The sequence below is a fragment of the Phoca vitulina genome, unplaced genomic scaffold (genome assembly GCF_004348235.1).
Source record: "Phoca vitulina isolate PV1807 unplaced genomic scaffold, GSC_HSeal_1.0 scaffold7, whole genome shotgun sequence".
NCBI lineage: Eukaryota > Metazoa > Chordata > Mammalia > Carnivora > Phocidae > Phoca > Phoca vitulina.
In genome coordinates this window covers 28,709,600-28,853,778 of record NW_022589710.1, presented here as the reverse complement: position 1 = coordinate 28,853,778, position 144,179 = coordinate 28,709,600, and the positions used below count along the sequence as shown (strand labels likewise).

The following is a 144,179-nucleotide window of genomic DNA, read 5'->3' as shown; positions in this document are numbered from 1 at the left end:
TAACAATTTAAGGTATATATATATACCTCAATGGAGCCATTGTCAATACTGACACAGAAAATAACAAAATAACCTGTATAATGTGCTTTACCTTTTGTTTTAAAAACTATATATGGACACAGATATGTATTTTATATGTATATACATGCACATGTAATACATGCATACATATTCATACAAGAGAAAAGGTTTAGAGTATATACATCAAGGTGTAAATGGTAGTTATCACAGAAAGAGTACGGTTATAGGTAATTTTATCTAGGGTTTGCTTTTTGTGTTTTGTTTTGTTTTTTGAGCAGGATAAGTTTAATATAAAGAATTACTAACTACGGCAGGGGATTGGAGTAATGAGGAGTCAGCTGGTAGGAAACAAAGAGAGCTCTAAAGAATATAAGAAGAGCAGGTATGAGGGGCAACCACAACCTCGAGGTCTGAGATAGAGGGTCCAAGGACCCTCCCCACCAAGAGCTGAGGAGAGGGTTTGTTGGGCAGGGTGTGACCACAGGTCAGCAGGGAAGTTACTGTGTTGCTGTGTGGTCCAAACTTGCTCAAAATCTGCTCTCTGGGGAGAGCTAATCACAGGGAGTTGTCTCCCTGGAAGCATTCTATTGCAAAACCACTGGAGAGGTTCGGTATGTCTGTTGGGGGAAGTTTCTGGAGACAGGAACCTTTCAAAGCAGTACACTGGACAGAGGGAGGAAACCCTTCCTTCTACAATGAAAGCTCCCTGTAGTGGTAAAGTTTAACATATGTATCAGCCGGCAAAGGAAAAATATATAAGGGCCCATCTCCATTTTTGCAGAATGGGGAATGAAGTATGAATTCGAAGCTGAAAAGCAATAAATTGATACACTCCAAAACCTACCACCTAGGGGTACTGTGTGGGAACACACACAGATATGCATATGGTTTTATAACCTGCTATTTTCTTACAATAAATGCTGTGGGCATCTTTCCCTGTCAATAAATATAGATCTGCATCAACATTTTTCATTATTAGATAGTATATGTGCACTTTGTTTTTTATAACTGATTGCCTGCTGGTAAGCATTTAAATTGTATCTTATTTTTACTATTCTAAACAATGCTGTGTTGGACTTCTTTATTATTTATTTATTTAATAGGTGCAAAATGGTAGTTATATTAAAGCACGGGTGTTCCAGGATTTTCTCTCTGTCGGTGCCCGCCGTTCTTGGTCACCCCGCTTCGAGGAATGAAGAGGTAGACCAGACAGAGTGGTGGGCAGCAAAGCAAGGTTTATTGAGCGATAGCAAAGTGACGGTACAAAGCTCCCAAGGAGGGAGGGGACCCAAGAGGGTTGCCCTGTGTTGAATTTCGTTAAATGATTATTTTCTCAGAATAAATTATTATAAGTTGAATTGTTGGATTAATAGTCCTGTGTTAAATTGATAAGGGTACGTGTTGGGTACATTATCTATTTGATTTGGCAAAAAACATCATTTTTCAGTTTATGCGTTTCTCAAGAATGCATGAAAAAGATGCCACTTAAGACATTTGATCTGGTATCCAGTCAAATAAGGTCAAACACCAGTGTGGTTCCAGAATGAATTTCTCTGAGTATCAGGTAGACTGGCCAAGAAAGCTAATTGTCAAAGATAGCACCTACTCTGACTCTTCACTAAAATAGCATAGAGGATCTTTTAAATTAATAAACTTTATTTTTTAGAGCAGTTTTATTTAGGTTCACAACAAAATTGAGCAAAAGTACAGAGAATTCCCATAAACCTCCGGCCCCCCCACATATGCACAAACTCCCCCATTCTCAAAAACCCTCACCACAGTGGTACATTTTTTACAAGTGATGAACCTACACTGACAAATTATTTTCACTCAAAGTTTATAGTTTACATTATATTAGTTTACATTACATTCACTCTTGATGTTGTGCATTTTATGGGTTTTGACAAATGTATGATGACATGTATCTACCATTGTGATATCATACAAAATAGTTTCACTGCCCTAAAAATCCTCTGTGCTTGGCCTATTTATCCCACCCTCTCCCCTAATCCCTGGTGACCATTAATCATTTTACCATCTCCATAGTTTTGTCTTCTCCAGAATGTCATGTAGTTGGAATCACACATTATGTAGCCTTTTCAGAGTGTCTTCTTTCACTTAGTAATATGCATTTAATTTTCCTCCATCACTCTTCATGGCTTGACAACTCATTTCTTTTCAACACTGAATAATATCCAATTGTCTGTGTGTACCAGTTTATTTGTCTACCTTGGTGGCTTCCAAGTTTGGGCAATTATGAATAAAACTGCTATAAACACCCATGTGCAGGTTTTTGTGTAGACATAAGTATTCGATTCATTTGGGTGAATACCAAAGAGTGCGATTGTTGGATCGTAAAAGAGTATGTTTAGTTTTGTAAGAAACTGCCAACCTGTCTCCCAAAGTGTCTATATTATTTTGCATTCCTACCAGTAATGGATGGGAATTCCCTTTGCTCCACATCCTCACCAGCATTTAGTGTTGTCAGTGTCTTGAATTTGGGCCATTGTCATAGGTATGTATTCATATTTCATTTCAATTTCCAATTCTCTAATGACATACAATGTTGAACATCTTTTCTTGTGCTTAGTTACCATCTGCCTATCTTCTTCGGTGAGGTGTCTGTTAAGACCTTTTGCCCATTTTTAAATTGGATTGCTTGTTTTCTTGTTGAGTTTTAAGAGTTCCTCGTATATTGCGAATAACAGTCCTTTGTCGATGTATCTTTTGAAAATATTTTCTCCTAGTTTGTGGCTTGTTTTCTCATTCTTTTGACAGTGTCTTTCACTGAGCAGAAGTTTTTAATTTTAATGAAGTCCAGCTTATCTGTTATTTCCTTCATGGATCGTGCCTTTGGTGTTGTATCTAAAAAGTATCATGACCTAAGATCATCTAGGTTTCCTCCTATATTATCTTGCAGGAATTTCAGAGCTTTGCATTTTACATATAGGTCTGATCCATTTTGTGCTAAGTTTTGTAAAGGATGTAAGGTCTGTGTCTAGAATATTTTTTTTTATTTTGCATGTATATGTCTAGCTGTTCTAGCATCTTTTGTTGAAAAGACTATCTTTGTTCCTTTGGCAAAGATCAATTGATTATATTTACATGGTCCTATTACTGGGCTCTCTCTTCTGTTCCATTCACCTGTCTATTCTTTTACCAACATACTGTCTTGATTACTATAGCTTTACCATAAATCTCGAAGTTGGGCAGTTTCAGTCCTTCATCTTTGTTCTCTTCCAATATTGTGTTGTCTATTCCGGGCCTTTTGTCTCTGCATATAAACTTTACGATTAGCTTGTCTATATCAATGAATAACTTGCTGGGATTTTTATTGGAATTGCATTGAATCTGTGGATTAAGTTGGGAAGAATTGACCTCTTGACAATATTGAGTTTTCCTATCCATGAACATGAAATATCTCCATTTATTTAGTTCTTCTTTGATATTTTTCATTAGGTTGACATTTTTCATTAGTTCTCTAATATCAAGAACTGATATTACAGAACCCAGGGGCCCCAGTTCTGTAGGTCAGAAGTCCAAGGAAGTGTGGCTCAGCTGGGTCTTCTGTTTAGTCTCACAAGGCTGAAGTCAAGGGGTCCTCAGGGCTGCAGTTGATTGTGGAGGTTCTGAAGAAGAATCTGTTTCCATGCTCGTTCACATTGTTGGCAAAATTCAACTCCATGCGGGTGTAGGATTGATGTCCCTGTTTTCTTGCTGGGTGTAAAACGGGGGTGATTCTTAACCTCTAGAGGCTGCCTACATCCCTTGTCGTGGCCCTCTTCCTCTATCTTCGAAGCCAGCAATGGCAGATCAGGTGTTTCTCATGCTTCAATCTCTCAGGCTTCCCCTTCTAACTCATTTCTCCCATCCCCAGTAAGAAAAGGTTCTCTTTTTGAGGGCTCATATGATTAGAGTGAGTCCACTTGGGTAATCCAGGACAATCTCCCCATCTCAGATCCATAACCTTAATCACATCTACAAAGCCCCTTTTGCCATGTCACATTTTAACATTTTCACGAGCTCTGGGGATTAAGGAATGGACATCTTTAGAGGATCATTATTCTGCCTCCCACTGGCCAAACTCAGCTAGACTCTAACTGATACAAGGGCGTAGGAAATAGGCCTGTAGAGCAAAAGTATGAGGAACAGATCTGAAAGCAAGCAAGCAGGCTTAGTTCAGCACATTTTAAGATAACAACATTTTTTTCTTCACCAACTAGGACTTGCTTAACAGCTAATTGGCCAGCTTTCTAGTTGCTGTCAAATATAATGAATTAATCCCATTTACTGTAAAACAAAACAAAACAGAACAGTGATAACACATCCTGCAACGAGATGAATTCAAACATAATGCAATTGTCAATTGGCTTCCACAATCCTTCAAACCTTGTTTCTCAAACTGGGGCCAGTTAAAATTCTTATCTTCTGCAGAGAAATATAAAAATGAGGACTAGGTCAGGCAGGGAAATGGCAGACAAGTCCAGCCTTAAGAAATACAGAGGTTGAAAGGAGTCCCTGGATGTACAGTATATTCTTGGCTCAGTCTCTCTAGAGTAGGCCACCAAGATAACTGCCAACTAACAGAGATTCCTGGAATCTTTGCTGCTGTCCCAGAAGACTCAGCCAGCCACGGGCCCCAGAATTATTTCCAGCAATGTCAATAAACTGCCACCAGGTGATATCAAGCTTCAGCAGGAACCAGGTTAGAATGAAATGGCGCAGTTGCGCTCCTAGACCTCTCTGCTGCCCTGTTCTGTCTGCATTGCTTGCCCACAGTCATTTCAATGACTGAATAACAAGATTCTGCATTTTATACAGCTTAACTTTTTGGACCCCACAGAGAGGGAGTATTTACAATGTTTCAAAACTCACATTATTATTTTTAGTAAACATCTTCCCACATTTTCTTGCTTCTCATTAATAACTCTGTATGGTAACAATACCTAAAAGGGAGCTTCAAATTCATTTATTTTTTTAAAGATTTTACTTATTTGTCAGAGAGAGAGAGAGAGAAAGAGAGAGCACAAGCAGGGGGAGCAGCAGAGGCAGAGGGAGAAGCAGACTCTCTGATGGGGAAGGAGCTTGATGCGGGACTCGATCCCAGGACCCTGGCATCATGACCTGAGCTGAAGGCAGACGCTTAACCGACTGAGCCCACCAGGCACCCCAGGGCTGCCCCAGTTCTACTGTGCTTCTTCTGTCTTGACCCACTCAGATCACCAGTATGGTGTCACTTTCTCATATCTTGGGCCTTTTGCAGAAAGACTCAATCTTTCTTTTATGTGGTTATTTAAAATTCACCTTAAGGACAGCTCTTGAAGAAGTTTGTTCCCTCCAATACGCCATACAAATGCAGACCTCTATTACCTAGGAATGCTGCTTCCCTCTATTCTCCGGGTGAGGAGCTTTCTCTTCCCTCTAGAATGAATTCCCTGCATTCTCTCGTCAGTCACCTGAAGAAGATGATCTCAGTTCTGCTCTTCCGTATTCTCAGACTGCCAGCTACCAAAGGGTTAACGTCTCTTTTAGTGGAAAGAGAAATTTTCTGATTGAGGTCTGAACTGAAAACCAGTGCCTCTTAGGGCAGGGACTTGTGTTATGTGATCTTTAAAATTAGCACTTTGACATTTTCCCCAGCTGCTAAAGCTTGAATTCTTTTTTAAATTTTATTTTAGAATTCACACACAGTAAAATTTACTCTCTTTAGTGTACAGTTCTAGGAGTTTTGACAAATAGAGTACATAACCACCACCACAGTCAAGATTCAGAGCAGTTCCATAATCCCAAAAAACTCCTTTATGCTGCCCCTTTACAACCAACCCTTCCCCACCCCTGACAACTACTGAGCTTTGCTCAGTCCCTATAGTGTTGCCTTTTTTTTTTTAAGATTTTATTTATTTATTTGACAGTGACAGACACAGCAAGAGAGGGAACACAAGCAGGGGGAGTGGGAGAGGGAGAAGCAGGCTTCCCCCTGAGCAGGGTGCCTGATGCGGGGCTCGATCCCAGGACCCCGGGATCATGACCTGAGCTGAAGGCAGACACTTAACGACTGAGCCACCCAGGCGCCCCTATAGTGTTGCCTTTTTGAAAACGTTATATAAATGACATCATACAGCCTTCTGAGTGGTTTCTTCCACTGAGCATAATCCATTTGAAACTTATTCACGTTGTTGTGTATATTAATAGTTCATTCCTTGTTATCACTAAGTAGTATTCCATTGCATGGGGTATCAGTTTCTTACAGCTGCTATAACAAATTACCACAGACTTGGTGGCTTGAAACAATGTACTCTCTCATAGCTCTGGAGGCCAGTAGCCTAAAATCAGTATCACTGGGCCTAAATCAAGGGGGTGACAGGGCCTTTGGAAGCTTCAGGGGAGAAGCCTTTCCTGGCCTCTTCCAGCCCAGGTGGCTGCCAGCAAAGTTCGGTCTATGGCCACATCACTCCAGTCTCCAGCTTTAGGGTTGCAGTGCTTCCTCTTGTGTCGATCTGGAGTCAAATCTCCCTTTGCCTTTCTCTTGTGAGGACACACGTGAATCCCCCCATCTCAAGACACTTAATCCTATCTGCAGGTTTCTTTTTGTGTATGAGGTAACATTCAGAGGTTCCAGGTTTTAGGACACGGGTATCCTCAGGCATGCCATTATTCAGCCTCCCACATATGGATATGCCACAAAGTACTTATCCAGCTACCCTTTGGAGGACATTTGAGTCATGTCCAGCTTGGGACAATTATGAATAAAGCTGCTATAAATACTTGCATTAAAGTTTTTGTGGGAACATAGATTTTCATTTCTCTCGGGTAAATACCTAAAAGTGGGATTGCTGAGTCAAATAGTAGTGTATGTTCAAGTTTGTAAGAAGTGATCAAACTGCAGGGTGCCTGGGTGGCTTAGTTAAGTGTTCAACTTTTGAGACACCTGGGTGGCTCAGTCGGTTAAGCATCTCCCTTCAGCTCAGGTCATGATCCCAGGGTTCTGGGATTGAGTCCCGCATCTGGCTCCTTCCTCAGCGAGGAGCCTGCTTCTCCCTCTGCCTGCCGCTCCCCCTGCTTGCGTGCTCTCTCTCTCTCATTCTGGCAAATAAATTAAATAAATCAATAAATAAATCAATAAATAAAATCTTTAAAAAAAATAAGTGTCCAACTCTTGATATCGGCTCAGGTTATGACCTCCGGGTTGTGAGATTGAGCCCTGCTTAAGATTCTCTCTCTCCCTCTCCCTCTGCCTCTCTGCCCCACCCCTCTAAAAAAAGAAGAAGAAAAAGAAAAAAAAAAAAAAAAGAAATGGTCAAGCTGCTTCCAAAGTGGCTATACCATTTCACATTCCCATGGTATATGAATTCCAGTTTCTCCACATCCTTGTCAACACTTGGTATTATCAGTGTTCCTGATTTTAGTCATTCTAGCAGGTGTTTAGTGGTATTTCCTTATGGCTTTAATTTGTACTTCCCTAATGACAGTGATAGTGAGCATTTTTTTCATGTGTTGAAATTTTAATCTTGCACCATTTCATGCACTCTCTCAGTTGGCTATATTTTTACTTAGCTCTCTAAATATGCTTTAGTAGTGATTTAGAAATAATTAACCACTTAATAGGCAAATATATTAGAATTATTAACTTCTCAGGAAATTAAAACTACTGAGTAACTTTCAATGTAGAGGAATACTATCAAAATGAATCAATACAGCAACCAAAACCGAACAACTGACTAAAAAATGGACAGAAGATCTGAATAGATATTTTTCCGAAGAAGACATATAAGAGCAGTGAGTAAGCTGCAGGTGGGCATGGGGAAAAACAAAACAAGACAAAAACAAATCAAAACAAAACAAAAAAGAAAAGAAAAAAAGAAGACATACAGATGGCCAGTAGGCATGTGAAGAGATGTTCAACATCACTGATGATTAAGGAAATGCAAATCAAAACCACAATGAAGGGGGCGCCTGGGTGGCTCAGACAGTTAAGCATCTGCCTTCGGCTCAGGTCATGATCCCAGGGTGCTGGGATGGAGCCTCCCATTAGGTTCCCTGCTCAGCGGGGAGCCTGCTTCTCTCTCCCTCTGCTTGCCTCTCTGCCTACTTGTACTCTCTCTCTCTCTCTGTCAAATAAAATAATAAAATCTAAAAAAAAAAAAAACCACAATGAAATATCACCTCTCACCTATTAGAATGGTTATTATCAAGGTGATAAGAAATAACTAGTGTTGGAGAAGATTTAGAGAAAAAGAAACACCTGCAGACTATTGGTGGGATTGTAAACTGGTACAGTCACTGTGGAAAACAGTGTGGAGATTCTTCAAAAAATTAAAAACAGAACTATATGATCCAGCTATTCCACTACTGAGGATTTATCCAAAGAATATGAAAACACGAATTCAAAAAGATAAATACACCCCTGTGTTCATTGCAACATCATTTACAATAGCCAAGATATGGAAACTAAACACACACACACACACACACACAGTGGAATACTAAATACTACTCGGGCATAAAAAAGAATGAGATCTTGCCATTTGCAACAACATGGGTGGAGCTTGAGAGTAGTATGCTAAGTGAAAAAAGTCAGAAGGAGAAACACAAATACTGTATGATTTCATTCACATGTGGAATCTAAAAAACAACGAAAATGAATGAACAAAACAAAACAAAAACAAACACATTGATACAGAGAACAGATTGGTGGTTGGACAAAGGGATACAGGGGTCAATTATAGGGTGATGGAGGGTAGGTAGATTTTTGGGGGTGACCATTTTGTAGTATATACAAATGTTGAATTATAATGTTGTACAATTGAAACATATAATTTTTAAAAAATGAGTCAATGCAATATTCATAAAATACACCCAAGTTGCATGGTTAGTATGAGGTGATTAGCAAGATGATTGGTAAAGAGTATGTCTATAATACACATGTGGGGTTTTCTTCATCTTTATGACCATGTTCGCATTAGGAATCTATATACACTGCAAGAATTCAGGAGTGTTCCCTTTGAAAAAGTGGGTGTAATATGATACATCTACCTTAGGAAGTCCTTATAATTAGGTCTTCAGGGCATGCATGGATGTGAAGTCTAACAAACTAAATTTGCTTTACAGTAAATTTCTTAACCATGGAAAAACTTCCTCTGAAACTGTCAGAAACTCCAAATATCATCAGGGTCTGTTGAGGGACCTGGATAATAATAAGAGCCATTTGAATACAAATCAATCCTCTCTCGAATGCCAAAACTCTCACAGACTAGTTCATGCATAAAATACGCCTTCATGTTTCCAATAGCTTCAGGATAAATTTCCTGTGCCAGAGAAATAAAAGAGACAAGGTAACTACTTCAAGAGGCTGGGAAGATAGGAGAAGTGAAGACAGTACAAAGGACTCAAGTGTAAAATTTTATTCCCTTTTAAAAAAATTATTAGAATATTTAGTTAGCAAAAGTAGTAGTAGAAATGGTGTCCCAGTATCCTCGTCACATATGTTAATAAAAATAATAATTACAGAAACTATCTTTTATTACATGTTTACACTATTACTCCAGACAGTATTGTAAGTACATGGCATACATTAATTCATTTACTCCTTACAACTACCCTAAGAGTAGGTGTTCTCTTGATCCCCATTATAGGGATGAGGCCACTGAGACATAAAGAGATTAAATCACTTGCCCAAGGTCCCAGGGGAGGATTAGTAGTCAAATGGAGGTGGACAATCCCCACTACATCCGATGACAGCTGTCCAGGAGCTGTTACTCTGTCTCCTGAATCTGGCTGAGGACCAGCCTGACCTGTAGGGTTTTTTGAAATGATGATTCCCAGGCCTCAGCCCCAGGGTTCTAGTTCAATTGGTCTGGAATCTGTGCTGCTTTTGCGGGTTCCCTGGGTGATTCTGAGCATTAGCTGGGTTACCAACATCAGGTCGGTTTCCCATTGGTAATTTAGCAATGCCTTTTTGCTGGTTCCAAACCACCCAGCAAAGAGATCATAGACTTTTCAAGGATCATTATTAAGTTCCTCGTCACGGTGATGAGGGGTTAAGACAACACATATTCCAGATCTTAGACATGTAATTTGTCAAAGACAGATTACTACTTTCTTTTTTTAAAAATTTTTTTAAAAAATTATTTATTTGACAGAGAGAGAGCATAAGCAGGGGTAGCAGGAGAGGGAGAGGGGGAAGCAGACTCCCTACTGAGCAGGGAGCCCGACACACGGGGCTCGATCCCAGGATCCTGGGATCATGACCTGAGCCGAAGGCAGACACTTAACTGACTGAGCCACTCAGGTGCCCCGTGATTACTACATTCTTTTAAAAAGTTTGAAATACTATGAGTAAAAGTCAGGATTCATATTTTACTTATATATCATACTTCTCATATCTGAACTCATCTTCCTTTAAAATTTATTTTCAGTGTTATCCATATTATACATCTGTATTTAGTCCTCTGATAAAACTTATAATCACGTTATTTATTCTCATGGTTTCCCCCAAATGCTGGCGATAACCAATTTTATATTTCTACCACAGATCCTTCCTTGAACTCCTGACCTGAATATCAAATGGCATATTGGACGTTCCTTCCCGGAAGAAGAGGCTCTGATTGAACTTGCCTGAAACAGATGTCCACACACCACACCCCAACCAAACCTGTTGCTTCTTCTACATTTCCTTGGCAATCGGCCCCACCACCCACTCAGTAATGCAAGCCAGAAGCTAGGAGTCACTTGGATTCGACTCTCTCTCCCACTAGCCACAACCAATAATCACCTCCATCTGGTGGCCTCTCCATTCTCACTGCCACTGTGTCACTGCATGACCCATCACCTCTTGCCTGGACATTGCAGTGGTCTCCCAGCTCCTTCTCTCTGGGCTACCCTGTTGCTTTCTATTTCTCTTCTTTCTCTTTGTGGGATAAGGTGTATTCTTTTGGATCCAAGCTTAAATTGTTTAATGTTATATGTCAAATATGCAGCTGAGTACAGAGAACAAACAACTGTGTTCTACCAGTTTTATCAAAATCTTAACACTGTCCTATTTGCCATTTTGTTTAAAGAAATGAAGATATCCAGCTACAGATACAGCTATAAATATGGCTATAGATATAGATATTTAAGCCCACCCTGACTAGCCTGCCCCATCCCCAAGTCCCTCCTTCCCCAGCACACGGTCATGAATTTGCTATTATCATGTGCGTCTTGTGCTTTCTCTAGATCTTTATGAATCGATAAAGAATTTAGCGCATTGCTTTGCAGGTTTTTAAACTTTACGAAAAGGACCTCCTGCTATATATTCCCTCTGCAACTCGCTTTTTACACTCGATTTTATGTTTTCTTCCTGTTGACACGTGTTGCCCTAATTCATTCACTTTAACTACCATATGGTACACATTCTGTGACTATCCCACAATTTATTTATTTATTCTCTGTTGAAGGACGTTTAGGAATTTTCTGCTGCAAACAGTGCAGCGCTGTTCTCTCTGAGCAGATGTTGGAGAGGCTCTCTAGGCTATATTCTCAGGAGTGGTATTACTTTCCTGCTCTCCTGAGCCAGGGAGACAAATCGTTTCCTGCCTCTCTGTAATCTAACTGTTGCCAGAGTCATTTTTCTGAAATGCAAATCTGCGTCTGTCACTCCCCTGCCTAAGGCCATTTGATGGAAACAAACCGGCCGTTCCTCAGTGAGACAGTCAAGCCCCTCCCCTCCCCCATGTCCCGACCCTGCGTCTTTTGCTGTAACCTTCTCTCCCACTCCCCACACCAAATGCCCAGCCAGGCTCTGCTCCCTCGGAATTGCTCCCTGTTTCCCCGCTCCCATCCCCTCGCCCATTCTTCTCTCTTTCCAGTTCTGTCCCATCCTCACCCCATCCCCTCCATCTTTCCTACCAGGAAACACCCAATTGCTTTTCGAGGATCATCTACTCACTGAAAACTTTCCTCACCTGCCAATGGTCACCAGTTTGAATCCCTGTTCCTCTACTTACTTAACTTGGGCAAATCTTTCAGCTTCCCTGAGCTCAGTGTTCTCATCTACCAGATGAAGATAAGGATAGTGCCGACCTCATATGCCTACCATCAAATGTGATCCTCGATAGAGAGCATTTCGTTCATATGGTGCCTAAAAATGAATGTTTTCTTCCGTTCATTTATTTATTAAAGTATCTTTTAGAATTATTTCTTTTTGTGGCTGTTAGTTATTTCTTTATATATCAGACCATGTCTAATTCACATTTGTATCACCACCAGCACAGGGCCTGGCATAGAGAAGGACACAGTAAATGTTGAGTGAATAAATGAATGAGTCTTTGGGCTCTCAGAGCAGTTAGTAAAAAAAGAAAAAAAAAGATTTAATGCTTTGTCATGGATGGTATCTTATTTCCACAGAAAAATGCAATCTCTGGTGAATAATTTTTGTTTTCCTTTTCCTATCAAAGCTTTCTTACAATAGCTTCCTGCCCTGTTTCTTTAAGTTGGTAATGATTTATGCAAGCCGATCAGTAAATAGTATTAAAAGAATTTATTTTGTCACTTGGTTGTTGCCTAGGGAAAGGGTTTGCTTTAAAAGAAAACAAAACCCCAAAAGCGTTGTAGTTCATTTGGTTTTGTTGCTTACTTACAATCTTATTGAGACATGAATTAGTACTGCGAATTTCAATTAAAAAAAAAAAAAGGACAGTTTCTGACATCTGCAGAACTGTGAATGTAAATTCAACATTAGATAATGCAAATACAGATGTTTCTGAGCTAGAAAGGAGAGTGATTGGAAAGGAGGTATGTGGACAGGGAGACATTATTTTGCCTCCCTTCCTCCGTCTCAGACTTCTTCAGCACTTAGAAACTGGGGGCAAGCCTCGCAATGGGGTCCTGTAGGGCTCCTCACCAAACCAGCGTCTCCGCTTGGTTTCTGCTCAGTTGCCCTGCCCTCACCACGCTGCTGTCTTCCTCCAGTACAGCGGCTCTCTCTGCACGGCTGGGTGGTGTGAGCCCAGAAAAGAGCTCCTTCCTCAAGCAGGTTCCCGCTCTCTGCATCCCCCGTGCCATCCCCAGCACCAGTCCCACCTCATAGACACAGCTCTCCTGAAGCCAACTGCCACCCTGACTTCTGAAATTCAAGTTTAGTTGGACCACCTGTATTTTTATTTGCTAAACCTGGTAACCCTAAACACAGGCAGATCTCTTAATCCCAGGAATGGTAAATCCTACCCCAGCCTTAGGGTGGCCCCAGTTCTAAATCACTCATGATCTTTTCACTCCCCTTGGTTAATGATTGGTCTCATGGTTTGTTACCCAGGTAGGATTAGCGAGATGAGGGGAAATCTACTGAGCAGAAATGCCTTATGAGAAAGCCCTACACTTTACCCTCTTTGGTCTGCTTTGAAAGCAGCAATCAGAGGTATCGTGGTCATCTTTTCAGTAGGAGTCAACAAACATGAAGAAAAAGAACTATCCAATCCAGTGTGGCCCAGGGACCTCAAGATCCCTCAGGCCCTTTCAGGGAGTTCTCAAGGTCATCTCCTTTCCAACCACCTATCTGTGTGAGACCAGATTTCCCTGTATACTCCAACCAAATGACCATGTCCCAACAGATTGACTGCAGAAGAAGACTGGAGGCTTGTTCTTTATTAAGCCAGAGATTGAAGAGATTTGCAAAACGCTAATCTTCTCACTGATTTTCTTTTTGTTTTGAAAGTATAGTTATTTTTCATAAAAACATATCAACATGTAATGGGCTTATCACTATTTTCAAATGAGTTAATAAATAATTTTTTTAAATATATAAGTTATTTTCCATGGTAAATATCAGTAGATACAACCCCCATAAACAAAAGCTCTTTGGGGATCCTCGATTTTTAAGAGTGTGAAGAGGTTGTGGACCCAAAAATCTGAGGTCCACAGACCCAGACAGTAGTCTGACGACAGTTTACGCTGCTCAGCCAATGTCAGTCGCCGTAATCCTCTGGATTTCTTACAAGGAGAAAAAATAACCTCTGTTTGTTTGACTCCTCAAATAAGGAGCTGATCACAACTTCAAATGATTTAGGAGCTAACTCAATAATGAGTAGTCATGGCTGATGCATTATTTAAAACTGATCAATTGAAAAGACAATTTTAATGACTCATGGTTATTGACTAGTAATAAAATGAAGTAATAAAACGACAAGGTCACAACCATGTTAAATACATTTTACAGAAGGAAAGAACTGGACAAATAGAAATCTTTCAAAGGCACGAAAGGGTAACTGTAGAAAATTTGCCTCATGATTTTCACGGACAGTCAGTCTGCCTGCCTCTAGGGCGATATCTCCATAATAAATATGCAGTATTTACATTAAATACATGGTATTAAACACAGAATAATTAAAAACAAAGTATGTATTACATAGTCCTGACCTAAGGAGTTTACCTTGAAGGCTTTTAAGACCTTATTTAGACTCTTTGATCTTGAAGCTTCTTAATTATGGATACCAGGTTTGTGCTTTTTTTTTCCATTGCATTTGACTTTCTGAGCTCCTTAATTTTGACACATAATAATTACCTTATTCTTGTAAAATACCTGTGACTTCCCTTAAGCTCTCATCCTTCCCACCTGCACCTTTGTTCACTGAGCATCCATTTACACAGTATTCGCAATGAGACTTAAGTGTTGCCAAATAGTTGCATGAAAAATTCTTGATTCTTCTCCATTTTAAGAACAAAGGCGTAACTTCCTGTCACCTCAACAAAGCAAAACAAAACAAAGCAAAAAGCAAATATCTATGGTGCACTTTCAGTCAGCAGCATTAAAGCTAATGTAAGATATAAATTTGGTCTGTATTTGCATGAAACTACTCATTAAGGTTTTGGGGCATACAGGGAAGGATAAAAAGTCTTGCATTCAGAGTTGCTGTGCTTTTAAAAACCATCTAACAGCATGAAACTCTGCCTTAGGCCATTAAACTGATAAAAGTAAACCACTGTCAATATGTTTTTACAGCTTCATGTTTGTTTGTTCTGGAAGGAACATACAACTACTGCATTCTAACTGTAGATGCTTGCAGGTAAAGTGTAGTCAATCTGGCATTAAATGAAAAGTTGTCAGCTAGCTTTTTCTATTCAGAGAGCCCTGTAGCCTTCAAGGACTACTTTTAAAAGAGGAATTAATGGCTGTCTTTACTTTTGCATTCTTTTTTTTTTTTTTTAAGATTTTATTTATTTATTAGAGAGAGAGAGAACAAGAGCAGGGGCAGAGGGAGAGGGAGAAGCAGACTCCCCACTGAGCAGGGAGCTGGATGTGGGGCTCCATCCCAGGACCCTGAGATCATGACCTGACCTGAGCTGAAGGCAGACGCTTAACTGACGGAGCCATCCAGGCGCCCCTTTACTCTAAAATAATTTTCAGAAGCCAATATTGCACTGTATGTTATCTAACAAAATTAAAATAAAAAAATAAAAATAAAAAAATAAAATAATTTTCCTACACGAGTCACACTCCTTCCTGTACACTAATAAGAAATCTTGGTAAAGCTGGACTTTTTTAAAAACTTTGATCTTGGGGCGCCTGGGTGGCTCAGTCATCAAGCGTCTGCCTTTGGCTCAGGTCATGATCCCAGGGTCCTGGGATCGAGCCCCGCATTGGGCTCCCTGCTCAGCGGGAAGCCTGCTTCTCCCTCTCCCACTCCCCCTGCTTATGTTCCCTCTCTCGCTGTGTCTCTCTCTGTCAAATAAATAAATAAAATCTTTAAAAAAAAAATTTTTTTTGATCTTTTTTGAACACTGTGGTAAAATACACATAACATAGAATTTCCATCTTAACCATTTTTAAGTGTACAGTCTAGTAGTGTTAAGTATGTTCATGTTGTCGTGTGACCAATCTCCAGAACTTCTGTGTCTTACAAAACTGAAACTCTACACTAATTGAACAATAAACAATAAATACCCATTTCCCCTTCCCCCGAGCCCCTGGCAACCACCATTCTGCTTTCTATGCGTGTGACTATTCTAGATACCTCATAGCAGTAAAATCATACATTATTTACTATTTTGTGACTGGTTCACTTTAGCATAATGTCCCTAAGTTTCATCCATGTTACAGCGTGTGTCGGAATTTCTTTCCTTTTAAAAAAACTTCGGTCTTCTATTGTATTATTGTAAAGGCCTGTTTTAGGCTACTTTGGTATCAGTGAGAAGGAAGAGAGAGAAATATACTGTTTTGAAATAGTGGTTTTCTTAATCAACATTAAGTGAACTATGTATATGTACACATACACACACACAGTGTGTGTATTTACATTATAATGACCACTATAGGATAACGAAGTCAAGAGATATTCAGAAGCAACCTTTAATACTTTAAATCATGCAGGGATTTACTATGTGGAGAGGAGAGACACTAAAAACGTGAAGCATCCCATCAAAGCCAGGTCCCATCCCCTCCCCAAAAGGGCTATATTTTCTCTGCGCACCTGTGGCCAACAAAGAACGGAGGTCTACTTGGTAGCCCTGCTTTCCCTGGAGACTTCCTTTTTTGTAAGGTTTATACAGACGAGGCTGGTCTCAGGGTTCCAACGCAACTATTAAGGGACACCTGTGTCTTCAAAACTTAACAGCAATTCATAGCTTTGTGTGTATTTGTCCATTAGCATTTTAAGATACGAAAAAGAAAATTCATCAGTTGACCAGTTATGAATTGTTAGACTGAATTCATGAAATTGCCAATATTTCACTATTTTCACCTGCCAAAACAGCCCTTTCAACTTAATAAAATCCTACTTCTTATTTTCTTCATCTATCAGAGAATCAATGGAAATGCATTTTATCGTAAAACAAAAAGCTTAACTAAGCAGGTAAGAGGGCAAGCAACAGACTCAGGAGACTTGGTTTGCATCCTGGAGCTGTCTCTTCGTGGATGTGTGGACTTGGGCAGGCCTCGCCTTTCTGGGCCTCCTGGCCCATAAAATGCACGAGAGAATACCTCTCGTAGAAGGTGGTGAGGTGACAATGAGATAAGATATTTCAAGTGCTTAGCAGAGTGCCTGGCACTTAGTAAGTTTCAATTAGTGCTATTATTGCAACGAAACCCCAACGAGTTTCACAGGTGATGGCTTCTATAAGGTAAGATAATTTCGAATATGAGAGTTGGGCTCAATTTTGCTACTCTAAGTTGAGAGATTCTGAAATCACAGCAAAGCACAGCAAGGACCGCGATCCTCACGGTCAGTTTCCAGCACATTTCCCAGCACCTACTGCTCTCCTTTCTGGAGTTCATGTCCTCCAGAGCTGCACGCGCTGGAATGGCCTGGCAGTGCTGATTTTGTGTACTTCCATGAAAGAATGCCCTAGAATCCAAGGACAAAATGACTCTCAGTTGTGATTTTTGAGCTTTCTGCCTCTCTGGAAATCAGCTGGCTTCTGCTTGCTCCATTTCCTGTGTACCAGCCAATACAAAATGAAATGCTCACGTTGTAATTTAAAAATGAAGCATATCCCAGAGGATCCCCAGGAGGGGTGCACATCAGTATTTAACAATCTGCGAGTCCCATCACAGGAATGGTTTAGAATAATCTGTTCCTCACTGCTCAAAGACCCCAAGCCCTCTCAAAAGTCATAGCTTGTCAAATGAGGAAATGAAAAAGCTGCATCGCATTCAGCTAGCTGTTTTCATTTGCCTTATGGGGCAGGGCTCTGTTTTCTCACTGAGGCCCCTTGTGTTAGCTTAGCACGCCTATTAGCGTGTGACAGGAGTAGAGAGGCAGCGTGCCACAGTCATTAAGGAGGAGTCTCTCTGGTGGGCCTGGGATGGATTTGGCTTCACCGCTTTCTAGCCGTATGATGCTTTGCTAGCTCTTCGACCTCTCTCTGCCTCTATTTACTTAGCTGTAAATTAGAGATGATAATGGAACCCATCTCATTATTGGCTGTTGGCGACGGCAAATGACCATATGCAAAGCACTTAGCAAAGTGCCTGACAAACGGTAAGCATATTAGAGGTGTTTACTACCATTGTTACTTCTTTCTCATCTACATTTTTTTGAAGATTTTAAGTAATCTCTGCACCCGATGTGGGGTTTGAACTCACAACCCTGAAATTAAGAGTCGCAAGCTTTACTGACTGAGCCAGCCAGGCACCCCAAATAGTCATGGGTGTTTTTTAAAGTTTATTTATTTATTTATCTTTAGTAACCTCTGCATCCAAGGTGGGGCTCAAACTCATGACCAAGAGTCGCATGCCTTCCCGGCTAAGCCAGCCAGGCACTCCTCATTTACATTTTTAATTTGGAGATAGACTCAGCTGTGTATAATGTAAATTTTGGGGGTTTTTTTGGCAGTAAGCTGTACCTAACATAAAATTGACTATCTTAAGCATTTGTAAGTGTGCAGTTCAGCGACATTAACTACATTGATGTTGCTGTGCGCCCTCACCACTATCTTACTCTGAAACTTCTTCATCATCCCACTGAAACTACACCCACTAAGCAGCAACTCCCCATTCTTCCCTTCTCCCAGCCCCTGGAAACCACGACTCTACTTTTTGTCTCCATGAATTGGACTACTCTAGGTACAAACTGTAAGTGGAATCACACGGTATTTTCCTTTTGTGACGGGCTTATTTCACTTAGCCTAATGTCTTCCATGTGGGGACATATGTCAGAATTTCCTTCCTCTTTACGGCTGAATAATATTCCATTGTATATATATACCACATTTTGTTTATCCATTCATCCCTTGATGGACATTTGGGTTAATTAATTCCACCTTTTGGCTATTGTGAATAGTACTTTTATAAACATCGATGTACAAGTATCCGTTTGAGTACCTGCTTTCCCTTGTCTGGGGTACATACCCAGAATTGTGGTTCCTGGGTTATATGGTAATTGTATTTTTCATTTTTTGAGGAGCTGCCATGCCGGTTTCCACAGCAGCCATACAATTTTACATTCCCACCAACAATGCATAAGTGTTCCAATTTCTCACCATCCTTGCTAACACTTATTATTTTCTTCCTCAAAAAAAATTTTAGGGGAGCCAAGGTAGCTCCGTTGGTTAAGTATCCAACTCTTGATTTCAGCTCAAGTCATGATCTTAGGGTCATGAGATTGAGCCCTGCATCAGGCTCTGCACAGTGGAGCTTGCTTAAGATTCTCTCTCTCTCTCCTTCTGCCCCCATCCCCCTCCCTAAAAAAAATTAAAAAATAAATTTATAACAGCCATCCTAATGAGTATGAAGTGGTATCTCCTTGTAGTTGTTTTGTTTTTTGTTTTTTTTTAAGATTCATTTACTTATTTTAGAGAGAGGGCGGAGAGGGGCAGAGGGAGAGAGAGAACTCCAAGCAGACTCCCCACTGAGTACGGAGCTCAATGCAGGGCTCGATCCCATGACCCTGAGATCATGACCTGAGCCGAAGCCAAAAGCCAGACACTCAACGGACTGAGCCACCCAGGCACCCATCTCCTTGTAGTTTTGATTGCATTTTCCTAATGATTACTGATGTTGAGCATCTTTTCATGTGCGTATTGGCCATTTGTATATCTTCTTTGGTGTAATGTAATTTTTTAGATACACACTTCCTAATTATTAACCCTAAATATTAATGAGACTTAATCTGTTAGCATGTCATGAGTATCTTCTCCTATGCCTAATACACCATACGCATGCCTGGCCTAGATATATAACAACCCCAGTAAGGTACTGTGTTTTATTCTTCATTCAGCCAGTAATGATTGAGATAGCCAAGGTGATAACGGAAAGGAAGTCTCTTGTGTGGAGGGAGTCAGAGGGGGAATTTTCCAGGCAGCCCAAGACAGAAAGTCGTTCTCTTCCTGATGAAACTCTTTCAGTTGCCACAGCCCTTGCAGAAGGCAATTGACGGTTGCCAGCATTCAAGGGCATTTCCTGGCAGCTGTAGCAAGAATTTTGCAGAGAGTCACATATGTTATAACAAGAGCCTTAAAAATCCATTCTTTGATACTCTGTACTTTAAATCTGCACTCTGAGCAATTTCAGACATGGGAACAAAGGATTTTCCCTGCAGTGAGGGCTTCTGCTCTCACAATAGGAAGTAATGTGATCATCACTGGTTGCAGGATAGATCTGAAGACAGGTACAGGCAGATCTGAAGACAGACAAGAGAATGGCTCAGAACCAAGGCAGACACATCTCCCTTAGCCACAGCTGCTTTAAGGTCTCACCAATATCTGAAGGATACAGGACCCCAGCGTAATTTATTCATAAATTTATTTATCAAATATGAACACAGTCTCCTATGTGTCAGATGCTGCTTTAGGCTCACGGTGGTGAACAAAACAGCTCGCTATAGTCTAAGCACTTACATTTCATTGGAAGAGCTGAGATTATTGGGAGCTCTATAAATGAGCAAATACATGTTTGAGCAGGATATAAGTGCTAGGTAGAAAATAGAAAAATCAGAGTCACATTTAGTTTTATCTATAAATTATTATAACTCTATACATACTGAATAATTATACCTAAGCTACATCTGTACATAGGTTATTCCATAATATGGATTCAATTATCTCAACTAATCTTCTTCTTGTCTTTCCCAGCCCTAAGTAAAAAATGTCCACAAGTATTATTAAAGAGAGTAATCTGAACCCAAGAGAGCCAGCCTATGCTCAGAGTGTATGTGCCAAGCAAGCAGCCCTCTCAGAACAGAGCCTGATATGAAAAATAATCAAGTAGGGGTGCCTGGGTGGCTCAGTCGTTAAGCGTCTGCCTTTGGCTCAGGTCATGATCCCAGGGTCCTGGAATTGAGCCCCGCATCCGGCTCCTTGCTCCGCGGGAAGCCTGCTTCTCCCTCTCCCACTCCCCCTGCTTGTGTTCCTTCTCTCGCTGTGTCTCTCTCTGTCAAATAAATAAATAAAATTAAAAAAAAAAAAAAAAAAGGAAAAATAATCAAGTAGAAGATGCACTGTTAAGTGAGAAAGCAACAAGTTGAAAATAAAAGAGTCAGGGGCACCTGGGTGGCTTGGTCGGTTAAGCGTCTGCCTTCGGCTCAGGTCATGATCCCAGGGTCCTGGGATTGAGTCCCGCATCAGGCTCCCTGCTCAGCGGGGAGCCTGCTTCTCCCTCTGCCTCTGCCTGCAGCTCTCTCTGCTTGTGCTCTCTCTCTGACAAATAAATAAATAAAACATTAAAAAAAAAGAAAGAAAGAAAATAAAAGAGTCAAGAAAATAAGAAGACTAGCCATAGACCGGGAGAAAATATTTGCAAAAGACACATCTGATGAAGTGCTATTATCTAAAATATACAAAAAAATTCTTAAAACTCAACAATATGAAAACAAACAGCCTGATTTTAAAAAATGGGCCAGGGGCTCCTGGGTGGCTCAGTTGGTTAAGCGTCTGACTCTTGGTTTTGGCTCAGGTCATGATCTCAGGGTTGTGGGATCAAGCCCGGCGTTGGGCTCTGCGCTCATTGGGGAGTTGGCTTAAGATTCTCTGTCTCTTCCTCTCCCTCCGCCCCTCCCCCCACTCACACACGTATGCTCTCTCTCTCTAAAATAAATAAAAATCTTTAAAAAAAATAAAGTAAAAAATATAAAAATGAGCCAAAGACCTTAACAGACACCCTACCAAAGAAGATCTAATGGAAGTAAGTCTATGAAAAGATGCTCCACATCATGTCATCAGAGAAATGTAAATTAAAACAATGAGATATCACTCCTCTGTAGGAAAAACAACTCTCTTCCCATGTGTCTGTTTTACTCTCATACTACGGCCACACTCACAACACTGAAGCCATGTGTGTGTTGGGGGGGGGGGTTCCCCAACCAAGCAATTCTCCGTGATAGTCCAGCTGGAAGTCCTACAACTTAACTCAGTTCTGACATTATGTCCCTGGAGACAGCATCAGATGCCACAGACTGCCGTCCCCTCCACTTCAGATGCCAATCACAACTCCAGGTTATCACCCGTGCTTCTGACCCATTGGCTACAAATTGAAGGTTCTCAACACTCCCTCTTTGCTATTTATTTATTTATTTATTTAAGAGAGAGAATGAGAGAGAGCGGGCAGGGAGGAGCAGAGGGAGAGAGAAACTCAAGCAGACTCCCTGCTGAGCACGGAGCCTGACCCGGGGCTCGATCTCACGACCCTGAGATCAGGACCTGAGCCAAAACCAAGAGCCAGACACTTAACCGACTGCGCCACCCAGGTGGCCCTCACCACTCCTTTGGGTTCAATTAGGTTGTTAGAGCGGCTCACAGAACTCAGGAAAACAGTTTACTTACTGCTTACCAGTTTGTTGTAAGAGGATATGATAAAGGATACAGATGAGCATCCAGGCGGAAGAGATACGTAGGGCAAGGTATGTGGGAAGGGGAGTGCAATGTCCGTGTCCTCTCTGGGCACTGCTCTCCCCACACCTCCATGTGGGTGCTCCAACCTGGAAGCTCTTTGAACCACATACTTCTGGGATTTTTATGGAGGCTTCCTCGTCTAGGCATGATTGATCATTAACTCCATTTCCAGCCCTTCTCTCCTCCCTGGAGAATGGGGGTGGGGCAGAAAATCACAAGCTTCTAATAATGGCTTGGTCTTTCTGGTGGCCAGCCCCCTTCCAGAAGCCCACCAAGAGTTGCCTCATTAAAACAGAAGACACTCCTATCACCCAGGAAATGCCAAGGGATTTGGAAGGCTTGTATCAGGAATGGGGGTAAAAGACCAAATATTAGAACAAAAGATGCTCCTATGCTCTTATCACTTAGGAAATTACAAGAGTTTTCAAAGCTCTGTGCCAGGAACCAGGGGCTGAGACCAATATATATCTTTTCTATTATCTCACAACTACACACCTATTAGGATGGCCAAAATCCAAAACACTGACAGCACCAAATGCTGGCAAGGATGTGGAGCAACAGGAACAGAAAACTAGTGGGAATGAAAAAAATAGTACAGCTACTTTAGGAGACAGTTTGGCAGTTTCTTAGAAAACTAAACATACTCTTGCCATAAGATCCAGCAATCACATTCCTTGGTATTTACCCAAATGAACTGAAAACATGTCCACACAAAAATCTGCACATGGATGTTTATAGCGGCTTTATTCGTAATTGCTGAAAGTTGGAAGCAACTAAGATGTTCTTTAACAGGTGAGTGGATGAATAAACTGGTACATACAGACAATGGAATATTATTCAGTGCTAAAAAGAAATGAGCTATCAAGCTATGAAAAGACACAGAGGAAACTTAAATGCATATTACTAAGTGAAAGAAGCCAATCTGAAAAGCCTACATGCTGTATGATTCCAACTCTATGACATTCTGGAAAAGGCAAAACTATGGAGAAAGTAAAAAGATCAGTGGTTGGTAGGGGTTAAGGGGAAGGGAGGGATAAATAAGCAGAACATAGAGAATTCTTTAGGGTAATGAAACTATTCCATATAACACTACAATGGCATACATGTCATTACACATTTGTCAAAATCTATAGAATGCACATCAAGAGTGAACCCTAATGTAACTCTGGGTGATAATGATGTATCAATGTAGGTTCATCAATCATAAGAAATGTACCACTCCAGTGGGGGATGTTGATAGTGGGGGAGATTATGGGGGTGTGGGGGTTACATGGGAACTCTCTGTACTTTTCACTCAATTTTGCGATGAACCTAAAACTGCTCTAAAAAATAAAGTTTACTAATTAAAAAACAACAACAACAACACAGTACCTGAATTCCTGGCCAGCATAAATAGAATATTTGAGATCTTCACAGAAAAGCACCCGTGAATATACAAAGAACTCAGCAAGGCAAATAATAATGTGTTTGATTGGCAATGACGATCATCCAATAATTAACCTCCTCTGCCACCCTCCGTGCAGGAAGCACCACCCTAAAAGCTTTACATTAAGTCCCTACCGACGACTGATGAGGTAGATACTTGCACAGCAATCGTCTAAAGTAAAATTCCACTTAAAAACATGTACCGAGATTGACACTGTGTTGATGAGGATGGGGGGAAACGCACCGCCATGCCTAGTTGGCCCCACTTTCCCAGAAGGCTGCACGATACTTTCGGATCCATCTTTCGCGCCCTTTGGCCCAACAGTTCTGGTTCTAAGAATGTATCTTACAGATATACTTACACTAATGACAAAGGCTATGTGTATAAGGATATTCATTGCAGCACTATTTATAGTAGACAAACTATACATGCCTATCAAAATGGCTAAGATAAAAACAGCTGAAAATACAAAATACTGGCGAGCATGCATGATTGCTGGTGAGGAAACAAAGTGGTATAGTCACTTTGGAAAACAGGTTGGCAATCGTTCATTAAGTCAAACGTAAAGTTACCATAGAACCCAGGAATCCCACTTTCAGGTGTTTACTGAAGAGAAATAAAAACTTATGTCTACATAAAATCTGGCATGCAATAATAGCAGATTTATCCATAATTGTCCCAAACTGGAAACAACCCAACATCTTATGACCAGTGAATGAATAAAAAACTGTGGTATATCCATACAATGGAATATAACTCAGTAATAAGAGGAACCAGCCGTTGATATACACAAGATAAATCTAAACTGTGTTGTGCTCAGTGAAAGAAACCAGACCCAAAAGGCTACATCCTATCTGATTCCATTTATATGACATTTTGGAAAACGAAAATACAGATCAGTGGTTGCCAGGGGCTGGGGATGAATGCTGGGGACTGTCTACAAAGGCACACTCAGGCTTCTGGAGTGACGGAACTTTATGCATCTACCAAAATTCATAGTGTTGTACACATAGAAGGGTGAAATCTACTGCATGTGCTAACCTCAATCATCTTGACTTTTAAAAAAATACTGGAAATACTAATATCATCAATGAGGGGTTGAGTAAATTATGGTACAGACATAAATAAAATACTGTGGTCCTTTCAAAGAAGACAGAGTTCTTTTTTTTTTTTTTTTTTAAGATTTTATTTATTTGTTTGACAGAGAGAGAGATAGCGAGAGCAGGAACACAAGCAGGGGGAGTGGGAGAGGGAGAAGCAGGCTTCCTGCCGAGCAGGGAGCCCGATGTAGGACTCGATCCCAGGACCCTGGGATCATGACCTGAGCCAAAGGCAGATGCTTAACGACTGAGCCACCCAGGCGCCCAGAAGACAGAGTTCTAAACATATACATAAATAATTATCAAGATGGTTAGATAGAAATTCTTAAAAGCACAGTCCAGTAGAACTTCAAGAGAGGGGGAGAACTAAGTATTTGTTTGCATATACATGGCATACCTCTGAAAAGATACACATGAAAGTACACACAAAAATTGCCCCTGGGGAGGAGGACTGGGTGACCAAGAAGTCAGAGGCTTACTTTTTTAATCCATAGACTAATTTCAATTTAAATCTTAATTATATGCCTGAAAATTTAAAATTTAAATTTAAAAAAAATTTTTAATTTAAATTTAAAAATTTTTAAATTTAAAAAAATTTTAAATTTAAAAAAATTTTTAAATTTAAAATTTACTATCCACCACCAGCTATGTACAGGTGCAGCCAGAGAGTGCCTCCGCTTTGCCCCACTGATTCTTCCCCTCCTGTTGCCTGGGGCCTCTCTGGCATGTACTCCAGTTCTGTGGAGGGCCTCCAGTAGGATTGAGCCCCAGGTGCCCAGAGTGGGAACCAGCTCACTAACTCACCATTGCATTGGTTTTGTCTCCTTCCTTATCTCATTCTTAGACGAACCCCTGACTCCAGTTTCCTGGAATTCTTCCCCAAATAAACTACTCGCATGCAAAATAAATAAATAAATAAATAATATGCATGGAAAAATTTCACATTTGTTTTAAAATTATGATTAGAATTCATTAATGTTAGTGTGCACATAGAAGAAAATTAACAGACTAGTCAGATTTGCCCTGTGGTTCAGATTGAAGGCTCTGGAGTCAAGGTGGTTAGTTTGAATCCTACCTCTGGCATCTTCTAGCTGTGATGGTGAGTAAGCTAACCCCTCTGTACTTCCATTCCTTTATCCGTAAAATGGGGAGAGTAATAGCATTTCCCTCATATGACTGTCTGAGTGTTATGCCTGAAAATGCATGTAAATCACTTAGAGCTCAATAAGCAAACACATAAATAAGCAAACAAATAAATGTTAGTTTTTATTATTTTCCATTCTCTTAAGGATAGTAGTCATTAAGGTGATTATATGTGTCTGCAATACAGAAATTTTATATCATGAACATGTATTTCTTTTATAATTAAAAAAAGTTAAAGAATAGGAGCTATGCAAAGTGTATTTCTATTCGGGTCTTCTCTCTGTTCTAACCTTTGCTGCTCAAAAAATGGCCTGCCGAGGAACTGCAGCTTTTCCTAGGAGCTGGTTAGAAATGTAGAATTTAGGACCCAGCCCAGACCTCCTAATCAGAGTCAACTGGTGACTAGGGCCCCGATTGTTTGAAGCATAGCAACATTGGAGGAATGTTCTCCATAGCCCTGTGACCACAAGAGTCAAACCATGATTTACATGGAATTCACATTATCTTAAAAATTATGAGATGAAATACACCTTATTTAGTGCTTTAAAAAAAAAAAAACAAGCTGGGTTTAGAGTCCTATATTTGTCTTTAAATAAAATGTTGAGGGCACCTGGGTGGCTCAGTCAGTTGAGCAGCTGACTCTTGATTTCGGCTGGGGTCCTGATCTGGGGTTCATGGGATCAGGCCCACATTGGGCTCCTCGTGCAGCACGGTGTCTCCTTGGGAGTCTCTCTCCTTCTCCCTCTGCCCCTCCCCCTGCTTGTGCTCTCACTCTCTCTCTCTAAATAAATAAATTATCTTAAAAAAATAAACCAAATAATAGCTTTTTTAAAAAAATTTTTTATTTATTTTTTGACAGAGAAAGAGACAGCGAGAGAGTGAACACAAGCAGGGGAAGTCAGAGAGGGAGAAGCAGGCTTCCCGCTGAGCAGGGAGCCTGAAGCAGGGCTCGATTCCAGGACCCTGGGATCATGACCTGAGCCGAAGGTAGACGCCCAACTGACTGAGCCACCGAGGTGCCCCTAAATAATAGCTTTGAAACTAGAAATACTATCACTATTTAGACCTATATATTTTAAACTCTTGATGGATATTGTTTTTCTAAAATTTTATTTTTCTGACTGAATTAACCTTTTTTTAAAAAAAAAGGTTTATTTATGTATTTGAGAGACAGAGAAAGAGAGAGCACACGTGCCTGATGGGGGGTAGGGAGGGGCAGAGGGAAAGAGAAACCTAAGCCAACTCCGTGCTGAGCATGGAGACCAAGGCCAGGTGGAGCTTGATCTTAGGACCCTGAGATCATGACCCTGGGATCACAACCTGAGTCAAAACCAAGAATCAGTCACTTAACTGACTACGCCATCAAGCACTCCCTGACTGAATTAACTTATAAGAAACTCTAAAATGTACTTTTGTGATCATTTTAAGATCCTTGTGTAGAACTTGGAATTTAAAAGTTCTTGAAAATCAATAATCATCTCAATAAAATTTTCATTTCCTTTTTACATAAAGTTATATTTAATACACAATGTGGTTCTACTTTTGTTTTAAAAATGTATCTGAAAAGGGGCGCCTGGGTGGCTCAGTCGTTAAGCGTCTGCCTTCGGCTCAGGTCATGATCCCAGGGTCCTGGGATCGAGCCCCGCATCGGGCTCCCTGCTCCGTGGGAAGCCTGCTTCTCCCTCTCCCACTCCCCCTGTTTGTGTTCCCTCTCTCGCTGTGTCTCTCTCTGTCAAATAAATAAATAAAATCTTTAAAAAAAAAAAATAAATAAAAATAAAAATGTATCTGAATGTAGATGTGTGTTTGTATGTGGTATACTGTGTTGGCTGTGTGAAAAGGTCTTTCAATATGTGTGTTTTAAACTTGGCCCCCACATCCTTTGTTATTTTTCCCATTGATGGTGGGGTCCCCTTCCCCTCGAATCTGGATGAGCTTGTGGCTGTTTTGGCCAATAGAGTATGGAGGAAGTGATACTAGGTGGATTCTGAAGTCAATTCATAAAAAGTCATGGAGCTTCTGCTCACTTCTCTTGGAATACTCACTTTCCAGATGTTTGCTCTTAAGACACTTCTCAGAACCGGCTACCATGCCGTGCAAGGCCGAGGCTGAATTTAGATGCTCAGACTCCAGTCAGAACCCCAGCCATGTCCAGCCTTCAGGTCGTCCCAGCTCAATCAGCAGATGTGTGAGTGAAGAAGCCACCAGATGATTCCAGTTCCGGCTAGTGAGCCACCAGCATTCCTCTCAGCTGAAGGCCCTGGAGCAGAGATAGCCACTCCACTCTGAATTTCTGAATTCCTCTGTCTGAATTCCCGAATTCCACACAGAATCTGCATAACATGAAGTGTGTTATGCCACTAGGTTTGGGGTGGTGTGTTATGCAGCAATGGATAATTATACACAAAATAAACAACTAAGCAACAGATAACTAAATGCCAAAGTAGTAATAATGGGATTTAGAAAGTTCCCTTCTTTGAGTTTGCAATTTCTCTGCGTAAATATATATTATGTATAGGCCCAACAATGTTTTACAAAGAATTTCAAGAATAATTACAAAAATACTCATAGGCCTGCTCTCTCCAAGATTGGCTTCCTACTCCTTATCCAAGGTCTCTAACCAAGAGAAATTCCAGAAAGTAAACTCCAAAGAGAAACTCTGAAACTCCAAACTAAGAATGGAAAACCATGAAGATTGACCTGCGGGTTGCATAAATGATCTTGAAATTATTATTTTCACCCACATTAAATTTACTTTCTTTTTTTCTTAACCCAAATGAGAAAGTGTATTTGTTCACAAATTTCGAAGAATACCTAAGAATTGTTGAGATGGGCGACTCCTTCTGCTCATACAGCAAGAAGAAAATTACAAAGGTACGTTTGGCATGGGAAATGCCACCAATTAATTACACAAACAAGTTGGAACAAGCTCAAATTATGTGAAGAATGTGTACAAGCCCGTAAACTGACTTTAATTACTACCCAAACTACCCAAAGGGAGGAATTAGTGGATCAGCTTTAGAGCAAGAGCTTGGTAGATTTTTTTTATATTTAAAAATAACTTACACTTGTTAAGCACTTAACAATTTAAAGATTGCTTTCAGATACACCATCAGAGTTAAGCCTCACACCAACCCCAGTATTAGGGGCGACATTTTAGAGACTTTTAGAAACTGTGAGTGGCCCAAGGTCATATAGCAAGTAAATGGCTGAAGCTGTCAAACTTGAGTAATCTGACTCGAAGGAGGAAAATGCTTTTCATCAGATTCTCACATATGCACGCTCTTCTTTCCACAGCATCTCTAGATGTAGGAATCCACCCAAAGTGGAAGGGAACGTTTCCTGCTCCCCAGTTGTGTGGGCTGAAATTAGAAACCCATGTATTGTATGTCAGTCAGGGTCCCAGTCAAAAGCATGAGAAACCTGCTTTGGCTGATTTAAGAAAGGAAATCTATTGAAAGATACTGGGCATCTCATGGACTCTTTAGGATCTATACTCATACTGGTGCAGGGACCATAGCGCTGGGCTGCCCCTGGCCCCCTGACACTGGACACCGGGCATTCCTGCCAGAGACACTGTCCCTGGGCCTCCAAACAGCTGCCAGACAGCATTCTGCTGGATTCCTTCTTCACACCGTAATTTTCATTTCAAAGTCTGGGGTATGGGTCCTGAGTGATTGGTGCTGTGCCTCCCTGGCTGCAAGAGACTCAGAAAGGACATTTCTGGTATTTTCAGCTTCTGGAGAGAAACCCTTACCCGTTGCAGATTCCTCTGTCACAGGAGGTTCATAGGATGGAAAGACAGAAGGAATCAATGGCCTCTGCCCATGATGAGCACCTCCCACTCCCCTCAGAAGGAAACTGAAGTTGGTGTGGATTTTGCACCTATGTGAACCTCTGACACCTTGTTTGTGCAAATGATGACTAAATAATAAATTAATGGCCATGTGATATCATTTTCATTGGACAAATAATAATGTAATTTTTTCAACATCTATCATCCATCAGGGCATCATCGGGGGCAGGCTTACTATATAAAGCTAAAGAAGGATAAGCTTTGGGGCTCTCACTTACAGGGGCCCTTTCCAAGGTCTTGTACTTAATTTTGTTTTTGTAATTTTGTATTCTTAAAAAGAGACCTACAAATTATATAAGCTTCTGGCCTGACAAAACCTGGATCCACCTCTGAGAAGTCTACTAGGTACTTTATGTATATTACCTCTAATTTTCACAACTACACAAGGTAGGGGATAAGGATAAACAATTTATCACCATTGTGATCACCCGCACACATGCCTACACTCACACCCTCTTTTCTAAAAATGGAGGTTCCTTTGTTTGCTGAGGTTGTCCAGCTCAATTATATTTCCCAGCCTCCCTTGCAGTTATGTGAATCAGTTAGCTTTTGCTGCATAAGAAATAACCCTAAAACTTGGTGGCTTAAAACAATGTTGCCTTCATGGAGATGCACCACTCAGATTCTTTTTCCAGTGGGGACTCACTGCTTGACAGGAAGTAGAATCAGCTGGAAGCTTTCCAACAGGTCATTCTTATCTCAGGGTGGCACCCACCCAATGCCAGAACAAGGCTGTCTTATAAAAGTCTAGCCATTTCTGTCCAGTTCAGGATTTGGCTAATAGGCAGTCTTTGCTGTGGAACTCCTTGATGGAGGCTTGTCAGGAGCATCATGCTCTGATGGCTCCGGCCCCCTTCCCTCCCCCAGCCAAACCCGGCTTCCTTCCCTTTTCCTTTCTCAGGTATTTTGGATTCCTGACTTCATCTCAGCATCCGCTTCCCAGAGAACCCAGCATGCCACAAACAACCATTTCCACAGTTCAGAATTCTGTAGGTCATCAGTTTGGGCCGGGCTCAGCTGGGATGGCTCCTCACTGCTCCACATGGTCTCTGGTCCTCCAGCAGCCTGGCTGCACTTGTTCACTTGTTCACACAGCAGCTGGAGAGGATTTCAAGAGAGAAAGTAGAAGGCCCCTTCAAGTCTAGGCTCTCAACTGTTTGTTACAATATCACTTCTGCCACCATCTACAAGCAAAAATACATCACAAGTCCAAGCCAGATTCAAGAGGAACAGAAACTCTACCTCTTGATCAGAGGAACTGCAGAGTCACCCTGAAAAGGGTTTGGATACAGGGCAGAGTGAAGGACTGTGGCCAATTTGCAAACTGCCACATTAGGTATAGTCAAGTGATTAGGTTATCACCAGTAAAATGTTAACAGAAGTGAAATGTGTAAGCCTGGGTCTTCCGACCCAGAGCTCTCCCTCCTGCACGTTCTCTTCTCCTTTCCCTCCAGCTGGAATCCATCTGATTTTATTACGCATGTGATATCAATGCAGAGCAGAGCAAAGCTTTAGGAAGAACCTGGGTCCTTCAATAACAAGGGAGAAGAGCTGCCCTGTTGAACAGGATCATTTCCATCCTAGCTGTTAGGGAACAGAGAGACAGAGAGAGAGAGAGACAGACAGACAGAGAGGTAATTTTTGGACCACTGCCTTTGGGGACTCTTTATTATAGTATCTTGTCAATACCCCAACTAATGCATATGAAAATTGTAGGCACTGAAATCTGGGGGAAAGTAAAAATGTTCAGGAGGAGCTTCAGAGAGACTTGCTGTGCATTGTGTAATGTAATCCCCTTATTTTTTTTCTGAGTAACCTCCAATCAAGGTCTTTATTACTTTTCAATGTAGATTTTGACTTTTTTTTTTTTTAACCACAGAAATGTCAATATACTAAGCTGGATCTTAAGAAAGCATGGAGCAATCAACAAGGACTACTTGCATATAGATTACAGAATCATTACCCCATTTTCAGACAGGAACACTGAAGTTATATAGCAATAACCGCCAAAAAAAGTATTCCAATATTGACTTATCAGATCTCAAACCCATTTTCCACCTAAACAGTTATTACCTTTATTTTTCCCTTGTCAGTATAATAGAGGTTTTATTCTCTGTGTTGTCATCTTTAGAGGGGGTAGAGAAACCTCTCATTCTGTCCAATGGTAGTGGTCCATAGGGACGCATTATAGAAATGTGGCCAGGACTCCAAGACTAATATTCTCTTTGGAGAAACAGAAGCAAAAGAGTTCCGCCAAGTCATCCTCTCGCCAGAATCACTCCTAGATAAAATTATGACTCATTTAGGATCTTTATTAATTAATTTGATGAGGGAACAGCCAGGGCTGATGCCATCTATGGATATGGTAAGAGTCGCTACTGCTTCGGCCATAAATCAGAAGAGGAATAGAAGCAGGTTTAAAAGCAGCAAAATGCTTTAGATTCTCTCAGTTTTTTGCCAGAGGCTTTTTTTCTGGTCAAAATTGTAATACATTTAACAGGATTTGCATATCCCTTTGAGCAATATGTGTGTGTGTGCATACACACAAAGGATTATATGGAAAATATGACGTTTTATAACTGTGCTACTAGGTCAAGATTTAGTATCTTATACTTTTCTGCAACTGAGCAGGAGGAAAAAAAAGTCTAATGCCTGGCACTAAATTTTGCTTTCCAGTTCCAAATAACAGTTTTAAATCTCAGGGCTTAAACAGCAAGGGATTCAAAAAGAAATTTATATACATAATTAACTGTATAACTGATTACACTTGCCTGAATATACACTTGATTAGTTTAGTGTTTCTTGAGTACAAGTTTCCAAGCAATAGTACATTTGGTGAATTGAAACAGGAATAAATAACTAAATAACAATAAGAAATTTACTGATGGCTAAATAAAAATAAGATTTTGCAAACATCTTCATATAATTCAAAACTACATTCACAGAAATAATTCTTTTGTATATTTCATGTAAAACATTCCAAGTAATAATGCTGTCGGAATTATTTCTCACGGGCAAATACTGAAAGTTAGTAGCTCTTCACCAAAACTTGAAGCTGGGGGAAGCCTTGTGCAGGATCTAGTCCAGCTCATCATGTTAAAGATGAAGAAACCGACACCTAGAGAGGACTATTGATGAGTTCAAGATTATCCCTTTTTTGGCCCACCCTTATAATTCATCTCTCAATCCTTAGTGCTTTTCTTTAAGCATTTTTCTAATCAATTACTGATATAAAGAAGAGGAGAAATGAACTCTAGATAGAAAAATAATCTCAGAATCATAAATAAAACTGCTTCCCTATATCACTGAAGAGTATTTACTACAACATTTTTTCCACATACAAGTTTTTGTTTCTGCCTGGCAAGCAGTAGAGTCTCAGTATTATTTGAATGGGCAAATTCTTCCAGGCTAAAGACAAGAAAAAGCAAATCTAACCAAACTCCCCCCGCACATGGGTTCCTTGTGGAAGGCTCTTTCTTTCCACCCCACCTGGCCAGCAGCCCTGTCCCGAAAGTCTCAATCTGCATGTCACTCCCTGAGAAAGCCTCTGATTCCCCCAATCTCCAATCACAAAACTGGGGTAATTCCAGTCGTACTTATTTTTCACGGCTTTGATCAGAATTTTATGTTTAATTATTTTGTAAATATGTATTTCCTGTGCCTCTTTCCCACAAAATCAGAAGTTTCTTATCAAGGATCGTGTCCGTCTTCATCACTGCACTACTCCCTGGCACTCACATAGCCCCATAATAATGTTCCTATAAACATTTGCCAAATATATGAATAAAAGAATGAGTGAATGAGCACATGAACAAGCAAATGACCATGTGGCAAAATCACATTTGGCTAGACAGACCCACAAGGAGAATATATAATTTGTCTTTCCTTGAGTTGTTTAAGATGAGATAGGAAAGGAAGTAAAGAAACCAATCAGGACAGACATCTGAAACTCAGAGTTCTGGATCAGACGCGAAGACAGACAAAACTGTAGCAAGGAAAGAAAATGGTGCCAAAGAAACATATTCAGGAAAAAATGGCTGTGGTGTGGTATACCTGCCACTTCCCACAATAAACAGGAGCAATTTGCCTTCCAAGCAAGCCCCAAGAGTGCTGGGGTGACAAGAGCATCTGCACATGAACCTCGCACGTTCATTCACTGAAGGAATGAAAGGGTAGTCTTAGGTGTGCTTTTCTTCGTCCTTCTGTGTCGGCAACTGTGATGTAAAGATTGAGGAGGGGGAAAGGACAGTCTTACCACAATTTTAAAATCAGTTTCAAGTGGCTTAAGGCAAACTGTTCTTGAAAATCCTCCATAGCTACTCAATTGACTCATCGAACAACTAACCAAAATGAACTCAAGTTCATGGTTGTATATATCATAACAAGTGCGGCAAGAAATTAGAACGAGCTTTTCAAAATGAAGTCAAAATCTTCAAAAGCAAGGCACCTGGAGGGCACAGTCGGTTGAGCGCCCGGCTCTTGGTTTCAGCTCAGGTCGTGATTTCAGGGTCCTAAGATGGAGCCCTGCGTCAGGCTCTGCACTCAGCGCAGAGTCTACTTGGGACTCTCTCCCTCTGTGGTCCCCTCACCCCCGCTCCTCTCTCTTAAATAAATACATATAAATAAACAAATCTTTAAAAAAAATCCTCAAAAGCAAAAAGGAGATCTAAACCAAAAATTAAAGGCTGTGACATTAAACAAAGACAACAAAAACGGGCTATACTTCCATGAATTACAAAAATAAACAAAAGGAAGTGGCATACAATGGTTATATACACTGTTTAACACACATCTTGCAACTGGATGAATCAAGTTCCAAAGAGGAAACACATACCAAATGAAGCTTTTAGCACCAAAGCCCGAAGCAGGCTCATTATAGCAAGATTTCCAGACACAGGGATCAAAGAGAGAATTCCCAAAGAAGGAATGTTTAGGGGACTCCTTATAGCACCAAAATGAGTATGTCAGAGGAGACATGAAATAAAAGAGGAAGATGGCAGTGATAACCTACTGAGGCATGTGATATAAAGGAAAAATTGTGGTTGGCAATGCTCGAGATACTTGGTATAGTGAAATTAAGAGAGAAGAGGAAAAACAAAACAAAACAGCCAGCAAGGAAGCAAAACAAAGCAAAATGTAGATGAGTAGTCACTATGGCTATATTCGGGTTTGTATGGTACCTCAGGGCTTCTGGCTTATATTTAACGAAAACCCCTTGAATAAAGGTCTTGATTCAGAAACATTACATTCCTTCATGGTTGAAAGTTTATTTGTTTGTGTTCTTTCAAATGCTTTGTAAGCCATCAAGCATTTACTGACACACTAGAGATAGCCAAAAAGATCTTCCAAAAATCTAAATCTTACCTTTTTTTAATATTCAAATTTCGAAGACCCCACTCCTAATACTTTGATTCAGAAAAAGAATGGTATCTAAAGATAAACCAATAGTTCATCTGGAGAAATTGTTTCAGGATTTTAAATGCTAGGACTAGAACAATAGTGGTTTAGACCAGTGCTTCTCAAACTATCTGTAAGAAGGGTTTTTCTAATCTGTGGCCGATTGATACTTTTGTAAAATACACACACACAAAAATACTAGAAAAATGAAATTAAAAGCAAAGACATAGGAATCATGAGAGAAACATCAGACAATTCTCAATTAAGGGACATTCTATAAAGTATCTGACCAGTTCTCAAAACTGTCAAGGCCATCAAAAACAAGCAAAGTCTGGAGCGCCTGGGTGGCTCAGTCGTTAAGCGTCTGCCTTAGGCTCAGGTCATGATCCCAGGGTCCTGGGATCGAGCCCCACATCGGGCTCCCTGCTCAGCGGGAAGCCTGCTTCTCCCTCTCCCACTCCCCCTGCCTGTGTTCCCTCTCTCGTTGTGTCTCTCTCTGTCAAATAAATAAATAAAATCTTAAAACAACAACAAAAACAAAAAACAACAAGCAAAGTCTTAAAAACTGTCCCAGCCAAGAAGAGCCTAAGGAGGCATGACAATGAAATGGAATGTGGCCTCCAAGATGGGGTTCTGGCACAGAAAAAGGACCAACGAAACAGAAAATGGTAAACCTAAGGAAATCTGAATGAAGTATGGACTTCATTAATAATGATGTATCAGTATTGGTTCATGAATTGTAACCTACCATACTAAAGTCAGATGTTAATAATAGGGTAAACTGGGCCAGGGGTATGTGGGAATGCTCTGTACTACTTCATAATTTTTCTGTAAATCTAAAACTACTCTAAAATAAAAGATATACTTAAATTTTTAAAAAACCAAAGACATGAAAAGCACAAGCCCCCAGTTTTTAAATTATTGCATTCAACGATATAAAATTACTCTGTCAAATCTCTAAGTGCTATAAAAAGTTTCTAAATTCTTACTCTCAATTTCGGTACTCATCTCATCATGGACTGGCAGTAACCTAAGGACCACACTTTGAGTAGCCCTGGTCTAGACCAGTGCTTCCCAAACACCATGGGAATACCAAAATACCAAATACCCATCTGGGTATAGAGCTAATGAGAAAAACTAGGATAGTGAATTAATTTTTCCATAAAGCTAATTTAATTTGAGGTAGAAGACCAACCCATACCCTGAGATTGTCTCCTTTCTACATATTTAAGGTTACACTGTTTCCACACATTTGTGTGTGTGTGCCCGCATGCAGGCGCATGTGGGCATTTGCGTGTGCATGAAACAATGGAGAGAGTACGTACGTGGTAGTTGTCTTTGTTTGGATGCTTTTGCCTTCAAATTTTTGAAGAGTGGCCTAAATAATAACCATGTTTATCATTTTTCATAAAAGAAGCCTGCACTTAAAGGAGTTCCAAGGTTGAGAAATTCAGATGTTGTGATTCCAGCATGATTCCTTTCATCTTTGCCCTGTGTCTTCCTCAGTGTGTTGGCTCTCCATTTAAGCTGGTTTTCCTCATGGTCCCAAGATGATTGCCATAGCTCCAGTTGTCCCATGAAGACAACAATATTCAAAGAAAAGGCTGCCAGTGATGATTTACCATGAAACTAAAGAAGCTTAAGCTTTAGAACCCTTCACGTTCACAGACTCTTTCCAAGGCCCTGGAAAGTACCCTTGCAATGTATTCACTTGATCATATATTTTTGTAAACTGTAAAAAAAGCAAAAACAATTTTATGTCCTTTTTCTTAAAGAGGGCCCCCAAATTGTATAAGCTTCAAGCATCTCAACCAGGATCCTACCTTAAAGAGCACTTTTTCTTCCTCTGTCTCTCTTTTTAAGAGTAAAAAGAATCTTGCCCAGAATTTCTGCATTATATCTCATTGGCTAAAACGAAGCCAAGTCTCACTGTTAGAGAAATGGCTGGTAAGGGTTGGGGTTACACAACTGGCTCACACTAATCCAGACGCACCTCCTGCCCCAGGAGAGGAGCCCAATTTAACGTGAAGCCACTGGCTTCTAGATACCGGAACAGAAGTGGGACTCTTGAAAAAAAGGAGGAGGAGTGTGAGTAACTTTTGCAGTTTCTTCAGAGACTTCCCGATCAGAGATCTTTTACATGAAACCTCCTTCCCTGAGAAATCATATCGTAAATCTGTGTGGCTCCTTACTCCTCTCTGTAGTCCCTGGAAACCTGGAGATTTCTTCAGAAATCACTGACGAGAAATCACTCGTCACCCCTCCAGGACATTCTGTCAGGCAGTGTGAGATAGGTACCCATACCTCTTCCTCTCTTTTCCCATCTAGGTTTCGGGAACCATGCAGGCCAGTCTTGGCCCCACTAAACTTTTTTTTTTTTTTAAAGGTTTTTAAAAAAATATTTTATTTATTTATTTGAGAGAGAGAGATAGCAAGAGACAGCATGAGCAGGGGAAGGGAAAGGGGAAGAGGGAGAAGGAGAAGCAGGCTCCCCGCTCAGCAAGGAGCTGGAGGCGGAGCTCCATCCTAAGACCCTGGATCATGACCCGAACCAAACGCAGACACTTAACTGACTGAGCCACCCAGGCGCTCCTTGGCCCCACTAAACTTTTACTCACAGCTAGCCAGCCCCACTCTCATCCTTTAGATTTCTGGGACAGAGCCTGTCTCGCTAATCTGGGTTGAGAAGCATCCACCCACTAGCTCCAGTGTTGGGTGGCAGCTGGGGAATGCACATCATAACTCTCTCTGTCTAGACTCTGTGTGGGTGAGGGGTTTTAAAGCCATTTAACCCTGTGCTATGCTCCACTTTTTTAATGAAAGTTAATAAAAACTAAGTAAAATTAAAAATTCAGTCACACTAGCCATATGTCCTGTGGTGAGTGGCTACCATAGTGGAAAACACAAAGAATATTTTCATCATTGTAGAAGGTTTTATTGGTTCTTGAAGTTTCTAGATGGTGGGATGCCGGGGTGGCTCAGTTGGTTGAACTCCAACTTGATTTCAGCTCACGTCATGGTCTGGGGGTTGGGGGATTGAGCCCCATGTCAGACTCCACACTCAGCATGGAGTCTGCTTGGGATTCTCTCTCTCCCTCTCCCTCTGCCCCTCCACCCCCACTTGTGTGCATGCTCTCTCTCTCTCTCTAAATAAATAAATGAATAAATAAAATCTTTTAAAAATAAAATAAAATAATAAAATATCTACATGGTGGTCTCAGAACTTTTGGTATCTGAAACTTATCATACCGTAAGGACTCAAGCAAAACCTAATAAACTTTTGCACATACACTTAAAATGTGAGATGTATTAATTAATTAAATATAATTTTCCCATGAATCTCATTTCATGCATAATAATCATTACATTCTTAAAGTTGTAAATATGTTACAAGGACTGCTTCAATCAGTTTGTTTCAGTGATCACAAACCCTGTTGTTCCCTTTCTCTGGAGAACCCTAATACAAGCTCCTTTGGTGACTTCTGGGAAGGTGGGTCCCATGCCCTGTGGTATGGTATATGTCCAGATCTAGAAGTGACAGGAGGAACCAGAACTCCCAGGCACAAGGGTGGTTGGCTTGGATGCAGGAGAGCAGCGGGGGGAGTGACCCAACTTTCAGTCAGAGGCTAGTCAGATCCAAGAAGCAGAACCAAGTGGGCCACAGTGAAGTTGGGTGGCTTTGGTTGTGGCTAAGGTAAAATAAGTAACTAAGGGTTCAGATGTGGCATCCAAGGAAATCTCAGGAGGAGCAAAACGTATGTCTGAAACTGACCTGAACTAACTTCAGGCATTAAGTCAATTATCCAGATTTTTAAAAAATCATTACCACAGATTTACTCGACTTTAGTTTGACTTTAGTTTGAAATCATGTGACTAAATATTTTGATTTCTAAAAATCCTAACACTAAACCATGTTGGTTTAAAAATATTTCTATTGCATACTACTTGGACAGAACTAATCTTTTCCTTATGCATTTATTTATTTATTTTTATTTAATTTATTTCATTTAAATTCAATTAATTAACATATAGTGTATTATTAGTTTCAGAGATAGAGTTTAGTGATCCATCAGTTGCATATAACACCCAGTGCTCATTACATCAAGTGCTCTCCCTAAAGCCCATCACCCAGTTACCCCGTCCCCCACCCACCCTCTCCCCTCCAGCAACTCTGTTTGTTCCCTATAGTTAAGAGTCTCTTACGGTTTGTCTCCCTTTCTGATTTCGTCTTATTTTATTTTTCCCTTCCTTCCCCTATGATCCTCTGATTTGTTTCTTTAATTCTACATGAATGAAATCATATGATAATTGTATTCCTCTGACTGACTTACTTTGCTTAGCATAATACCCTCTAGTTCCATCTACGGCATTGCAAATGGTAAGATTTCATTTTTTGATGGCTGAGTAATATTCCATTGTATATATACACCACATCTTCTTTACCCATTCATCTGTTGATGGACATCTGGGCTCTTTCCATAGTTTGGCTATTGTGGACATTGCTGCTATAAACATTGGGGTGCAGGTGCCCCTTCAGATCACTATGTTCGTATCCTTTGGGTAAATACCTAGTAGTGCAATTGCTGGGTCATAGGGTAGCTCTATTTTTAATCTTTTGAGGAACATCCATACTGTTTTCCAGAGTGGCTGTACCAGCTTGCATTCCCACCAGCAGTGGAAGAATTATCCAGATTTTTAATGTTGAGAATAAAATATCAACATTTTTAGAAGACTGAATTATGTACAATTGGCTCAATTGTTAAAACCTTAAATTTTCACTAACTCTTGATGATTCTTCAGACATTCTGGAGATAAACCAGTGATATATTATTTGGCATATTTTAATTCACATTCAAAAGCTGCAACAGTGAATCAATCACGTTCAAATTGTGTTGTGACCAAAGAATGAACAAGGAATCCATTTACCCTCTCTCCTAATCCAATGCCTTCAAACTTCATTTTTTTGAGTGTGAAATGATACACTCTTAGCATCTGATGGAGTCCTATAAATAGTTTTCTATTTCTGCAGAAAAGACCACCCCCAAACCTAGCGGCTTGAAACAGTAATAATCAGCTGGACCTGGCCCTGGGACACCTTGGGTCTCCTCCGCATGGCCAGCTTAAACGTTCTCAGCATGATGGCTAAGTTCCAAGAAGGAGCATTTCAGGGAACAGAAGTGGAAGCTGCAAGGCTTTTGAGGACCACAATGTCTTGTACAAAGCAAGTCACAGGCCACCCCAGATTTAGTGTAGTAGGCAGAATTCCCAAGGTGCCTCTCATGATCTCTGTCCCCTAGGATTGCTCCCATGGTGATGTTACATGGAAAAGGGATTTGTTACAAGGCAAACGGATTTGCAGATATAATTAAGATTAGTAATCAACTGACCTGAAGATAGAGCTATTATCTACGTGGGCCTGATCTAATTACATAAACCCCTTAAAGGCAGAGATTATTCTCTGGCTGGCAGCAGAAGGGCAAGTCAGAGAGATCAGAAGAGCGATTAAATGAAGGGGAGGTTCTCCATTGCTGAGATGGTGGGGACACCCAGCAAGGATCTGAGGGTGATGTCTAGGAGCAAAGAGTAGTCCCTGGACGGTAGCTGGTAAAAGAGGGGGACGTGAGTCCCACAACCAGAAGGAAGTAAATTCTGCCAACAACTTGGAAGCTTAGAAATGGATCTTTCCCTGGTCAAACCTCTACATGAGGAGACAGCAGGCCAGCGCCTTGATTTCAGCCTCATGAGACTCGGAGCAGGGCCCCAGCTAAAATGCACTGAACTATTGACACAGGAAACTGTGGGATAATAAACGTGTGTTGCTTTAAGCTGCAGTTTGTGGTAATTTGTCACCCAGCAAGAGAAAACTAATACATAGGGGACAGAGGACAGAGTAGACTTTGCCTCCTGATGAGAGCAGTAGCAAAGTTTACTGTGAATGGCTGTGGGATGGGGATGCTGGTGTTTGAAAATACGGGGTCCACGTCGATCCAAATAATAGCTAGAATTATCTGAAATAAAAACCAACACCTACTGCTATTCTCAGCCCTACGGTTGTGAGTTTGGGTCTTCTACTTGAGTGGAAATAAGTAGTAAGAAAAGAAACCAATGGGACCGACAACTCAAGTTACCCATTATCACGCTGGCTTGGCAAAGATTGCATACAACATGATTCCTCTTACAAATCTGACATGATCATCATACATTTTGAATACTACTTTTTATGAGTGAGCAACCTTTCAAATTTGTTCACCCAAAATTTTCAGTCCACAAGTGTGCCGAGCCCTGATAAGGGATCCAAAGGGGCCTAAAGTGTGAGAAAGACTGCCTGTGCACGTCTGTGGGATAATCACAGAGCAAAGGTCTCATGGGGCATCATGAATTGTCAGATTTAAATATCAACTCACTGCTGAGCGCCCTTAAAGGCAGAGGCTCTGCCATGCTAATAGCTAAGACAGCTCACAAGGGCTTGATACTCATTCACAGAGAGGTTATGCGTACGTTAAAGGCAATTAGAGACACAAATCATCATCATTATGTTTATTCTCCCAGAGATCTCACAGGGTACTCATGTATTAAAATCTAAAAATGTACCCCCGCCACCAAATGCATAAGGTCAATAGGCAATTCATTGAAATTAGAATAAAAAATGGAAAGATCTATTTATCCCTAGAATACACAGAAAATTGGCCTTAGGATGGGGATTATGATAAGAAAAATGATTGGCATGCATTGAGTGTTTACTGAGTTCTAAGCACCATGGTAAGCACTTCATGTCATTCTAACCCTATTACAGGCATACTTTGTTTTATTGTGCTTAGCTTCTTTGCGCTTGACAGACACTGCATTTTGCCAGGTTTCTGGCAACCCCGCACCGAGCAAGTTACCAGCGTCATTTTCGAACTGCATTTACTCACTATGTGTCTCTGTGTCACACTTGGTAATTTTCATAATATTTCAGGCTTTTCCATTATTCTATTTGTTACGGTGATCTGCGATCAGTGATTATTACTCACTGAAAGCTCAGATAATGGTTAGTGCTTTTTTAGCAGTATGTTTAAATTAAGGTCTGTACACTGTCTTACTTGATATACTATTGCACACGTAATAGACTGCAGTATAATGTGAACATAACTTTTATATGAAAAAAAACTTTTATATGGCCTGGGAAACCAAAACATTTATTTGAGTCTCTTTATTGCAACATTTACCTAATTGTGGTGGTCTGCAATGGAGCCTGCAATATTTCCAAGGAATGCCAGTACTATAGTCTTCGTTTTAGTCCATTCTGACTGTTTGAACAGGAAAACTGTAGACTGGGTAGCTTATAACCAACAGAAATTTCGTTCTCACATTGTGGAGGCTAGAAGTCTGAGATGAGGGTGCCAGCGTGGTCAAGTCCTGATAAGAACCCCCTTGTGGGTTGCAGACTGTTGACCTCTAGTTGTAGCCTCACCTGGCAGAGAGCAGAGAGAGAACCCCAGCTATCCAGTCACCCTAACAAAGACGCTAATCCCATTCATGGGGGCTCTACCCTCACAACCTCATCTACTCCTAACAACCCCTTAAAGGCCTCATTTCCCAATACCATCACATTACAGGGTAGGGTTTCAACATAGGAATTTGGTGGGAATGCAAACATTCAGTCCACAACAGCTACCCTGAACGATAGGAATCATTGTTTCCAGTTAACTGATGAGAATGTGAGCAAAACACCGGGAGTAAATTGCCCTGGGCCCGTGATAGTTCTGTAGGTCCAAACTGAGTATGTGCAGGAAAGATTCTGTGATCTGCTGGAAACAAAGGGCCTCCAGAAGAGGCTGGACGTGACGCCTCCATTGGAAGGAAGAAGATAGAGAAGGGAGAAAACAGACAAATCAAGAATTCCACAATTGTGATTCATGGACATCTGGGACAGAGATCATTTACCTGATCGTGAAAGAAAAGGACAGTCCCTGGGACGCCAGCAAGAGCATCTGAGGTCACGGTGAGATTAGTGAAATGATTTTTCAGGCATCCTAATCTAAGGGGCAGATTTTCACGACGTCTAAACTTTAACAGCATGCAGAACAGAGAGAGAAATAAAGGGCTGAATTTTCATATTATGTCAATTAAATATATTGCTCTTAAACTCTCATAAAGATTTTATTCCAGATTTCAGTTCCCTTTTGAATTCAGAGAGGAGGGATTATAACTAACTCAGTCATATCGTGTAAGATTATTTAAAGGAAACAACTGGGGCAAATTTGTATTGATATAGGCAAATGCAAGAAGTCCTCCCCATCTATAGAGGGATGACCCCACTTTTATTAACAAAGATGAATAAGAGAATTTGAAGTAGAGTTCTATTGAGGTAAATTCAATTATGTCAGCTGAACCAGATAGAGCTCACGATAAGCCAAACAGTTCACCTGAAATGGGCTCAATTTATTTATATGAATATTTAAGAGAAGAGGTCACAAAATGTTTTGCTGATATATTGTTAGTTACTACAAGCTTCTGAAATTAGTCATTTAATAAATAAATGCTCTTGTTCATTCAGTTCTCTAGAAGAGTTTGCACTGATTATTTGTTACAACTTGTCCTTGAAATTATCTGGGACTTGTTGTTTTCTTTCTGAGGATCCCATTAAAAATAAAAAATTCCAGGGGCGCCTGGGTGGCTCAGTCGTTAAGCGTCTGCCTTCAGCTCAGGTCATGATCCCAGCGTCCTGGGATCGAGCCCCGCATCAGGCTCCCTGCTCAGTGGAGAGCCTGCTTCTCCCTCTACCACTCCCCCTGCTTGTGTTCCCTCTTTCGCTCTGTCAAATAAATAAATAAAATCTTTAACTAAATAAATAAAAATTAAAAATTAAAAATTAAAAATTCCAGTGGCACCTGGGTGGCTCAGTCGTTAAGCGTCTGCCTTCGGCTCAGGTCATGATCCCAGGGTCCTGGGTTCGAGCCCCGCATCGGGCTCCCTGCTCGATGGGAGGCCTGCTTCTCCCTCTCCCACTCCCCCTGCTTGGGTTCCCTCTCTCGCTGTCTTTCTCTCTGTCAAATAAATAAATAAAAATCTTAAAAAAAAAATAAGTAAATAAAAAAATAATAAAAAATAAAAATTCCACATGTTTAAGGAAATCCTCAGGGGTTTTTTATTTATTTATCTTTTAGTTAATTGTGGCAGATTAATTTTTTGTAGGCATTTGTTATAAAATTTATTGTCATGAAGTTTTTCCTTAATTTCCTTTTAGTCTCTACTGTTCCTTGGGTTGTATCTCAGTTATTATTCCCAATATGGTATTTTTGTGCCCTCTTTTTCTCTTTTTTTAAACTAAGCTTCCAGGGATATATAAATTATATTAGTCATTTCAAAATTTTACACTTTTTTTCTTATCCTTTTCTACCTTTGTTTTCTATTTAATTAATTTCTACTCTATTCTGGACTATTTCTATACCTCTACTACTACTGGGTTTATTCTATTGTTACTTTTATAACTTTTTAAATGGCTGCTTAGCTTATTAGTTTTTGGTCTTTTGACTTTTCTAAATTATCAATTTAAAACTAGACGTTTCCCTCTATTCATTGCTGTAGCTGAGTCTCCAAAATTGTTATACGTAGTACTTGTTTTTATTTTTCAGTTCTAGATATTTTAAATTTCCCATTATGAGTTCTTCTTTGACCTGTGAATTATTTAGAAGTACATCTTAAAATTTGCTAGCATATAGGATGTTCATGGTCATCTTTTTACAAATTGATCTGAATTTTAATTGCATTGTGGTCAGAAATTGTGGTCCCAATTCTTTAAGATCTATTGATACTTGAACTGTGGACTATTAAGTAATCGAATTTCATAAGGTTCTGAGTGGCATGAAAAGAATGAGCACTCTCCAACTGCTTTATGAGGTCCTATATATGTGCCCATTAGATTGAGCTTGTTAACTGTCTTATTCAAAACTTATATTTAGTGATATTTTCATCTACCAGATCTATTTATTACTGGGCAAGTGAGTTAAAAATCTCCCACTATAATAGGAGGTTTATCTATTTCTTTTTATAGTTCTATCAATTTTTGGTTCATATATTGCAAAGCTATATTATTAAGTGCATTCAAATTTAGAATCGTTATAAACATCCTTCTAGTTAATTTGTGCATGTGTGTAATATATATTACATACATACATACATGTGCATGCATATACATATTCACACACATACATAGACTTGTGGTAGCCAGCTTCCAAGATAGTCCTTATGATCCCTAGCTTCTGGTATTCACACCCTTGTGTAGTCCCTTCCCACACTGTACCAGGGTTAATCTACATGACCAATAATATATAGGAGAAGTGATGGTATGTCACTTCCGAAATTAAATTGTGGAAGAATGCGGTTTCCATTTTGGATGCTCTCTTGTTCTCTCTCTCTCTCATCACATTCTCTGGGGTGAGCATGCTGCCACGTGTTAGCAGCCCTATAAAGAGGGCCATGTGGTAGGGAACTGAAGCCTCCAGTGAATAGTCAGCAAGGAACTGAGACCTGCCAACAATCACGACAGTGAGCTCGGGAGGAGATTCTCTAGCCCCACTCAAGCCTTGAAATGACTGCAACCTTGTGAGATACCCTGATGCAGACCCTCCCCGGTAAGCCATTCCGGGATTCCTAATCTCATCTTTAAACAGGGAAATACTACAATTCCAAACAACCACCATGCAGAATACTTGCCAACCACTTTCAAATTTGAACAGAAATGACAATGAACACTGACAGCCTCGGACCACAGGCAAGGTATAGGTATTTCTGAGAATAAGTGACAGTTCCAAAGAGTCTTTGACTAGAACACCAAGACGGAGGGATATGGGGAGTCCATGGGAGAAGCAGTAGGTGCCCCTAGGGAGACACCATTCTGCACTGTAAAGTGGCAGGAGAGGGGTAGCTGAATAGCAATAATTTGTATTGTCTATAATCTGGCCTGGTAGCAGAGAGAGAGTATAGGAGATTTTCCAGAGGTAATTTAAGGGATTTACTATATACTATGCTAACCTCTTAAGTGTCAAATATGAAGAGTATATGATCCCTTAGGAAAGAGGAAGTAGTAGTTATAGGAAGCTGAAGAGTGCCCAGCGTCACTGTTCACCACCTCCCCGACTCGGTTCCCCCTGTTGATACAAGAAATAAACCATCTAGGCCCTATGCATATGTACTGCAGGAAATAAGTAAGTAAATAAATAAATAAATAAATAAATAAAAGATTGTAATCGACCTACAGATAAAGAATACATACATAAGACGAATTATCTACAGAAACAGAGGAACAATTCAAAAAACAATAAAGGTAAAAGGCAAGGCAGCAGAGCTCAGGGGAAAAAATACTGGAATAGAAATAGAAAACCATGACCAAAAAACACTACATGAGAAATGAGAGTGGAAGTAACATAATCAAAAACATAGTAATGGACATAATTGACAGGCTTTTTTAAAGCCCCAGAAAGAGATGGGAAGGGACAAGGATATAAAAAAATACTAGAGGTGATAGACATAGAAGTCAAAGTAGATCTAACAGACACATAAGTGATATTTCTGAAGAATAGAACCAAGTGAGTCTTAAATTTTTTCCCCCAAAAATGAGAGGAGAAAACTATTCCAGAATAAAGATTTGAATCTTCAGACAAAAAGCCATAACATGACCCGGGAAAAACTGAGATAGAATGCCCAAAGTCAAAATATGTTCTAATGAAGGAAAAAGGACCAATATAGAGAAAAGCAAAAGTGACATACGAAGCAAAAAAGAAAAAGTTACACACAAGAGAGAAAAATATGGTGGCCCTGAGACTTCACCACAAACATCATCTATTCCAGAAGAAAGTAGAACAATGCCTACAGAGTTCTACAGCAGCGTGTGACCTAGAAATTTATATTCAGCAAGTTTGCTCTTCATCTAAAGGCAAAAGATAAACTCTCCAGCACGAGAGAACCCAAATAAAACAATACCTACGAGGGGGCGCCTGCATGGTTCAGATGGTTAGGTGTCTGCCTTTGGCTCAGGTCATGATCCTGGAATCCTGGGATCGAGTCCCGCATCGGGCTCCCTGCTCCTTGGGGAGCCTGCTTCTCCCTCTCCCTCTCCCTCTGCCTCTCTCTCTCTCTCATGAATAAATAAATAAAATCTTAAAAAAAATACCTATGAGCAATTCTTAAAAAAGAAACAAAACTTTGATGACAAAATCCAGTCATCTAACGGAGGGTAGAATCAAAACAATTCAGAAATGAAGGGACCCTGGTAAAACAACTGGTGGTGAGGAGAGACTCTGGTGACAGATGACCTGGGTTTGAATCATGTCTCTGTGTGACCTGGGACAAGTATGTAAGCTCTCTGTACCTAAGTCTCCTCATTGTTAAATGAGAACAATAGTCCAACTTAAGTCCTAAGATTTGTCTAAGACTTCGTTTGGCTCATGTATGTAATGCACTTAGAACAGTGCCTTGTACAGAAAAAAGCCAGGAGCTATATATGTACAAGCTAGTATTTCCTTTTAGAAATAAGGCTACACAACCATAAGGGCTGTTGCCACAGATCAGAATGTTGGGTACCTCATGGAATTTCTGGGAAAGATGCACAGACAACATTAACAGCTTTATAGCCAAACATCCAAAATAATACAAGCCTGGTCTGGTAAGGACAGACCCATGGCGGCTGCCAAGCACCAGAACCTGTAGCTTACGACCCCAACACCCCTGGCACTGCTGCCCCAGGTGCTTTTGAAACTTGATCTTACTGTAATAGCCACCAGAAAGTGCATCTGATTAGTAAGCCTTGTGCAAATTAATAAAAGCAAACCCTGGGTAGAATGGATTTGGGAGGCCAGCAGGGGGAGCTCTCACACTCAGCACTGGTCAATCCAAATCCAACAGGAAGAGGTGCACCTTTTATGTGGATGCTACTTTACTATCCCAGCAGGAGGAAGGCAGGTTTCTTCCTCACCCCGGCAACAGCCCAGCCAATGAGAGACGGTCACAGCCCAGCCAATGAGAAGCCACCATACGTAGACCTCCTAGTTTACCTTCCCAACTATCCATCCTTTCCTCTATGAAAGACCTTCTTCTTTCTTTGTTCTGTGCGCTTGCCACAGCTCACTTATCCCAGGTGCCACTCTCTGCTATTCCTGGATAAACCCACCTTTGCTAGTAAAATAACTGACAGTTCTGTTTTCAAGGTTAAAAGGTTATTTTCCAGGTGGCATCAATAACATGTCCACAAAGATGGGAGGGATGTATCCGCACTTTCGACTTTGTAGAGGCAGGTGGGCTCTGTCTCCCACCCAGTTTCACGTGAAAGAGAATTTCCCAAACAGAATCAGAGGATTCAGATGCTGGGCAACCTGAAAGAATGTGTCTCCTCTACAGTAAAATAAGACAATATAATTTAGGGAGATTAAGAGCATGTATAGGATACACAGAACGCCTGCGTGCAAATGTTCTGCCACTGTAGCCAAGTTAATTAAGCTTTAGGAGCCTCCGTTTCGTTTGTAAATGGAGATAGTAATAGCACCACTCTCAGTGCTGTCGTGAAGATTAAATGATGTAATTCATTAAATGAGTTCATTCAAGTGCTCAGTAAATGTTAGATATTAAAGTAATTCTTCTTTTCTTCTTCTTACATTCCACTCCTTCACTGCCCAATATCAACATACACCTTTTTTGCACATAGTTATAGTCCCTAAAGTGTTCTTACCTAACAAATTATACTTATGCAAACAAAAATATATTCAGCCCTTCTTTAAAGTCTCAAAACTGGGGTGCCTGGGTGGCTCAGTCGGTTGAATATCCAATACTTGGTTTCAGCTCAGGTCATGATCTCAGGGTCCTGGGATCGAGCCCCACGTCCGGCGGGTTCCACACTCAGTGCAGAGTTCCCTTGTCCTTCTCCCTCTCCCTCTGCTCCTCCCCTCACTCCCGCGTGCTCTCCCTCTTAAATAAATAAAAGCTTTAAAAAAAAAAAGTCTCAAAGCCTAAACATTTGCTAGGTCCAGCTTCAAGTCCAGGATATCTGGGAAATATCTATTTTTCTTTTGTTCCATCACAGCCTTTATTGATGGTCTGTATCATGCAAACTAAAATTTAAAGTTAACTACCACCAATATGCCCCATATGTAACTATGGGGGACAGGGGAGAAGAAGGGGAAATTGAAGTACATCAGCATATCCATGACACAACAGAGGAGAAAGCATGTGTTGCTGAAATTGTTCTTACTTCTGCAATGGTGTATAACTACCATAGTTGGTATTTATGATTTATTTTTCATGTTCCCTTGGCACCTCAGCTGGTGGGGATTTTTTACATGATGAAGAGAACCAGCCTTAATTTCTGTGGGGTCCATGCCTCTTGTGGTCCAGTTTGTATCGAGTGACTGTAGCGTTGCCCTGACTTGTGCCATCGGCCATGGCAGTGGCAACAGGGGCAGCCCAGTGGTCCCCTTGAGTCCCATCCACTGTCCTTCTCCCCCTCACTGTGAGCCACGTGTGCCCATTGGGCTCTCTGGAAGGGGATGCTGAGATAGAGTCTGGGAAGCAAGCTGTTTGTTAGGGATCAACACCTGTGATGTTAAGAGAACAGAAGCTGGGCCACCTGGGTGGCTCAGTCATTAAGCATCTGCCTTCGGCTCAGGACATGATCCCAGGGTCCTGGGATCGAGTCCCGCATCGGGCTCCCTGCTCGGTGGGAAGCCTGCTTCTCCCTCTACCTGCCCTCCCCTGCTTGTGTGTGTGTCTCTCTCTCTGACAAATAAATAAAATTTTAAAAAAAGAGACAGAGAACAGAAGCAGAATTGAGCAGAAGACTCACACTGCAGAACAAACCTGGCAGAGCCTCAGCAAGCCTGCTGGAGAACTCTGGAGGAAGAACTGCAGCAAAGCTTCGTCACTGGCTAACCCAGGAAGGATGTGGCCCCAGGCGAGCTGGCTCTCTGCAGCTCAGCAGGACCTGATAGCTGGAAGCTGTCTTTTTTTGGTCTTTTCACTCATTGGCATGTGGAAACCTCACCTTCCAATCCATTCGGGATTGTGTCTGCTGGTGGAAGCCTTCCTCCCGTGGGCAGGAAGCAAAGCACAGAACCTGGAAGATAGGCAATGAAAAATTTTGCCATTGGGTCATTGAGTGTAATGGTCAAAGGTGTCTCCTCCACCCTTTTGTCATTTGGAGCATATAGCTCAAAATACTATAGTTCTAGGAAAACAGATTGACGTGTTTATGTTATAGATGTTCTCCTAGAAAAATATCTTATGTAAGTCAAATTGTGGCAAATTGAATTGTATTTTAAATACATTCAGTGAGTTTGTAATGTAAAGGAAATTGTTCTGCAAAAAGAAAATTATTTTTATTAATCACCGTTTAACTTCTTTTTCTACTTGCTCTCTACCTCCAGCAAAATGAATATATTTTATCAATCAACTTGTTTGATATTGAGTTTGAAAAGTAACACACACCTGCACTGTTAACCACAATTTAATATCCCATCATGTTTCCTGGAAATAGTGGTTTCTTATTCCTAATGAGATAACTAGGGCTTATGAAATTATCCCAGCAGGAGGTAATAGAAATTTGAATATAAAAATCTTTCCATTAATGCATGAGAAAAGTTAAATAAACATTCCCAGGAAAGGGCCCCAAGCACTTAATCTCACTGAGAAAAATTCACAGTGGCCTGAAGAGTTAAGTAGGGATATATGCATGTTCATTACTTTGGAAAATGTAATGTTTTGAGACTTCTGGGAGTAAAATGAGTCAATGCCTTAAAATCATTATGATTTGATTTTAATTTTAATATACTGTGGTTCTTAACAGACTCTTTAAATTCCTCTTAATTTTACCAAGACTTGGTAAGTTTTGCTTTCGCAATGTTCTGTAGTATTGTTCACAAATTCAACACTTCCTGTGGGTCAGACCAAGGGGTTATAAAATACTGTCCTTCCCCCAAGATGCTCACAATCTCATGGGAATACAGAAAAGTAAATAAAAAATTATGATAGTGCCCTAATAGAGGGATGCATAAGATTGCCTTGAAGGAGAGCCACCAAGGGCAGTCAGGGAAAGGGGCACGTGGAGTTGTCACTCAAGCCAAGCTGGAAGGCAGTGTAGGAATTACCAAGAACATGCTTCTTCTTTGTTGTTGTTGTTGTTTTTAAGTAGGCTCCATGCCCAGCGTGGAGCCCAATGCAGGGCCTGAATGCAGGATCCTGAGATCAAGACCTGAGCTGAGATCAAGAGTCGGATGCTTAACCTACTGAACCACCCAGGTGCCCCAAAAACATGCTTCTTTTGATCTTTCTTGATCTTTCGATTGTAAGAATGCTCCTTCACCTGGCCCTGCGGGAAGTAAGAGTTTAGCTTTCTTTCACCCCTACCGCATGCCCTGCCCCTCCCATTCTGCCACGCCCCCCAGAAACTCATATCATAATTTTGGTTAAATCAACTTCAGTATTTACATAGTTGGGTCATTTGACATATCATAACTTTTCCTTTCTTTCCTTACGATCTTTCTCTGCTCATTTGCTTGATTTTCAGCCACAAATTCTCTTTAAGTGTCTGAATCTTCACTCCACATGTTTGATATATCAGGTTTTGGATTGATTTCATCTTCATCTCTCCTGGAGTCTTCTGATCTGCTGCCAATCCAAACCGCTTGCCCTCCATGCTGGTGCCCCCAGCCTAGACTGCAGCAGGCCACAGACCAGGCTTTCCCCTCACTCTCACCCTGAGGATTACATGTTCTGCCTACCTGGGTTTACTAGGCTCTTTCCTTCGGTCTTCATTTACTCCCTTGCGAGGCACGTCTCCTGATACCACAAAAAAGGGTATATAGGAAGTAAAATTGCTGAGACCTCTCATGCTTGGAGACGGGAGTGGGGAGGGAAAGACAGATTATAGAGGAGCATGAGGACACTTTGGGGTGAGATGGATGCATTCATTATCTTGATTATAGGGATGGTTTCATAGTTGTACACATATGGCAAAATTCATCAGATTGTGGGCTATATATATTGTATGTCAGTTATATCTCAAGCTGCAAGAAAATGAAAAGAGACTAAAAAGATAAGCATATAAAATTCAAAACTTTTTAAATTTGTGTTGTTAGCAAGTCTGTGGAGAAGCAGATGTTTTCCTGTTACACAGTGCAGGTAGGAATACTAATGGTACAACCTCTACAGAGAGGAATTTGACAACATCTAACCTAATTACAAATGTATTTAACCTTTGGCTCAGTAATTCCACTTCTAAGAATCTGAACCAAACATACGCTGGCAGGGGGCGCCTGGGTGGCTCAGTCATTAAGCGTCTGCCTTCGGCTCATGTCATGATCCCAGGGTCCTGGGATCGAGCCCCGCATCGGGCTCCCTGCTCGGCGGGAAGCCTGCTTCTCCCTCTCCCACTCCCCCTGCTTGTGTTCCCTCTCACTGTGTCTCTCTCTGTCAAAAAAGAAATAAAATCTTAAAAAAAATACACTGGCAGAAATATGAAATGATGCCTACAAAACTCTTCATTGAAGCACTATTTAGAGTACCAAAAGACTGGTATCAATCTAAATGTCCATCTGCAGAATATTGATAAATGATGGTATAGCTACATAATGAAGCACTCCTCAGTAGTAAAGAAATGAAGAAGGTCTCAATATATTGCTGTGGAATGAACAGGATGTATGGTTAAGTGAAGATATCAGGTTATAAAACATTGAGGATGTTGTTACTTTCTGTTCCTGGAAATGCTCTATAGCTTGATCTGGGTGGTAGCTACATGGGGTGTATAATTATGTAAAACGTCATTGAGCTGTATATTTAAGATTAATACACACTGCCATATTAAATCTCAATTTAAAATTTACAAAAAATAGTTGGGAGCAGGTTGAGTAGAGTGGGAAGGGGGGGGGAAGGAAATGGAAACAGTGAGATTTGGGGCCTAAAAACTAATGTTTTTGCTGTCCATTCCTAAGGGAAGATTATACTCGCCCACCTTACTGACGTTAGCCTTGGCCAATGAAATGTGAGCGGAGGTGACAAGTGTTCCTTACAAGTAGAAGCTTTAAGAGGCAGTGCGTGGTTCCACAGGGTCTGTTTCCTTCTGCCACAGACCAGCAATGTTCCAGACAGAGGCTGCTCTGGGAACCTGACTCCCTGAGTAATGGTGACACAGAGCAGAGCTTCCACTGACCCTGAGAAACATGTGGCATGAGCAAGAAATACCAAGATTTGGGGGTCATTCATTACCACAGCAGATCCCAGTTGATGCTGACTAATACAGAAATCACATTCCCCAACCTCTATCCATTTCCCCAAACTGGCAACTGTTAATGAACAGAAATAGAAGCAACCACCAGAAGCACAAAACTCCCTCCACCGAATGTCTGAAACTGTGGTGGCAAACTGGTTTCATTCCTCATGTCAACTCTAATGGACTCATAACAATGGCCTGAATCAACTCCCCAGAGGACTCGAAAGCCATGTCCTTGCCCAGCAGAAAAAAGGTGCCACATTTATCAGTATGTCTTGTCGTAGAAGGAAGAACGATAAGTTGTCCATCCCTTGCCTGTGACGCACAACTTCCATTTACCTTATTTCTGGGGTTTTTTTTCCTCATTTTGTGTGGGAAGCACAAAGATATAAATGCACCCAGATATAAACAGAAACAAGTTCACAACAATATTTAGATCGATAAATAATTTCATTTTATTTACTGATGAAGGGAGGGAAAAAAAGTTTTTATCAGAGCCGATCACAGAATTTCTCCTCAACTAGAGAACGATCTTTGTGAGAAACATCTTAAATGGAGCTTTTAGTTATGAGGATGGCCCTGGAGGCTAAGTCTGGCTGGATTCCTCTGGAAAGAGGAAAATAGTTAAACTGGTTTGCTTCAGAAATGCACAGTAATTTTTGGAGTTGTAACTGAATGAAACAGGAAGAAGCAGGGAGAGGTCCAAGAAGAGCATTGGAAGGGGTCCAGCCACATGGCAGGAGGCTGGGGGAAAGGGACCCCAGAAGGTTCCCCAGAGGATAGAATGGCTGAGGAACTTTTAAAACTCAGATGGTTAAATATTCAGTTGTAAGTGCTTTGCCTTTCTATTCTGTCATGCAGCACCCCTAACCCTGACACACACACACACAAACACACACACACACACTCCATTGCCCAAATCCTCAGTAAATTCTGCAGCACGCACAGCAGTGAGAGTGGCACTCTGGGAACTGAGGGGCTGTTAGGAGTCCAGTATGCAGACACTATCTGCAAAAGGACCAGGGCACGCAGGAGGCAGAACACAGAGACCAAGAAAGCAGAGCAAGCAGAGAGTATAGCAGAGGGAACACAGGTCCCTTCTGGACACCCCGCCAGCAAGAATTCTCAGAGCTAGGGGCGCCTGGGTGGCTCAGTCGTTAAGCGTCTGCCTTCGGCTCAGGTCATGATCCCAGGGTCCTGAGATCGAGCCCCGCATTGGGCTCCCTGCTTGGCAGGAAGCCTGCTTCTCCCTCTCCCTCTGCCTGCCGCTCTGCCTACTTGTGCTCTCTCTCTGTCAAATAAATAAATAAAATCTTTAAAAAAAAAAAAAAAAGAATTCTCAGAGCTATTGGCAAAGTATCTGGGCTACTTACTGCATAAGGGGTGGGGATTTGAGACAATTTTTACTAAATCATAAAGATCCAGATGAGCTCAGCAAGCTGGGGAAGTTAGAAACATCTAGTAGCTGACATCTGGCTCACACGACTAATGATGTCAAGTGGGTTTCTCTGGTTCACTGTCAGTGAGTAGTATATAAGTCATGAGAGAGTGAAAGAAAATGGCTCACAGCACCATCCCTGAGCAAAAGCAGCCCCCGCCATAGTCCTGGCTGCTCTGTCCTTGGCCTAATGTTCATTATCCCCTGTGTGGCGATAACGAGTTTGCTTTGTGGGCTTTAGAAGTAAGGGGGAGAGATGAGCTTGGTTTAATGCCTGCTGACTCACAAGACACAGGGGCCCTGGCCTGCCTCTGAAGCAATGTGTGCACTTGAATTGGGGATGATTTCCGTCTCTCCCCCTCCCCAGCAGGGAGAGGTTGCTAAGGAAGGCCAGCTAAAGCGTCAGAGACTGAGACCTAAGAACCCCGTCTCTGCCACCAGGGAGGGTATGAAAGAAGAAGGAGCAGGTATTTTCCCTGCTAGGTTTTAGCTAACCTTTTAGCTCCTCTACAGGCAAGCAAGCTGCTGAAAAGCATTAGAGCTGAAGCTGATCCTTATCAGACAGGAATTACACCAAGCACAGCCAGCATTAACGAAAGGCTACTTATCCCACGTTAGGCATTAACTGGATGCAAACGTGAGTCAACAGCTTCCCACTCCTCAAGCAGCGTGCAATCCAGAAGGGACGTAAACAAAGAAATGTGGGACAAGGTTAAGTGAAATACAGGCCAAATTGGACGAACGTGACACGGTGCAGGCATGCAGAAGAAAAACTGTCTTCACTGTGTCTTGGGACGTCAAGGAGGGCTCCACACAGAAGGCAGCATCTGAAGGCTAGGAAGATCGTCCAGGGCAGAGACTCTGGAAATGATATTCCCAGCTGTGGGAATGATGAGGGCAAGGATAACCTAGTGCCTATTCAGAGCTTGGAAGTATAGTTTGGAAACTAAAGATGGAGAGATTTTATTTTATTTTGTTTTGTTTTGTTTTGTATTTTGCTCTTTGTTGTTGTTGTTGTTAATTCCATGCTCAGGAATTTGCACTTTATTCTATGCACAGTGAGGAAAGCAATGCAGATTTTATAAGGTAATCTGTGTTCTAGAAATGTATCTGCAATTTATGGACTCAATCAATAATTCATGTGCCCCCACCCCGTCCCATTGCATGCCCAGCATTCTGCCAGGCACCACGAGGCCAAAAGGAAAACCGAACTCCCTACTCTAAGAGGCTGTAATCCATTAAAGAGATAATGCACAGACCCAGAAGCAGAAAGAAAGGTGGGGAAGAGCACCATAGAAGCAAACTGACTGCAGGAACTCAGTGACAGAAAACAGACCAGGAGACGCTTGCTGGAGGCAGGGATCTGGTGCTGAGCCACGAACAACGCTTAGTATTGGAATTGCAGAGAGAAGGGAGAAGTACCTTCTGGGATTGAGCAGGAGAAAGGTGGGACAAAAGCAGCATGAATAAAGGTGGTTAGGGTGGGGGGCTTGGGGGTCCTGAGGATATCGGCCTGGGTTTGGAAACTAGAGGGTGGGGACAGGTACCACAGACAGTACCACCCATGGCACTGTGTCCAAGCCACGTCCTTTCCCCAAACCAATGTAGACATCAAGGCCACCTAAGAGGACCCATTTCACTCATTCTTTCCTATACAAGTCAAACCTAGAGACGAAACCAGACAACTGCAGACTGTAACCTGATGTTAAACCACACTTCTGTTCCTTTGGGAAACAGCACAAGTTCATCAGCCTAGAAGGTTCTCAAACATTCTTGAAGCTGATGTCCTGGAAGTGCTAGGTCAGTGGAGACATGGGGAGACATGATGGTACAAAATCATGTCCTGAAGTCAAAGCCCAGCACGCATCAGGCAAATCCCATACATATGCCACAAACTGAACCCTACCATCCTAGTGGCATGGACCAAAAAATAACCTCTTATGTAGGGGGTAGTGTGGTATCTGGGAAAGCCCGAAGGTAGACTCCTGGCAGCACCAGTCACTGTGTGACCTAATTGCTTTGAGCTTCAACTTCCTCATCGGTGAAAAAGAGGATAATAGCACCTGCGTCATGGTCTGACATGAAGAAGAAATGAGGTAACACAGGCAAAGCGCTTCGCATGATGAGTAAGCCCTGGGTAAGCGCCGTTCCTCTTCTTTCCCTCCCACTGGCCCCATATCCTAAAGCCAGATGAAGAGAGTCAGTGTGATTTGGGGAAACTAACGAAAGGAATATGATGCTGATGAGGCTTGAAGGTTCAGACTCCGTTAAAGGTCTCCAGGGCCCTGGCAATGTCCACCTTCTGACATGGCTCTTAAGATTTGTATCTGTTCCAGATGTCACAGCTTGATCAATGCCACCTCTATATCACACTTAGCATCGAATGTTGAGACAGGATCTGTAATAGAATGCTGGAGAGAGGCCAGCACCGCGGCCCCGCAACCCTGCCTCCTGCCCTCAGCTCAGGCAGAACGGATGCCAAGAAGAGGTGACTTAAGTGTACTGAAACAGTTTCTAAAGGCGTAGCTCACGGAGGAGGAACAGGGCCAGAGTAGGCAAAAGAAATGTTCTCCTAAGATTCAGGAAAAGCAAGTCCTCAACGTAGAGCTCAGCCTGACTGCCAGGAAGCCAGGACAAGTTAATAATCCAACTTGACAGGCAGCCAAAAGACTTGGGATAGCTCATTTAAAGTGTGGGTGTTATGCATCCCAGAAGACAAAAATGCATAAATAATGGCAGGTAAGATATGAATCAAGCTACTTAGCAGGAGTCAGATTGAGAATCTATTGATCTCTAAGTCTGTTGGATCCCTACAAGATACTTTCCCTCTGTCCCTTCTCTTCATTCCCACAACCCTTGCCCTAATTCAGCCCCATATTACCTCCTGCCAGCTCAGGGACACCTTGATTTTCTAAGTATACAATGCTCATCAAGTTCTTCATTGCTCATCAAGTAAAATCTAGATTTCCTAAGCTGACATTCAAAGCCTCCATCCTATGACCTTCATCTTAAAAAACCAGCTCCCTTTCAGGGTCCTTATGCTTCAGGCAACCCGAAATAGACACACTCAAACCTCCATAGTTTTTCCTTTTCGGTGTCTTTGCTCCAGCCAGTGTTTCCGGGCGATTCTCGCAGACCCTTTGTGCTCGCTTCCCAGGGCTGCCAGAACAAATTACCACAGACGGGGTGGCTTAAAACAACAAATTTATTTTCACACAGTTCTGGAAGCCACAAGTCCCAAACGAGGGTGTTGGCAGGGTTGGTTCTTCCAGGAGGCTCTGAGGGAGAGTCTGTTCCAGGCCTCGCTCCTGGCTTTTGATGCCTGCCCACATCCTTGGCGGTTCCCGGGCTGTCAGTCTCTGCCTCCGTCTTCACAGGGCCTCCTCTTTAGGCGACTGTGCCTCTCACATCTCCCTCTGCCTTTCTTTTATAAGGACACCTATCATCAGATTTAGGGTCCACCCTAAATCTGGGATGATCTCATTTCCAGCTCCTTAATTATATCTGCAATAACCCTTTTCCAAATAAGGTCACATTCAAGGGTTTGGGGAGGACGTGTCTTTTGGAGGGGCCACAAGTCAGCCCCCTACACCCTTCAAGACTTTGCTCGCTCCCTGCCTCCTCTGTGCAGTATGCCCTGATGCCTCTCCACAGGAAGCCATCTCTCCCCCATAAACTGCCAGGACACCGAGCGGAATTCTGCTGGGTGTTACTGTCTGTTTGCGTGCACGGCTTACCTTTGAGTGAGCTGCCTAACTCCCCAGGCCTCAGCTCTCTCATCTTTAAAACTGAGATGATAATTACATCTACTTACAGCCTTGTTTTTGTTTTTGTTTTTTTTTAAGATTTTATTTATTTATTCATAAGAGACAGAGAGAGAGAGAGGCAGAGGGAGAAGCAGGCTCGATGCGGGACTCGATCCCAGGACCCTGGGATCATGACCTGAGCCCAAGGCAGACGTTTAACCATCTGAGCCACCCAGGCGCCCCAGCCTTGTTTTGATTTAAAAAAAAAAAAGAGGTTTTAAGGAGCTTAAAGAGTGACTGGACAGAGTAAGTCATCGGTAAGTGCGGTTATTATCACTATCTTTATTATTGTTCTTGCTCTCATCCTTTCTGCCATGTTGTAAGTTGCTTAAAGAACAGCATTTCTGTATCCTTGATGGGATCTAAGGAGTATCTCGCACACAGTAATGGATGAGTGAACATGCCGGCGGCGGGGGAATGACAGATAAGTTGTCTTGAAATGAAATAGTCGGGCCGCCTGGCTGGCTCAGTTGGTTGAGCGCCCAACTCTGGATTTCTGCTCAGGTCATGATCTCAGGGTCCTGGGAGGGAGCCCCGAGTTGGCTCTGCACACTCAGCGGGGAGTCTGCTTGAGGTTCTCTCTCTCCCTCTGCTCCTCCTCCCACTCACGTTCTCTCTCTCTAGCTCTCTCAAATAAATACATACATCTTTAAAAAGAAAAGAGAAATAAAATAGTCAACGCAGAGACACGTCCGGAAATGTTCTGAAGGGGTGAGTCCCCTGCCCAATCCCCTATCAGCAGTGGTATCTTCCGCAAAGGTGGAGAGTCTCTTCTCCATCACTCCTAAGACATTTCTGCCAACAGTTACTACCTCTGACTTACAAGAAGCACCACCTGAAGATGTGCCACTCAGTGGCCCTTCTGAGTAAGTACGGCGTATCCAAAGGAAAATTCATTTTCATAAGGAACATCGTTTGCAGATTTGTCATCATGGTAATTTTATTTTATTATTCCCATTATACCTCTTAGCATTAACTTGACTCTGAAATAGAAAGAAAAAAGGGGTGGGGGAGGGGCTGGCTCCTGGTTTATGGGAAGAGTGACTCAAGGGCCCTAGGGAGCCTTCTCTCAGGAACTGGGTGGGTGTGCTGACTCACCTCAGCCTCCAGCCCACTCCCAAAGGTTGCTTCCCTCAAGGGCCTCTCAGGAGCTGTGGAAGCTTTTAGTGGTACTGCCTATTCTTCTCTACCCGCAGCATGATGTCCCCACATAATCCCATGGGCTACTCTGTAAAGTTGCCTTCTCAAGGCTCTTGATGGAGCGTTCTGTCTTTTGTTTCAGAATACTCTGAAGATTTCCAGAAGACTTTCACTATTAGGACTGAGTGTTAAAAGGCACTCCTACCTGGCTGCAGATAATGTTCTAGCAACCCTACTCTACCACCGACCGGGTACTATACTCAGTGCTCTACTGATCATCTCGTGTAATCCACGACTCCGGGGTCAGCTCCATTTCACAAGGGAGAAAGTTAAGGCTTACAGATATTAAGTAACCTGCCTAAAGTCACAAGGCTTGTGTGTGATTATGCAAAGATTCGAACTGACTTCTAACTCTCAAATTCAGGCTCGTCATACACTGCATTCCTCTGCCTCCTAATATGCATCTGCACAACAGGAAAGGCAGATTTTTCTCTCTCCACAACTGCAAAAAGGAGGCTCACTCAATATCAAAGTACTGAGTGAAAATAACAGTCTTCTTGCATTTCCCAGGTTAGAAACGTTGAGGCCGACCATTCACAGATGGGCAAACAGCTGCAACCTCGGAACTGTCCTTGATTTTACATAATAAATGTAAATGTGTTTCAAGTTTCCCGAGAATGTCTATCAGAATTAAGATTTTAACTGTTAATTCTCGGGATGGAGAAGACAGCACTGGAGAGTCATTCCCAACTTGACTCTAATTATACAGAATGCAAGTGTGGGCACGTACGAAGATACGTATTTTCGCGAGGCGTGTAAAAAGTTCAGTTCAGTGGGAAGAGGAAGCTGAAGTCCTTATATGTACTTTCCTGAGCAGATGCTACAAAACCTAAGCTGCTGGGCACGACCGGGGGCAGGTAGCTGTCGTCGGGACCAGACTGCCCTGCATGCATCCGGGTTGAGAAATGGTCGAGCATCTCTCTCCTGCCCAGAATCAGGGCTGACGGACTCCATTCCATTTTCACATAACAGCTGCCAAAGCTGTGCCCACGAATAACACTTCCTATGTATATTGTGCTTTAAAAGATCATGTGTTCTTTCTTATAGAAACCCTCTGATGGTAGATGTCCATACAGAAAGAACATACTTGGGATTAGTCCAAGAGAGAAAAAGGAGCTTGTGAAATTTTAATTCTTGGCTTTAATTTTACGTGAGATTGAGCCATTTTCCTGGGAAAATGAAGATACAGCGAGTCTTCTTTACATTCAGTGTACGGCACCACCTGAGAGGGACTGTAGTAGCCTCCCTGGGGAAGAAGCATGGTGACGTTACCATTCAAGAGTTTCAGGGGTCGGGGCGCCTGGGTGGCTCAGATGGTTAGGCGTCTGCCTTCGGCTCAGGTCATGATCTCAGGGTCCTGGGATCGAGTCCCGCATCGGGCTCCCTGCTCCTTGGGAGCCTGCTTCTCCCTCTGCTTCTCTCTCTCTGTCTCTAATGAATAAATAAATAAAATCTTTAAAAAAAAAAAAAAAAAAAAGAGTTTCAGGGGACCGAGATTGGGGAGCCACGGCCACGGTGACTAAGAAGGTCATTTGTGACAAGGCTTCAGCACCTTCTTGATTGAGCCTTCACACAGATGCTGTCGTTTAGGCTCCATCTCCAGGGAGAATGGGAAGGATGACTTATTGTGGGATATTTTTATTTCAAATGATTACTGAAAGGACAAAAATTCATTAAGTTTTGATCTAGAAAAGACCTTCAAGCCCTGCTCAAATCCACCTTCATATTCTTGTGTATAAAAATCCTTGTCAGGAAACTTGCAGCTCAATAGAGATTAATTGCAACGAATGTCCATGGCTCGTAAGACAAAAAGAAGGCTGCATCTAGCAGAAGGGCCACAGATTAAAAATGTTCTCTCCTAACATGGCCTCAAGAAACCTAATCACATTTATGAAAATGCTTGCTTCTCAGATTTTTCTTAGGCAGTGAAATTTCCCCTCATGTATAACACCCACCAAGGTGGTAGGAGTGTGGATTACTCTACAAACCCTTTCGGTTGGTTTAGCCACTGTAAATTGAATCTCTTTGTATAAATATGGACAAATGTATCTGCGTTGATTGGTACAGTGACTAATCTTATCTTTTGGAAGTACCCCCTGGTCTTCTGCCACAGAGAAATATCCACTTTTTATTTTAACATTTAGGGGATGTGTGGACCCCTTTGTAATCTGACTTTGAAAGCTGTTTGAGCCCCAAACCAGAAGATATTTATGGAGAGAAAAGAGCGCCCCCTAGTGAAACATGTTTCCCAATATTCCTTCAACCCTGAAGTTCCATCTTTTTCCTGCCAGAGACTATCTGGCCCCACCCAGGCGATTGCATTTTAGAGGCTGAGGCCCAGTGCTCTTGATTGTTTGAGAGCGGAGAAAAATTTGTTGGCTCCAAAATGTTTTTAAATTTCAAAACTGAGGGTGCCTGGGTGGCTCAGTAGTTAAGCATCTGCCCTCGGCTCAGGTCATGATCCCAGGGTCCTGGGATTGAGTCCTGCATCAGGCTCCCTGCTCGGCAGGGAGCCTGCTTCTCCCTCTCCCTCTGCTGCTCCCCCTGCTTGTGCTCTTTCGCGCTCTTTGTCAAATAAATAAAATCTTTAAAAAAAAATTTCCAAAACTGAATTAGTAAATTTGATTAAGTGTCTAAAAAATGGGACGTATCAACTGCTCACAAGCAATTCAACTCTCAGTGATTTATAAATTACATTTAATGTGGGATATGGATTTTATTTTAATATTTTCTTTTTTTATATTTTATTTATTTATTTGACAGAGAGAGAGAGAAAGAGAGCACAAGCAGGGGCAGCAGCAGAGGGAGATGGAGAAGCAGGCTTCCCGCCGAGCAGGGAGCCCAATGTGGGGCTCGATCCCAGAACCCTGGGATCATGATCCGAGCCGAAGGCATTCGCTTAACCAACTGAGCCACCCAGGCGCCCCTTTAATATTTTTTATGATGAAGAACAGGGCCTATTAAAGTAAGAGTTAAAGGCTTATTTTCCAAAGAGTTGACCTCTCTTAAACACTCTTCATAACTATTGGCGTGGTCCATCTAAGTCTTGACATTACTCTCTTAACGACATTAAAAACAATACTTTATACTTGCAAAATGCTTGCTAAAATTTACTCATACTCCCATTTAATCCAGTTAATCTTCACAACAGTAATTAGGAAAGAAGAGATTAAAATTTTTGGATAAGGTTATTTTGTTTTCCTTTTTCTTCTTTTTCTGCCAAATTACAAAATATTACAAAATCTGAAGGAAAAAATCAGAATCAAAACAGATTAACAAACACAGTTCAAGTGAAAACAAACTACTAATTTGAAATGACATATGTAGACTTTGATGGGGGACAATACACAGCATGTGGCTCAAGAGTCAAATACTCTGAATAGGGACAGTGTTACCTGGGACAAGTTTCCTAACTTCTCTGTGCCTCAGTATCCTCTACTGTAAAATGGGGATAAAAGAGTACTTACCTTACAGGGCTGTTGTGATGTTTAAATGAGTTCATGTCTGAAATACCTAGAACAGTGCTTGGCACATAGTAAGAATTCAGTGATTGCTAGCATTTAATTATTATTCAATCAAACCATATCAATCTTTGATTCTCAGAAATACAACAATTTAAGATTTTGGACAAATTAACTCTCAACAAAACAACTGAAAACATTCACCCAAACAGTCATGCCTCTTTTATTCTGAAACTTTATTTGGAAATAATTTCAAACCTGGAAAAAATTACAAAAAGAAAAGTAGTACTAGGATCCCTCATGTACCCCTTACCCAAATTTGCTTATTGTTAACATTTTATTCATTTGCTTTACCATTTGCACTGCAGATCACTGCAAATCTGGGTCCCTACTTCTTATTTATAATTTATGATGTATTCCTTTTCCATCTCTTTCTTTTTTGCATTTTCTGTTTCTGAGTAACAAATTACCGCAAGTTTGGTGGCTCAAAACAACACTGTTTTTAAGTTCACAGTTGTATAGGTCGGAAGTCTGGGCATAGCATGACTGGGTTCTCTGGTCAGGGTTTCCAAGGCTGAAATGACAGTATTGCCCACGTTGAGTTCCTTTCAGGGATTCCTTTCTTTGTTGTTGGCCAAATTGAGTTCCTTAGAGCTATAGGAGGAGGTCTCCATTTCCTTGTTGGCTGTCAACCGTGGGCCGCTCTCAGCAAACAGAGGTCACCCACCTTCATTGCAACATGGCTCCAGTCATCTCCAGAGCCAGCAGTGGAGAATCTCTTTCATGGTAAATCCTTTTCATGCTGTGAATCTTCCACATGAGGAAGAAAAACCAAGTTCGTTTTAAAATCTCACCTGATTAGGTCAGGCTCACCCAGGATCATCTACCTTTCTTGAAGTTGACTGGGACCTTAATTAGATCTGCAAAAACCCTTCACAGTAGCACCTAGATGAGTTTGAATAACTGGGAGAAACTGTATATGCATCAGGAGGGTGGGAATTTGGGGAGCCATCTCAGAATTCTGCCTACCACCTATGATGAGACCCTTTATGATTCTATGTATTAGTTGGCTAGGGCTGTCACAGCAAAATAGCACAGACTGAGTGGCTTAAACAACTGAAATTTATTTTTTCACAGTTCTGGAGGCTGAACACCCACGATCGACGTGTCAGCAGGTTTGGTTTCCTGAGGCCTCTCTCCTCAGCGTGTAGATAGCTGCCTTCTCACTGTGTCCTTGCATGGCCTTTTTCTCTGTGCGCATGCATCCCTGGTGTCTCTCTCTCTTCTTATAAGGACAGCAGTCGTATTGGATTAGAGCTCTGACATGTGAATTTGAAGAACACAATTTAGTACCTGAGAGTCTAATAACAAAACCAAGAGGCTAGTCTCTCAGCGACCAGGCAGGAACTGTGCTAAACATTTTTCGTAGGCAGAGTTGTAACAAAATTACATGTCATTATAAACCATTATATAAAAGTCAGCTTTATCAAAACGTTTCCTATATTCTTGATTAGAAATTCTGTAAGATTTCTATTGTGATCTGATTGTGAGAGCCATCTATCTTTACCATAATGTTTCCCATGCTCCATTTTTAAAATGATTTTATTTATTTCAGAGAGAGGAGAGAGTGTGCCCGCACGAGCTGGGGGAAGGGCAGAGGGAGAAGCAGACTCCCTGCTGAGCAGGGATTCCCACACCAGGACCCTGACCTGAGCTGAAGTCAGCTGCTTAACCCACTGACTCACCCAGGCGCCCCACCCCCACCCCCTGCTCCATTTCGAGGGCAGCTTCATTCACCAATGAAGTTTTACTGATCATCTATGAGCTTGGTACAGAGATACAAAGATGAGTAATCAAAATTCCTGCTCTCAGAGAGTATAGTCTAACAGGAAAGACATCTTTTATGTGTGTCTCCATGTACATGTTGCAATATCTTACATTGAAAGTGTCAATTTTATTTATAGAACCATCTGCACATTTAAGTTCTTAGGAGAGCTGAGGCATTGAAAATTAAAATAATGATTTCAAGAAAGGGGCAACTCTGAATATTTGGTTTTTGTATTATCTCCTCGAGCTGCCTCAAACGGCGGCAGCACATTTGATTGTATGAAGCTTTATATTTTTATATATTTTATTTTAATTCACTTTGGTTAATGTACAATTAGTTTCAGACTATACGTAGTTTTAGACTGAATGCTCTGTGATTGGAGGAAGAACACCTGGGATTTGAAGGCGAGAAGCAATCATAACGTAAAAGTACTACACCTGACTGCGTAAGGGTGTTTCAAATTCCACTCGCTCTGTTCAGGAGAGCGAGAGAGAGAGAGAAAAAAATCCCTTAAAAAGGGGGGTGAGGATACCCTTCATTTCCTCATTGTCCAACGCGCTCACCTTTTATGCTGCGAACACCGAGACCCCTGCCCTGGAGGCAAAGGCGTGAGCACGTGCAGGTACTGAAGGAAAGCTCCAGATCTGCGGGCCAAGCTGCTCCTCAGCTGTGGGCGGAGTGCGGTGATTGCACGCTGGAGAGGGGCTCCTTCCCTCGCGTCTCCTTGCACGCTCCCCACTCTCCCCCTCTTCCCAATGGCCTGGGGGCCCGGGGCTGAGTTCTGCGTCCCCTCCCCGGCTCTTCACTCGGTGTGCGCGGTCTGCAGCAGCGTGGGCTGGGCGGAGGCTGAGGCCAGGGACCCGCGCGACCCCTATCCCTGCGCCACCTCGCCCCCACCGCAGGCTCCGGGCCCCGACCCCCCGGCCCCGCCTAGCCGCGTGCGCCCGCCGGGCGGATAAATGGCTTGTGCGCCACGTGCGCTCAGTCGGGCTCCGCCGTAGCTCGACTTGCCTGGGCGCTTCCCCCTTCTCAGCCCTTCTAACGGTGAGGCCTCCACCCATGGAGGAGGAGCAGACGTACCTGGAGCTCTACCTGGACCAGTGCGTCGCCCAGGTGAGCCCGGAAGCCGCCGCCGCTGTCCCGGGGCCAAAGCGCGTCCCCGCCCGATTGCTGAGCGCGCCCAGTCCTGAGCGCTGAGGGCTTTGCCTTCAGTAGCCCGTACCGAACTCCTAGCGACCGTCAGAGGTGGGCTTGATGGTCCTCGTCTTTAAGTTGAAAATAGGAGCTTCGAGAGGGGAAATAACACGCCACGGTTGCCAACCAGAAGCGGAACCTGGTGTAGTGTGACTCCAGAGCCATGGTTAGATGGTCCCGTCCCGCTTAGAAAGACGCGGTCACCGAGAGTTCGCTTCTGTGTCTCCTGTAGGGACCTCTGGTTCCCAAGTGTCCCCGCTTTGCTAAGGGAAACGTAGGCGGACTACCCCGCGCAGCGTTGGTATTGCACTTTGAAGGGGTGGCAGCCTTCGATGCCAAGAACAGGCCTCAAAAAAATAGTCTCTAGGGACAGGTGGGGGGGGGGGGGTCGCAAAACTTGAATTGGAGACACCTGTGGCTTTCAGTTCGTGGTTCTTGGTTTTTTGTTTGTTTGTTTTGTTTTTCAATTTAAAAAATCTTTAGAGTCAAGTATTGTAGAAGAGAGAGAGCAAGGAGTCCTCAAAAAGAAAAGTGCAACTTTCTGTATGGGGGATTTTTAAAAAGACGACGATTAGCGCCGAAGTAGAAATAGTGAAGCCTTCATTGCGTTTAACATAGGAAATGAAAGCCCACGCAGGAAAGATGAGTTGATGGTTCTGGCAGAAACAGCTTAGCAAAAATTTTCTGCAGATATAAGGCCAAAGATGCGGTGAATATGCTGTAAGTACATCCTGTGCGGTGTGTTCCTACGGTCCACCAGCAAGGCTGTCAAACTTCCCTTGCCATAAAACCTCCCCCTTCCGTATCTTGCTGCCATTGCCTTAGATTGCTAGTGGAAGTTGGGTTTCCTTGGGTGAGTGCTTCCTCCCTGCTAAAATGCCAGGACGGGAAAAAGGAGGGGAGACACGGATTGTTGCAGATAGGAGTGCTCTAGTGTAAACTGGCTGATGAGATCCTTTCCAGCTAGTACAGGAGGGGTCAATGAGAGAATCCTGGCCGTTTTCCCTACCTCACTTTTCTTAAAGCTGATCTGTGGGGTGGGGGTAAGTGGGGGAGAATTACATAATGCAAAATGAAACACAGTCCAAAATCTTATTTCAGGAGAATAACTGCATTCCTCTAAAGAAGTGTTTTCTTTGAACAATTAGTCACCCCTGCCATCTGCTGGACTTGGAGTAACAGAACAATTCAGTAGGATCTAGCCAGACATTTTATGTTAGCTAGAGGTAGCTTTGTCATGAAGATCCAGTACGAGGCGTTCACGAATGTTCAGTTGTCAGAAGTCCGATCTTCTTAGGGATGAGGTTATCCTGCAAGCAGTGCTTAAAATCTGGAGTCTAGGTCTACAGCTTGGGCCAAACAGGTGGTAACATATGTATCAAGGTAATCGATTTTTTTTCCATAGAAGAGCTCGTGAATTTTACATGAGCTGCTTTCCTCAGTTGCACACCTCATTACCTCAGTTGATGGTAATGGAGGTTGAGCGCCTTCCCCAGACTGAAAGTATAATACATTGATTTAAACTATTCTTGCCATTTAAATTTCAGTAACTGTTTTCCTCTTGTAAATTCACCAAACCAGAATATTTGTTCATATCTCCTTTGACTAGAAGGAATAACCTTGGGTCTTCAGTGGAGTATTGATTAGCACTCAAGACTCTATCTTAAGCTTCCTTCACTTGTCTCTTTATAAACTATGAATTTAAGACTCTAAGAAATAGGGGTGCCTGGGTGGCTCAGTTGGTTAAGTGTCTGCCTTCAGCTGAGGTCATGATCTCGGGGTCCTGGGATCAAGCCCCGGGTCCAGCTCCCTGCTCAGTGGTAGAGCCTGCTTCTCCCTCTCTCCCTCTGAGCACCCCCCCCCCCCGTTTTGTTCTCTCTCTCTCTCCCTCTCTCAAATAAATAAAATCTTAAAAAAAAAAAAAGGGTGGGAAAACAGGTGGAAAAATAACCCACTCAAAATTAATTTGGGATGCCTGGGTGGCTCAGTCAGTTAAGTGTCTGCCTTCAGCTCAGGTCATGATCCCAGAGTCCTGGGATCGAGTCCCACATCGGGCTCCCTGCTCAGCGGGGAGTCTGCTTCTCCCTCTGCCTGCTGTTCCCCCTGCTTGTGTGTGCTCTCTCTCTCTCAAATAAAATCTTAAAAAAAAAAAAAAAAAAGACTCTAAAAAGGAATAATCATAATCAAGGAATACAGTAAATCTATTCAAAGTACACACTATTTTTAAAAATTTTTTATTTTGTCCATTGAGGCATTTTATTTGCATATATGTATTACATCCCTAGAAAAAGAATCCCAGGATTTTCCCTCCTGTGTGTTTTTGTCTTGCTTTTTCATGGTCCATGATGCCAGCTGAGGTTGTCCATACGATGAAACTAAACTAGCAGGACAGGAACAGATTATTCTGCCATTTTTCTACATCTTTGAGTTGTATGTCAAATCTGGAGCTGATCACTCCACACTTGCCTAACCTGCCTGTGAATTTCACAGTCTGTGATCATCAACGATTTCAAATTTGCCAATGTAACCATGCTTCGTCATCACGGAAACCAGACATGACTTTGGAGCATGGCCTAATAAGAACCTGGCATTTGTTTCTCTTTTCAGCATTGTTAGTGCTCTTGAGAGCACCTGCCAGGGCATTCATGTGCACCATTACGGCAGCACAGAAAGGTAGCAGGAAGAGGACCCAAAGTACACACAATTTAGAGTGTGGTTGCTCAGTTGCCTTTATTACAAAATTAGACTTAGAGTGGCAACTTACAATGGATCTAATGTAGGAAAAACATTTTTTTGAAAAATGCTTTGTTTGCATTTTAAGATCTACTTTCCTGTTTCTATTAAGTGTGCTGCAACTCTGAAATCTAACTTTAGTGGTACTTTGTGGAAAGAGGCAAGGCGTGAATGTAAGCTGTCTTGGACTACTGGGCCTCTTAAACACACTGCCTGCTAGCTATAGTGGTTTCCCTTTGGTGTGACTTGCTGTTCTGTTTCTTGCATTTTGTTTTGGGAATGGCCTAGGATGACCTCGCTCCGCCCAGGTCACCGCTGCTCAGTCCAGTTGTACCTGATGATGTGTACATGCCTAATTCATCCCATCCAGAGACTGTGTTTAATTCACATCTTGAAGAAGTCAAAGAAACATCTGGCCATTTCTCATCTGTGGATCTTAGCTTCCTGCCAGATGAACTTACCCAAGAAAATAAAGACCAGAGTATCATTGGAAGCAAGCATGAAATTGAAGAAAATTATAAAACTCAAAGTCAGCAAAGTAGGTTGTCATTACCCAGAGAGCAGGACATTGGTCTGGGCTTAATAAGCAACAGCAGTTTGTCGAATTCCCATTCACATCTGTACCCTGGTGATGCTGACTCAGTCCAGCCCTCTCTTGAGAAACCAAACTCCATGCCTCTGGTGTCCATAACTCCCATGACACCAATGACCCCTGTTTCAGAATGTTCTGGAATTGTGCCTCAACTACAGTAAGTTGTTTGTGTGTGTATGTGTGTGTTTTTAACAGGTGATGCTCCTGGGTACACATTTTATGTTCCCGAATACAATGACAACTAATTTCAGAATAATAGTGTAAGGAAGAGAACTTCAGGCTTAATTATTTATCTGTTCTTAATGTATTGTGGCTTTAGACAGTTTGGTTATCTGTAAAATAAAGTACTAGTTCTTGATCTCCTAAGAGAAGCTTAAGAGTTAGTATATACGTTCTTGAAGGATTGTATTGTTTATACTAAAGTACAGTAATTGCTGAGAATTGTGGTTGGGGTTGGATAAACACAAAGAATATAAAGACGTAAAATGAAATTCAGTTTGCAATTGATTTGGAATTATGCTTTCTATTTTGAGGCATGGTTTTGAAAAAGATTTCAAACTTGCTTTTAGTCAGCTAGCCATGACATTTTAGAAGATATTTTTGTACTTCACTTTGCAATCTTTTACATTTTACTAGGGTTTGTCACGTTACTGTGTATTTCACATTGAGAATAATTCTCCTCCTACGAAGTTGCTAATATACAATCTATAAAATGAGGAAGTTAATACATTTTAATTCTTTTTTACTTTTTATGTCTGATGTAATTTTCTAAGTTGACTTATTTCTTCAGGAATATAGTTTCCACTGTAAACCTGGCCTGTAAATTGGATCTGAAGAAAATAGCTTTGCATGCAAAAAATGCAGAATATAACCCAAAGGTGAGATTTCTTAGTATTCCTTGCAACAATTAGCTTCTACTTAGATTTACTTCATATGATCATGTTATTGACTCACTCCTTTGTTTTTGTTTTTAAAACAGAAAAAAAAATTGTTAGTGCAAACCTTTTGGCAACTCAAGAGGTTATTTGCCTCATTGTCTGCTTTGAAGTTCTGAAAAATAACCTCATTCTCTGTGATGAATAAAGCAGTGATTGAGCAGTTCCTAAAAGTTAGGATTTTTCCCTTGTCATTCAAAACGATTTTTCAGTATGACCACTTTCAGCCTATGGGGACGCTAACCTTCTTAAAATGCCATCATAGTTCTGGAAATAGTGTTTTCTAAATGTTGTCCCACCTAAATTTTTCCATTTACAATTTCTCTTGCTTGAGAAAGGTAAATTGTTTAAAGTGTGAAGTTCAAGCTTCTACTTACTAATGTAAGATTCAGGGATTTCTTTTCTCTCAAAGTCTAATAAAATCTACTCTTTCTTGTGTCCTGCCAAGACTAAGCATCCAATTTTAATGGCCTATTAACCGAGGAAGTAGATTTGTTCGTTCAGTCAACATTTAGTAATTGGCTGGTCTCTGTACCTATGAATGCAAAGATGAGTAAGACCTTGTCCCTACGAGGGAAAAGTTCACTATCTTGGGGGGTGGAGGATTTATGGCCTTAGATGAAAAAGGCTGTATTTGTAGAAATGCAGAGGACCTTGTGAGCATCAGCTATTTATGGATTAAGTTGTTTTGGCTGTTGTGGGAGTGTTCTTGCTGACCTCTGAATTTAAATGTACTTGAATATTAGCCAAATATTTCCTTTTTCTATTTCATGTAGCTGGCTATGATGAGCACAGAAACACAATGATAAGCTAGGATTCTTAGGGCCACAGCCATGACTGCGCACACTATTAAATAGGCACATTTAAGCATAATTTATTGTCCATCATCCTCTGCTCTCCTTCATTTTATTTTTGTGTATAGGATCTATCCAAACTTGGACTTGAGAGCCAGAGAAATTCTGGCTTGGCACTTAAGCTCCCTTCAGAATTCAATAAAATGAATACTGGGTTAGAGTATTATCTTAAATGCTTGGAAAACATTCACAAGATTCAATCAGCTCTGTGCAGTGCTGACTCAGGGTTCTTTCACTGTCTGTCAACATTTCAAATCTGAAACTGCCAGTCCCACCTTGGTCCCGTGGAACCCCTCCAACCCATGGAAGCTGCAGTCTTGCAGAATACTCACCCTGGTTTCCTTCTCAGCTTGCCAGGGGAAGATGAGCGCAGAAGGGGGTGCCTGTGTAGGACCAGAAGGAGCAGCAGGTCTTTGGTGACATGTCAGTGTGGCAGGCCAGTCCTCCCCGGTACCCCGTGTATCAGCATCTCCCGGAGGGCCTGCCCGTGCTGTTGGGCGGGGAGCCACACTGAGAACGGAAAATCAATTTGTCCTTCATCTTCAGCATGCCTATCAATATATAAATTCTGTTCTATAGTTTGGCAATTTTTTTTAGTACATTCTGGAGTCTTGGCAAGCCTATAACATATTTTGTACTCCCCCCCACCCAATAGTCTTTGAAAGAAAAAGGAAGTATTTCAAAGTAAAAAGCACAGCATCTGACTAGTCGTGGCTTTAAATCTCAACTTTACCATTGCCTGTGTAAAGTGGGAAGTTAAATAACCACTTCGTTTCCCTGTGCACTAAATGGTGATGATCATGGACTCAGTTGAGCTCTATCCTGAGGATAAAGGAGACAAAACTTGTAAAGCTCTTAGTATTAGGCTTGAAATAGAACAGGCACTCAAAATTTAGCTTTATTGTTCTTATCCTTACCTGTTTTTTTCTAAGTACATTTTAGAATCATTGTTTTTGTTTACCTTAGCGCGGGGAGACATTTTTTTCGCTTTCCCATCCAATCTCCGTTTATTCAAGACTCTTTTTACGTCCAGCTCAGCTTTTCAACTGGAATAGTGTTAAAGCCTAGCAGAGGCTAATTGTCCTTTTGACTTCTGTGTATAGAGGTTTGCCGCTGTCATAATGAGGATCCGAGAGCCCAGAACAACAGCCCTCATATTTAGCTCTGGGAAAATGGTCTGCACGGGAGCCAAAAGGTATGTGGAACCACTCTCCACCCTTGTCAGACAAATAATTCAGTATATAAAACAAGGAAGGATAGTATTTATGTTCCAAAACACCTCGGAGGAGCAAAATACTTTGCCGAAGAGTTAAGTTCATGAAATGTCAAATTTGGGGTTAAAAACATTCAGTTGTGCAATACTGACTCCCGTCCGCTTTGCAGTCCCCCAATAAACTGAGGGGACTTAAGTAGGCTGTTAGAGCTTGATCTTAAGGTGCACTTAAAAGCTACCATAGTGGGGCGCCTGGGTGGCTCAGTCGTTAAGCGTCTGCCTTCGGCTCAGGTCATGATCCCAGGGTCCTGGGATCGAGTCCCACATCGGGCTCCCTGCTTGGCAGGAAGCCTGCTTCTCCCTCTCCCACTCCCCCTGCTTGTGTTCCTGCTCTCACTATCTCTCTCTCTGTCAAATAAATAAAAAAAATCTTTAAAAAAAAAAAAAAAAAAAAAAAAGCTACCATAGTGATAAAGCCTGTTATAAGCCTGGGGAAGTAGTTATTGTATATTTTCCTTATTGCAGATAAACGGAGAGAACTTTTTAAAGGAGGTAAAATTAGGTACCTTTGACCATTATCTTGAGCATTAGCTCAGGAGGCAACTCTTAAAAGGCTCACTTTCCTTGGATCTCCTGCAGAGGAAGCCCTGTGCTGCTATAGATCCTTTCACCATCCAACTGTAGGGGGAGAGCTGCTCATTGCTTATGTGTTAGAAGATGAGTAGTAAATTGTCCTCCTGGAAGGCTGTATGAATTTGTCTTCACTCTACAGATATACCAAGATTCCTTTCCTCCAAGGAACACTGGGTGTTAATATTCTTTTTTATATTTGCCAAATGGTTTGGCAAAAAAAAAAAAAAAAAAAAAAGTGTTAATTACATTTCTTTGATTTGCTAGTGAGATGAACTTTTCATAAGCATGTAAACTGCCTACTCTGTCTTTTGCCCGATAGTCTATGGAATTATTGGTCTTTTGTAAACAGCTTTTTGTTTGTAAGTATTTCCACCATTTTGTCCTATATATGTTATTTCCCAAATTACTGTTTACGGTGTTTTATGATTTTTTTTAATACAATTAACATTTTTGTGTGTGTATAGTCCTATTTTTCTTTAGGGTTTTGATGTTTGGCTTCATGCTTAGGAAGGCATTCCCCATGTACAACATTATATAAATATTGACCTCTGTATATTTTTCTGGCCTTTTTCAGGTCCTGCTTTGTATTGAGGAAAAGAAGTTGATGTTTTGATTCAGTGTGAGCTTTCTCTAGGTGATGGAGATGTTTTCCATGTGTGCTCTCAAGTGTGGTAGCCACTAGTTACATGGAGCTGTTGAACAGTTGAAGTATAGGTAATACACAGAGGAACTTAATTATTTTTTATTTTTTAAAGATTTTATTTGAGAGCAAGGGAAAGTGCACAAGCAGGGGAAGCAGCAGAGAGCAAGGGAGAAGCAGGCTCCCCACTGAGCGGGGAGCCCAACGCAGGGCTCAATCCCAGGACCCCAGGATCATGACCTGAGCCGAAGGCAGGCGCTTAACTGACTGAGCCACCCAGGCACCCTGGAACTTAATTTTTTATTTAATTTTTATTTAAATATAAATAGCTACACTTGGGGGCGCCTGGGCGGAGCCCTGTGTTGGGCTCCCTGCTCAGCATGGAGTCTGCTTCTCCCTCCCTCTGCTCCTCCCCGAACTGCTCTTGTTCTCTCTCTCTCTCAATCGACCTTTCTCTCAAATAAATAAATAGAATTAAAAGAAGAAATAGCTCTATGTGGCTAGTGGCTACCATATTGAGCAGAGCTGGCCTAGAATTTTATTTCACTAGAAGATAAATTTTTCTTTTCAAATGGCCAGTAAGTGACCTGATACATTTATTGAAGAATCCATATGTGGTTTTTTAGTATAGTTGACACACAATGTTACATTAGTTTCATGTGACTCAACAGGTTTGTACGCTGTGCTGTATTCCCCAGGAGTGTAGCTACCATCTGTCCTCATACAAAGCTATCACAGTGACATTGACTATGTTCCTGTGCCTTTTATTCCTCTGACTTCTTCATTCCAAAACTGAAAGCCTGTATCTCCCACTCCACTCATTTTGCCCAAACCCCAGCCCCCCTCCCCTCTGGCAACCATGAGTTTGTTCTCCGTATTTATAGGTCTGCTTCTGCATTTTTTTTAAGATTCCATACGTGAGTGAAATCATATGGTATTTGTCTTTCTCAGTCTGACTTATGTCACTTAGCATAGTACCGTCTAGGTCCATCCATGGTGTCTCAAATTGGACAATCTCATCCTTTCTTATAGCTGCACAATATGTTGTGTATATATACCACATTTTCCTTATCCTCTATCAATGGACGCTTAGGTTGCTTCCATATCTTGGCTATTGTAAATAATGCTGCAGTAAACATGGGGTGCATTTATCTTTTCAAACTAGTGTTTTTGTTTTGAGTAAATACCCAATAGTGGAATTATTGGATCATATGGTATTTCTATTTTTAATTCTTTTATAGGAATATTTTATTTGAGAGAGAGAGTGAGAGAGAGCGAGCGAGCACGAGAGGGGGGAAGGTCAGAGGGAGAGGCAGACTCCCTGCTGAGCAGGGAGCTCAATGCGGGCCTTGATCCTGGGACTCCGGGATCATGACCTGAGCCGAAGGCAGTCGCTTAACCGACTGAGCCACCCAGGCGCCCTATTTTTAATTTTTAAAGGACCCTCTATACTGTTTTCCACAGTAGCTGTAACACTTTACATTCCCACCAATAGTGTACGAGGGTTGCTTTTTCTCCACATCCTTACCAACAGTTGTTATTTCTTGTCTTTTTAATTTTAGCCATTCTAACAGGTATAAGATGATATTTCATTGTGGTTTTGATTTATATTTCCCTGATGATGAGTGATGTTGAGCATCTTTTCATGTGTCTGTTGGTCATCTGTATGTCTTTGGAAAAATGTCTGTTCAGGTCCTCTGCCCATTTTTTAAACGGATTTTTTTTTTGGTGTTGAGTTGTATAAGTTCTTTATATATTTTGGATATTAACCCCTTAACTGATATGTCATTTGCAGATATCTTATTCAGTAGGTTGCTTTTTGGTGTGTTGGTGGTTTCCTTATTGTGCAAAAGCTTTTTATTTTGATGTAGTCCCAATGGTTTATTTTTGCTTTTGTTTCCCTTGCCTTTGGATACATATCTAGAAAAATGGTGCTGTGGTCGATATCAGAGAAATTACTGCCTGTACTCTCTTCTAGGATTTTTATGGTTTCAGGTCTTGAATTTAGGTCTTTAATCCATTTTTAGTTTATTTTTTTGTATGGTGTTTTAAAGTGGTCTGGTTTCATTTTTTTACATGTAGATGTCCAATTTTTCCAGCATCATTTATTGAAGAAACTGTCTTTCCCCTGTTGTATATTCTTGTCTCCTTTGTTGTAGATTAATTGGCCATATAATTATGGGTTTATTTCTGGACTCTCCATTAATCCATATGTCCGTTTTTGTGCCTGTGTGTTTTGATTACTACAGTTTTGTAGTGTATTTTGAAATCTGGTGTTGTGGTATCTCCAGCTTTGTTCTTCTTTCTCAAGATTGCATTGACTATTTGGGGTCTTTTGTGGTTCCATACAAATTTTAGTAGTATTCTAGTTTTGTGAAAAACATTGTTGGTATTCTGATAGGGATTGCATTGAATCTATAGATTGCTTTGGGTAATATGAACAGTTTAACAATATTCTTTCAATTCATGAGCATGGAATATTTTTTTTCATTTGTTTGTGTTATCTTCACTGTTCTACAGTTTTCAGAGTACAGGTCTTTTGCCTCTTTTTGGATTAAGTTTACTCCTAGGTATTTTATTCTTTTTGGTGCAATTATAAGTGGAATTGTTTTCTTAATTTCTCCTTCTACTTTTTCTTATTAGTGTATAGATATGCTACCAATTTCTGGGTATTAATTTTGCATCCTGCAACTTCACTGAATCCATTGATTACTTCTAGTAGTTGTTTGGTGGAGTCTTTAGGATTTTCTATGTACAGTATCATGTCATCTGCACATAATGACAGTTTAACTTCTTTACCAGTATGAATACCTCTTATTTCTTGTCTGATTGCTGTGTTTAGGACTTTCAGTATTATGTTGAATAAAAGTGGTGACAGTGGACATCCTTGTCTTGTTCCTGATTTTAGAGGAAAAGCTCTGTTTTTCACCATTGAGTATGATGTTAGCTGTGGGTTTTTCATATATGGCCTTTATTAGGTTGAGATAAGTTCCCTCTAAACCCACATTTTTGAGAGTTTTTATCATGAATGGATGTTAAATTTTGTCAAATGCTTTTTAGCATCTGTTAAGATGATCAAATGATTTTTATCCTTTGTTCTATGAGGTGTATCATTTTGATTGATTTGTGAATATTGAATCCTTCTTGCATCCCCAGAATGAATCCCACTTGATCATGGTGAATGATCTGCTTAATGTATTTTCATATGTGGTTTGCTAATATTTTGTTGAGGATTTTTGCATCTATGTGACAAATCCATTCTTAATCCATTTCCCCCCACCTGTTTTTACATATTAAATTCTTTACATGTGTCTGGGTAAGTTTCTGGGCTTTCTCTTCTGTAGATCTGTATATCCTTGGACCTAGAGATCTACCATTTTTAAGTCCTTATTGGACAACTCTGCAAGGTACCTGCAAGGATGTTCATTTCAGCATTGTGTAAAATGGAGGGGAAAATAAAAATTTAAAAAATGGAGACAAATACCTAGTAATAAAGTTTTCATTAGGTCATAAAATAAAATTATATTTAGCTATTAAAACATATATATCAAGTTGGAAGGATAGTCACATTGCATTGTAGGGGAACAGGCAACTAAATTATAAGTTTATTATCCAACTTTCACTTTAAAATATGCTATATTACAGACATATTCATGAGTATCTTTCCCTATCTGAATTTACCTGGTTCCCAAAATCTGATGGTGAAAGTTTGGATACTGAGTTCAGATAATAAGAGATACTCGTTACCCAAATCTATTTGGTTCTTGAATCTTGAATAGAGATTTGTGAAATTTTGGTTAGTCTAAGAGCTATCAGAATTATCTCCAAAAATGGATCCAAACCTATTCCTTTTAGTTGTTAATAACCAGAGTTTGCTAGTGAAGGATACCTGTGTTTGCACAGGAAAAATACAAAAGGGTCAACTGTATTCCGTGGTTATCACCACTGGTGGTGACATTTCAAGGTTCTTACTCTATTTCCTAATGTTTGTACAAGAACATGCATGTAGACTTTAACCACAAGTTGTTTGAGTGGGAATTTCTATGGTCCTATTCACAGCTACTATCCCACGAAACTACAGGGCTACCCAAACTTAAAATTTGACCTTATAAACATGAGCACAATGGGCAATGTAATGGGCCAATTAGCAAAATGTAGTTTTTCAAACTAGAAACTGTTTATTTCACTGCAAACTTGGGGACATGGTCTTGGTAGGGACCTCTCAGGGTGAGGAGAAGCAACGTGGAGTGGAGTGAAATATGTGAAGGAATTAATACACATAAGAGGGGCTGTGTGGTGAAGGATCTAGGTAGGAAAGAGAATGGAATGCTTCCTTTAGTCCAGGCAAACAAAAAGTTCAATCTGGCTTTTCTTTCAGGTGTTTCTGATTTTCAACGTAAAGATGAGGCAACCCAAAAGAGAGGGTGGAGTTCACATGGTTCACCCACCAGGTTTTGCTCCTGTTTGGCAACCCCTGCTACTCATTGTTTTGTTTTGCCAAATATAGCCTCGCATTGCAGGACTTCACGTTCTGTGACCTGGATTTAGGGTTGGAGCAAGACAAACACTTAGAAGAGTATGGCCACAAAGTTGAATGAATGTCTGTCTTTCTCATGTTGGGTGTGAGTTGAGTGACCATTCTGTGAGAAAGCCTGAGCAAAACTGGTTAGGTTTTGAGGTGTTTCATGTTTTTTTTTGTTTTTAAGTGTAATTTGTCACCTGAAGATCCAAGTCCTAGTACCCTGTCTTTGCCACCTGATTGGCCTACCTCTTACTTCCTCGTGTTGATTTTTTTTTTAATTTTTATTTTTTTAAAAATTTTATTTATTTGACAGCGACACAGTGAGAGAGGGAACACAAGCAGGGGGAGTGGGAGAGGGAGAAGCAGGCTTCCTGCTGAGCAGGGAGCCCAATGTGGGGCTCGATCTCAGGACCCCTGGGATCATGACCTGAGCCGAAGACAGACGCTTAATGACTGAGCCACCCAGGCGCCCCTGATTTTTTTTTTTAAATGCATGTGTCTTTATTTTTGCTGCTGCTGTTCCCATCTAAGTGGCACACACTTTTAGACCAGATGGATAGTTCTCAGACTTTACTGAGCATCACAATCTGGAGGGCTTGTTAAAAATACAGACTGTTGAGCCCTAACCCCAGAGTGTCTGAGGCTGGGACCTTTGCATTTCTAACAAGTTCTCAGGTGGTGATGCTCCTGCAGATCTGAGGACACACTTTGAGAACCAGTGGAATAGTTAATTTTATCTAATAACATTTGAAACAGAGAAAAATACCCTATATGTGAAAGATGACAAATTAAGATGAGAATGTGTTTATGGTTTGGTTTTGACCATTGTACCATACATTTTACTAGGTGCTAGGGACACAAGTAGGGAAGGGTGGTCCTTGTCCTCAACATCTACAGGTTTGTAATATACATTGAGAGAGAAACCTGGTACAAATGCTAAAAGTACAATCAGGGAAGTATGTGAATACAGCCTAAGCAGTATAGAGGACACAGCGATTAAGATCTCTTCAAACACATTTGTCCCTCCCTAGTGAAGAGCAGTCTCGACTTGCAGCGAGGAAGTATGCTCGTGTGGTGCAGAAGCTGGGGTTCCCAGCCAGATTCCTCGATTTTAAAATCCAGAACATGGTTGGAAGCTGTGATGTGAGATTTGCCATCAGGCTGGAAGGTTTGGTGCTAACCCATCAGCAGTTCAGTAGGTATGACCTTTCTATAACTTCGAGTTTACCAAGATATTGAAGTTGTGTTATGGACTCCTTATATAGTGTACCTTTTGGAGAAAGTGGTGTTTTTCTTTTTAAAGACTGTAGGTGAAAGGATTAAGATGCTGTGCTTAAGTCCTTCCTTGGTTACTCTGTGTCCAATCTTCTGAAACAGCGGTCCTCAAAATTAAACTGTACATTACTCCCCTGGACCGCTTTTCTTTAAAAAACACTTTGCTACCAGGGCTGCATCGTCAGGGATGTTGCTTGAATTTGTAGTTCTAACAAGCTCCCAGGTGATGTCAGTCCTTCTCACCAGAGGCTGGAGACTCACTACCGTGCAGATTTCTGAAACAGGCACCCCTGCCTTGTGGGGGGTGAAGACCCTAGAAGGGAAGGGGTATGAGATGGGTCAGGCAGGTCGGAAGGGGCTGACGGCCGGCAGGGGAGAGAGGGCGAGGGAGAGGATGAAGAAAGAGTGGCCTAGCACATTCTGTGAAGGCAATCCTATCTGGTGTTTTTCCTGTTGGTTTCGAGGGGGTTTTGTGTTTGTGTCACGCTAGCCCCCACCGCAGTTTCTTCTTTAGTGGAGTCCTGCTCCTCAGGGAGCATCTGTAGGTTGCTTCTTCATGTGTAACTTCCATCTCATCAGCAAAGGCTCAGCATCCTCTTCCCTCAGCTGCTTTGGTGCTTCTCCCAGCCTGTCAGGCCCTCAGCAGTGATGGAGGGGGACGGGTCAGCCCTGGAGCCCACCACCCTGGGGCATATATAGTTGTCCAAGGCCACTGAGCTGCTTAGAATCACAGATGCTCTTAAATTCTCTTCCTCTAACTTGAACTTCTGTCCTTTCGCTCCCCTCTTCCCCCTCTTTGACTTGGAGTGGTCATTCCTCTTGAAAGAGTGAATAGAGAGATCCTGTAGCTGTGCTTTATCTAACACTCGTTGGCCGCCTTTTTGAGACACGGTCTGAACAGCTGTTAAAAATCGCTTTGTTTTTTCCTAGCTTTTCAAAAATCCAAGTTCATGCTGAGATTCGGCTTTGATGATATTCTTCAGGCAATGTTTATTTTCCCCTTGATTGTATTTTTTCCTCTACATTAGTTGTTTTTTTCCCCCCCAACATATGCTTATTGGGTGCCTGTGATGTGCCCGGTGAGCTCACTGCAAAGCTCCCCATGCAAGAAATATTGCCTTTTTAGAGATCTTTTTCTTTCTTCAGTCTTGGGATGGGTTGTAAATTCATAGTAAAACCTTTCTTGTTAAGAGTCTCTCAACACAGGAGCTGTTTTTTCTTCCAGATTCTCAACCATGGGCCTCTGGTCTGTCTCTCTCCGAACCAACTTTTCCTGAATGTATGAAAGATCTCCGCCTGAATTCTGCCTGTCTGTATCAGATTTAGCACTCCACTTTCTGGCCGTTAAGGGCTCTAAAATGATGTATGCTATTCCTCCCAAGTTTCTTGTCATTTCTTTTTCACCAAGATTGTCATCTTTGTAGTTCAGATTTAAGTCTAGAGCAGGAGAGCCTCTTGTCCCTACTCCCACCTACTGAAAGAGAATGGCCGGGCAAGATGAGACTTCATCATATGCACTGACTTTAGCCTCTTGGAGTGGGTCCATAGCTGTTCTATTTTCATTCTGAACCAGTTTCATTATCTCCTCCATCTTTAAAAAAAAAAAAATTTTAGCCAGAGGGGCGCCTGGGTGGCTCAGTGGGTCAAGCATCTGCCTTCAGCTCAGGTCATGATCCCAGGGTCCTGGGATCGAGCCCCGCATTGGGCTCCCTGCTCGGCGGGAAGCCTGCTTCTCCCTCTCCCACTCCCCCTGCTTGTGTTCCCTCTCTTGCTGTGTGTCTCTCTCTGTCAAATAAATAAAATCTTAAAAAAAATTTAGCCAGAAAGCCTGCATTGTATTCCTACCACTATCTCTTTCTGGTCTTATTCTTGCCTCCTCCAAAAGTTTGCCAGTCAGGCTCCACCATTAGGTTATGGATTACAGCTCCAGTGTGTGTACTGATGACATTGGGGCATTAAAACACTTCTTTCTTAACAGGTTTGTGTCTTTAAAATGAGGCCTCTCCTGGGGCGCCTGGGTGGCTCAGTCAGTTAAGTGTCTGCCTTGGCTCAGGTCATGATCCCAGGGTCCTGGGATTGAGTCCCACATCCGGCTCCTTGCTCACTGGGGAGCCTGCTTCTCCCTCTGCCTCTGCCCTTCCTCCCTGCTTGTGCTCTCTCTTTCCCTCTGACTAAATAAATAAATAAAATCTTTAAAAAAAAAAGTGAGGCCTTTCCTTAAGTGTCTGCAGCCCTATGGGGAACCATGGCACACATCAGTTGTAATTATTAGGTCAATTTCGCCTATGTTAAGGGGCGCCTGGGTGGCTCAGCCAGTTAAGTGTCTGTCTTCAGCTCAGGTCATGATCTCAGGGTCCTGGGATCGAGCCCCATATTGGGCTCCCTGCTCAGCAGTGTGTCTGCTTCTCCCTCTTCCTCTGCCCCTCTACCCTGCTCATGCTTGCGCTCTCTGTCTCAAATAAATAAAATCTTTAAAAAAAAAAAAAAAAAAAGTTTGCCTATGTTAAAACCTCAAGTTCCTTTAATTCCCCTGGTTCTACAAGTTTGTGTATTAGCATCTGATACCACAAGTATCCCCCTTGTCATTGGGGGGATGTCAATATTTCTATGCTGTAATTATTTCCAGTTTCCCCTGAGCATTGTTCTCCCTTCTTTCAGTTTCTAAATCAAAGATCTCCTGATAATAAATATTTCTAAAATGAGTCCTATCTAGGTGGTTACCGTGTTGCAGATGCTACAGAGATCATGCCAGTCAATGCAGCCAGCGGCCAGGACGCCTGGATGACTCAGTCGGTTGAGCATCCGACCCTTAATTTTGGCTCAGGTCATGATCTCAGGGTTGTGAGGTTGAGCCCTACAGTGGGCTCCATGCTGAGCATGGAGTCTGCTTGGGATTCCGTCTCTCCCCCTCCCAACTCCCATCCCCACCCTCCAACCCCTGCTGGTGCACGCTCTTTCTCAAAAAGGGAAAAGGAAAAAAAAAAAAATACAGCCGTGGTCCCTTGCCCTCATGGAGCTCACTGTCTAAAAGAGAAGACAAAAAAGCTAAAGATAATATGGTAACTATGAAGGTGGACACCCCTTTGAGTGCTATGGTACCATTAAGCAGGATATTTAATGTAACAGGGTGGGGGAGGGGAGTGTGGAGGTCAAAGTTCTTATGGGAAGTGACATTTAAGCCAGGAGTCGAACGGTGAGTTGAAATTGGGTTGGCCAAGAGATTGGCAAATGTTTGTTATTCTTGAACTCAGGCAATTCTCCATCTCTAACCAAAATAACTTTGTCCCCCCCCCCCCCCCCCCCCCCCCCGCCTCAACCTTCTTTGAAATGAGGCAGAGAATAAGTAAAATAAAGTAAATATCTCCTTGGAATTTTATTATGCTGGAATCTTAAAACTATGGTTCTGAAAGCCAATTGCAGTTTGCCACCACTTACATACCAAAGATTTTGTTTTCTCTTTTCCCTTTTTTTTTTTTTTTTAAGATTTATTTACTTATTTTAGAGAGGGAGAGAGTGAGAGAGAGGAGAGTGAACATGAGCAGGGGGAGAGACAGAGGGAGAGGGGAGAGAGAAAATCCCAAGCAGACTCTCTGCTGAGTGCAGAGCCTAATGTGGGGCTTGATCTCACAACTGCGAGATCATGATCTGAGCTGAAACCAAGAGTCGGACGCTCAACCAACTGAGCCACCCAGGCACCCCCTCTTTTCCCTTTAAAATGCTAAGATTCTGTTGGAAGATCAAATGGAAACATTCCTTCTGTGTCTCTAGCTTTCACTTTCTTGGTTCAAACCTCAGCTCCCATACAAATTTTGCAGGGCTCCAGCTAGTATCATTGACTCCCCAGTATTGAGAAGTGCTAAGTAGGTTGTCTTTTTTTTTTTTTTAAGATTTTATTTATTTATTTGAGAGAGAGAATGAGATAGAGAGCGTGAGAGGGGGGGAGGGTCAGAGGGAGAAGCAGACTCCCTGCTGAGCAGGGAGCCCAATGCGGGACTGGATCCCGGGACTCCAGGATCATGACCTGAGCCGAAGGCAGCTGCTTAACCAACTGAGCCACCCAGGTGCCCCAAGTAGGTTAAATCTTGACAGGCTTTCTGCAGTAAGAGTGACCTTACAGGAAGACCAGTCTACCCAGAGCAACCTCCATATACTTCAGAAGGGTAGCCTCTCCACTGTAACACATCATCCTGGTACCAGTAAGAGATTTCACATCTGCTGTTGTATGGGTCTTAACTCATTGCGGAATGGAATGGAGGGCGTTTTTCTGTGTGGTCCTGATTCACCCATTAAATGCAAAGATTAACATATATTGTGTTCCATTTCTCAGATTTCTTCTTTTTCTTATATCTGTTCTTAGCCATTGCTTTAATTTTGTCAGCTTCCTTTTAACTCTTGACTTCTTTTTTGAAGTCTCCTTAAGCCTTTCTAGGAGTCTCTCTACTTCTCTATGCTGAAGCCTGAAACAGTTCTTAGCCCTATCCTCCTCCTCCTCCATTTAGTAGTAAATATGAGTGAGTTACTATTTATAGGACCAAGTCCTAAATTTGTTTTTGTTTTTTGTTTTAGTAATCGCTATACACAACATGGGGCTTGAACTCATGACCCTGAGATCAAGAGTCCCATGCCCTTCCAATTGAGCCAGCCAGGCGCCCCACAAATCCTAAATTTTTAAGAGTTGGGATAGTTTAGTTTTCTTTACAGCACCAGTCCAGAGACAAATGATGGTGGTCTGGAAAACTACTTAGGTTCTAAAATTGTTCTCCTTAGCAGTTTATAAATGTGTACAAAATGTGCTTATATTGGGAAACTTGGAAATTTAGAAAATTTAGAAAACATGTTTATGTATTTTTATTGATAGACTTTTTTTAACCAGCAAGATCTTAATACATTAAATGTGATGCCCTAAGTTACCTTAATTTTTAATAGCTTAGCATGACCTGCACTTGAAAAAATGTCATGACCAAAGATGAATTCTGTTCTTGACAGTCACAAGAAATTGCTTAGGGCACTCCAGACTATTTTTATTAAGATGGTCAAAAGGTTTTGGTAGAATAGCTTTAATACGCTGGGACTTGAATGTTATGGGAAAGTAGTTGAATAGTACTATTTTTAACTTTTTTTCCTTTTATATCTGAACAGTTATGAACCTGAACTGTTTCCTGGCCTTATTTACAGAATGGTAAAACCACGAATTGTGTTGCTTATCTTCGTTTCTGGGAAAGTTGTGTTGACAGGTAAGTTCTAAGATTATTTTCTGACTTTCATAGGCTTCAATAGCTATGTGTTGCTTTGCTTTTCCTTTCAAATAGCTTTGTTCACCATTATAAAGTAAGTCTTGATATTGTAGAACACCTGGAAAAAAATGAAAAGTAGGAAGGATTATAACCTCACTCATTGGTCTCAATACCCAAAACAATATAATTTTTTTCATGTTTTTATGTTATTTTGATATGTATATTTATCTTTACATCCTGCATTTTTATTAACCATTATAGCATGTAGCTTCGCTCATTGTCACAAGCTCCTCAAGAACACTTTTAACAGCTGCACGGTGTTCTAACAGGGGTCATCAAACCTTTTCTCTGTAAAGGGCCAAATCCTAAGTATTTTAGGCTTTGTGGCCATAGGGTCTCTGTTGCAACAATGGAACTTCGCCACAGTTGGTGCGAGAGTAGCTATAGACATTACAGAAAGGAAAGTACGCTGAAATGTACATTTAATATAATCCATATAATTTGCATGTGTCATGTAATATTCTTTGATTTTTTTTTTTTTGCCCCCAACCATTTAAACGATTGAATTTAAAACCATTTTTAGCTCACAGGCTCTACAAAAACAGGACTAGCCCTCTGCTGACTTCTGTTCTAACACATTATCATATCAAACTTATTTTTCCACTGTCAAGCATTTAAATGTTCCTTCTTTGTTCACTGCTTTATAAGGGCACAGACATTTGGCTATTTTTATGTGTGGAGAATTATTAGTGTGGATGCTCAGAAATGGAACTTTAAGGATATGACTATTCTTAAGGTTCTGAGTACAAATTACCAAGTTGTTTTTTAAAGGGATACACAATATAGTTCTCTCCAATTACATGTTCCTACCAGCAATGTACTTAAGTATCTTTTACAAACCCTCAGTAGCATCCAAAACAAAGATGGCATGAAAGAAAACTTTAACTTTATAAGTGAAAATGATCTCACTGCTTTACCTCACTGGTAATCAGAAATAGAAATTGATGACTTTTTTAAACCTATTCAAGAAATAGCATTTCATCTTTTGTAGATAGTGTGTACATAACTTAATCCTTTCTGTCTACTTTTTATTATTTTCCCCCCTAAGGATTTGTATGAGTTTACCATAATATTAAAAGTAATTACTCTGTTATACTTATGGCTTTTTCCAGTTGGTTTATTTTTACATAAAGAAGGGTTTTTAAAACTCTTGAGGTAAATGGTTGAGACTCTTTTCCACACCATCTTACTGAAGTTTGCTATTTTTGTCTAATTTTGTCTGACTTTTTACACATTTTACTATTCTGTAGCAAGATGAATGCCAAATTTATATCTTAGGAGCCAAACTGATTATGCCCCACTCTCAGATCGCCAGCCAGCCTGCCCACCACGACCTATTACTCTCCTTATTATTAATTTGTGATGACTCCATTTGACCTTTATATTTATATATAAAGTTATCACTCAGCATCCAAAAACATGGAATTTCTGTTCTTAAGTCTTCTTTTAGAACTCTCAGTAAAGTTTCATAGTTTGAAGACACATTAGTTATTTATTACAGTAAAACAAAGTGGGGAAAGCCCGTTTGGAATTCAAGAACCTTTTGAATACAACAAAGCTATACTTTCTCAGATGCTGCCAATGTAGAGTCTAGAATAATTAAGACTGACTTAAAGTTTACTTCTATATGTCCTGAAGGAGAGGGGGGAAATGTCTGCCAAGTAAGTTGAATAGTTATAAATATTGGAGCAAACATATGCCCTAATTAAGGGAACAAACTTTTGAAGACCTTGGAAGGACACGTTCATATATTTGCTATGTATCATTATTAATCAGTCTTATTAAAAGTGCCAATTGACAAGTACAGGCTAAGTTTCTATTATAGATACACAAAAACAAGTCCCTTTAAATATCCTTAATTCAAACCAGCTTTCTCACTTACCCCAATTAAAAGGAAAAAGAAAAACAACTGGCGTGTACACATTTGCTACAAGTTTCAAGTGACAGAAGTAAAGAACTGTCTACACGTAATACCAAAGACCATGCAATACACTTATACACAACAAATAAAATTTGTTATGCATTCAGCATGTAGAACAAACAAAGCTAAATTTCTTCATTCTTGCAAGATGTAGATCATCACTTTTGTGAACGGGGGAATGAGTTGTATTAACTGAAGTCCAAATTTCTGCTTACAGTATGAAGTAAAAGCCAATCAATGTCTTAATACTGAAATATGAGTAATTATCTATTGGGATCTTTCCCTGCTTGTGCTGTATTGTCTCAAAGTACTTCACCTAGAATACATGGTTTAGGTTACTGTTGCTCCAAACGTCAAGACCTATGTTCCTTATTCTCTATCCTTACCTATCTAGACTCTCTTCATCTGCAAAGGGTTTAAAAACTCAAGGACCCAATTTTGGGTGTAAACCTGAGGAAGGGGACCAAGGAGGCCTCCTTTTAGCCTTGCTTCTAGAACTTTAGCTGAGGATGGTCACATGGAGTGTCCAGGGGACTCCTAGAGACACACACGGCAAGACTCTGCAGAGGTGTTTTGGAAGGTCCCACAAGGGTAAATAACTTTTGCCTAGAAAATGTTAGAGTACTGAAATTACAAATGCATTTGCATTTCACTCTAATTAAATAATGGATCCCAGCCTTTCCCTAGGTAGGAACTGTAGAACACCAGCACACCTACTGTAAGTGCAATTCTAAACCACTGTATCACATGCCATTTTCAGGGCCCCTGAAAATAATTTATCTGTGTAAAATTGTCTTATTCCCCCGAGGTGCCAAGGCTGTGGCCACCATGTCCAAGGCTACATCTGAATGTTATATTTATAGTTAAGTGAGCTGATGGCAAAGAAGCCCTGCCATCCTACTGTGTCGTGGTCCCTGACAGCAAAAAGCAACGGGACCTGAGCCAAGCCTTACACTGTTTTCCCAAGCCCATGCTGGGAAATGATGGTATGATATTTAGGACCTAGGATTTTTTTTTCTCAAGCCACAGTAAAACTAATATAGCTAGGGTCTGCTGGAATAATATACAATGAACAGCAACGATGTCGGCTTTCGTTTAAGATCAGACACCATAAAGTGAACACACGTTGGGCATGTCTGTGCCAGGCACTGTGATAAGAGCTTTCGTGTAGGTTCCAGTTAACTCTGAGGTTGTACTGAACATCTCCGTGTCCTCAGCTGTAAATGGGGACAGTGGAGAAGTTAAGCATCCTTAACGACGTCAGACAGCTGCACATGCAGAACTGGAGCAGCCTGTCTGCAGAGCCTCCACCCCCACAGACTCACCCTGTCCCCCAGCTCTTTAGATGTCTGTGCAGGTGCCTGTGTGGTCTTTGGCGGCACCTTCTCGCTTATCCTCCTTGTCAGCTGAAGGACAGAGGTGAGAGGCAGCAGGTGTGGTGGCTGAGAGGCTGGGTTCTGGAAACCAACTATCCAGTTTGAATCCAGGCTTGACCATTTCTCGGCTGTATGATCTTGGGTGGATTTAAGTTATCCACCTTGATTTCCACACATGTAAAAAGCAGGTGGCCGTACAAACTACCTGCTAAATGTGAGGAGGCAGAAGAACAGTACCTGGTGGACGGTAAATGTGGTATAAATGTTAGCTCTTATTCCCTTGGTGGAAGCCCACTCATTTTCCCCCTAGTGTTGAAAGACTGGAGTCTTGCTGTGATGCCTTGCCCTGATGATGGAAATATGATGTCCAAAGAGGCTTTAGTCTAATGTCTAAAATGCTTCACGTTTCTTTCTTTCCCTCCAGCATAATGGACTTCTTAAGAAGCTGGGTCCTTTTTACGTAGGGTCCGTCAGCTAGACATCAGCAGTTCTTGGAAATGTTAGGTCAGAGGGCAGCATAAAAATGGCAAGACTTGGGGCGCCTGGGTGGCTCAGTCGGTTAAGTGTCTGCCTTCGGCTCAGGTCATGATCCCAGGGTCCCGGGATTGAGTCCCACATCGGGCTCCCTGCTCAGCCGGGAGCCTGCTTCTCTCTCTGCCCCTCTCCCCTGCTCGTTCTCTCTCTCTGTCTGAAATAAATGAATAAAATCTTAAAAAAAAAAAAAATGGCAAGACTTGTTAGTGAGTAGGCCAGAGAGATAATATCCCTGTCAGTCATGACCGGGAATCCCCCAATAATGGCAAGTGAGTATGTACTGTAAAATGTATACTTTGAAGGGTTTAATGCTGTTTTTTGCAATTTGTAAGATTTTTCTCTTGTGTGCATACACATATGGTATCACTTGGGAAAACAAGATGTGTACTTATGACTTGGTGTAGAAATAGAATTGGAAAATCCACGTATAATTGGAAATTGATGTTTGGGCTGGCTAAGGGGTAGGGATGAGCTTATAAACCTTATTGATAGACGGCAGATATTTCATCAACTTCGGGTGCCTATCAGGTACCCACCCTGTTTTAGGTGCTGAGGATGGAAAAGCAAATCTAATACAGTTGCCCCTCGCCCCCACCAGGAATCAGCCCTGGGGAAGGACACAGATTATGTGAGACTGGCTCTTACAGAACCGGATGGTAAACCAGGTGTGCTTGGACCAGCCATCTCAACATCCCTATCTTGAAGCACATTCTTCTAGGACAGTAAAAATGTGATGGTTTACAAAGGACTTTTTACAAACATTCACTCACATAACTCCTAGGCAGCCCTCTGAGAAGGCTATTGTCCTTATTTTACAGGAAAGGAAATGGAAACTCAGAAGTTAAACAGTTCGACTGTGATTTTTCAAACCTAGTTAATAGTAGAGCTGGTCTTCAAGCCCACACAGAGTGATTTCAAAGCCAGTCCTTTCTTCATTGCATCAGCCACAGAATTTTCACCTCAGTCACCCTGGCTAGGAATGGTGTTTATCCCCCAAAGTGGTGCTCATTGTTACCTAAAGGAAAAGACTGGTCAGGTTTTCTTAAAAGCAAGAGTCCTCTACCTAGGTGCTTCAAATTGGGATGTTTGATTATAGATTAATAGGACTACAGGACCAGTTTAGTTTCCCATAAAGTTGTGATACTTATTTTTGGTGAGGAAATATTTGACTAAAGGGACCAAATCCCCTCATTGTAATACCCAGTTACAAACTCTGGCCATATTTATTTGATGATGTTTAGAAGGGATACTGGATACGTGAGGGCTTCACCCACAGCTGCTATTCACGGTTCAGGGGAACTTCAACTTCTTGGGCCTTGTTTTCCCACGAAGGAAATGAAGGGAATTGGATTAGTTAATTCCCACAAAGCCCTTTTGTGTCTACAGGTCTTTTTCTGTGATATAAAATAATGATCACTCTCAGTGTGTTTCCTCCTGGGCGATGGGTGTTTTCTGTTCTCCAGCAGATGCCAGAATGCTAAACTCTTTGGGGCTTCAAAATCCTGTTAGGTATGATTTTTTAAAGTCTTATGAAAAACCGAAGTACATAGTTACCTGGAATGCTGGGCCTAGACCCTCTGTTTCTCAATTAAATATAAAAGGAACCTTGGTTTTGGTGGGTGGGGATGGAGGTTGAATGGGTGGGTATGTGTTTGTTAAATCTACTCACTGTCTCCTAATAAGAAAGCTGTCACATTCAAATGTACCTAAAAGCAGAAAAGGTCCATCAAATCAGAGGCAGGATTTTTTTGTAATGGTGTTTTACTTACTGCTTCCCCAACTCACTGTTTGGTTTCTACAAAACGATCACTTGAGAAACTAAAATGTTCATGCTGTAACAAAAATCTGGGGCTTACGGGGTTTTTCCTACCCCAAAGGTACAGAGTTTCTGTTACCCATGTCAGTAACTCACCCTCCTCCTCATCCTTTTCCCCACCCCACATCTTTGAGGGTGGAGACTCACACATAGTAAACTCCTTGGCAATGAATAAGTAACTTTTTGCCCTTGCCTCTTAGAGAAATTTAAGCTTATAAGGACTTAACTGATTCTTTAACATTTTTTAAAAACTTGAGGTGAAATTCACATAATATAAACCTAACCATTTTAAAGTGAATAATTCAGTGACCGTACACTCACAATTTCTGCAACCACCACCTATATCTAGTGCCAAAACATTTCGATTACTCCAAAATAAAATCCCGTATCATTAAGCAGTTTCTCTCCATTCCTTCCTCCCCTTAGCCCTTGGCAACCTCCAATCTGCATTCTGTCTCTGTGGAATTACCTATTCTGGATATTTCATATAAATGGAATCATACAATATGTGACCTTTTGTGTCTGGCTTCTTTCACTTAGCATAATGTTTTTGAGGTTTATCCATACTGTAGCAGTAACACAACCTCATTCCTTTTGTTGCTAAGTAATATTCCATTGTATGTGAATATCACAATGTGTTTATCCATTCATCTGTTGATGAACACTTGGGTTATTTCCACTTTTTGGCTACTGTGAATAGTGCTGTGATGAATACGTGTCTGCATTCATGTTGAGTACCTGTTTTCAATTTGGGGGTATATACCCAGGAGTAGAGTTGCTGGGTCATATGGTAATTCTTAACATTTTTGAGGAACTGCCAAACTGTTTTCCACAGTGGCTGAATCATTTTACCTTCCAACCACCAATGTATGAGAGTTCCAATTTCTCCACATCTTTGCCAATACTTTGCTATTTTCCATTTTTAAAATTATTATTGCGCATCCTTGATTCTGAATCCTGATTTCTACCTGATTCTCAAACCTGGTGATTCTCCTTTTGGTGATTTCCTCTCATTAGTCTTTTTTTTTTTTAAGGTTTTATTTATTATTAGAGAGAGAGTATGGGGGGGGGGTTGGGCAGAGGGAGAAGGAGAAGCAGACTCCCCACTAAGCAGGACTTCTCCCAGGACCTGGAGATCATGACCTGAGCAGAAGGCAGACGCTTAACTGAGCCACCCAGGTGCCCCCTCCTATTAGTCTTGTAATTAAACCAGATAACCACTTCTCACAAGTTATTTCTCTCTTACTGAGCCTTAGCTTTATAGCTCTCAAGGAAGAGTCTTTATCAACTTAAGCTATTTTCCATTTCTCTTCATGCTAACGGTTTTTATATTCTTTTCCTTAATCTCCTTGCCTCCTGCCAGTGGTATCTGATAATAGTTTCCTGATTAGCTGGGAGCTCCATATAAACATCAGTACTATCAGTCCATAACCCAGTACAGCCCCACTCAGTACAATGTGCCTGCATAGCTTGGAAGGTGGAAGTAATAGTGGTGGTGGGTGGTGGGGGAGATGAACAACATCTGACTGATCACCTCTCAAGAGTAGGGACCATGTCTAATGCATGTTTGTATCCACTTTAATCCCTAGAGCAGTTCTAATGAAAGATCCCTTGAAACTTAAGTCTCTAAGGAGTGACAGTGGTACAGTTTCCCTCCTCTAATAATCTCTTCTCGTACAATGAAATGTAAAACTTTTGCTGCCGTTTGTCTCACTCTGTGAGTCAATATTAGGGAATCAAGATGTTAACTAGACCTGAGTGGATCAAAGGAAGTCCCTTTTGCTGGTAGCTAAGTGTCCACAGGTGCTGATGAAGGTCATGTTCTGTGGTCATGTTCATGGCATGCTGAGAGAGAACATTCCATAGTTCATACTGTGCCCTGTGAGGCAAAAGATGAACTTTCTGATACACCCACGTAGTGAAGTACTAGAAAACTCTGCTCTAGGGTATGTGTTTGTGGGAATATGGCTGTCACCACCAAATTCTTTTGTATTTACCAAAATATCACTTCTCAAGTAGACCTAAAGAGATGTCTTCCTATTAAAAGTACTTGGAAATGACAATGAAATTTTAGTCTTAAGAAAATTTGGGTATTGTCTTTATATTAAAGATTATATAAACTTGGATTTCTTTATAGGTGCCAAAGAACGTTCTGAGATCTATGAAGCATTTGAAAACATCTATCCTATTCTAAAGGGTTTTAAAAAAGCCTGAGTATGTCACTCAGCATCTCACATTATATTGGTTTGAGTGTGTGCATAAGCCCAGTGCACAAACCACTAGACTGTAGATTTTCTATGCAGATTTTGACTTTATTTGTTAAAAGATGATTCCATATGAGTATCCATGCCTAAGAACTGAAGAAACTTCTTTTTCAAAATGACACATGTTATTTTAAATACTGAAAAAGTAAACACTTCAGAATTTGATTTAGGACCTTGTTAGAATGATGTTTAATCATTAAAATTTAATGCTCTGCTCTTGTGAAAGATGTAGTCTGTTAACATGTGTTCTCTGAAAATACATAGGAATATACAGAAATTTCAGATAACTGCATAGAATAGATCATATCTGCAACAACATCATCTAGCAGGACAGAAATTTTTTTTGCCTTTTAAAATATTGAGTAGATGGTCCTGGCCACTAGGTACAGGCACTGTGAAGGATCCTGTCAGAATACAAATGAAACATGAAAGTCTGAAACCCTAAGACAAATTAAATATCCTTTTGTTTGAAATGATCAGAGGAAATTATTCCTTTTGCTTAAAAATAAACTTTCAGGAACCATTCAGGTTTAGTGTAAGCTCTATTTTGAAAACAGTTTAGGGACTTACTGCTTTTTTTGTGCCTTAATCTATGTCATGGTATTACAATAGACTAGATAAGACTAGGAGGATGGAGCAAAGGGTTCAGATGCGAGACCTAATTAGATTGTGGAATCCTCAGAATCTGATGGAGATGTGCAGGTTATGGGGGGGGGGATGGGGCTAACTAACATGACTCATGGCTCTTGTTCCCAAGTGGTTAGGGATTATGTCTTGCACCAAGATGAGGAAACAGATTTGTGAGGAGGGAGAGTTCAGTTTTGGATATGCCACGTTTGTGGTGGCCACCTTACATCACTTTATGCCTCCTAGGTAGTTGTGAATCTTTGGGTGTGGAACTTGGGAGTCACAGATAGAGAATTCAAGGCAGTGATCAGTTGACAGCCTACCAAAAGAATCCTTGAGGGCGCCTGGGTGGCTCAGTTCGTTAAGCGACTGCCTTCGGCTAAGGTCATGATCCTGGAGTCCCTGGATCGAGTCCCGCATCGGGCTCCCTGCTCAGCGAGGAGCCTGCTTCTCCCTCTGACCCTCCCCCCTCTCATGTGCGCTCTCTCTCTCTCTCTCATTCTGTCTCAAATAAATAAAATCTTAAAAAAAAAAAAAAAATCCTTGAGAATCACTGGTCTAGGTAAACTGACTTATAGGCACATTTTTCTTTTTTCCTTCTGTAGTTTGGAGGCATTTTCAAACACGAATTACTCTGACTTAATCCTCCCACGCACCCTATTTACCTCCACAGAAAGTGATTTGGAGTAATCGAGTTAGGTTAAATTCTGCCTAGTTCAAATTCTTTCTCAGAGCAAAGTCTAGAGTAGAAGAATGTTGGGCATTAATTTAAAATTCAGTTTTCAGAAAGATAACTTTGATTTCCACGTTTAGCACGATTGTTTCCACTTGTTCGCTATTATCAGTAAAGTACTATCAGATTCCTGTTAAAGGTATGGTTCACCTTCACGACGTTGGGTAGGTACTGTATCTCCATTTAACAGATAAGAACACAAGCACAGGGGCGCCCGGGTGGCTCAGTCGGTTAAGCGGCTGCCTTCGGCTCGGGTCATGATCCTGGAGTCCCGGGATCAAGTCCCACATCGGGCTCCCTGCTCAGTAGGGAGTCTGCTTCTCCCTCTGACCCTCCCCTCTCTCATGCTCTCTGTCTCATTCTCTCTCTCAAATAAATAAATAAAATCTTTAAAAAAAAAAAAAAAAAAAAAACAAGCACAGAGAGGTTAGGAATTTGACCCAAAACACAAACCTATAATGGAGGTGGGTGAGCCCACATACAACCTTTCTCCGCGACCCAGCCCCCTCACCCGACTTTGCTGTACTTTTCAGCAAATTTAAAAGCACCCATAGCGAATTAAACAAATTCCCTTATTTTGTTCCCAATCCGTTTTCCCAGAATCCCTAGGGCATCGTATTACTATTTCTTGCACAAGCTTGAGGCGTTAACTTGTAGCCTTGGCATGATCAAGAGAATGATGACATTTTGGCTGACTCGCCCCTCTAACCTAATTCTCCACGCTTCGGGCTGGCTGCCCCTCTGCAGGCAGGAAAAGCAACAGCGCCGCCCGCCCGCCTGGCCAAGAGCCCGGAGAGGCTGGGCAAGAGGCTCGCCGGACCCCGCCCGCCCTCGCGGCGCCTCCCCAGGCCCCTCCTCCTCGCCCAGGATGCACCTGGTTGAAAACAAAATCCCACGTGACTGCCTCTGCTCTCAGGCCATCATGGCGTCTCCCAGTGGGAAGGGAGCCCGGGCGCCGGAGGCTCCTGGCTGCGGGCCCCGGCCGCTCGCCCGGGACTTAGTGGACTCCGTGGACGACGCGGAGGGGCTGTACGTGGCGGTCGAGCGGTGTCCGCTGTGCAACACCACCCGCCGGCGGCTGACCTGCGCCAAGTGCGTCCAGAACGGCGATTTCGTTTACTTCGACGGCCGCGACCGGGAGAGGTACGGCAGCCGCCGCGGCTGTATTGTTTCTTCCCCGGGTGTCTCCTACCGCTCCGCGAATGGAGGTTAGAGCCTGGGGCCCGGGTTCGGGGCCCGGAGCTCCGCGAGAGGAGGGGAATATGGAGAGGGTAGCAGCTTTGCGCCGGCGCTTTGCTCCCGGGGGTCGGGGGTGGGGACCAGAAAAGGGAGGGTCGCGGTTTCTCCACTAACCCACCCGAGAAGAGTCTGACCCCACGGTGCTCCTGGGTACTAAAGGTAAGAGATAGATGGTGACCCTGGATAAGTCTTCCCCTATTGCTGTCATAGAGTTGGATTCTCAGCACTTGGCTGGACTTCCATTCAAAAGCTTGGTTTAAGCTTTATCTTCGAAAGCACGTTCATTCTCTAGAGGAGAGACCAGGAGAGAATCAGATAACTAACTGGTTAAGGAGGATTCGGGCCATGGTGCCCTGTGTCACAGCTGGACCTTGTTAGGAGACATGTTTATTCTGATGTGTGAACTAGGACTAGCTAGTTGCTCCCTTTCCCCCTCTCTGCCTCCGAAGATTATTTTGGACATTAAGACATTTGGCGATGTGTTTTGGCTTTATTTAAAAATCCAGACTGGGAGGCGTAAGTAAGGCCGTAGTTAAGAGAATTGAATTTCGGAGCATGTTTTGGCCTTGTTTTGAAATCTAAACACAAAGCTACTAGTCTCTGGTTAAGATAATTGAAAAATTAGGGACACCTGGGTGGCTCAGTCGGTTGAGCGTCTGCCTTCGGCTCAGGTAGTGATCCCAGGGTGCTGGGATCGAGCCCCGCATCGGGCTCCTTGCTCAGCGGGGAGCCTGCTTCTCCTTCTGCCTGCGGCTCCCCGTGCTTGTGCACTCACACACACACTCTCTCTCTGACAAATAAATAAAATTAAAAAGATAATTGAAAAATTAGTGTGATTAACTGCAGGATCTCAACTTTTGTTTCAGTGATTTAGTGTCATTGACAGTAAGGTAACTTTCTGAGAGTGAAAGTTCAGGTATTCATTTACAACAACCCAATACGTTTTTATCTCCAACTTACTGTTGAGGTAACTGCACAGTAAGTGCCTTGCCTTGGTCACACAGATAAGCAGAGGGACCAGAATTAAAATCCAGACAGCCTGAGTATATCATATATCATGCACTTAACCACAGGATTGTACAATCTCTATATTTGGAAACGTTTTGAGTTCCTAGTATTTCTCTGATCGTAAATGGAGTTTCTCTTTTGGGTTTTGTGTGATATCTTTTTAATTCATTACTGTGTCTCATTGATGCACTTGATGGCTTTAGAAATTGCTGGTGCAATAAGTGATAGCTTTCAAAATTAAACCAGTTGTTTTACTATAACACTACTAGGCAGGAGATGGCAATGTCTAAGGATGGAGTTTATCAAGGGTGCAGTTCAGGCCCCTCTTCTCTGTCTCTCCTTTTTCCCAGATCCACTCCCATGATTTAAATAATGTTTGTGTGTTAAAGACTGCCTGTCAGACTTGTATCTCCAACCCAGACCTCTCTGAGATCCAGTAAGCAGCTGCCTACTCAACATGTTTCTAAATTTGTAATAAGTATCTCCATTTTAATGTGGCAAACTGAATTCATGGTTTTCCATGATAAATCTTTTCCTCCCATGCTCATCCCAACCAACCCAGTAAACGGTACCCTCATTCTTCTTTGATACAGGTCCAGAAAAACTGCCTGTCCTTCCTTGACTCTTCTCCTAATGCCACCATATCTAATCCCATCAAGAAATCCTATTTGCTCTTTAAAACCCGTCTAGGGGCGCTTGGGCGGCTCAGATGGTTAAGCGTCTGCCTTTGGCTCAGGTCATGATCCCACAGTCCTGGGGTCGAGCCCCACATCGGGCTCCTGGCTTAGCGGGGAGCCTACTTCTCCCTCTCCCTCTGCCTCTCCCCCTGCTCATGCTATATCTCTGTCTCAAATGAATAAATAAAATCTTTTAAAAAAAAACAAAACCTATCTAAATCTGACCCTTTCTCTATTTCCTGGTCTGATCCACCAGAGGATTATTGCTTCTTGAGTCTCTGCTTCCACCCTTGCTCCCTTATAGTGTAATTTCCATCTTGCAGCTGAAGTAACACCACTCCTCCACTCTTCAAATCTTCAGTCTTGCAAGGGTTTCCTGTTATACCCAAAGTAAAAAAGGCGAAATCCTTAACAAAAGTTCCATATTGTCTCTTCCCCCGTGATCTCTTTTTTCCCTTACCTACTCTGCTATACCACCCTGGCCTCCCTGCCAGTCTTCGAACAGACGAAGAGCACTCCTGCCTCAGGGCCAATGCAGTCGTACTCAGACTGCCAGGAACTCTTTTCTCCCAGAAATCTTCAGGGCGGCTTCCCTTGTTTTCTTCAGGCCTTTGCTCACATGTTAAAGAAGCTCTCTCTAACCATTTAATTAAAATAGTAACCTCCTTTCCCACTTAACCTGCTTTGTTGTCTTCCATAGCACTTAGCACTATCTTATGGTTTACATATCAATTTGTCTAACTGCCCCCCCCACTCCAGTGGTGGAAGCTCTGTGAAGACAAAACTTTATCAGTTTTGTACTCTGCTTTATCTTCATATATTAGAAGCTTAATAAAGATTTATCAAATGATTGAATGACACTATCCCTTTTTCCTAAACTTAGTCTGATCCTAAACCATTTCATGATTATCCATCATGATCTATTTGGTACTAAAGCCAGAAACCTGGGAGTTATTCTAGACTTTCCCTTTTTTCTTATTCCATGTCTCTAAATCATTGGCAAGGCTAATTTGATTTGCTCCAAAATAGATCTTGAATTGGTTTACTTCTAGTCCAGACAACCATCATTTCTCTCCCGACTATTTATTGGTTTCATTTCATTTACCATACAACTCCTCCACACAGCAGCCACAGAAATGTAAATCAGATAATGTCACTGTTTTGTTTAAACTTCTCAGTGGCTTTCCACTGCATTTAGAATAAAATTCAAGCTCCTTACTGTGGCTTTATATAAAGCTTCATTTGATTTGTCTACTGCTTATCTTCTAACTTTGGCTGTAAGTTTGGATTCATGCTACATTGAATTGAATCCATACTCCACCACTTGCTATGTGATTTTGAACAAGTTTCTTAAGCTGTCCTATGCTTGTTCATGTCCTTTTGAAAATGGGGAGGGGGAATCTAACTTCATAGGTTTGGTAGTGATGACATAAGAGTGTGCACTGAAGTACTTAGCATGATGTCTAGAGTATATTAAGCACTCAGAAAATAAACTCATGCCATGTTCCTTCATACTTCTCCGTAGTCAGGAACCTTCCATCAAATCCTCAAACATATGAAACTTTTCCACCACTGGGCCTTTTCCCTTGCTGTTCCTTGTGCCTGAACACTTTTCCTTCCAATTGCCACTTTGTCTTTCAAGTCTCAACTTAAATGTCACTTTCTCAGCGAGGCCTTCCCTGACCTTCACTAAGGTTATGTTCCCACTTCATTTCCCCTCCGCCACGCCATCATTTTCTGTAGCAATACTCAGTTCTTTCATGGTACTGAGCATGATATGTAATGTTATTTATTCAAAGAAGATATCTGCATCCAGAATGTAGTTACATGAAAGCATGAATTCTGGGTTTGTGCGGTCGGATCGCCGATGCTGAGTGTAGCAGCAGCGGGTGGTACAGGGGAGGCGTTTTGTTGAAAGAATGGCAAAGGTAATACCACCTGAAAAACGGAGATTGAAATTTTTTGCTAAATCTGAACATTAAAGTGAATTTTCAGAAGATGGGTGTGTAATCATGGATTTCTTTTTCCGACCAAGTGGAAAAATGAAGAGCAAATACCAGAACCATTCAAAATTTTTAGAGATAAAAAAAGAAACTTTAGGGTTCAGGGATGACAGGACTGCCACGGTGGTCTGCCCAGCCTGCTTCCCTTCATTCTCCATCTTTCCCTTTTCCCAACTGTGCATTCCTTAATAAGTGGAATGTTTTGTTTTGTTTTCCTTTGTTCCCCAGAACAGTGCCCAATATCTAGTAGGATGTAAGAATCTCTTAAGACCCAGGACCACTGTCCTAATGGTCAAATCATTTTTAATGAGCTCTCAGTGGGTACAGCTATCTGCATGAAATATCCTGGCAAGTTACAGAGGAGAAAGGTCTCTTGTTCTCAGGGAATTACACTTAATACTAATAAGCCTTAAATTGTGCTGGTCATAGCTTGATTGTGAGAGATTCTACTGTCTTCAGTATTTATGAAAAATTTTGTATTCTCTGCTTTGCTGCCTTCAGACTCTTTTTCCTTGTACTTTATGAAAAGCCCCTCACTAACTTCAGGAAAACACTTGTAAATAAAATATGGAGACAGCACAGTTTAAAAACCCTTGTTTTATTTTTATTTATTTTTTTTATTATTAACATATAATGTATTACTTCAAGGGTACAGGTCTGTGATTCATCAGTCTTACACAATACACAGCGCTCACCACAACACTTACCTTCCCCAGTGTCCCATCACCCAGCCACCCCATCCCCACCACCCCCCTCCACTCCAGCAACCCTCAGTAAAAACCCTTGTTTAACCTCTGATTTCTTTTTGGTAGATTAGCCAAATTAGCTGTGCCTACATGGATCTTGAATGTGATAACATATATCAAAGTTCTTGTAAATTTATTTTTTCAGGCTTCATTAATAGACTAGCTGAATGTAAAGGTTTTAATAGTTGAGCAGTTCAAAGAAAATTAGGTATCAATGAACAATCTACCTCATAACAATTAGTTCCTTTGACTCCTAAGAAGGGAACACGGGTCTTCATATAATTTTGTGGACTAAATGAGTTTGGCAGATAGATTGATTGAAAAATATCTAAACGAATATTTTTTTGTTTTTCTGTGGGAAGATTTATAATCTTGGTATCTTCATCAGCACTGTCCTGTCCTCATTTCCCACCTTGGCTGCAATCCTAAAACAATACCCACTTTTTTCTCTGATTTTCATCTGCCTTTTAACTTGTGTACTTCTTTAAGAGATGAAGAGGAATGATATTAGGCAGTCCTCTCAACACAGTCTTATTTGGATTTTGGTTAACATTTTTAAAATTACAGGGCTTTTTACAGGAACATAATTTTCTGGATTTACATTTATTTAACACCAGAAATAATACTGTTACCCAATAGATAACTGACAAGTTAAACTTATCTTTCCACTCAAGACTGGAAAGAAATTGGTTACCAGTTTATGATAGGTATAGGAATGAGATGGGGAACATAATCTGAGGATAACCAGAGATTATAGCACCCCAGAAAATCTGGCTGCTGGTTTAGGAACCCGTTATTTTAACTTGTGGGTCAGAAAAGAAAGACATTTATAAGCATATGAATATTGCTTTTATAAGTAGGTTTTCAGGAACGATGCAGCATTATCTTCACTGATGAGTTTTAAGAATATATGTTACACTTCTACCAGGAAACAAATACAGGTGCTAAATAAATTGAGTGGTGGGATACAGGACAAGCAGAAAATTTTAGATGTTACTGAAGATTTCAAGGGGAAGACACACCCAACATCCAAAAAATTATTCTTATTTTTTAAAAAGATTTATTTATTTTAGAGAGAGATCGTGTGCTCAGAGGGAGAGGGGGTGAGAATCTCAAGCTGACTCACCACTGAGTACAGAGCCAGACCCCAGGCTGGATCTCACCACTGTGAAATCATAACCTGAGCTGAGATCAAGAGTCGGACACTGAACCGACTGAGCCACCCAGGCACCCCCCAAAAATTATTCTTTAGATATTTCTGTTCTCCAGATCTTTTTGGTTGTCAGTCAGTGTAGCCTGTAAGAATCTACTGTCTTGAGAATTCAGTTCCAAACCTACATTTGAATACCCTACTCAGCAGAACAAAAGCTCCACAGGTGGCTAGATTCCCCATCTTTAGACGAGTTTCTCAACCTTTCTTCTGTTTGTGTCCTTCAGGAAGAAACTCAACTCCCATCCCATGCAGCTTAATAATTGTATTTATACCACTTTTTTTTTTTTTAAAGATTTTATTTATTTATTTGAGAGAGAGAATGAGAGACAGAGAGCATGAGAGGGAGGAGGGTCAGAGGGAGAAGCAGACTCCCTGCCGAGCAGGGAGCCCGATGCGGGACTCGATCCCGGGACTCCAGGATCATAACCTGAGCCGAAGGCAGTCGCTTAACCAACTGAGCCACCCAGGCGCCCGTATTTATACCACTTTTGCATGTCTGCTAAGAAAATACAGCTTCTGTTTTCAGTCAGTATCTATGGCTACTCTTATCATTATCCTTTTAGAATGTATAAAAGGCTTTCACATTTTTTATCTTATTTGTTCCCTTCCACAAACCCATGAGATATTAACCTATTTTTAACATGAGGAAATTCAGAGTATTTGTAACTTACTCCTGGGCTATGCTAATTCTTAAACTCACTTCCAGATCTGAACTATATTTTTATATATGGAGTTCGATTTAATGCATTAGTAAGATTAAGTACAAAATCACTCATTGCAATGAAGAAAAAGGGAAACTAGGATATATTATGTGCAAAGTTGCCCGTACCTTATGTTCGCATGTATCTTATTTAATCCTTGTAACCAAATAGGATAAGCCTTATTCCTGTTTTATAAGTGAGGAAACTAAACAGTGCTTTGTTTCTATTTTCTTTTAATGACTTAACCTTCATTCCTGCCAGTAGAGTATATTTTTACCATATTTTCTCATATTCTAAGTATTCTAACATAAGATAAAAGAACCATCTTGATAAGGATCATTTTTTTCCCCTATGTTGCATTTGTCCATAAACATCATACCGTTGTATACCTAAAGAATTTAAGGAAGAAAAATTTAATGACTAGGAATTCTTACCATGTTAGTATCTTAATTGAAGAAATATTTAGTCCTGTAACCATCTCTGCTTATATAAGAGAGAGATCTGTGCTCTCACTTTTGCCTGGGAAACCCCACTGCCTTATTTCTAGAGCCAGAAATTATCATTAATTCTTCTAACAAACCTGTGCCCAAATCAGAGATGGGAAATCTCCACCACAGACCTAAAAACTGTTAGTGTTCATTCCCCCTTTTAGATTTAAGGAACCCAAGGACTATAATCTGTTTCAGGATACCTATGAATTTAGGTACTTTTAAGGGATTATGATGGTGTATTTGATCCTCTGAGGAGAAGCATGAGAAATTTTGATTGATTGGGATCTTTTTTTTTCTGACTCCAGATGTACATACCATTATTGTAGAAAACTTCTAAAATACAGAAACACCTAAAGAAGGAGAATTTTACCCATATTCTCACAGCTCTGTTAATAATTTGTTATATTTCCTTCCAGCCTTGTTGCTCTGCATGTGTGTGTGTGTGTGTGCTTAGAGATTTTTTCATTGGAATCATACCATCTGTATATAGTGTATTGCACCTTTTTTTTTAACCCAGCATCTCATAAACACATGTTCATGTCTTCAAAAATATTATAATGTCCTGCATGGCAATATAGTATCATTTGATAAATTGTTCTATTGAACATTGTTTCCAATTTTTGCTATTATGACTGATTTCATGATTGGTGCCTTCAGATATAAATCTTCCTCATCTCTGATCTATTTCTTTGAACTGCAATAACTGGTTCAAAGGGTTTAATATTTTTAAGGCTCTCACCTCCACATTTGAAAGGTTATTATTTTTTTTTTGCCTTTCTAAAAATTCATTAGTGTTTCTAGAACTCTTAGACTTTTCTGTTGCTATATTCTTAGGCACAGTGTAAACTTACATTCCTAGGATGAGGGCAAGGACTGGGCAGGCAGATGGAAGGATTAGAGTTATTTTAGGAAAGGACATGCTTAGGACATATTAAATTCTCAAGTTGTGGGTGTTATGAGGATGTTAATTATCACCTAGAATTAATAGCAGAATTAATAATATGGATCCCTGATAGAGTACACAGCCTGGTGCTGTCTTTCTGGCGGTATGGAGCAGATTTGTATGAATAGTCTGACCTGTGGGTAGATCTACTCAGTTGCCTGTGATTGTGGCCCTGGAACAGTGTGGAGAGACATGGCTCACAGTCCTAACTGATGCCTCATCAGCAGCACACCCCTAACCCTGTTATCCTACCTGCTGTGCTGAAATGCTTTCATGCAGGACAGATGAGCGCTTTGCCTTGTGAAACAGCAGAATTCCCTTTGCCTGTCATGCCTTCCTTCCATTCACAGAGCCGGCTCTAACCCATCCCCAGGTCAGCCCAGACAGGCATGATGCCCTGAGCTGGGCTGTGTGCAGACGCTGGTACCACCCCAGCACTAAGGGACCAGGGCCCCTATTTTCATCAGTCTCCACTGCAGGGGGACTGTTTAAAAGTTAGTTGAAGGGAGTACTTTTTTTTTTTGAGATTTTATTTATTTGACAGAGAGAGAGAGAGAGCACAGGCAGGAGGAATGGCAGGCAGAAGGAGAGGGAGAAGCAGACTCCCAGCTGAACAGGGATCCTGATGTGGGGCTCGATCCCAGGACCCTGGGATCATGACCTGAGCCGAAGGCAGACGCTTAACCGACTGAGCCACCCAGGTGCGCCCAAGGGAGTACTTTTTTAATGGGGAACAAAAAATCATAGTTGCAAAGTATGGGAGAATTTAGGAAACAAAGTCCATTTAAGGAAGTACTTTTTTAGGGAAAAAAAACCCAACTCTAAGTATGTAGGATTTTGGTAAATACAATGCATTTTTAAATTGGGAGAGAAAATGCAGTGTTGTAAAAGCCCCAGTGCCTGGTACAGGTTCACTGGCAGATTCCTTTCAGAAAACAATACAAAACTAGAGCCATTTGACGACAAGAATTGCTCAATGTATCTGCATAAAAGTTTGGAAAGTTCTGTAGAGCAGAAACACACGTTAGAAAGCAAAGTGAGAAAAAATAATTTCAAGATGTTGGAAAGAAAAATGGCTAATTTCCCTAATAATTCTTAAAAAAGCTATAGGAAAATGAACAAAAGACATAGGGGAACAACAAAAGAAAAGTAAGTAGCCAACAAGATAGGAAAAGGCGTTCAACATTTCTAATAGTGAAATAAAGAAAAGCAAATGAATGGATTATGATCTTTGGGAGGAAGTGGTGGGAGGCCGATCAGTTTAGCAAAGACTAAAAAGAAGTGTGCAGTTTGGAGAGAGTGAGATAAAACAGGTTCTGTTACTCAACTGTTGGTGGGGTTGTAAATTATATGAAATGATTCTGAGGAAATTTAAAGATAACTGCCAGAATTTTGCATGTGAATACTTGACCCAGCAGTTTATTTTATTTATAGGAATTTCTAGAGAAACCTAAAGGTTTTAAAGATTTGTGCACTAGGCTATTCACTTAAAACATTACTGATAATAGTGAAAATTTGGAAGTGATGCTACTGTTCATCAATAGGAGTTCAGATAAATAAATTATAGGATGTCCATTCACTGAAATTTCTGTGTATTTGTTAAAGAATGAAATTAGTTTGTATGTTCTGACATGGAAAAAGACACAAGATATTTTGTGATAAACCCCACTTCTGAAAGATAGTACAAAAAATATTCCTTTCCTCCCTGCTTTTTTTTGTATCCTTAAACCTAGTTTGGGGGCACATGGGTGGCTCAGTTGGTTAAATGTCTGCTTTCCGGCTCAGGTCATGATCTCAGGGTCCTGGGATCAAGCCACGGGTCGGGCTCCCCTTCCTGCTCAGCGGGGAGTCTGCTTCTTCCTTTCTCTCTGCCCTCCGCTTGTGTTCTCTCTCTCTCTCTCTCAAATGAATGAATACAATCTTTAAAGAAAATCTAGTTTGAATATGATGAGTGCATTAATCTATTTCTTGGAAACCACATTGAGAAAGCACAGAATTGTGGAATGAATTTATCTTTCCATGAGTGGTGGGACAGAGAATGCAGAGAATGGATGAGTGTGCAGATGAGCAGTTGAAATGCTGACCCAGCCACATTCCTTGATCTCATCTGCTGTTTAGCTTTGTTAACACCACCTATTTTTAATTTCCTTCATGAAGAATAACATTACTCATGAAGTGTTTGATACAGTAGGAATTGTTGTCTTTTGTTTATTATTCCTGCTGGCAACTATATATTTACATTTTAAGTTTTTTAATGAAGCCCAAGAGAACCAGCTCAGTATAAAGCTGGACAAGGTTGTTTGTCATCCCAGTTTGTTTTAGTGCAAAGTGGCATTTCTACAACAGATCTGAAGGGAGAACTTTTATAGCCTCTAAAAGCAAGATTTTATCCTCCATTGTCAGTCTTTGTTTGCCTGGTTTGATGAATCTTGTGAGTTTGTCACCTCCTTCAGGTTATCAGAACATGAATCGCCATATTGCCTCAGTGAGGTAGAAGTAAATACCACATTAGTTTCTCATTTTTGATATGTGGAGATGGAAGCATATAACAATATGTCAGAGAGTACACAGCTGCAGAATATATAATTAGATTTATTATTCTGGAAGATGTTTTGTTGTAAGTTGCCTCATAAATTAATGGATGAGTCTATGAGTTTGTCTAAATCCCACACTGGTTTTTGAGTGTTTACTGTTTCATGCAGTTACTACCTTACTGGCCATTGCAGTGCTACTTGGTCTAACTTTCTGCACTGATGTTGTGTATCTACACTGTCCAGTAAGATAGCTACCAGCCGTAAGTGTCGTTAGTGCAACTGAGGAACTGAATTTAAAAAAAAAAATTTTTTTTTTTTAAGATTTTATTTATTTATTTGACAGAAAGAGAGCACAAGCAGGGGGAGTGGCAGGCAGAGGGAGAGAGAGAAGCAGGCTCCCTGCTGAGCAGAGAGCTCCTGGGGCTCGATCCCAGGAGTTGGGATCATGACCTGAGCCAAAGGCAGACGCTTAACCGACTGAGCCACCCAGGAACTGAATTTTTAATCTAATTTGAATTTAGTCACACAAGTATATAATATCACTTGATTTGCTTTTTTTGTTTAACATACATTATACATTTTCAGTGACTGCCTATTAAATGATAGGGTCATAATTAGAATATTTTATCCCTCCCATTTTTTTCTCTTTTTAAAATTGAAGTATAATTAACTTACAATGTTAAATTTTTTAAATTATTTTTTAAATTTTATTTTATGTTGGGTGCCTGGGTGGCTCAGTTGGTTGGGCGACTGCCTTCAGCTCAGGTCATGATCCTGGAGTCCCGGGATCGAGTCCCGCATTGGGCTCCCTGCTCGGCGGGGAGTCTGCTTCTCCCTCTGACCCTCCTCCCTCTCATGCTCTCTATCATTCTCTCTCTCTCTCAATAAATAAATAAAAATCTTTAAAAAAAAAATTTTATTTTATGTTAATCACCATACATTACATCATTAGTTTTTGATGTAGCGTTCCATGACTGTTAAAATAATTTCAGGTGTATTGTACAACACATTGATTTGACACTTCTATACGTTACTCAGTGCTCACCACAGTAAGTGTGGTCACCATCTGTCACATACGCCATACAGTGTTACTACAATATTATTGACTATGTTCCCTGTGCTGTACTTTTCATCTCTGTGACTTATTTACTACATAACTGGAAGTTTGTCCCTCTTAATCCCCTTTATCTGTTTTGTTCTCCCCTCTCCCACCTCCCCTCTGGCAACCACCAATTATCTGTATTTAAGTATTTTCTTGTTTGTTTTGTTTTTTAGATTCTACATATAAGTGAAATCATATGGTATTTGTCTTTCTCTGACTGACTTATTTTACTTAGCATAATACCTTCTAGGTCTGTCCATGTTGCCGCACATGGCAAAGTCTCATTCTTTTTTCTTGGTAGTATTCTAGCATGTATATTTACCACGTTTTCTTTATCCATTCATCTGTTGATCCCTTCCATTTTGAAGTAGATATCTTTGGATATGTTTCAAACATGAGGTTTTAGAAATATTTTAGATTGCTATTAGTCTGGACCATTTTAAGGAAGCGATTTCTAGGGTTCTTACTATTCTGTTAGATTGTTTTCATTTAGGCTAGGAATTTGGGAGACAGCCAAAAACCTAATCTTGGACTCCATACTATGTTACTATAGCATATGGCATTATAGTGTTTTTTTAAAATAGCGAGCCACTGTTAGCTCATTTAAAAGTCAGTTGCATGATGTTAGTCATATAATTTTTTTTTTTTACCCAGATACTTATTAAGCAACAAGCCACATTTTAGGTACTCAGCACATGTGACTGGTGGCTATCTTAGTGAATAGCACAGATCTAGAAGATCTGAATGTCACTCTTCATCACCTTCAGCTGGTGACATTTCTAGAACACAGTACCCAAAGCCTGTAGAACACATATTTTTTCAGGTGCACAGGGAACTTTTCACCAGGGCAGACCAGATGCAAGGCCGTAAGATACTCTCAAATTAAAAGATTGAAATCTCATAGAGTATATTCTGTCAGAAAATGGAAAACAACGAGTTACCTAGAAAAACCCGTATATCTGGAAATTAAGCACTATACTTCTAAATAACTTGGAGATCAAGGAAGGAATTTGTGGAAAATTAGGAATTCCAAACTAAATGATGTGAAAATATACCCTATCAGACATTTTGGGGTTTAGCTAACACAATACTTGGGGGGAAATTTATAACTTTATATGGTTTTATTTTTTTATTTATTTTTTAAAGATTTTATTTATTTGACAGAGAGAGACACAGCGAGAGAGGGAACACAAGCAGGGGGAGTGGGAGAAGGAGAAGCAGGCTTCCCACTGAGCAGGGAGCCCAATGTGGGGCTCGATCCGAGGACCCTGGGATCATGACCTGAGCCGAAGGCAGACGCTTAACGACTGAGCCACCCAGGCGCCCCTATATGGTTATATTTAAAAGGGAGAGCCTTAAAATGGATGATCTAAGTTTCCATCTTAAACTGTGCAAAGAAAAAAAAAAGGCAGACTAAACCCTAAATAAGGTAACAGGAAGGAAAGGATAAGGAGAGAAGACTGTAGAGAAAATGAACTGCAATGTGATATCCCTTCCTTTTGATAACTTGTACTAAGTAACTTGTTAGCCCATAAGGACTAGCAATAAAATTAGTAAGGAAAAAACATTGTACTTTAAAAATGATAAGTAACCAATTTATAGGTGAGAGCAGGATTGAATTAAGCTAAATTAAAATCATGTTTATGTTAGAAGCCTCAATTTCCTTGAATTCAAATTCACTCTAGTGCTCTGATGTGCCTGTTTTGGAAGATAATTTAATTTGAGCGGGGTGGGGGGGGTGGCTTCTAGACATATTTTATAAACCCATGAAAGAATTTTAAAGCTGAGAATTTGAACTTAGTTTTAAAGTGAGCAAGTGGCGTAAGCAGCTGTGTGCGCACCACCTTGAGAAGATGTGTGTTTACTTTCAGGACCGGGACATCCCCAGATGAGTCTGCAGAAATGATTGGCTCTTAGGAATTTGCATAATCGCACTGAACTGAAAAGAATGAACATTTAAATAAAACATTACATTTTTTTCTTATAGGTTTATAGACAAGAAAGAAAGGTTAAGCCAACTTAAGAGCAAGCAAGAAGAATTTCAAAAAGAGTGAGTTTCCCTTTTGCTTTTCTGCGTGTGGAGGTTCTCTTGTCACTGTGTGGTTTAATTCAGTGCTGTGGTATGTAGGTACATGGATTGCTGACTTGTTGAATTTAGGATACAATCTCAAAGTGTGGAAGAGCAGTGCATGTGGGAGAAGCAAAACAGGAGAGGTTATCAGGTTCCTAGGAAACATTGGGATCAGATCCAGTGCCTTCGCAGCAGGCACTCAGTGACTAGACTGATGAGTCAGACCCCTGGCCCAGATAATTGATGTGCAGCAAATGGGTCCAGAACAGGCAAATAAGTGGTGGTTCCTGTAAGATGTCAAGTCTTCTATTTCTCTTTCTTCTTCTGGATCAGCGTTTTGCAAAGTGTGGTCTTGCATGTCATCTACATCAGAATTCATTAGCTGAGATAAAGGTTAAAAATGCAGATTCTCAGAATCCTATCCTCAGATATTCTGACTCTAGGTCTGGGGTGGGGGGCAAGGCCCCGGAATCTGAATTATTAACAAGCACCCCTGATGAATCTCACCCTCTGGATTTGAGAATTGTCCTGTAGAATCTTCTGTCCCAAACTGTGACCTAGTCACTGTTCTCCAGATGCACTCCAGGTCTATGAAAACATTTATGAGCAGATTAAATCTTCTGAGATGTCCTGCATTACAGAACCCTGCTTAGATTTATTTAAGTCATTTCTCTAACTTAATCACAGAAACTTTTATTTCTTCCGTAGAACACTTCATAGGACAGGTTTTTACAGGTGCCGGCTTGTGCCATTTCTTTGGGAACTGAGCATCACATTTTAGATTATGAATTCTCTTGTAAATGTTAGTATTAATAATTATGACTGATAGAAATGATTGATTATGACTGAGGACAAAGGCTCTGGCTGTTACTGGAAATTGTGAATGTTTACAGAAAGCTTCTGGGCAGTATTAAAAGTGCAAAAAGAAGGAAATGGGAAAAAAAATTAGAGAATGGGGAATTTGGAAACATTTTTATTTTTTATTTTTTTAAAGATTTTATTTTTAAATAATCTCCACCCAGTGTGGGGCTCAAACTCACAACCCCAAGATCAAGAGTCACACGCTGCACTGACTGACCTGGCCAGGCACCCTTGGAAAACATTATTGAATGCTTGAGTCTCACTTTGGTATTTCCAGACATTTTTAAGAACTTACTTTAAAAAGATGTTGATTTTACATTTTTGAGTTTCACAAAATATAATTATGATTGTCTTTTCTCCGTGCAGAGTGTTAAAAGCTATGGAAGGAAAATGGATAACAGATCAGTTGGTAAGCTGTAAGAAGTATTTAAATAATATTCTTTATACTTGTGGTTACATGCTTTTCATTTGGTAGTGCTTAAAATATCACTTTGAATTTAAATTTATTTGAATCATTTTTTGGCAGCCCTCTATTTGAATATATTTGTAGTGTGGGCCCTCAAATATTTTATCTAGATGCCAGAGTACTGGCAATTAATTATAGAGCCATTATAAAGGATAAATATGAAGTCTGGTATTGACATAGGAATACAAGAACGATGAACTATCCTTTTTGAAAAAAGTTACTCATTGTAAACACACACTGCCTACATGGATTGATGATTAAATGTGAAAAGTAAACTCATAAAAATATTAAAATATAGGAGAGTATTTATAAATGTAACCTACAGATGAGCAGACCTTTATAAGCCATAAAAGGAAAACATTTTCACTGACCATGTAAAAGTTTTAAAACTTCTGTATGTTGAAGACTCTGAGCAAAATGAACATAACTGGGAAAAAATGAGTACAGCATATGAAAATAAGGAGTTTGATAATACTTTTATTCAGTGTTGGTAGGAGTATACATTGATGTATTTGGTTGGAGGACAAGTTAGTGGTTTGTTGGGGTGTGTTTTTTTTTTTGTTTTTTTAATTGCACATGTGGTATATTCAGTTTTCCTCCTAAGAAAATACAGGAATGCAGAGATTTATGGATAAGAAGATGATTGACTAGAGCCTGGGTAGTGATCCATAAATATCTTAAATGCTCATCAAACAGGATGAGATAAATAATTGATCCAGTATAGCTGTTCAAAAGAATGATCAGTCCGCATGTGTTGATACGGAATGATATCCAAGAGTTTTTTTAATGACAGAGCAAACAAAAAGGCTAGGGTGAAGTATGATTCCATTTGTGTATGTGTTTTAAATATAAGTATACTCTAAAAAATCTGAAAAGATACATATTAAAGTTTAATTGAGATTACCCCTGAAGAATGGGAAGGAGTCAGGCTAATCACTGTATTTTTCTCTTCTGTGATGTTTAATTTTTTTTCACAATAAGCATCATTCATAATTTTTAAATACTTGAAGAATGTATGTGACATAAGTGAAACAAAATACACTGTATGGGAAAAGACCATTAAAGGCTATTTATAAAGAATCCCTTTGCCGTTTTTCTAAATTCCCTGTACTGTTTTCTAGTTTTTCTATAAAAGATTTCAATATTGCTTCTTAAAGACTAATACCCTTTAAAAGTGAAGACATCTCGTGGCCGTTTCATCTTTGAATCAATCCATTGGTCCCCGCGAGTCTGCTTTTAGGTGTCCCTCCGTCAGGGCGGTCAGCACTCTGCTGTCTGCAGCGTCTGCGCAGTCCGCTGTGCGGCTTGTACCGGCAGACCACGTAGGCCAGTGTTAAACACCATCAATACTTGAGTGCTGTTTTAGGCTTTTAATTATCCACAGTTATAGAGGCATTATAGAATAGGTAATCCTACTTTTTAACTGACTGCCAGGTTGCATTTTTACTGATCTTTTATTCATCTTGAGGGAGAAAACCTTCTGTTTTTATTGAAGTTTTTATTATTTTGCAAGTAATAATTGCGTATTGTATTAGTGAGATAATACAGTGATGTTAATGGTCTCAGTAAATAGCATGAAGAGTTTAGAGCAGTGCAATAGTAGGACTTTCTGTGATGACGCAGATGTTCTATGTCTAAACTCACCAATATGGTAGCCATTAGGCACATGTGTTGAACACTTGACATGTGGGTAGTGTTGAGTAGGGACTGAATTTTATGTAATTTCAGATGACTTTTAAATAGCCACATGTGATCATTAGCTGTATATTGGACAGAGCAGGTTAGGAGAATATACTTCACCATTTCTCTCTGTCCTCATTACACATGAAAGAAGTAAGTGAATTTCTTTCTGTCTTAATTTCCTACCAGCTTCTGCACTGAACCAGAATAACATTTTCTTCTTTTTGTAGTCCACCATAGTTAGTCACAAAAGTTATAATAAATATAATTATATTGGTCTTTTCTTCATTGTGTTTTCTAAGTTATGCCTCAAAATAATAGTGATCCTAGGTATATAATCATATTAATCATAAGAGACCAACATTTGTGATATTTATTGCATACTTTTTTTTTTAAGAGATGGAAAATAATGTCCTGTAAGATGAGGATTGAACAGCTGAAACAAACCATCTGTAAAGGAAATGAAGAAATGAAAATAAGTAAGTAATGTGTCCCCCTTCTTCTAGACCTAATAAAGGGTTAGTGTGGAATTTCATTGGATTAATAAACTAGAGAGACGGGGAAAGAGAGAAGGGGTGGGAAGGCAACAGCAACCTGGAAAGGTTTCCTGCTTACCTTCCTCCTCTTGTAAAATATTTGTATAAGGATTTTAAGTAAATATTTTTCCAAATATATATATTTTATATATACATATACACACAAATATGACCTTTGAATAAACTACTTTTCTCAATTAAAAAAGTTAAGGAATTTATATTTCCCATTTGCCTTTGCTAACAAGAAGCTTGGTACTCAGTTATAATTATTAGTTCACTCCAGAAACACAGAATATTGGCTTTTTCTATTTGTGAGTCTCATACACCTTTTAATCGGTATTAATCTTACATTATATTTGTGTACCTCATCCTTCATCGTAAATGGTTATCAAATTTTAGGAGAGTCCTCTTAGAAATCCTGTATCCTTAGACATATTCCATGTATTTCTGAAGATCATTGTTTAAAATTCAGAGTGAGTCACCATCATACCTTATGAATCCCTTTCTTGTCTGCTCGTTGCTTTCAGAAGCAAGTATTTTATAGTGGTATGTAATAGAGCAAAAGCTTCCTTTGAAAATGTTTGTCCTAATAAAATGCTCCTGTGGAGTTTCACAGGCTTAGTAAGCTGGAGAGGAAAGCAGCATGGGGAAGAGGTGCTCAGAACCACAGACAGCTGGTTACCCACTGAGCTTTGCGTGCATCTCCAGAGGCTCTGGTTCAGCAGCAGCGTAGGGACTTGAGACTTACCCCCCTCTCCACATCCTCCCATGATGTTCACATGGGCGACTTGCTCCCAGGTGTCTGTGAACCTCCTAGAATTGCTGGATTTACTGAGTTTGTGCCTTGCCTGATGAGCAAGTTTAAAACTTTGATCAGCTGAATTTAACAGATTCCTAACTCCCCAAAACAAAACGACCACCACAGAAAAGATTTGGTACTAAAGCAGTGGACCTAGAAAATCCTCAGAGTCACCTGGTAACCCTTGTAAAATCTAGAGAGAGAATCCTGGGACCCACCTTGGACTTAGGAAATTCAAATCTCATGTGTGGGGACTGGGTCAGAGGTTCTTAAACTGTCTGTAGTAAGAGACCATTTTTCCCTCTCTGATTTCTAATGTCATAAGCTGATACCAATACTTTTATAAAGTACAACAAAATACTAGAAAAATGATTGCACACTTGGATGGCATGTCAAAGAAAAATGTTGCTAAACTTACTCTCTATTTCTGTACTTCTCTTGTCTGACTGGTAAAAGTTTACTGATGGGCCTAGATCCACGGGCCACACTTTGAGGAGCACTACTCTGGGTGGTACTGATGACCTACCAAGGGCTGGGAACCACTGCTCTTTAGAACATAAATGCAGTCTAGTTGCCACCCTTTAGACGAGACTCAAAAAATTTTGCAAACAATTTTAAGGGAGTTCATGGATTCCAGAAACCATGCATGGTCTCAAATCCACAAGTGAAGAGCTTGTTACCCAGTAAATAGTATTTGTTTAAATTTTGTTGTTAAAATATCACATATATTTGGAAAAGGTTATATATTATAAACTGTAGAATCTGATGAATATTTCTCCAGAATCTTTTGATTTTATGTGTCATGATACAGAATAATACAGATATTTGGTATAGATAGGGAAGTTGGATTGCATGAACCTTTAAGGTTGAGTCGATCTGTGCTATAAAGTTACTTACCCAAATAAGCAACAGTAGATGACAGAAATAGCATCAGAGTGTTTTTATGTTTAGGGGGAGATGGCATGGAGAGGACAAATTAAACTCTTGAGTGCTGAGTCTGCACTAGTGCAGATTAGGTGACTGGTGGTGTCCTGCCACCTGTGAAGGGTGGCACCTAGAAGCCTCCTAAGTTACTTCTAGGAGTCTGTCTGAGATTTTGCAACTCATTTTTGCCACTCGAGAGAAGTTGAGTTACAGCCCTAACACCCTAACAGGTTTTGATCCAGTAGATATCAAGTTGGAAACTGTTCTTAAAAAATCTGACCATCATATGACTGGGGCCCATGGCCAGACATTCATTTGAGCACTTGCAAAGAGCTCAGTAGTGATCATGAAAATGAATGAACTTGCTGGAAGATAAGTGTGGTGGAACCAGCAACTTAAACATTAGAACATCCACACTGAGCAAGAATGGTAAAGAGAATGCATAAGTAAGGGGAAACTAAACCGCAAGAAACCTTATGCCTACAGTGAAATACGTAGGTTCAGTGGTCCTCTGAGCGAGGATGTTTATCAGATGTTTGTTATATTCTAGTCAGGGGAGAACAAGGCTTTGGTTGGACCTGGTGTAAGGAACTCAGCTATAGGTGAGGTACACACATTGCATCAGGCTTCCGAGGAGCAGAAGGTCTGGGGAGCATTTATGGAAGGGGGCCTGGCTGAATGAGAAAAATTTGGACATTTGAAGAGTAGAAGCTAATAGCATTCCTAGAGACATTGATCTGAATAGGATCTGTAGAGGACATCCTGAAGGGAATGATGACTGGTTCAGTATCCATCCATGCATGCATGCACTGAAATAGTTCCACTTTGTGGAAAAGGTTTGGAGTGCCTAGTAACTGAATGAGGCTGGGGTGAAGGGGTGCAGAAGGGAACTGTGGGATATGTGCCAGTGTGGGAGTGGCCTCAAGGCCAAGGAGGTCGGTGTGTGTTGGGCAGTGGAGAACCGCCGGGCACTGCTTACAGTTGATGAAGACTGGGCTGGTGAAGGCCTGGAGTGGAACTGAGCTGGAAGTGGGGTTTGGGGGGAGAGTTAGTAAGATTGTAACACTGGGAAGGAAGAGAAAGCCCTCTACGGAAGAATAGTAGGTCAGCCCATGGAATTGACCAGCAGGGGACTGACTTAGGCCGTGGACAGGTCAAAAAAAATCATTAAGTAGAGAACCTAGGTATCAAGATGAGGCTTTTGTGGAAAAATAATGAGCTTGATTTTGAACTTTTGTCTGAGCCTCCTAAGTTACTTCTAGGAGTCTGTCTGAGATTTTGCAACTCGTTTTTGCCACTTGAGAGAAGTTGAGTTACAGCCCTAACACCCTAACAGGTTTTGATCCAGAATCTGAAGGAGCTTCATGAAAAGGACACACATCAGACAGGATGAGCATCTGTCTCCATTCTTGGTTGTGTGGCCAGGCTTTGGTCGCCCCTGCAGTGCTTCAAATGCTGGCATATAATAAGGGCTCCCACCCTGCTGGGTGCCGCCACACTCCACTGTAACTTTTCAGAGCCCTTGGTCTGTTTCTTTGCTGCATGACCACCTGTCGTGAGATTATCCCTGGGTCTCAGTGGAGCCCAAGGCATATGTAAGAGGTTTCTAAGGAAAATCAGATAGCCAGTAAGTTTTTCAAACTTGGATTAGATATCTTTTCTGCCCATCATGGTTATTCTTCAGTGCTTACCAATAAGTCAGGTATTTCCTGGCTTAAACTTAAACTTGATAGTTGTTGAGTGATTCTTACAAATGATGACTGCAGATGGAGACCCAGAGTCCTTTAGGTGATGGTCCACTTTGATTTATTTATTTACTTAAGCTAAACTCTCAATTTCCACTTAGTGGAACATTAACCTGATTGAGGTTTTGCTTTCGGTTTAAACTTCAGGAAGATGCTTACACTTGTGAGGTAGGTTCTGCAGGCCCCAGGAGCCATTTGTAGAGATAATTGTTGGTGTGATTTATTTCAGATTCTGAAGGCCTTCTCAAAACCAAGGAAAAGAATCAGAAGCTCTATACTCGAGCACAGCGGCATCAGGAGAAAAAGGAGAAGATTCAGAGGCACAATCGCAGACTTGGTGACCTGGTAGAAAAAAAAACCATTGACTTAAGAAGTCATTATGAGCGTCTGGCAGATCTTCGGCGATCTCATATATTAGAGCTCACCTCTGTCATTTTTCCAATCGAGGAAGTAAAGACTAGTGTGAGGTACAGTGAGTCTTTTGACTCTAGGAATAGATCAAGTTTCAAAGATCAGGTATTTTTCAAATATGGAAACGCCTCATTTATCAGGTTCATTCTGGGGTCATTGGCTTTCCTGGTAATGAAACTGAAGTCTTATCTGCTTCAGCAAACAGTACACGCTGCACGAAATAGGGGAGGCAGCCAAGGTGAAGGGCGGTGGCCCTCAGAGAAGTGGGGCCCTCACTTGTTGACTGACCTGTTGACGTAGCCTTTTCCTGGTAACTAGCCCCTGGCAAGCGCTGGAGACTGTGAGTTTATTTTTTTTAAGATTTTATTTATTTATTTGACAGGGATAGAGATAGCGAGGGAGAGAGAGCATAAGCAGGGGGAACGGCAGGCAGAGGGAGAAGCAGGCTCTCTGCTGAGCAAGGAGCCTGATGCGGGGCTCGATCCCAGGACCCCGGGATCACGACCCGAGCCGAAGGCAGACGCTTAACCTGCTGAGCCACCCAGGCGCCCCAGACTCTGAGTTTAGTCTTAGGCTCTAGTGCATGGATACCCTCAGGAGTCATCAGATGGACAAGACAGTGGTTCCCTACCTGGATGTTCATCAGAGTCAATTAGGAACTTTTGAAAAATACAGGTTCCAGAGGACACACCTTTAGCCCTCCAGCCCATCTCGTAATACTTTTTTTTTTTTTTTAACTTCCCCAGATGATAATTGGTGAGGTTTGAAAACTGCTACTGAGAAGTTCATTTGCTTTCTCACTAACCATCATGCTGTTCCAGTTGAGGATTTTCCTGTCCCTTAGTTGTCCTTACTTCCAAGCATCCTTCCCCGGCTAGTCCGGGAACTGTGACTAGTGAGGACTTAAATTACTCTGCTTTGCTCCCTCTACTTCACTGTGTCCTTTTGGCTGTTGCCATAGTTAACTTCCTAAAAGCCTCAAGGTCTGATTATTCTGGCTTGAAAACCTGCTCCCTGACTCTTACCAAGTAATTTTTCATTAGTAATAGTTGGCAAATATAAAAATAAAAAGGCAGATTCAAAATAGAACAGAATAGGAAGTTCAGAAATAGACTCTTGGATCAGTGGGGAGGAGTTGGGGTATCCAAAGACTGGTGTAAAAACAGGCAACCAGGCCTTTGGGGAGGAAAAAGCTAATAAAACGGAAACATTATGCTAAATCAGATTCTTTTTTTTTTTTTAAGTTTATTTTTTTCAGTTATCTCTGCACCCAGCGTAGGGCTTGAACTCCCGACCCCAAGATCAAGAGTTGGGCGTTCTTCTGGCTGAGCTAGCCAGGCAGCCCCAGTGCTAAATTAGATTCTGATGGACCAAGATATCAGTGTTAAAACACATTAAACAACAACACAGTCTTAAGTTGCTGTCCCAGATCTGAGGAGACCAAGGAGACTGACAACTGAATGCGAAGCTGCAGAAGAGAAAACATGGAGAAAAACTTACTCCTCTCTGCCTGCGCTGTTTAACTCTTTTATAGCAGTATATGATATTATATGCTGGTAATTTTTTAAAGCTGATAGTTTTGAAGTTATTCCTGTAATAAGATTTCTTGTTCATTCGCATTCCTCAAACTTGTTCCGTGGAAGAAGGAAGAAGCAGAGGTGCCGCTCAGACCTGGCCGTAGTGCCCTGCCCCACTTCCCCGTGACCGCCAGGGGCACTTACCCCACAGGCACGCGGTGGCAGGAGGAGAAAGGATTGAGAACAGAACCTCAACCTAGTGCAGCGCAGAGGCCCTTCCCCAGTCTGCCAGTTCCCCACCTACTTGTCCAACACCATCTCCTAGCGCTTCCCTTGTGCGGCCGACGCCCCAAGCTCGGGGGTCGGATGGTCTCTGTGCCCCGCTTGCGTCCGCCCTGACTTCTCGTTCCTTCCCGCTCTCCCGGCCCGCGGTGCTCAGAGCTCAGAGTGCCGTCTGCGCTGTCGCAAGTATTTCTGTACATACGGTAACACTTCATTTCCCTTTTCACCGTGTGGACATTTGCACTGGCGGCTCAGAAGCTATCATGGGTAAAAACTGGTGCCTTGACAGATGTCTAAACAGTGACACCAACTATGTTACTAGTCGTATTCTACCACGTACTTGCGTTTTTTGAGAAAAAAAGCAGTTCACAGCAAGGATGCTCTTGATGAAGCAGTAGAAATCATATTTTTATTTAAATTTTATTAAGTCTTGATCCTTGCGTACACATTGTTTTAATATACCACATGATGAAATGGGAAGTGTGCAGAAGGCTCTTTGGCTCCAGACTGAAGGGCTGCGGTGGGCTTAAGAAAAAGCACTTGAGTGGGTTGCAAGTGGAACTAGCTGGTTTTTGCATGGGACACTACTTTTACTTGAAAGAACCACTGCAAGACTTGGGTGTTAAAGAGATTTTCAAAATTCTTGACCAGTGCTGTGTTTTTCTGTGTGTTTCAGCTGGTCAACAAACAATGCCATTCTTCACTAATTTTCTTGTTTTGAAAAGTACAGGTTTTTTGTTTTCATAAAATATGCTATGTTAACATGTAATAGGTTTATTATTTCCAAATGAATGAATAATTTAAAATTTTTCAGATTTCTAATACAAGTAAATATCAGTAGCTCTAACCCACATACACAAAAGCTCTTTGTGGGGTCCTCAAAAAATTATAAGCATGTAAAGGGGTCTTGAGACCAAATACTTGAGGCCCCAGCTCATGGTGCCATCCTCTTCACATTGGTATGGACTTCTGTGCCACAGCTGGTTTGAGCGTCATGTCTGATAGAATTACTTATCTTTGTATATCCTAGTTAAATTCCTGTCCTCGTGTGTGCATCTTTCAGTGTTCTACATATCAGGCAAGTATCTTGCATGCTCTTTAAAACCCATTCCCTTGAAATCCATATGTATGTTCTGATTTTTAGAGATCCCGCAGATGTGTCCTCAGAGAGCGACAGTGCCATGACCTCCAGCACCGTGAGCAAGCTTGCTGAAGCCCGGAGGACGACTTACCTCTCGGGAAGATGGGTCTGTGACGATCACAATGGGGACACCAGCATTAGCATTACAGGGCCTTGGATTAGCCTTCCCAACAACGGGGACTACTCTGCATACTACAATTGGGTGGAAGAGAAGAAAACCACGCAGGGGCCTGGTGAGAATCAAAATAGTCCTTGAAAACTTAGAAGTTAGGTATGTTTTTTAATTGAGGTAAAATTTACATAATGAGATGAACGGTTGTAAAGTGAACAATCCTGCAGCGTGAATACATTCACAGTGTTGTGTGGTTACCCCCTCTGTTGAGTTCCAGAGCGCTGGCATCACCCCAGACGGGAGCTCCAGGGCGCAAAGCTGTCATGTCCCTGTCGCCTCTCCTCCCAGCTCTGGGCAGCCCCTACAGATGATCTCAACTTATGATGGGTCAACTTAACAATTTTTTTTACTTTATGTTGGTGCAAAAGCGATACACGTTCAGTAGCAATCACGCTTTGAACTTTGAATTTGGATCGTTTCCTGGGCTAGCACTGTGCCGTGCATATTCTCTCATGGTCCGGGCCCCGGCAGCCGCAACTCCCAGGCAGCTCCGTGGTCGTGAAGGTCCGCAGCCGGTAGATACACTGATAACTGTTCTGTGTTTCACTTTCAGTATAGGATGCAATGCACTGCATGAGATACTCAACACTTTATTATAAATAGGCTTTGTGTTAGATGATTATGCCCAACTGTAGGCTCATGTCAGTGTTCCGGGCCTGTGTTAGGCAGGCCAGGCGAAGCTATGGCGTTCAGTAGTTTAGAGCATTAAATGTTATTTTCGACTTAGGATATTTCCAATTTATGAATTTATCGGGACATAACCCCATTGTAAGTCAAGGAAGATCTGTAATTTTGATTTCTGTAACTACAGATGTGTCTATTTTGGATATTTTATAGAAATGGGATCATACAATGGGTGGCCTTTTGTGTCTGGCTTTTTTTACATAGCATAATGTTTTCAGGGTTCATCCATATTGTGGCATGAATTAGCATTTCATTCTTTTTGTGACCGAGTAATACTCCATTGTATGTAAGGTGGATATACCACATTTTATATCCAGTCCATCAGTGAATGGACTGAAAACATTTTTTAGATATTTCACTTTTTGGGGGCCGATATTGCTTTATTTATATGAAAAGACCTCACTAGTTAGTATATTTAGCCGGTTGAGTCCTGTTTTTATAGTTTCTTTGTAAAGAGCTTGTTTTAGCAGCCCGAAATGGAGATAGAAATAGCCCAGTAGAAAAACCCTTGAAAACCTCTAGAGCTTTCTTTGGTGGAGAAAAGATTGTTCACTTAGTCATTTAGCAAGTACACGGTGAGTATGTGCTCTCTGTCATGCACGATGCTAGGTGCTGGCGAAACAAAGGTGGTGTCACCAAGACAGGCATAGCCTAGGGGAGGCCTCTCTGAGGGGTGACAGTTAAGTTGGGCATTTACTGTTCTAATAAATAACACATTCGCAGGTCCAAGCAGTTCAGACTTTAATTTCATTTATGTTGGGTCTGCCTGGGCTCATTTGCTTAGGTTACATTCCGCTCCGCAAAAACCATAAATGATGAAGCATTAATGTGTGGCCATGAACCTTTTATTAGTATGTTAATAAGGAGCAAAACATAATCATCAACAATGTAATGATAAAATTATAAATCATAAAATCTAGGTTCATTGCTATTTTTTGTTGAAATTAAAGTTGTTTGTATATGGTTGTTTTTTTACTTCAGACATGGAGCATAGTAACCCTGCTTACACGATCAGTGCTGCATTGTGCTATGCGACTCAGCTGGTCAACATTTTGTCTCATATACTTGACATAAATCTCCCTAAAAAGCTGTGCAACAGGCAAGTAATCGAAGGTGGCAATGTCATCTTTATCGTAGATGTCGTTTTCCTATTGTGTACTTACTCTAATTGAACCAAAACCAGGAATTTAAGTAGTATTAAGCCAGAAAAATGACTGTGAAATATTGAGATTAATTTCAAAAGCCTAATGTGCAAATTTGTTTCATTATCTTATAATTGCACATGAAGTCTTTGAGAAGACCACAGAGAATTCTCCCATTTGGAAAAATAATTGAAGGACAAACTAGGATCTTCAGAGGGCATGCTCACATATAAGAACTGGGTAAATTATAACACTTGAATATTTTTTTTAACTTTTTAAAATAAAAACAGGTGGTTTAAAAATTCAAACAAAAATTTAGGAGTGCCTGGCTGGCTCAGTTGGTGGAGCATGCGACTCTTGATCTCAGGGTTAGAGCTTACTTAAAAATAAAATCTTTTTTTTTTTTCTTCTAAGATTTATTTGAGAGAGCATGTGGGGGTGAGGGGGGAGGCAGGCAGAGGGAGAGGGAGAGTCTTTTCAGACTCTGCACTGAGCAGGGAGCCTGACACAGGGCTTGATTTCACGACCCTGAGATCACGACCCAAGCCGAAACCAAGAGTCGGATCCTTAACTGACTGGGCCACCCAGGCGCCCCAAAATAAAATCTTTAAAAAAAAATGTAAAGGTTTACAGTACTCAGTTCTAAGTTCTACTTAGTTCTACTAAGACCTTCCTACCCCTGTCCAGTCATCCTTACATCTCAAGCCAAATAAATATGTATTATCATCGGTCTCCCCTTTTAAACACAAAAGATATACTAGGGTGTTTTACACCTTTTTGAGTATTTAACAAATATTGGAGCCCTTTTCTAGGCAGTGAGAGGCTACAGTGGTGGTGAAAACATAATCGTTGCCCTCTTGGCCCTTCATTCTAACAGAGGGACAGATAATAAATGAGCAGTGTGTCCAATGGTGATGAATCCCGTGGAGGACATGAAAGCAGAGTGAAAGCAAGGGAACGGGAACGTGGAGGCAGGGAAGGGGCTTGCGGTATGTGAGTGGGCGGGTGTATGATCACGTGTGACCCTGAGGGAAGAGGGGAGCAAGCCCTGGGGAGAGCAAGGGCAGCAAAGACGGCGGGGGTACAAATTGGGTGGGCCTCATCAGGCCATTGTGAGCCTCCAGCTGTCATTCTCCACGGAGTGGACAGTTAACAGAGGCTTCTTTGTATAAGTGTGCCAGGGTCTCACCAGCCCCCTATTTATACTTCACAGAATAATCTTGTACATTGGTCATTTCATCGGTGTGCAAGTATTTGTGTTGGATAAATTTTCCGAAGTGGAGCTGCTTGGCTAGAGGGTCTCTGCGTTTGTAATTTCTTAGCTGCAGTGAAGTTGCTCGTCCTGAGGGCGGTGGTTCATTCTCAGAAAGTCTCTGTTGAGTCTAACTTACAAAGAGGCAAATGACATGGGGTTTGTTTTATACTGAGCTGTGGTGTACTTCCAGATAGACATTTTACCATAGAATTTCCTCAGAAAGATACAATTTTACAAATTGTATGTTTGTTTTCCAGTGAATTCTGTGGGGAAAATCTCAGTAGACAGAAATTTACTCGAGCAGTGAAGAAACTGAATGCAAATATTCTTTACCTATGCTTTTCTCAGGTATGGAAAATATACTGTGAGCTAATTTTTAATGTGTTACCTGGTTGAAAATATTAATCAGTGTTTTGCTTTTTCTAGCATGTAAACTTAGATCAGTTACAACCACTGCATACTCTCAGGAACCTAATGTACCTGGTCAGTCCGAACTCTGAACACCTGGGCAGGTAAGAACAGTGTTTGCTTTTTTCTAAGTGGTGGGGCTGTGAGTACTTCTAATAGAGTTGTCGTGTGCGTCGGCAGAGCGCAGGGGCCTGGTCCTCACCCCCAGAGTCTCCACAAAGGACAAAAATAATGCAGTCCTGTACAGAAGGAAAGAGTGGCTAATCGTATTTGAACCTTTATGGTCCTTACATAATCATTTCTCGGAAAATTAATAGCAAACATTTTTAACACCTAAAATGAAATAGAAGAACCCACATGTTCCCGGAGGGGCCACCTGGTGCCGTCCTTGAAGACCGGAAGCCGTGTCTTGGACTCCACGTGTTTTCCTTCTCAGCACTGTGTAGTGTCTGCCCCTTTTCTTGTGCCTTTCCCTTCATGCCTCCTCCCACTGTGACAGTTCTTCCTAGTCTTTTTGTCTCTCTGGCCACCATCTGTTGGAGATAAAGGGTATTTCAGGTTTATGGGGTGAACTAGTTTAAAATCCATTAGCTTAAAAACAGGAGTCAGTAACAAAAAAGATCAACCAGGGCTGGTCTATGGGATCTTCCTGGTCTCTCAGCCCAAAAAACGTGACACAGAGGAAGCTTTTCTTTAGTACCATTCAGGTAACCCTTCTCTGAGTACGTGTCCTTTTTCCACACTCTTAGCTATCTGTCCATACGCTTCTGAGATATGACTTGGTTTAGTGTATCTGCACTTGTGAAAGAGGACAAAGAAAATAAAAGGTGGGAACGTTCTTTTGGGGAGTCCCCTTCCCATCGTTCATTTGCTTTTACGACTGGAACCAAGGCTCAGGGGAGGTCCCTTCCACCGGTGAGGGTGCTTGGCTTCCTCCACATTGCAGGGAACTTGCCGGGTAATCTGCTCTTAGCCACTGCCTTGTGTTTCTCCCCGCCACCGAAAACAGTGACTTTCCTGGGACATAGAACGCTTTGGAAAAAGCTGTGCACTCTCTCCAGGGAACTGCACACACACCTAGAATTTTGTGCCATTTTACAGGGAGTTCATGCTCCTCTCCTCAAGTTCCATTCATTAGTTCATAAACCACATGAACCTGTTGGAAATCCATCCCAGTTTTAGTGGTTGATTTCTGTGGGTTGTTTGTCATCCTCTTGGTACATTATTTATATAGGGCTCAACATTAGGAAATTAATCATTAATAATAAGAACTAATATTTATTGAGCCAATATTTATCGACCCTGAGCCAACTACCAGACATGCCTTAAATCATAGGTGGACTTATTATTCTTATTTTACAGAGGGGGCTGGTAACAGAAGCTTAGCGTGGTCAAGTAATTCGTGCCCCTGATGACAGAGGGAGTCTGAGTAGTAGGGCCAGGGTCCCAGCACTTCCACTAAGTGGTAGATACTCATGCTTTTAACCAGTACACACCACTTCATTACATGAACAGATCAAAAAAGAAAAAAAACCCGTAAGATCAACCTGATAGATGCCAGAAAAGCAGTGAATAAAATTCCGTTCCTATGAATAAGTGAAGAAAACTAGTTGCAAGTTAAAAATAGTTTATTAATAAAGGATATCTACCATAAGCCTACAGAAAAGACTATATTTAATGACATGTTCCTTCCATGGATGTTTAATAAAAGCATTCCTCTGCAGTGAGGAAAACAAGAGGATGCCCGTGTCACTGCTGCGTTCACATGGCCCCGGAGCCTAGGCGAGGCGGGACAGTTTTACAGAGAAGTAAGGTCTATTTATGTTGGGAAGAAAGAAGCTAGGTTGGCGTTGTTGTGGAGGGTGTGATGGGTGAACTGGCCATCCAAGAGAGCGTGCTTGCTTACGTGCTGACAGCCAGTCAGAAGATGGAATGAGAAAAGGGTCCCCTTTACTGTAGCAACACAAACTATAAATTATCTAGGAATAATCTTTACAAAATATATGCAAACCATATAAAGAAAATATGAAACTTCAAAAAAAAAATGATTCCACACCTATTTCTTGAATGTCTGCCAGGTACTGCACGAGGCGTGGACCTGAATGAAAGAAGGCCTGAGGCAGGGAACACCCTCAGGATTTTCTAGGAGAGGAAGGCTGAATATTACAAAAATGCTACTTCTCCCCAAAAGGAAACCTGATCAGAATTTCAACAGATATTTCATGGAACTTTGACAAGCTAATTCTGAAGTTGAACTAGAAGCACAGGCTGCAAGGAAATTTTGGAAAAGAATAGTAAAGGATGGGCTTGGCCCTCTTTAAAACATAGTATAAAAGTAATTAAAACAAGGTGCCGTTAGCATGCAAGTAGGTGGAGCAATTAGACGAAGAGAAGAGAGTCCAGAGACCCTGTGAGAGGCCCTGTCCCTGTGAGAAGCGTAACACAACAAGGGCCAGCATGTTGAACTGGATAATAATAGATCGATAGCGGCAGGCTAGTGGGGTATTCACACAAGAACAAAGCTCGACTCATACTACATTCTGTATATAAAAATAAATTCCAGATGATAGAAAAGACCTTATTTTATTGAAAAAAACCCTATAAAATAGGAGAAAGACAGTGTTTTATAATCATAGGATGGGGAGGGAATTCCCATGCAAGCCACAAAACCCCAAAACCATGAAGGAAAGGAGTTACATATTTTACTGTGTAAAAACTCTAAGTGCCTCTGGTAAAATACCAGATTCCAGGAAGTTACAAGATAAACAACAGATCTGTTTTGCAGCCTGTATATCAGACGACGGATTAAAATTTCAAATCTGTAAAAGAAAAGCAGACCTAATAGAAAAACAGCCAAAGGATTAATCCAGGCAGGTCACACAAAAGAAATGCAAGTAATCAGTATTCAAATGAAAAAAGTCTTCAGCCTCAATCAAGAATAAAGAAGTGCAATTCAAAACAGCTTTCCAGTTTTCACCCATCAGTTTGGCAAAAATGGAAAGGATTGACGATATCCAGTATTGGTGGTGGTTCCAAAAAACAGGCTCTCTTCTGCTAGGGGTGGACTTCTTCGGAGGGTCTGAAGTTTTCTCTGGGCTTGCCCTGGAGTCAGCTCTCCAGTTAGGGTAGGGGTTTGTGTGACAGAAGTACACATACTCAGCCAGGCTCATTGCCCCCGAGCTGGTGGTCTGTGGGCCAGAGGCCAGGAGCTGGAGCTTCAGAAGTCCCCTTCCACACCTGCCTCAGTCAGAGTCGCCTGGGTGGGACGTCCTGTTTCCATGGAGACCAGCTGAAGGAAGGATCCCATCCAGAATCCAACATAAACCTTTTTTCTTTGAAATAAATTCAAACTTGCAAAAATATTCAAAATTGCAAAAATAGAAGTAGTACAGACATATACCCTTTACCCAGACTCACCTTTGTTACCGTTTTACGCTGTTTGCCTTATCATTTGTGTAATCTATCTCCATAAAGACAGACGCATACACATTTTTTTTCCTGAACCCTGTGAGAGTAAGTGATATACATATATCATGGTTCTTGACTCCTAAATACTTCTATATGTATTTCCTAAAAATAGGGGTATTTTCCTGTTTAACTACAGTACAGTTACCAACATTAGCAAATTTCACATTGATACGATAGTTTAATCCACTGCCCATCTGCACGTTTTGTCTGTGGACCAGATTAATGTCCTGTACAGCATTTTCCCCTCCAGTATATGGTCCAACCTAGAGTCTGGTGCTGGATTTAGTTGCTATGTTTCTTTAACCTCTTTTAAATTTGGAATATTTCCATTGCCTACTTTGTCTTTAACGACATTAACATTTTTCCCTTTGTATTAATAGAACTTTCATTCTGAATTTGGTTCTTCCTTGGAGTGAGATTCCAGGAATTCTGTGCATTCGAGGCTGGAACACCGCCTGGGCCAGGAGTGTTTCCTGGACACTCTGGGGGCCACAGTGGCCATCTGTCCCTCATTGGTGATGTTAATTTGATCACCCAGTCACGATGCTTTCCACGTTCTCCACTGTATAATCCTAGCTTTTTCCTTCCTTGCAACTAAGAAGCAGTCTGTGGGGAGCTACTTTGAGACCATGCAGTTACCCTGCTCATCAGAATTTCCCCCTAGATTTAATATCTGTTGATTTTTCTTATCGGACTCAGTCTTTACCCTGATGGTGCCTACGTTAACATCATTATCATCCAGAGTGCGTAGTTTACATTAGAGTTCATTTTTGATGTTGTATATCCTGTCCGGTAATATTTTTGAAATAAGATATTTTGCAAAAGAGAGTTTTAAAAAACCAAAAAGGTCATTTTGTTGCCTTAATTGAGAAGAAGAATTCCCTGCAGCATCTTGAGAAAATTAGTAATTTTTATTCCCTGATGACATTAAGCCTAAAAGATTTAATTCTTTTGCTAATTTGGTGTGATGTGTGTGGCTCAGGGTATGCTGGGTAACAGAAATTGCTCCAGCTGGCCACTTTGGGAATCCTCCACTGGTTTTTCAGTCGCAGTACTTCACTGAGTACCTGTTCCGTGTCACTAGACTCTGCCCTGTGGGACTCCAGCAGAGCACTGGAGTCCCACGTGGCTTCCTGGGGAGCTCTGCTGGAGGAAGTATCACCCCTGTCTCCTGGGAAAACCTTTCGAGAGGGGGTCTGGGGACAATGGCAGTCCACGTAGATAAGGCGACATCAAAGAGGAACCGAAAACAGGCTATGCCTTGAGCTAGCAGGAAGGCTTCATCTGGCGCTAGTTGCGGAGGCCCCCGGACAACAAAGCTCAACAGGACAGAATGAGAGGGCCCTGTGTTTAGGAAAGGCGGGACCCCGCTGAGGTGCTACCTTATGAACAGTTTTCGGAGGCAGCCGCCGCGAGGAGAGAAAGAGGCAGGTCTCTGGCGCGCTGAGGCAGGTGGGGCTGACTGGAGGTAGAGGCTGGCTACAAGGGGTGGTGGTGCAGTGAGGACCTGAGCTGGGGGGGCGGGGGATGTGTTGAGGCTCGAAAGGGGATTTATTCGGTGATCTCAGGCAGGAGCATGAGGGCGGAGGCCCAGCCGGCTTGTTTGGAGAAGGGCCACCTGGCTCAGATAGGGCGAGATGAGCCGGAAAGGTTGGCGCTCCGGTGGAGAGCCCTGGCGGGCGGTGAAGCTGGGAGGAAGGAGAGGCATCAAAAACAAATCTTTGGAGTAGACCTGTTTACCAAGGGGAAAAAGGAAAAGAGAAAAGAAATGGATTGTAAGGAGAGCCTTTTAAGGAAACAGGAAAGGGATACTCAGCTAAGATGCCGGTTTCAGTGGTTGTTGGTTAGTTTGGAAAAGCTGCAGCGGGAGGTGGGGGGGTTCATGGGGAGAGTCTCCCAGTTCTTGCTGCCTTCACCCCTTGCGAAAAGTAAGGACTTCTGGGCTAGATGGAGGCCTTGTAAACTTGGGAGCCCCTGGTCAGAGGGGCTCTTTGATATGCAAAGGGAAACCCTATGGTGCATCTTCCAATTTAATGAATATTTGTAAAGCTCTAAAAACAGTGCTTGGGACAGAAGTGTTAGCTGTCACTGTTGCTGGTGCAGCCGGGAAGCAAGGTTGTCTTGGAGGAACAAAGGCTGCTTGACCCTGGAGAAAGTGAGTCGGAAGGTGCAGGCGTGGTCAGGTACATTATGGGAGGCCATCGCTAGGCTTCTGTCATTGTTAAGGCCATAAAGAATTTTGGGCCATAGACTAAAATGGCAGGCTGTACCTATTCGAGGATCTTCGTCATTTGATTTTTGCTAACCCCCATCATTTCCCCTAGTCATTATCGGAGGCATGTGTCCTTATCTTGGGGGCAGCACTGGAGAGGGGCTGCTGGGGGGCCTTGGTTACCGGGAAGTCCTAGGAGAAGAGCAGGGGGCGGTGGGGTGACTGCCCACCCGGAGCCAGTGCAGCCGGGCTCTCGTGAGGCAGGGGCTGACAGGCACTGGGAAGGGGGCTTGGGTGGGGTTTGCTGACACCGCCCCACAGCGGCGCTCCGGAGCTGTCCCAGAGGGTGAGGCCTGAGGGAGGTTACTAGATTTGGAGATGATGATGTCATCAGGGACCTTTGGGGAATAGTTTTCTCCTAAAATACAGTGCAGAAATATGGATTATTCCAGAGGACTATGTTCTAAATAGTTATAGCTCTTCTGTTATGAATGGGCCCCTAGAAAATTGTGATCATATCTTAAAATGGGTGCCCGAGCCTGCTGCTGACACCAGTCCAAGGAAGTACTGCTAACATGCACGCACCCATACCAGTTGGCTCTTTTGAGTCATAGGAACGTACAAGTTGGGGGCTTCCATAAGGCAGAGAACATCTGTACGTTTTTTTCTCTATTGTTTATTACTTGTTCCACCGACAGCCCAGAGTATACATCCAGTGACTGTTTTTGTCAAAATTGTCCCATTGGAATGCATAGATATTGCAGTTGTTTAAAGAGGAAGTCATACTTTGGACCAGCAGGGCTAGTCTCGGTGGATGGGTTTTTTTCCATCCAGGATCTTCACAAATCGGGTAGGTGGACTTGAACAGTGTGGTGGTGTGGTTTTATTCCTTCCTTGGGTGGCAGTTATTTAGGTGAAGCAGGCCGCCATTACAGACCATCAGGGGGTCCGGTGCAGGCTTGGGAAGCAGGTGGACTCTAGCGGGTGGACCCGTGAGGCCCGCGTCACCGTGGTCACAGTACCGGTTGTGTGTGCGCACAGGTCGGGACCCTTTGAAGTGCGAGCGGACCTGGAGGAGTCCATGGAGTTCGTGGAGCCCGGCGTCGCCGGGGAATCGGCTGAGAGTGGCGACGAGCGCGTCAGTGATGAGGAGACTGACCTGGGCACGGACTGGGAGAACTTGCCGAGCCCGCGGTTCTGTGATATCCCTTCGCAGCCCGTGGAAGGCTCCCAGAGCCAGAGCGGCCAGCTGTCCCCGCCCGGCGCGAGCAGCAGTGCCGGGGGGATGATCTCGTCCGCCGCGGCCTCGGTGACGTCCTGGTTTAAGGCGTACACTGGACACCGCTAGTGCGCGCGGACCGAAACGCGCCAGGTTTGTGTCCAAGTGGCTCTTCCACTGTGCTCCGGTACACTTCGTGTGTTCAGTTAGGATAGTGCCTGGGACAAAAAGAGGTTAAACTGTTGGGGTTTTTTTTAAAGCAGGGAGACAAGCATTTCTGTGTATCAGATGGCTGATGGGGGTGACCCACATGCTTATAATAGAACAGCCGGGTCAGAGGTCCTTCTGCCCAAACCCGTGTTGGCGGAAGAAAGACGAGTGTGTGTTCCGTTCTGTTGAAGCAGAAAATTTCTTTGGGCTGCCTTCGGCCATGGGCCACAGGACCCGCAGAGGCGGGCTGACACATCGGTCCTTGTGATGCTGAGACTGTTCCTGAACACTTTACATTTTAGAAGTTGAATCACAAGGAAGTGATTCTTGATGAGTAGGACTTGAAAGATAAAAACTGTTTCATATGAGTTTGTGCTTATGCCATCATTTTTTGTACAGAGAACCAGCAGGCAATTTGAAATACTTGATTTCTTTAGAATCTGGTCATGATTGGTTTTTAGGTCAAGGATGTTGGTTTTGTTTGGAAGGGAGGGGCTTTTTGGGGGGGGGGCGGGGAAGGGGTAGTTTAAAAATTATTTCCCTCATGCTGCTGCTGTCGTAGCTTGTCAGACATTCCGATTTTTCTTTCTCCCACACACCAAAGAAATGAAGGTCTCTTTTATTTTTGGACCCACATCCATGAACAGAGGAAATCCCAGCTGCGGGGATTGCCTGGAGATTTAAAAACTATTTTCTTATATTCTGAAAGGAATTAGTTCATTCTCACCTAGATTATTTAACTCCTACCATCTACACTATGTGCATTTTGAAATTGAACTTATTTTTTGAGTGGAAAGTCATTAAGGTAGTTCCCTTGTGTAAGTTAAATGCCTGCCTGCGCACAGGTTAAAAAGCCACTTAACTAAATGGCCTCTGGTCATTCTTCCGGTGTCCCAGTTTTTTTCTAAGGGATTCAGTAGGTGGCAGGTTTTCCCAGGGAAAACCATCCTGCTTGTTTTCTTAGAGGTCTTTGTTGCTCTAGGGACACTCCCTTCACTTAGAAACGCAGAGCAAATCAGAGCTGATACTACTCTTCTCTGACAGAATTTTCCCTCACCAAGAGATCATTTTCAGCTAATGTGTTGTCTTGTCATTCTCTTAGTGACAATCTTATAAGAAAACTGTAGAGAGGCATTATGTACAAATATGTAAGTAGTTTTTTATTTTTAATAATTACAAAAAAGTCCTATGTAACAACTACAAAAAGAAATCCTATGAAAAATTCCTAACAGGCATTATTACCATATCTTGTTAAGTGTGATTAGCATGACAGTACCTCAGATAAATCAGAGACTTACCCTACCCTAGCTTCTTTTCTTCTTGTAATTATTATAGTTGATACTTTGCCTCCAAATCCGAGGTGCTATATAGCTTTTGCTATTGGTATATTTAATGTTTGGTAGAGTTGCAGAAGAAGGGTGTTTATTCCTATCCAGGAGTTCCAAGTTCCCTGACTCTCTGAATTTTCCACTTAGGGGAGGAAACAGGCTTTTCTCCATGTGGGTTCTCAGTAGCTGGTGTCAAGTACTCAGCTTCATGATTGCTGAGCGAGCATTGTACCATCCAGGTCTGAAGTTCATAGGGAACGGGTACTTGAACAAATACCAAATGAACTAATATAAGGGTTGTCTGGGCACTTCAAACCCTCAAAAAAAAAAAAAAAGTTTCAAGCTAAGAGGGAAGACAGATTTGGCGCTTGGGGATAGAGATTGACTTCAGCTAAAAGATGCAGAGCTGTCCTGGTTTCTCTCAAGTAGGCCGCTTAAGAAACCATGAATTTGAGATTAAGCTAAAGAATAGAATCCAGAGATCACAACTCCTATCTAGAGAGTAAGTCAACAAAACTTAAAGGATACGGGAAATAGGGATTGATAGGATATATTTTGTTTTTTATATCAACTAGAGGCACTTTATTTAGGGTTAAATGATCAAACCCTTTAGTGGTTTTGAACACCAACATACTGGCTTACACTGCTGAGATATTTTGGTTTTCATTATTTTGCACTGGATCCACTCTGTAAATATTAAATATACATTTCAACCACTGTTTTTTTTCTACTCTCTTTGCTGCTCATTAAAATCTTTCATGTAGGTGCCAGAACCATATGTAAACAGCTTTTTAAAAAACTGAAGCTGGTATTTTTTTTTTTTAAACAAAAGCCATAGAACTTGGTCATGTTTTCCATATAAAATGATTTGTTGAAACAAGGTAATACTAATAAAAACCTACAGGCACCAAATAGGCTGCTTAAAATGGTCTGTTAAAGACTTTTTGTAATGGAATATAACTAAGAATTTTTGCACATCTGTAAGTTAAGGGGAAAAACAGTATGTCAACACTGGATGTATGGACAGGATTCACTTAAGGATTCATGTATCGATAATTTGGGAAACATTTGGGGGCATGCTGTTTTTAGAAGAACTACATCTGAGAATCTCCTTGTGGTGTCATGTTGCAGGAATTTCCCTTTACTCTGCGACTTCCAAACCAGTTGGAGTCATAACAAATGTTTTCTAAACTTTTATTGTATTATTGCAATAAATCTTTTAACAGTACTTTGCTAATATGTGTGTCTTTTTCAAACTCTGATTACTTGTTTCTGTTGATACACTGAGGGTAGCAAAAATGAGATTTAACTCGAATAATTTATACAAACTAGGGTAATTTTTTTAAGAATTTTTTTGCTAGGTAAGGAAAAAGGTCTGGTAATCCTAAAAATTATAGCTTATGGTGGTATTAACAATAACGGTCCATCTCTGGTAAGCAAGCTGGGAAGAACTAGTTGCTTACCAGTTACATACTTTCTCTCTAAAGCTGCATTTTTCTTTTGTAGCCATCATATGATGCACGTGCCCTACAGTGACTTGGGTGTCTCACAGCACCTCCGTGGGGAGGTTGCCCATTTGGAACCTGCCCAGACTTTTCAGGACAAGAGAGAAAGCGAAGTATGGGAGGTTAGAGGGGATCTATTAAATTGAGATGAAAACCCAAGTAGTTTGGAAAATCACTCCCCCTTCTTCCCTCCACCCCCTTTCAGGTTAGATCATAGAGAGGGGTTACCTGCAGGTAGACGGGGATACCAGGAGTGATTACGGCGGAACTGCTGCCTGCAGAAAGCCACCCAGCAGCAGGAGGAACCCAGGCAAGGAAACGGAAGGGTTCCCAAATAAATAGGGCATGTGCTTCAGGGCTAGTGCCCTTCTACCTCCTTAGGTAACACTTAAAAACCATGCTCCTGTCGAGTGCCTACCCCAGAGTTACATCATGCCTGATGCAGGAATCAGGGTGAAGCCGACGGGAAGCACTAAGGATAGCTCTGTCCTTAATGGATGGGTGGTCATTAAAAGTCCCATCAACAAAATGGAGTGGGCTTTGGGCAAGTCCTCTAAACTTCAGCTGTGAAATGGTCAATGAGAGAAAGCCACCACCAGCCCACTCCAAGGATCTGGTGAGAAAATACCCTGAAAAAAAAGAAATAAATAATAGAGTAAATAATCCTAAAATTTGTATGGACCACAAAAGACCCCGAAGAGCCAAAGCAGTCTTTTTTTTTTTTTTTTTAAAGATTTATTTATTTATTTGAGAGAGCAAGAATGAGAGAGAGAGAGCACATGAGAGGGGGGAGGGTCAGAGGGAGAAGCAGGCTCCTCGCCGAGCAGGGAGCCCGATGCGGGACTCGATCCTGGGACTCCAGGATCATGACCTGAGCCGAAGGCAGTCGCTCAACCGAGCCACCCAGGCGCCCAAGCCAAAGCAGTCTTGGGAAAGAACAACAAAGCTGAAGGTATCACAAACCCCAGATTTCAAGATACACTGCAGTGCTGTAGTACTCAGAACGTGATGGCGCTGGCACAAACACACAGATCAATGGACCCACATGTATATGCTCAATTAATCTACATTATAAAGGAGGCAAGAATATACGATGTGGAAAAGACAGTTTCTAAATGGGAAAACTGGACAGCTACTGAAACTGGACCACTTTCTTATACCATACACACACAGAAAAACTCAAAATGGAGTTAAGACCTAAATGCAAGACTTGAAACCATAAAACTCAAAGAACACATACACAGTATGGGATTTGGGGACGACACCAAAATAAAAAGCTTTTGCATAGCAAAGGAAACCATTAACATAAAGGCAACCTATTGAATTGGAGAAGATATTTGCAAATGATATATCCAATAAGGGGTTAATATGCAAAATATATATATATTTTATACAACTCACACATACACACACAAAAAAATCAATCCAAGTCCTAACCTGAATAGACTTTTTTTCTAAAGAAGGCAGAGGGGCTCCTGGCTGGCTCAGTCAGTGGAGCATGCAACTCTTTATCTCAGGGTTGTGAGTTTCCCACATTACGTGTAGAGATTACTTAAAATCTTAAGACAGATGACCAACAGACACATGAAAAAATTCTCAACGTGACTCATCTCAGGGAAATGCAAATCAAAAGCACAATGAGGTATTACCTTACACCTGTCAGAATGGCTAGTATCAAAAAGACAAGAAATAACAAATGTTGGTAAGGATGTGGAGAAAAAGGAACCCTTGTGCACTCACTGTTGGTGGGAATGTGAACTGGTGCAACCACTGTGGAAAATAGTATGGAGGTTTCTCAGAAAGTAAAAGAGTTACCATATGATCCAGTAATTCCACTACTGGATATTTACCCAAAGAAAATGAAAACACTGGGGCGCCTGGGTGGCTCAGTCATTGAGCGTCTGCCTTTGGCTCAGGTCATGGTCCCAGGGTCCTGGGATTGAGCCCCGCATCGGGCTCCCTGCTCAGTGGGAAGCCTGCTTCTCCCTCTCCCACTCCCCCTGCTTGTGTTCCTTCTCTGTGTCTCTCTGTCAAATAAATAATTAAAAAAAAAAAAGAAAATGAAAACACTGATTTCAAAAAGATATATGTACCCCTATGTTTATGGCAGTGTTACTTACAAAGCCAACATATGGAAGCAATTCAAATGTCCATCAATAGATGAATAGAGAAGATATGGTGTATATACACAACGGAATATTACTCAGCCATAAAAAAAGAACAAGATCTTGCCTTTTGTGACGTGGATGGACCTAGAGGGTATTACGTTAAGTGAAATAATTCACACAGAGAAACATCATGATTTCATCTCAGAAAAATGCACACACTCATCAATAAGAGACACGGTGGTCGACAGGGGTAGAGGGGATGGAGGAGACAGGTGAAGGTGATTAAGAGGTACAAACTTGCAGTTACAAAGTCAGTCACAGGGGCGCCTGGCTGACTGAGTCAGTAGAGCATACAACTCACTCGGGGCATGAGTTCAAGCCCCACATTGGGCGTAGAGCTTACTAAAAAATAGTCACAGAAATGCAAAGTACAGCATAGGGAGGAATACTGCAACAACACTGTATGTGACAGATGGTAACTATACTTACCTGTGGTGAGCACTGAGTAATAATGTACAGAATTGCTGAATCACTATGTTGCACACCTGAAACTAATAGAACATTGTCAACTACACTCCAATAATCAATATTTTTTAAAAGATGGGATTATAAATGAGTCTGTGTATTAAAAAATGCAGGATTTGGGGTACTACTGAATCAGAATAAGCACTGTCCAGTGGAAATAATGGAATTTGCATATGTGACTAAATTTTGTTAGTCTCATTAAAAAGGTAATAGGTAAAAATTTTTATATTTTATTCAAAATACCCAAAAATATTATTTCAACATGTCATCAGTGTGAAAAAAAGTAAGAAGGGGGGGCCAAAGAAGAGGGGGCCAAAGAAGGGTCATACTTGTATCCTTGCCCTGAGCCACAAAAATACTGGGGAAGGCTTGCCCCTATACCTACACCCTTATAATAAATCCTCCTTGAATTCGCTCATTTGGGGTGTGCCCCCAGTTTCCTATTGAGACCCTGTGCAGTGAAGAACCAGAGCACAGACCAGAACAAATTGAGGGGCCTTAAGCCAAGACCACTGGCCATGGAAAAGAAACAGGTAACGGGAGAGGTCCCAGCTGCGTACTGGGGCAGCCTCATCACCATCTCTTGTTAGGAGTCCATCGGGGCTGAAATGAAAGTGGCAGGCGACATGCCCTGCAGGAGAATCCTGCTCAGCGGCCTACAGAAAGGGGACTTGATGAGGAAGAGCAGACTGAAGGCCAACAGCTAAGTCCCGGAATGGGGAAGGCTGCTGGGTCAGGCCTGGCAACACCCGAACTCCCACTGGACTGCAAACAGTTGTGCAAATGGGACATCTAACTAACCTCATACCAGACGGGGACTGACACAAATACAATCTCGCTCTCTACATTTTACTGATCGGCAACTTAGTTTGAATTTGGTTTTTGAAGAACTGCATCATTCTCTTCATACTGCTTAACTGACACCTGAAAATGCCAGTTTGGAAATCAACTGTCAACGGGGGCGGGGAGGGGGGAAGGAAGTAAAGAGCACGGGTGATAGGCCGTGATTAACTGGGACAGGGAGTGTGCCCATTCCGCGAGCCTGTTTCTGCTGTGCACAGAAGAGCACCTCCTCTTTCACGCCTTCAACCTTTCTCACCACTACGTGTGGCACAGATCGTTCTCTACTGGGTGATGGACACAGAGGATTTCCAAGAGTAATTTCAGCTGTATGCCATTTCTCCCCTAAATGCCAACTTTAGAACCGAATTCCTACTGTGTTTCATTGTTCCAAAGAGAATTTGAGACAAAGGGTCCCCAACTAATTTATCCTGAGGCCTTTTCTCTGCTAACTGAAGAGTGGATGGGAGGGCCTGTCTGGGGGTGGGGGAAGTTCATTTTGCTTTTAAAGGAACATCACCTCTCACAAGACTTGTTGCAGCTTAAGAGACTATCACCCCTCTGTTCCTGACTCCCCAGCTACCAACGTTAGTGGCTCCGCTCCTCTAAGATAACACCAAGGTCAAATGAGCCGCCTAGAATAGGGGTGCTGCCTGCCTGGTTTTGCTTAGGCATAAATACACTGGAAGTCACCCAAGGGAGCATGACCGCGATGTTTGCTCTTCCCATGAGGTTGTGCAAACACTAGCTATGGCCACAAACTTAGGAACAGCATGAACGTCAATAGAAGGGATTGCACATTTCCCACCAGAATTACTTTTACCAACTCACAAAGATTGCAACACTAGCTTGTTTGAACCCAGAGGAAAAACGGGGATAGCAACGATCAGCTTCCCCAAATGCTAGGCGAGGTACACGGTAGAGAAGGCGTTTCAATGCAACATGGTCCCTGACAGGAAGAGCTATGTAAGCTCAGCTCCTATTAGTGAGGTCTGCAGTATACACAGCAGGAAGTTTGGGGCAGACTGGCTTCATCCCGGTTTTGAGGCAGGCTGTCTCTTTTTGTGGGACAAAGGAGAGGATGAATAGCCAGTCTGCTGAGTGAAGAATGAAGGCAGTGAAAGCTGTGGAAGATGCCTGGGAATACCCATGTAAGAAAAAATCTCCAAGGCCAGTCCACACAGGTAGGCAGGGACACCCTGACAAGTCCAAGTTAGAAGGGATATTTGGGCAGAGCCCGGAAAGGGAGCCCCTAGATCATGCATAACCGTCAGCCCACAGCCTTCTGCAGCCACAAGGCCCAAAGCAGCCTGTGGTCAGAAGAGCCCCCAGCAACAGAGCCCAGATCATACCAAATGCACAACTGACAGTTACCCAGCAAACTCAGAGGGCTGCTTTGGGAACATCTCTAACCAAGAATGGCCCCATGGAACCAGCTATAATCCTCCTAGATCCCTTTAATCCTCCCCACTTCAGGTTTCTCATACTTGGGATGGAAAATTACAGCACAGCTCAGGGCCACCAGAACGTGCCAGCACCCCTCACAGTAAGATGGTCACTAGCAGCATGTACTGTGTGTGAGGCACCGCGGGGATGGCATGACCAAGCTGCTCTCTCTGAAGCTAGAGTAGTGGGGGAGCACGATCGATCCATAAAATGGGAGAGCGGCAGGAGATGTAGATGGCAGCCAAATGAGGAGGGTGGGACAGGCCAGGGTGGTCCCCAAGGAGGTACCCCGAGCACAGAGCTAGCAGTATGCTCAGGCAGGGTACGCCATCAGTCTTGAATGGTCCTTTCACATGGCCATTTTAATGCCAGAGTCATTTTGATAAAGCCTGAAAACAAATTTTTTCTCTTTGCCCCTTTCCCATTTCCAATTCACCCCTGCCTTGGCTATCTGGTGTCCTCCGCTGAACAGGGGACAAAGCCAGACTGCCCCGGAGATGGGGGTAGAGGGCTCTCTGACTCCCAGATTTCTCTGATTTTTTTCTAACGGTGGGAGAGGAAAACTAGGCCGGGCACATCAAAGCCTCTGAACAGAAGCCGAAGGTGGAAGTCGTCTTTATTTGGGTCCCCATGGCCGGGAGGAGGCTAGGGTCCTGGTGTCCACACTGCTAGGCCCTCTCTGAGGAGCCCACAGCCCTACAGCAGCACAGCAAAGCAGGGACCACAGGGACCGCCGCAGTGCTGCCAGAATTCGGCAGCTTGGCACTAGGGGGCTCTGACGCACAGCACCTTTCCCCTCAGCGGAAAGCTACACCCGTCTCAATCAGGAGCAGGGCAGAGGGCCCTCTGAGGCCACCTGCTAAAATCCTCCATCATTCACACAGCACTGGGAACAGGGCCCCGCCACAATGTTCAAAAGGGGTCGTCAGTGACTTCCAAGGCCCCCGAGGATCACATGCCAAGACGGGGTTGGGGCATTCTTACCTTGTCCTCTGCTCTCAGCCCGAGTCATGGCTTTGTGTCCCATGCAAAACCCAGATCCGGAATGGCTGACTTGGGAAAACCAACCAAAACGATTGTTTATCCTGTGCGTCCACCTGGGCAAACATAGAACCAACAGCTAGTGACGACGACAGCTAGGTTTCCCGGGCACTTACCACACGCCCAGCTGTACTCTAAATCCTGTGTGCGCAGATCGGCTTGAATCCTAAATCCTGAGCCACTGACAAAGCTATCAGGAAGGCGTGTGGAGACTGCCAGTCTAGCAAACCGCAGGGGAGAAGGGCGAGCACTGGAAACCTCAGCCCAGGGCGCTCGAACTGAAAAGCACTTCCAACATACCTCCGCTGCGGCGAGCCATGAGGAAGGGCACAGATACCATGAAGGAAAGGTAAGCTCTTCTCAGCCTCTCCTCGTCCCATGTCACAGGCTCTGGCCTAGTGCGGTCAGAGGTATCCTATCATTGCCCGACAGGAACAGACTTGTTCGGCATTGAGAGACACTTTCCAGTTTTAGTACCCTGCCTTTTCAGGGAGGAAGAAGCAGCTTGCCTCCGGCTAAGGGGCAGGAGAGCCCAAGGCAGATTCCAGGGTGGAAGCCGCTCCCTGGCCACCAGCACCTCGCCACAGGTGACCCTGGCTCCACCTGGCTCCTGTCCTGTCCCACTCTGCCTGGCTGACCTCACCGAAGCCTACGCAACCTCTACCTCTACGCTCCTTCAGGGCCATCCCGGCCTGCACTCATCACCTCCCTGCAACATTCATCACGCTCCTCCACAGCGTGAAGCGGACGGGCTTTGGTGGGTACCTGATTTCAAACCGACCTAGCTGCTAGGGCCTTCACAGCAGTTTTTGGGGGCCCAACACCTTCCAGCCCCACCCAGCACTACAGGACCACAGACCTGAGTATTTCCTCACCGACTTAACGATCACTAGACAAGCTGTGACACAGGCCTCCAACAGGGGATGTAGCAGTTATGGGAAGACGACAAATTCAAAATAAGCATAAAGTGTTGCAAAAATGTAAGCTCATAATGTTAACTGAAGATGGCCTCTTTTCCGTGGCAGAAAAACAATTTTCTCTCTCCCATCCCCTAACAACTCAAAAAATTTTTTAAATTCTTATGATTCAATTCACAACATAATCCTCCATTATTAACCTCAAAAAAGGAAGAAAAAGCGTCAGCAACGCAGGTCCCATTTAAGATGCATGTTTTTATTGAAGTTAAAAAAAAATTTGTAACCAGACAGAAAGAGTAGACAAGAATGTTATAATCTGACTATATAATATCTTCTCATTCTTGGAGGATCACTAAAATATAACAAAGGATTGTTCTCTATGCTAATTATAAGGTTGTCCAGTTAAACCATTATTTGGTATCTTCAACAGGTTAACCTCTTAACTATTTAGAGTTTCTTCTCAGAAACATTCATATATTATACAGGAAACATTCATAGTTTATTTGGGAAACATTCATATTTTATACAGGATGTACAAATTTAAGACGAGACGATTTAAAAAAAAAACAAAAAACCACACAATTGTAGCCGCAACACTATCCTAGCTGCATTGTGGGGATTATGTTCAGTCTGTTGTCCACTATATACAACTGGATTTAATAGTGTTATTTACAGAGGGGCCAAAAGCACTCATCTAAGGTAAAGGCGCTCGGGTTTAATGTGCACTTTCACAGCCCTATGAAAACACAACCATTCTATACACTGTAAACACCACAGGGCATGAAATCCATCTCCACCCACAAACTTCAGTCGCACAGATCAAGCATACAAGGGCTAAGGTAAGGTGCCTGACTTTTCCTTTGTAAGCATACTTTTCATCCAAAGAGTGCTGCTCTTCTTTCCATAGGACACTATTCACTTATTTCAAATACGGTGCCAGTGCTTAAAACATTTCTGGAACCCCTTTTTGGGGATTGCCTGCATAGTCTGCGATGAACTCTTCTGAATGTCCTGGATGGTGGCAAGTCTTTGTCCTTTGAGGATGGATTTGATTTGGGAGAACAGGCATATTCACAGCCAAGTGAATCAAACTGTGGGATACCACCCTGGACCAAATGGGAGGTGCTACTCTAAAGCAACGAGACCAATTTCCTTGTATAGCTCATAAAGCAAGAGTTTAAAAAAAAAAAAAAAAAAATGCCTGAGCAATGGCAGTCCTGATGGAATAAGTACAGATTCTCCTAGAGTGCGGGCTCGGAGAGGCAACCTTCACTTGAATGGTAGATCTAGGTGGTGGTTTGCAATTTTAAAAATCAGTCCTTTTGTCGCCTCTCACATAGACTTTAGTATTCCTCTTCAGTTTCGGTCCCCTTTGCTTTCTTATGGATTGCCCGATTAAAGGTGTGGCAAGCAGGGACCCAGTGATTGTCATGAAGCCCCAGCTTACAGCCGGGGAAGCCCTTCTGAGACCGGTGGCAGCACATCCAGTATCCTGGCCCGTAGGGCAATGCCTGGCAATAGGGCTTGGGGTGCCACCGGCACAGGGACACATCCCCTTTCACGTATTTCTTCTTGCACTGCTTGCAAGGGTCCTCTCTGTATCGTGGATCTCGCACCCAGCGGGAATCTGCCGGCCTGATGTTGTAGTATTCAATGATAAACTTGAAATAGCAGCAGGTACATTTGAGAGCCACTAAGCTCTTGGTGGGAAGTAACCTGAAGATTTTCACCATGAGGTGGTGGGGCAGAAACGCCATGTACTGCTGAGGCTCCAAAAGCTGCTGGATTTTAAACCTGGTCTCCAGAAAGTCATGAGACACTTGCTTCTTCCAACCGGCTGTCTCCAGCACCGGTAATGTACTTTCCACCGGAGATGCTGGCAGGACAAAGGCATCAGCGGGAACCCTCTCTTCCTCCGATGCATTGTCACCCTCCGCAGCATCGTGAAGCTGGCTGGCCTCAGAAGTCCCCCTTGTGCTTTCACTCAACTGGGAACAGTCTGACTGGTGCTGACCAGGTGGCAAAAAAAACAACATCCCCGGAAGTGGGTCTTCGCAGGGCTCTGAACTAGAAGGCTGGCCTTGCTCTACCTTGGACACAGTGATACTAATGCACAAAGATCCCCTTCTTCTCTGATCAGGACTCTGGCTAGTAAGCGGCACGAGCTCTCTACTCATACAATCAACAGCATCGGTGGGCAATTCAATGGCTTGAGAGCAGGTGTGAGGAGGAAAAGGCAACCCGGCAAGTTCCTCTGTCATTTCCACATCATATCTATCACCATTTTTCATAGCAGTGTGCTGATCTGGCTCAAATTTGGCACTGTCCGTGAGGAAATTCACACTTGCTGGCAATGGGGGACAGCCCCGAGGAGCACTGTCCCAGGCCTCATTTCCCTTAGGAGAACAACGGTCAGCTCTTGAGGGGCCACAGTCCACAGATACAGACCCCACAGGATTCACCTGAGTGTCTGGTGCCTCCAAGGTGCCTTTGTTTGTTTTGCCTTCATTAGCCTGAGTGCCATTTGCAAGCAACACCCGGCCCACATTCCGACGGAAGCTGTTATTCCTCGAGAGGCTCCCAGGCTCACGCTGGCTCTGTCGCTTCAGGCACTCAGACTCCAGCCTGGCTACCATGTCAAGGACACGGACTGGCTCACTCTGTGGTTCCCCAACCTCAGGATTTCCTCTTTCCGTGGATTCTTCACAAGCTCCGGGAGCAGAAAAGGGCTCGGAGGCTGGGAGCACACCTCGGGACTGCCCAGGAACCCTCACCACAGCAGGTGAGTTAGTGCAGTTTTTCGTGCAAGTAGCTAGCAGGGCACTGGCTCTCTGCTCAAGGAAGGCGACCATCTGTATGACCGACAGAGGCCTCCCGGCATAGATGCCGTCGCCACTGTCACTCACATAATGCACAGAACAGTGCTCGATGCCACACGCAAAGGGCTCAGGCTGGTAGCACCTGCTGTTGACTTCCCTCATCCTTTCTAACTGTATTTTGGCTTTTTTAAGATCCCCTGATTTTTTCCTTCTTTTAGTAGCTCTCCCATCAATATCCCAGGAGCTTTTTATTTTCATAGATCCTATCCTATTGCTACACTGGTGGGCTGCAAAGAATGCAATTTTCTCCTTGGTATTTCCCGGTTTCACAACAGCCCAGATATCAAGCGGCCCTTGCCCTTCTTCACCCTGGTGGATTGTTGCAGATGGTGCATTCTTCTTGGTTTTAACATTCAAGCTGCTCTCTATGGGACTCTTCCCACTCATGCTGCACAGAACATTTGGAGAAAGAATCCCAAAAGGCTTTCGAGATGATGCTTTACCAAGAGAGGGTGAAGGAAAGACACTTGGTTTCACGTAGCTAGCTTTGCATTTCTCATCATCTATAGCTTCTTGGTGGCTCATAGGAGTTCTCAGAGTTTCCTTGCTGATTTCCAGAGGTCGCGCTTTCTTCTGGAGTTTCCAATATGGCTTTAGGTGCATAACAGAGGCTCTACAGGAAAGAAATACATATTTGATTAAAATAGTACTTTTGTTTTTAGAAAAGTTAACATATAATCTTCTGACCGTTCTAGCAAGTAATAGAAACATTTTGTCAGTTCATTAAATCTTTACCATACCAACTCTCATTTCAGCTAGTTTTTAATGTACAGATCAAGAATCACAAGAGCAAAACAACCACTTTCCGTGGTGTATAGGCCAGAAAATTGGTAAATTTGAAGCTGAATAGACAGTGAATTTCAGAAACTGACATCAGTTAACATTCTACACATAAAATTAGTCCTTTAAATGTTAAAAAAAAAAATAACTTACTGAAAACCTCCAAATACAAGGTGAACTGGCCAGAATCCCTAGTAGACTGACTATTTCTAAGTCATCATGGCTAGCGTTTTATTGGCTGCAGTCTATCAAAACGTCGTACTGCTTTCTGTGCTATTCTCTTACTGTTGAATATTTTAGATATTTATACTTTTTCACCTGTTTGCTTATGTACTGTGCCCATCTACTAGTCTTGATTTTTTTTTTTTAAGATTTTATATATTTATTTGAGAGAGCAAGAGATCACGCGCACATGCGTAAGCAGGGGGAAGGGCGGGGGGGGGGGGGAGAATTTCAAGCAGACTCACGCTGAGTGGGGAGCCCGACACAGTATTTGATCTCATGACCCTGAGATCATGACCTGAGCTGAAATCCAGAGTCGGACGTTTAACCAGCTGAGCCACCCAGCTAGGCGCCTCTAGTCTTGA

The 144,179-nt window shown here is 41.8% G+C and overlaps 3 protein-coding genes across 7 annotated transcripts in view; 2 read left to right on the top strand and 1 right to left on the bottom strand.

The window, feature by feature from the left end:
* The first annotated feature begins 66,266 nt into the window (after positions 1–66,266).
* Positions 66,267–92,953, top strand: TBPL2 (TATA-box binding protein like 2). Its single transcript, XM_032404601.1, has 7 exons — positions 66,267–66,320; positions 69,423–69,883; positions 70,517–70,604; positions 72,619–72,710; positions 79,555–79,722; positions 84,938–85,032; positions 92,877–92,953. Exons 1-7 carry the CDS (start codon positions 66,267–66,269, stop codon positions 92,951–92,953), a joined length of 1,035 nt encoding a protein of 344 aa, XP_032260492.1.
* Positions 92,954–95,268: 2,315 nt separating this feature from the next.
* ATG14 (autophagy related 14) lies at positions 95,269–132,776 on the top strand. Its single transcript, XM_032405168.1, has 10 exons — positions 95,269–95,506; positions 109,008–109,070; positions 110,319–110,361; positions 112,496–112,577; positions 116,332–116,569; positions 119,457–119,686; positions 121,291–121,408; positions 122,964–123,054; positions 123,133–123,218; positions 129,836–132,776. Exons 1-10 carry the CDS (start codon positions 95,286–95,288, stop codon positions 130,140–130,142), a joined length of 1,479 nt encoding a protein of 492 aa, XP_032261059.1. The 5' UTR covers positions 95,269–95,285; the 3' UTR covers positions 130,143–132,776.
* A 6,342-nt stretch (positions 132,777–139,118) lies between these two features.
* FBXO34 (F-box protein 34) overlaps positions 139,119–144,179 on the bottom strand; it is an 87,197-nt gene continuing 82,136 nt past the window's right edge. For all 5 annotated transcript variants that reach the window (XM_032405164.1, XM_032405163.1, XM_032405167.1 and 2 more), the window contains one exon: positions 139,119–143,425. In XM_032405164.1, the coding sequence (XP_032261055.1) occupies positions 141,277–143,415 (2,139 nt within the window). In that variant the 5' untranslated portion in view covers positions 143,416–143,425 and the 3' untranslated portion in view covers positions 139,119–141,276. The remainder of the gene's footprint in view (positions 143,426–144,179) is intronic.

What these genes read in the sequence shown, in the direction of transcription:
- TBPL2 (XM_032404601.1), top strand. Translation starts at nt 66,267, where the DNA reads ATGGAGGAGGAGCAGACGTACCTGGAGCTCTACCTGGACCAGTGCGTC. An exon ending in TGGACCAGTGCGTCGCCCAG is followed by an intron (nt 66,321 to 69,422) that starts GTGAGCCCGGAA and finishes GGAATGGCCTAG; the next exon opens with GATGACCTCGCTCCGCCCAG. An exon ending in ACCCATCAGCAGTTCAGTAG is followed by an intron (nt 79,723 to 84,937) that starts GTATGACCTTTC and finishes ATATCTGAACAG; the next exon opens with TTATGAACCTGAACTGTTTC.
- ATG14 (XM_032405168.1), top strand. Translation starts at nt 95,286, where the DNA reads ATGGCGTCTCCCAGTGGGAAGGGAGCCCGGGCGCCGGAGGCTCCTGGC. An exon ending in AAATGAAGAAATGAAAATAA is followed by an intron (nt 112,578 to 116,331) that starts GTAAGTAATGTG and finishes GATTTATTTCAG; the next exon opens with ATTCTGAAGGCCTTCTCAAA. An exon ending in TTTACCTATGCTTTTCTCAG is followed by an intron (nt 123,055 to 123,132) that starts GTATGGAAAATA and finishes TGCTTTTTCTAG; the next exon opens with CATGTAAACTTAGATCAGTT.